This window comes from Myotis myotis, unplaced genomic scaffold (genome assembly GCF_014108235.1).
Source record: "Myotis myotis isolate mMyoMyo1 unplaced genomic scaffold, mMyoMyo1.p scaffold_m19_p_8, whole genome shotgun sequence".
Lineage (NCBI taxonomy): Eukaryota > Metazoa > Chordata > Mammalia > Chiroptera > Vespertilionidae > Myotis > Myotis myotis.
This window is the reverse complement of record NW_023416390.1, coordinates 92,676,781-92,817,445: the sequence shown is the minus strand read 5'-3', so window position 1 is coordinate 92,817,445 and position 140,665 is coordinate 92,676,781. Positions and strand designations below refer to the sequence as shown.

Here is a 140,665-nt window from a genome sequence, read left to right as displayed (position 1 = left end):
GTCCCAAATGAAAGCACAGAACACAAATCCAGAAAGAAACAACAGAAAATAAAGATAAACAATCTATCAGATGCAGGGTTCAGAGCACTGGTTATAAAGATGCCCAATGAACTTAGGTGAATAACAGATGAACTCAGTGAGGAACTTATACAAAGAGAAAGGAAATATAAAAATGTAAAAGGAACATAAAAGGAACCAGTCAGAAATGAAGAATACAATAACTGAAATGAAGAATACACTAGAAGGAATCAATAGAAGATTAGATAAAACAGAATTGAATCAGCATTTGGGGAGACAAGGTAACAGAAAACACTAACTCAGAACAGCAGAAAAAGAAAAAAAAACTCTAAAAAAAAAGAGGATAATTTAAGAGGCACTGGGACAACATCAAGCATATCAATGTATATTACAGGGATACCAGAAGGAGCAGAGAAAGAGAGAGCAAAGAATTGAAATCTATTTGAAGAAATAATGACAGAAAATGTTTTTAACCTCTTGAAAGAAATAGACATACAAGTTCAGAAAGCACAGAGCATCCCAAGCAAGATGAACCCAAAGAGGCCCACACCAAGACACATCATAATGTAAATGCCATAGGTTAGAAACAAAGAGAGAATCTTAATAGCAGCAAGAGAAAGACAGTTACCGACAAAGGAGCTCTCATAAGACTGTCAGCTGATTTCTCAAAGAAACATTTCAGGCCAGAAGGGAGAGACAAGAAATATTCAAAGTGATGAAAAACAATGATCTACAACAGCATTTCAAACTCATGGCCCGTGGGCCACATGTGGTCCTCAACGAATATTTTTGTGGCCCAGCCAATATAATGGTGTGTAAGAAATGTTTTAATAAAAATTTCGTAACTTAATTTTTACAGTATCCTGTTATACATAATTATTCGATATGAACTACAACATTCACTAATGACTGGTTACTATAATTGTGTTGCATTCACTTCCCTTATGCACCTTACACACAAGCACACCATTTCTCTCCACTAATACTAGCAGTGAATATTTTAGCATCCAATTGCTACATTATTAGTCTTGGACTGACTTGTTTGGTGTGCACAACAGTAAATATTTCGCTTTTGGAGAACAAGAAAAATAGGTTTATTTGTGTTACACTTACTAATTTGTGCAGTTATTCAGTGTCTGGTAAGTTCATGTTCAAGAAAAAGTATTAATTTTTATTAAAAAGTTCTATTATTTTATGTTAATGATGACTAATTTATTTCAGCCCTTTGTATTCAGCATGTCTCTATCAAAATAAATCTATGCTTCTATGAAAATTGAAGCTTTTGTTTTTTTGCGGCCCACATAAACTTAAACCTTGTTTATTTGGCCCATGTTAGCTTTGAATTTGACATGCTTGATCTACAACTAAGACTGCTCTAACCAGCAAAGCTGTCAGTTAAAATGGAAGGAGAGATAAAGAGCTTCCTAGACAAGAAAAAGCTAAAGGAGTTCATTATCACTAAACCAGTGTTATAAGAAATGTTAAAGGGACTTCTTTAAGAAGAAGAAAAAGGTAAAAAATGAATAAGAAAATGGAGATAACTACATATTTATTAATAATCACTTTAAATAGATGAAATGCTCGAATCACATGCTGAATGGATAAGAAAATAAGACCATACATATGCTGCCTATGACTCACTCCAAATCAAGAGACACATAGACTGAAAGTAAAGGGATGGAAAAATATTTCATGAAAAATCTGGGGTAGAAATACTTATACCAGACAAAATAGATTTTAAAACAAGGACTAAACAGGAGACAGAGAAGAACACAGTAATTCAACTTCTGGGTATTTATCCAAAAAAACTCAAAACACTAATTCAAAAAGACATATACATTGATATATGTTCATTGCAGCATTGTTTGCAATAGCCAAGACATAGAAGCAACATAAGTGTCCATTGATGGTTGATTGAATAAAGAAGAAGTGAGATATATATATATTAGCCATAAAAAGAATAAAATTTTGCCATTTCTGATGTGGATGGACTAGAGGATATCATGCTAAGTGAAATGGGTCAGACAGAGAAAGACAACTGCCATGTGATTTCAGTTATATGTTTAATTAAAAAAAACACACACCAACAAACAAAACAGAAACAAATTCATAGATACAGAGAACATTTTGATGGTTGCCAGAAGGGAGGGAATAATGGGGGGGGGGGAGGGGAGGAGGGGTGAAAAGTGTATGAGGTTAAGAAGCACACATTTCAAAAACATTACAGATTGTAAAAACAGTCATGGGGATGTAAAATACAGCAAGGGAATATAGCAAATAATATTGTAATAACTCTGTATAGAGTCAGATGGGTACTAAACATTAAAGTGCTCACTTCATAAGTTATACAAGTGGCTAATCACTATGTTGTACAACTAAAACTAATATAATATTGTATGTCAACTATAACAGAAAAATAAAAAAAATCCAATATAATAAAAGGCTAATATGCAAATCGACAGAACAGCAGAACAACCGGTCACTATGATGTGCAGTGACCACCAGGGGGCAGACCCTCAACACAGGAGCTGCTCCCTGGTGGCCAGTGTGCTCCCACAGGGGGAGTGTCACTCAACCAGAAGCCCACAAGCCAGACTCATGGCCAGCAGTTGGACATCCCCTGAGGGCTCCTAGACTGTGAGAGGATGCAGGCCGGGCTGAGGGATCCCCACCCCAAGTGTACAAATTTCATACCCGGGCCTCTAGTTATTTAAAAAAATAAAAATGATATAGATGTATAAAGTAATGTGTTGGGAAGAGATGGCAATAAAGATGATGTCAAACATTAATAACATTTTGTATATATTTAAGCATAAAAAAGTGAAAAGCAACCCTTGCCCTGAATCATCAAGACAGAGGTGAGAAAGCTGCAGCTGGTGTGTGAGGCAGGACCACTGGACGGCACACCCTCAGAGCGGCTGCAGCTCCCCTGGCTGGGTCAGCCGGAGTGTGGGGAAGAGGGCAGAGTGGGCAAGCCTGTCATTTTTTGCTGTAAAATAGTGAGTCAGGGCATCTGGGCTCTGTCCTCTGGCCCCTCCCCCAAGACAGCCTCGTGTTTGCGATTCCTCTAATAGCACCACGAGTGTCTGCTCTTTCTAAAAACCGATCTGGGCCGATGGCAGTGTTTGTCATTTATACTGAAAAACATGTGTGGGCTTAAATAATATTTAAAAATAGCTTTGTTTTCTTAATTATTTTTTAGTTTGAAGGGATGATACAAGCTTTTATAGAAGTCACTCATTATAGAAAAATACAAAAACTGAATTTGTGCACTTTTTTCATTTCTTTTTGTTCTCACCTGAGAACATTCTTCGACTGATTTTATTTTATTAAATCTTTATTGTTGAAAGTATTACATATGTCCCCCTTTTATCCCATTGAGCCCTTCTAGCCTGCCCCCACTGCCCTGTTGTCTGTGTCCATGGGTTATGCACATATGCATACAAGTTCCTTGATCTCTTACCACACACCCACCACCCTCCTCTGCCTTCCCTCTTAGGTTCTACAGTCTGTTCGATGCTTCTGTGTCTCTGGATCTATTTTGTTCATCACTTTACTTTGTTTATTAGATTCCACATATGAGTGAGATCATGTGATACTTGTCTTTCTCTAACTGGCTTATTTCGCTTAGCTGACAGCGGTTCTCAACCTGTGGGTCGCGACCCCTTTGGGGGTCGAATGACCCTTTCACAGGGGTTGCCTAAGACCATCGGAAAACACATATATAATTACATATTGTTTTTGTGATTAATCACTATGCTTTAATTATGTTCAATTTGTAACAATGAAATTGGGGGTCACCACAGCATGAGGAACTGTTTTAAAGGGTCACAGCATTAGGAAGGTTGAGAACCACTGGCTTAGCAAAATACTCTCCAGGTCCCTCCATGCTGTCTCAAAGGGTAAGATATCCTTCTTTTACTGCCGCATGTACTCCATGGTGTAAATGTACCACAGCTTTTTTATCCACCCGTACTGACGGGCGCTTGGGCTGTTTCTAGCTCTTAGCTATTGTAAATTGTGCTGCTATGAAGATGGGGTGAATACATTCTCTCTGATTGGTGTTCTGGGTTTCTTAGGCTGTAGTCCTAGCAGTGGGATCACTGGGTCAAATGAAAGTTCCATCCTATCTAATAAAAGAGAAACATGGTAACTGGAGTATGACCGCTACCCTTCCCATTGGCTAATCAGCGAGATATGCAAATTAACTGCCAGCCAAGATGGCAGCCGGCAGCCAGGCAGCTTGAAACTAACATGAGGCTTGCTTGCTTCAGTGATGGAGGAAACCAACGTTCCCCACCTGCCTTGCTGGCCTCTGAGCCTGCAGTTTAAGAAACATTGTAACAAATATAGAAGCTAAACAAAACCCCAGAAACCTGTTTTCAACAAGCCCGGGATCTCACAGCTGGAGTTATACATTGTTTCGATTATAGAACTGAAACAAACCAGATACCTTCTTTCAGCAGCAGAAGCCTCAGAGCTGGAGCCAGAGCTAAAGCTGGCCCTGAATAAAAAGAAAAAAAGAAAAAAAGGAGCAGTTGGGAGCTTCAGTCATCCGCCAGCCTGAAAACAGCCCTCAGCCCCTCACCCAGACTGGCCAGGCACCCCAGTGGGGACCCCCACCCTGATCCAGGACACCCTGCAGGGCAAACCAGCCAGCCCCACCCATGCACCAGGCCTCTATCCTATATAGTAAAAGGGGAATATGCCTCCCAGCACCGGGATCAGTGGAGCCGAGAGGCCTCCCGGCACTGGGATCAGTGTGACAGGGGGCAGCGCCCAAACCCCCTGATTGCCCTGTGGCTCTGTGTGTGACAGCGGGCGGGGCCACAACCTCCATATCGGCCCTGCTCTGTTCCTGACAGGGGAAGGAGTCCCAACCTCCTGATCAGCCCTGCTCTGTGCCTGATAGGGGGGAGCTCCCCAACACCCTGATCACCCTGCGGCTCTGTGTGTGACAGGGTGCGGTGCCTCAACCCCCTAATCAGCCCTGCTCTGTGTGTGACAGGGTGCAGTGCCCCAACCCCCCCCACCCCCACGGGCCCTGCTCTGTGTGTGACGGGGTAGAGCCATAACCTCCCCATTGGCCCTGCCCTGGGTGTGAGAGTGGCGGCGCCCCAACCCCCTGATCGGCCCTGCTCTGTGGGTGATAGAGGGCAGCGCCCCAACCCTCTGAGTGTGACAGAGGGCGGTTCCCCAACTCCCCTATCGGCCCTACTCTGTGAGTGACAGGGGGGAGCTCCTCAACCCCCTGATTGGCCCTGCTCTGTGCATGACAGGGGGGAGCTCCTCAACCCCTTGATTGACCCTGCTCTGTGCGTGACAGGGTACGGAGCCCCAACCCCCCTGATGGGCCCTGCTCTGTGCGTGACAGGGGGTGGTGCTGCAACCCCCCAATCGGCCCCCTTGAGTGTGACAGGGGGCGGTGCCCCAACCCCCCAATCGGCCCTACCCTGAGCTTGACTGAGGGTGGCATCGAAACCTCCCAATCTGCCCTGCTCTGTGCATGACAGGGGAAGGTGCCCCAACTCCCCAATCGGCCCTGCTCTGAGCCCGACCAGGGGCTGCACCTAGGGATTGGGCCTGCCCTCTGCCACCGGGGAGCAGGCCTAAGCCAGCAGGTCGTTATCTCCCGAGGGGTCCCAGACTGCGAGAGGGCACAGGCCAGGCTGAGGGACCCCCCTCCCCCCCGAGTGCACAAATTTTTGTGCACCGGGCCTCTAGTATATAATATTTTGAGGAAACTCCATACTGTTTTCCATAATGACTGCACCAGTCTGCATTCCCAGCAGCAGTGCACTAGGGTTCCCTTCGCACCACATTCTCATTAACACTTGTCATTTGTTGATTTGTTGACGGTAGCCATTCTGACAGGCGTTAGGTGATACCTCATTGTTGTTTTAATTTGCATCTCTGTGATGATCAGTGACTTTGAGCATTTTTTCATGTGTCTCTTGGCCTTCTGTATGTCCCCTTTAGAGAAGTGTCTATTTAGGTACTTTGCCCATTTTTTAATTGGATTGTTTGTCTTTCTTTTGCTAAGTTGTATGAGTTCCTTATATACTTTGGATATTAAATCTTTATCAGATGTATCATTGCCAAATATATTCTTCCATACAATGGATTCCCTTTTCATTTTGTTGATGGTTTCTTTTGCTGTGCAGAAGATTTTTATTTTGATGTAGTCCCATTTGTTTATTTTCTCCTTAGTTTCCTTTGCCCTATCACTAAGAGATGTCTGAGATTTTACTGCCTATGGATTCTTCTAAGATTTTGATGGTTTCCCATCTTACGTTTAAGTCCTTTATCCATTTTGAGTTTGTTTTTGTGTATGGTGTAAGCTGGTGGTCTAGTTTCATATTTTTGCATGTATCTGACCAATTTTCCCAACATCATTTATTGAACAGACTGTCTGGTATTGTGATTCCCTCTGACTTTGTTCTTCTTTCTCAAAATTCCTGCAGATATTCGGGGTCTTTTGTGGTTCCATATAAATTTTTGGAACCACAAAACTTTGTTGTAGCCCTGTAAAATATGCTGTTGGTATTTTAACAGGGAGTGCATTGAATCTATGGATTGCTTTGGGTAGTGTGGGAATATTAGTGATGTTGATTCTGCCAATCCATAAACAGAATATATTCTTCCACTTGTTTATATCTTCCCTGTCTCTTTTTTCAGTGCCCTGTAATATTCCGCGTACAAGTTTTATCTCCTTGGTTAAGTTTATTTCTAAGTATCTTAATTTTTGTTGCAATGGTAAATGGGATTATTTGTTTAGTTCCTCTTTCTGAGAATTCGTTATTGGCATATCAAAATGCCATGGGATTTCTGGGTGTTAATTTTGGGTCCTGTTACATTGCCCAAATTATTTTATTAAAACTAGTAGTTTTTTGGTGGAGTCCTTGGGGTATTCAATGTACAATATCACGTCATCTGCAAATGACAATTTTACTCCCTCCTTTCCAATTTGGATGCTTTTATTTCTTCTTGTCTGATCACTGTGGCTAGCATTTCCAGTACTATGTTGAATAAGAGTGGTGAAAGCGGACATCCCTGTCTTGTTTCTGTTCTTAGGGAAAATTATTTTAATTTTTGCCTGTTGAGTAGGTTTGTCATATATGGCCTTTATCATGTTGAGATATGCTCCCTCTATTCTCATTTTGCTGAGAGTTTTTAATCAAGAATGGGTGTTGGATTTTGTCTAATGTTTTTCTGCATCAATTGATATGATTATATGGATTTTATCTCTAAATTTGTTTATGTGATGTATCAGGTTTATTGATTTGCGGATATTGTACCACCCTTGCATCCCTGGAATAAATTCCACTTGGTCATTGTGTATGATCTTTTTAATGTATTACTGGATGTGATTTGATAATATTTTGTTGAGGATTTTAACATCTGTGTTCATCAGGGATAATGGCCTGTAATTCTCTTTCCTTGTAATTCTCTTATCTGGTTTTGGGATTAGGATAATCCTGGCTTCATAGAAAGAGCTTGGAAATACTCCTTCTTGAATTGTTTGAAATAGTCTGAGGAGGGTAGGTTTTAGTTCTTTGAATGCTTGGTAGAACTCCCCTGTAAAGCCGTCCAGCCCAGGGCTTTTGTTTGCTGGAAGCTTTTTGCTTATTGTTTCAATTTCCTTAGTAGTTATCGGCCTATTCAGATTTTTTTTTTAAATTCTTCCTGATTGAGCTTTTGAAGCTTGTATTTTTCTAGGAATGTGTCCATTTCGTCGAGGTTGTCCAGTTTGTTGGGATAGAGTTGTTCATAGTATTTTTTCATAATCCTTTATATTTCTGTGGGGTCAGTGGTTTCTTCACCTCTTTCATTTCTGATTTTGTTTATTTGGGTCCTCTCTCTTTGTTTCTTGGTGAGCCTGGCTAGAGGTTCATCAATCTTGTTTATCCTTTCACAGAACCATCTCTTGGTTCTATTGATCTTTTGTATTAATTAATTAATTAATTAATTAATTTTTTGGTCTCTATGTCATTTATTTCCACTCTGATCTTTATTATTTCTTTCCTTCTTCTTACTCTGGGTTTTTCTTGTTGCTCTCTTTCTAATTCTTTAAGTTATAGTTTAGATAATTTATTACCAGTTTTTCTTGTTTTTTTGAAGTATACCTGTAATGCTATGAACTTCCCTCTCAGGACTGCTTTCACTGTGTCCCATAGATTTTGGATTGTTGTATTTTCATTGTCATTTGTTTCTAGGATGTTTTTAAAATTTTATTTCTTCTTTGATATCTTTGGTAACCCAATCATTGTTTAATAGCATATTATTTAGCCTCCAAGTGTTTGATTTTTTTATGATTGTTTTTATTGTAGTTGATTTATAATTTTATGTCATTCTGATCTGAGAAGATGCTTGATAAGATTTCAATCTTCTTGATGTTGATCTCTCCCTTGATATCTTCCAGAACTTTTTTTTTTTTAATGTATTTGAGTGCTCCTATATGGGATACATATATGTTTACCAGAGTTATATCCTGTTGATGTATTGATCCCTTTAGTATTATGAAGTGGCCTTCCTTATCTCTTGTTATGGCCATGCCGCCCTGTGAGTGCCCACAGCAGTAACAGGGGCTCCCTGTCTAAGAGAGCCTGATCTGTCAGTCCCTGGGACTCCTGGGACACACACCCCTCTCACTTCTTTACTCTTACACTCTCCCCTCCATGCTGTCTTGTCAGCTGCCATGTTGGCTCTCTCTCATTAAGCATTCTTATAACCATTGTTTTGAACTCTGTGTCTAGTAGTTTGCTTGTTTATATTTCATTTATTTCTTTTTTTCTGGATATTTCTTCTGTTCTTTCATTTGTGACATATTTATTTGTCTCCACATTTTGGCTGCTTCCTTAGGTTTGTTTCTATGTATTACATAGAGCTGGGCACTCTATGGGCTGTATACACCATCTTGTTGTAGTTGAGCCTTGATTGCTATTGGTGTCACTGTGAGAAATTGACCTCAAGGCCAATTGGCTGTGAGGACCAGCTGTGTCTGCAATGAAAGAGCTGTTGTTCAGGAGACACCCTATGGAGCAGGACTTGCTTCAGTGGGGCTTCAGTGCTCACGGAGTCTGCCCCTTGAGTGTGTTGCTTGTGGATGTGTAGAGTTGTAATCTGCTATGGTCTGAAACTGTCCACCAGGTGCACTGGCTCTGAACCCCCCCGCCCCCCAAAGAAGTGCAAAGTCAACCACCATCTGTGCCCTGCCTGAGACCACCCTTCAGGAGCTACAGAGTGACCTGCAGATGCCTGCTACTTGTGTTGGCCTTGGAAGCGCCCAGGAGAGGCCAAACTGCGCAGCAAGGCAGGCTTCTGCTCGGCCCGGGGTTCTTATTGAGAGGTATGGGGCACACTGATGCCAGCTGCTGCTTGCTTGAGAGCTTTTAGGAAAGTCTGAAACCTGAGCCAGGACAGGCCATTCATATGGAAAATCCGTTGCAAACAGCTTGGGTGGGGCAGTGTCTCAAGGAATTACCTGGGTGGTGTGAACAGTGTGATCCAGGTTGATGGAGCCTCAGATATATATGGTGCCTGACAGTCAGCTCTGTGGTGAGGAGGTCTCAGCACAGGAACAATGACCCCTGACTGGGAGAAAGCTGCCCCTAAGTTCCTTTTTTTCTTTTTATTTTTTTAAAGGAAAGGCATTTTTTAAAAAAAATATTTTATTGATTTTTTACAGAGGAAGGGAGAACGATAGAGAGCTAGAAACATCGATGAGAGAGGAACATCGATCAGCTGCCTCCTGCACATCCACTACCGGGGATGTGCCCACAACCAAGGTACATGCCCCTGACCAGAATAGAACCCAGGACCCTTCAGTCCACAGGCCGACGCTCTACCCACTGAGCCAAACAGGTCAGGGCTGCCCCTAAGTTCTTGCTCCAATGCCAGGCTATCCAGTTCCTCCCTGTCTGTCTGTCCCTGGATTCCACCACGCCACTTCCCCAGTATTTGAGCTCAGAGGGAATTGTGTCTGAGGAAGGAAGCCTGTGCACCGGCTCTTTATGAGGAACTGTCTGGGTCTCCAGCAGCCTCCATGTCACTCAGCTTCAGTCCTTGCTGGTTTATACAGCCAAAGTTACACAGGCTTCTCTTAACAGCACTGGAACCCTGGGGTGAAGGGTCTAGTGTGGGGCTGGGACCCCTTGCTCCTCAAGGGAGGCCTCCACAGCCTAGATATCCCTCCCAACTAAAAAGAAAATCACATGTGGGTGTCAGACCAGCCCATTCTGCACCTCCACCACTCCTACCAGACTCAATGTGCTTTCTTCTTTACTTTTCTAGTTGTAGGACTTCCATTCAGCCAGATTTCCAGATTTCAGGTTGTTTTAAATGATGGTTATTCTGTATTTTAGTTGTAATTTTGATGTGGTTGTGGGAGGTGGTGAGTACCATGTTTACCTATGTCGCCATCTTGGTTCTATCCTAGAATTATTTATTTTACTTTGGTGAGAAATTCTATTGGTATTTTGGTATAGATTACATAAATGTGTAGACTGCTTTGGGTAGCATAGAATTTTAACAATGTCAATTCTTCTTATCATGAGCAAGATATATGCTTCCATTTATTTAAGTCTTTTTCAGTTTTTTTCTTCAATGTCTTATAGTTATTTGAGTACAGGTCTTTTAACTCATTGGTTATATAATATGTTACACCCATATATATGCTGTGTAGAAGAGACCCACCTCAGAACAAAGGACTAACACATATTGAAAGTGAAGAGATGGAAACAATATTTTTAGGTAGGTGGAAATGAAAAAAAAGTTAGGGTATCAATACTTATATCTGACAAAATAGGGTGGGTAGGTGGGGGCATAAAAGATAACCAAAGAGCTTGTATGCATATAAGCATAACCAGTGGTTCTCAACCTTCCAAATGTTGCGACCCTTTAATACAGTTCCTCATGTTGTGGTGACCCCCAATCATAAAATTATTTTTGTTGCTACTTCATAACTGTAATTTTGCTACTGTTATGGATCATAATGTAAATATCTGATATGCAGGATGTATTTTCAGGGGTCGCGACCCACAAGTTGAGAACCGCTGGTAGACAATAGGGGCGTGGAGTGAAGGCAAGGGCTGGTGGGCGGGGGCAGGCTTAAAAGGACAATGGGGGGAAAGGGTGCATATGTCATACTTTTAACAATAATGAATTTTAAAAAAATGCTTAATGAGAGCTTCAAGAAATTTAGTGAGAATTTCAAGGATCTTACTGAGAACCTTAAAGACATGGAAAAGAACAAAGAGAATATCTCCAGCTGAGATATTCCTCCCTATTCTTAATTGCCACACTGTGGGAGGGGAACCTGCCTGTTCATGTCTCCACCCCCTTACCAGTCTTGTTGTGGCTTCTTTAGACCCTTAGTTATAGGACTTGTATTCAGATGGTTCCCATTGATGGTGGTTCTATAATATTGATGTAGTCATGGAAGGAGGCAAGTACAGCATTTACTTACTTGGCCATCTTGACTAGAAACTATAAGTCTTTACTTGTGTGGGTGTTTTTGTTTCCCTTTGTTTTTGTTCAGCCCATCTAAACTTTCAAGGATAAAAAAAATTAATAGTCTTAAACTGCAGTCAGTAGTTTTTGTCCTCTAAGTAATCTTAGTAATATTTTAAAAGTATTTGATGCATGTTGTAAGTTAAAATAAGTAAATATACTAATTGAAGCCAAGATTTTCAGTTTAAGAGAAGAGATATATAAATATAAAATAAAATAAGTTAAGGAGGGAAAACCCTATAGCATTAAATTTGAATTAGAAATATCAATTAGAATGCATGTTTTTTGTAAACCTACTTTTTCTAGCTCTGTACACTAAAAGGGCCCACAAACAATCACATATAGGACCAATGAGCACCCAGATGTTGTTTTTGTTCTTTTAAATACCACTTTCCAGTGGAAAAAATGAGAACTCTTAGAGAAACAACTGATTCCAGGATGGAGGGGACAATACAAGGTGAGTTTTGGATATCTTATGCCAGCAATTAAGAAAGCCTTTTGTGAAGGTAAATTTTTTGTGTCAACTTGGCGAGGCTGTGCTGCCCAGTTATTTGGTCAAATACAAGTCTAGCTGTTGCTATGAAGGTACCGTATAGCTGTGGTGAACATCTACAGTCAGTGAACTTTAACTACAAGGGTTAACCCTTGATAATGTGGGTGACACTTACCTTAAAGTTGAAGGCTTTCAGGGCAAAAGCTGAGGTTTTCTAGAGCAGAAGGCATTCTGCCTGAAAATAACATAAAAACCCTGTGGGTTGCTCCGTAGATTTCAAACTTGCTCACCCCCAACAAGTATGTGATCCAAATCCTTACAATAATATATACATACAAATATGTATACATGTACACACACACACATAGTATACATACCTCATTGGTTCGGTATCTCTGGAGAACCCTGTCTGATACACCTTCAAAGACTACTAGGGGCATAGCAAAAGGACAAGGAGTCAGGTGTCAATAAACAGCCACCAGTCCAGAGCAATTTGGACTCATGGGTTTTTATTTGAAAAGAAAGAGAGAAAGAGAGAGGAAAAACCCACCTTATTTAACATGATTCATGACTATTATAGCAATTCCTTATTCTGAAAATAAAGAGAAAGAATTAAGCATTTATACTATATTTTAAGCAGGAAATGTATAAGTAATGTTAGAATTAGAAAATAGCCATTTTGCATTCCCAATGAATAATACTAGTGAATAGTTGAAAGCTTGCTAAGGATACAATACTTGTGTGGTGCCAAACCACTACACCACAGCTCATCTGCTAATTGCAAGGTAAAATACCTTCACAATGGGAAGCACAGGCTGCCACTACCTCAGCCAAGTGACCAAACTGAGTATCACTCACAGTGGGACCAGCTGGTATTAGGCACTTCCTGTTGTGATATAGTGTGATGGACGCAGCATCTCACTATAGGGCGCCTGCCAGAGAGTGGCTAGATTTAGCTTCCAGTTTACCATCCCCCAGGGGAACAGGTCAAAGCAAACCCCCAGGAAACACAATTTGGAATATGGGTTATTCTATAAGACACCTGACTTGGTGTCTTCAGACAGGCAATATCATTTCCCCCCAAAAGATGAGGGAGGGGCTGTTTAAAATGGACTAAAAGGTCTCAGCAACAAATATTTGTCAACCTAATTGAATCCTGTTCCTCCACAAAACCTCACCCTATAAATATGTATTTGTGACAATTGGTAAAAGTAAACCTAATTTAATATACATTGGATATTAGATGATACTAAACATATTATTGTTAAATTTTTTAGGTGATGAATTTATGAAAATCCCTTATTAGGAGATGCACACTGAAGTCTCTAGGAATGAAGTGTCATGGTATCTGCAAACTGACTTCAAATGGTTCATACATATTATAACATGTAAGCTCTATATACACTATATATCATATTATGATATAGTTTACATATAAGTGGACACATGTGGCAAAGTATTCACACTGTTGTATTGAGGTGATGTGTATGTGAATGTTGTTTGGTTATTTCCTTTTTTGTTTAAAATTTCCCATTAGAAAAAATGTGATGAAGGCTATTGTTTTACTAAAAACAAATCATGTTTTTAAGGTGAACAGTGGGATGCCAGCCCTTGCTGTAGTTTTAATTTCAGGGGCAGCATGCCCAAAGAACTACATGTCATGAGAAGACTCCATTTTCCAACCACTTTCTCTACCCAAACTTTTGTCAAACCTTTTAATGGAGCATTTTGAAGTTGTTTACCCTTCTCTTGGCTTGATGCCAATACTGACATAAAATGTGCTTGTTCTTTTATAATTTCCATGAGACACGGTAATTTACTTGATACCAGTATGATCCTAAGTGGAAACAAATTCCAGCCTGACTTGGCGAATAGCACCCAGTCAGAAGGTGGTCATATAGATAATCCAGGGTGACAATGTTGATGAGTGATGACAGGTGGTTCCAGTCTATGGGCACACTGAGGATGGCACTGTGTCTGCTTTCATGCTCACTTTCCCAAATGTCCTTGTTGCTAAGCATGGCATGTGATCTAGTTCTGGCTAATGAGATGGAAGCAAAAGTCATTCATTGTGGGGCTTCTGCATCACCTCGGTACAAGGGATCTGCTTAGAGAGCATGCAGTCCCAGTCCTCTGCGTGTTGTCCCTCCTTTCTCCCTAACTAAAATGGAGATGCAACACCTACCTTGCAGCTGTGAAGATACACATTCCACAGACTATGGCTAGAGTCACGGAGTTGGAAGATGGAAGAACCTGTGTCCTTAATGACACCCTTGAACAGTTCCATCTGCCATAGAGGGCCTCTCTCCAGACCTCTCATTTCATAAGAAAAATAAACTCATGTGCTTGAGCTAGTTTTCATTGAATTAACTTGCAAATAAACACATCCTTGGATGATTAATGCAGAATATCCTAATGTTAGATGTTTAGATTATCATATGTGTCATGAATGTAGATGCAAAAATTTTTAACAAAATCCTATATAATAAAAGGACAGTCGACCAGTTGACCAGTCACTATGACATGCACTGATCACTAGGCGCTCTGACTGGTAGGTTACCTTGCTGCTGGGGTTCGGCCTATCAGGACTGAGTGAGATGGGCCAGATATGCCCTGGAGCCCTCCTGTGGTCCCTCCCTGGGTGGCCAACCTCCTGAGTCCCTCCCCGTCCATGATTGTGCACTGATGGGTGATGACAGGTGGCCTGTGCCCTCTTGCAATACAGGACCTGTTGGGGGATGTCAGAAAGCCAGTTTTTGATGGATCCCACAGGCCAGGCCAAGGGACCCCACTGGCGCATGAATTCGTGCACCGGGACTCTAGAATCCTACATAATAAAAGCATAGTATGCAAATTGTCCCCTTGACCAGGAGTTGTCTGGGAGTTTGACCAGGGGGTGGAGCCAGCCGGGGGAAGGTAGGAAGTACCTAGCCGACAGCCAGCAGCCCCTAGGGACCCTATCAGTGTATGAATTTTGGGCACTGGGTCTCTAGTTAGCAAATAAGATTCAGCAATAGATAAGGTGAATTATACACCATAACTAAGTGGGATTTATTCCTGGGAGGCAAGGCTGGTTCAATATTCAAAAACCAATTAATGTAAGCCATCCTATTAACAGTCTACATAAGAAAAAAATATGTGATCACATCAATTGATGCAGGAAAATATTTGACAGAATTCAACACCAATTCATGATAAAAACTCTCAGAAATTGTGGAATAGAGGAAATGTCCTCAATCTCATAAAGAACATCTAAAAGAAACCTACAGCTAACATCAGACTTAATGGTGAAAGATTACATGCTTTCCCCTGACACTAGGAACAAGGCAAGGATGTGCACTGTTATTCAACATAGTACTGAAAGATCTAGCAAGGGCACTAAGTTAAGAAAAGGAAATTAAAGGCCTATAGATGAGCTAGATAGAAATTAAGCTATCCCTATTTGCAAGTAAGATCACCCTGAGATTTATATGGCAAGGCAAAGGAACTAAAATAGCTATTCCATTTAAAAGCCAATATTCTGGCATGAATGGGTGTACTGCAGTAAAATTCTGATATTAACTGAAGTTAGCACAGACCCCACTAGTAAAAGTCAATAAAGCCACCTCAGAGGCCAACTACAAGTGGGGTCCTAGGAAACTTTCATTTCTGACCAAATGGCTACAAACCTGGGGATTCCCGTGACCCACTCCTGTTTGGTGATTCAGAACGACTCAAAGAACTCAGGAAAATGCTGCACTATGGTCACAGCACTATTGTAGGAGGCACGCACAGCCAGTGAAGACACGCAGGACTGGTCTGGAGGGAATGGGACCCATGGGTGCCCTTTTCCGTGGAATCAGACATGCCCTCTCCTCTCACATCAGTGTGCTCACCAACTGGAAGCTCCACAGAGCTTCCATGTCCAGAGTTTTTCCTGTAGTTTCATTAAGGATTGCATCATTGGCCACATGATCGAACTCAATCTCCCTAGGTGCTGACTTCCTTAGATGCTGGGCTGATAATGCATGGCTGAGAGTCCCAATCTGCCTATCACATGATTGGCTTTCTGGTGACTACCCCATCCCGAGTATCTCATTGCTTAGCATAAACTCAGGTGAATGGCAGATTCCTGAATGACAGGAACTCCTATTACTTGGGAAATTTCAAGGATTTCATCTCTCTTCTGGGAACCAGGGACAAATGCTAGTCAAGTGCTTTATTGTAGCCCAGCAGGTGTGGCTCAGTGGTTGAGCATTGACCCAATAACCAGGAGGTCACAGTCTGATTCCTGGCCAGGGCACATGCCCGGATGTGGATTCAATTCCCAGTAGGTGTGAAGGAGGCAGCCAATGAATTATTGTCTCTCATCATTGATGTTTCTATCTCTCTCCCTCTCCCTTCCTCTCTGAAATCAATAAAAGTATGTTTTAAAAATTATTATATAATAATAGCTAAAATAATTTTGAAAAAGTATAGAAAGGGAGGAGCCACTCTGCTTTCAAGACTTATAATAGAGCTACTGTTATTTTTTTTATTTTTTATTTTTTTTATTTCTTAAAGTATTACAAAGAGTATTACACATGTCTCCTTTTTTCTCCCCCTTGACATTCTCCTGGCTTCCCCAACCCCCACAGTGTCTTGTGTCCATTAGTTATTCTCATATGCATGCATATAAGTCCTTCGGTTGAGCTCCTACTCCCCGCAAACTTCCCCAGGGTTCCCACTGTAGTTTGACATTCTGCTTAATGTTGCTCTGCCTCTGTATCCTTTTTTGTTCCGCAGTCCATAATGTTTCTTATTATCTATAAATGAGTGAGTTCCTGTGGTATTTTTCTCAGCTTCCCAGGGGCTGTCCCAGCCTCACGGGGGCTGTTTCAGCCTCACAGGGGCCGCCTCAACCTCACAGGGGCTGTTTCAACCTCATCGGGGCCATTCCAACCCCACCAGGGCGTTGCAAGCTTACCAGGGCCATCTCAACCTCACCGGGGACATCTCAACCTCACCGGGGCCGATTCAGCCTCACCGGGGCCATTTCAGCCTCACTGGGGCCGTTTCAGCCTCACTGGGGCCGTTTCAACCTCCCTGGGGCTGTCTCGACCTCACTGGGGCAGTCTAGACCTCACCGGGGCCGATTCAACCTCACTGGGGCCGTCTCAACCTCACCAGGGCCGTCTCAAACTCACCGGGGCCATCCCAGCCTCACTGGGGCCATCTCAGCCTCACAGGGGCTGTCTCAACCTCACTGGGGCTGTCTCAGCCTCACTGCAGCTGTTTCAGCCTCACCGGGGCTGATTCAACCTCACCGGGGCCATCTTGACCTCACTGGGGCCGTCTCAACCTCACTGGGGCTGATTCAACCTCACCAGGGCCCATTCAATCTCACCGGGGCCGTCTCAGCTTCACCGGGGCCGTCCCAGCCTCACCGGGGCTGTCTCAGCCTCACCATGGCTGTTTCAGCCTCACCGGGGTCATCTCAACCTCACTGGGGCTGTTTCAGCCTCACTGGGGCTGTTTCAACCTCACCGGGGTTGTTTCAATCCCACTGGGGCTGTTTCAACCTCACCGGGGCCATCTCAACCCCACCAGGGCCGTCCCAGCCCCACGGGGCCATCCCAGCCTCGGCCCTACAGGGGCCGCCTCGGCCTCATGGTGGCTGTCTTAGCAACACAAAGTTTGGCATTCTGTCCTTTGTTGGGCGGCTCCTTGCTGGACAAAATCTCCAGGCATTCCTGGTGGCTGAATATCTGGTATGCTTGCTTGGATTTCGTTTTCTACCAAGTTCACAGACTGCCTGTCTGCTGTCTCCCAGCATCCCATGTGAGACTGGATCTGGTGGGCCTGCCTGTGCGTTTGCTGGTATAGCGGTTCCACATCGCTGGCCCAGCCGTGTCCGGCTCCGGCTTCCTCTGAACCTGATTCTGCTTCTTTAGTGTGTCCCTTATGTATGCGAGGAGTTGAAATCTGCATTCTGCTGGGCTGGGCTGCAAAAGCACCGGTGGTTCTCTTTGTGACACTAGCACAGCTTGGGTGGGGATGTAATTTGAATAGGGTGGGGTCCCTGGGAATCACCAGGGCGGAGCAAGAAGCAATGGCGTCTCCTCCTTGCCTCTCTGCGACTCCGTGTCTCGCGTCCCTGAGTGCTGGCGAGCAGTTCTGTGAGACAGCCACTCTCACTCTTCAGCCCGTTGCAAGGCCATCCCGCCTCTCCCCGTAGAGGTCTGGGACCTCAGGATCCCACTGTAAACATGCTCAGTGGATTTGAGAGTCTGCATCCCCTTCTGATTGAAAAAAACCGCGCCTCTAGTTGCAGCCAGCCTGGCGCGCGATTCTGTACCTCCGTTCTTGGAGCCTCTGCACAACCTACTCAGTCTCAATGCTCTTCTTTCTTTCCTTCCAGTTGTAGAGCTTCCACTGGGCCAGCTTTCCCATGGTTCTGAATGACAACTGTTCGTTTTATAGTTGGTAGTCTCGATGTTGTTGTGGGAGGCAACACGCACAGGTCTGTACCTTATGCCACCATCTTGGTTCTCTAGAGCTACTGTTATTAAGACTACGTGGCATTCATTGGCAGAGGAATAGACATGCCAATCACTAGTACAAAATGGAGAACGAAGAAATAGACCCACACAAATATGGCCAACTGAGTGTTGACAAAGAAAGCTTTTGGAAAAGGAATATAGGCAAATAGGTAAAATTCTTTAGGGCCTAGGCTGGATGAAGAGTTCTTAAACATGAGTGAATTCACTAAAGGAAAAACAATGAATAAATTGGACTTCAAAATGAAAAGCTTTTTCCTGTAAAAGACCCTGTTAAATGGATGAAAAGACAAGCTACAGACTGTCAGAAACGACTTGGAAACCACATTCCCAACTAATGAGTATTATCTAGAACAGTGATGGCGAACCTCTGACACGTGTGTCAGAGGTGACATGTGAACTCATTTTTTTGGTTGATTTTTCTTTGTTAAATGGCATTTAAATATATAAAATAAATATCAAAAATATGTCTTTGTTTTACTATGGTTGCAAATACCAAAAAATTTCTATATGTGACATGGTACCAGAGTTAAGTTAGGGTTTTTCAAAATGCTGACACGCCGAGCTGAAAAGGCTCGCCATCACTGATCTAGAATGTACTATACAAAGAGCTCTCAAAATTCAACAGTGAACAATCAGAGAACAGGCAGGAGACATGAAGTGATCTCACCGATGAGCAGAACAGATGCAAACAAGCAGAGAAGATGCTCAGCATGAGGCCATTAAGAAAATGCAAACGAAGACCGTGATGAGAACCACTGCACGCCTGTCAGAGATAGCGAGGAACAACGAGAACACCAACGCTGAGAGCCTGCAGAGAGCCTGGGCTTCACACTTTGCTGGTGGACATGGGAAGCTGTTCAGACACTCCGGAAAAGTTGGGCATTTTCTTAAGAAATGAAACACATACTTATTACATGACCTGGCATTTTTACTTGTGGGTATTTATTCCAGAGAAATAAAAACTTATGCTCACACAGAAACATGTACATGATTGTTCATAGCAGCTTTATTTGTAATAGTCAAAAACTAGAGTCAATCAAAACACCCCTGGCTCAGAGAAGCCAAGTGGGCATCCAACCACACAATCGAATACTGCTCAGTAATACCAAGGACGAGCTATTGGTGGATGCAACAGCTGGGAAGGATCTCAATGGCATTGTGCTGAGTACAAAGCTAGTTTAAAAACATCACATGCTCTATGATTCTACATCTAAACATTAATGAAAATGACACAATGATGTAAATGGAGAACAGATTAGTGGCTTCCAGGCCTAAAGGGAGGTGGGACGGGAGGGTGTGACTATGAAGGGCTTGCACCAGGGAGGCTGGAATAGTTCTGTGGTTGTTTATATGAAGCTACACCTGTGATGAAATGACAAAGTTATACAAACATACTGTACCAATCTACAGTTCCTGGATTTAGATTGGTTTATAGCTATGCCAGGTGTCACCATTGAGGAAAACTGGGTGGAGGGTACCTGGGATCTCTATACTACTTTGCAACTTCCTGTGAATTTTCCATTTTAAAAAAATTAAAAGGAAAGGAGAAATGGCAAAATAAATACTTCTTCAGAAAAACATTGCAGTAGAGTGCATGGACCTCCTCACACACCTCTAGGGCCCTCAACCCCTAGCTGAGAATCGCAGAGGTGGTGTGGGGAGGGGCTGGCTAAGTCCCATGAGGTGCAGCTGCTCCTAGTTGAGGTTCGGATGAGGTCAGCGTTGCTTGGGGCAGAGGAGGCCCCCAGTCATAAAACAACGTTCCTAGCTTCCTCCCACCCGCTCTCTTTCTCCCAGCATCTGAGCACATTAGGCATCAGCCGCTGTTGGGCACTGAGGTGTGGAGATGAACGAGGTGGGCCTGCTCCTTCGAGGGATAGATAATAAGGTGGAGTAAGTGCTGTGGGTCTCAGACCAAAGTCGCTGGCCCAGTGGCGAGCCGGGGAGGCTTCCTGGGTGGAGGACTCTTGGGCCAGAACCAGTTAGGAAAGAAGATGATGCTGGTCAGGCAGAGGGAACAGCTCTCCCCAAGGCCTGGAGTTGAGGGTCAGCAGAGAGGGCTGGTTGAGCCTGGGAGTGTGGGAGAGGAAGGTGCAGAGGCAGATAGGAGCCTGGCCACCAGGTGGCTGCATTTTAACCTAAGGCATGTGGGATTTATTCTCAAACCTGGGAGGCAGTGAAAGGTAGGAGCAGGCATGGTCAGAAAGACCATGAAGAGGGCATGCAGGGGATGGGCCAGGATCCAACCAGCCTGCAAAGCAGATGAAATGGGGGCCTGGAGGCGGCATGGGGAAGGGTCCAGAGCAGTGGTTCTCAACCTGTGGGTCACGACCCCTTTGGGGGTCGAACGACCCTTTCACAGGGGTCACCTAAGACCATCGGAAAACACACATATAATTACATATTGTTTTTGTGATTAATCACTAGGCTTTAATTATGTTCAATTTGTAACAATGAAAATACATTCTGCATATCAGATATTTACATGACGATTCATAACAGTAGCAAAATTACAGTTATGAAGTAGCAACAAAAATAATTTTATGGTTGGGGGTCACCACAACATGAGGAACTGTATTAAAGGGTCGTGGCATTAGGAAGGTTGAGAACCACTGGTCCAGAGGGAAGCAGTCTTGGGAGCAGAATTAACCAGGGCTGTGTCGACACAACGTAGCTACAATGGTTGCAAGGACCAGGCCAGGCCCCTCCAGGAATGACCGGAACACACTTCTTTCCGGCTGCCAAACTGTCCCTCTCTGGCCCTTGGGGCAGGAGGGGCACAGCCCTAGCTACAGCACAGCACCTTGTAAGCGGCTAGGCCAGGAGCCTGCTCATGGCTTGGAACACCCTGTTTCTGCAGATGGCGCATGAGGGTCGGGTGTCCCAACGGGCCTATCAGACTGTTCCTGGGAGACCTCCCCGCCCACCAGGGAGCTGCCGCTGCAGATAGTCAGGCCTCAGGCCTCGGTCCCACAGCTGGAGGCAGGGGCAGTTGCTTTCCTCCAAAGGTGTCCACATTTGTGTCTCTAATTCAAAACCAGTGAAGAACGGTCGTCCCTGCTCAGGTTTCCTCCCACCCGAGGGGTCAGGGCTGAGGAGCGCTTTGCTCTGTTACAGATGACCCTTCACTATGTGTCACTTACAGATGGTGCTGTCTCCTTCCAGACCGAGGACCCCTGCCGCAGCGCCTGCTGCCTTCTCCCCGGGGCGCCCAGTGTCCGGGCCCAGGCGCAGTGCCCAGGGGATGCTGACGGGGGCTTTCGCTGTCTGGGAGGAGATTCACTCGCAATGGCCGTGGCTCTGGCTGGCTCGCTGCACCTGGGCCTTGCTGGATGGTACAAAACCCCGCCCTCTTTATGTTTGCAGAAACCGTTTATGTAACTAAACTATATATTGTGATATGCATAGGGTGGGATTGGCAATCTAACCATGGCTTCTCCCCTCGGCATTTCTGTGACCCTTACCCTGCTGCTCAAACACACCAGCTCCCTCCTCTCACTGCCTCAAGAAATGGGCTTTTCGTTTGGGAAGCCTGGGTCTGTTCATTAAGCCAGTGGACTGGGGCCAGTCCCTGATGCGTTAGTCTAGACCAGTGGTAGGCAAACTGCGGCTCGCGAGCCACATGCGGCTCTTTGGCCCCTTGAGTGTGGCTCTTCCACAAAATACCGACTTCTGTGCATGGGCCACGAAGTTTCAATCGCACTGTACATGCGCGCCCGCACGTGGTATTTTGTGGAAGAGCCACACTCAAAGGGCCAAAGAGCCGCATGTGGCTCGCGAGCTGCAGTTTGTTGACCACTGGTCTAGAGCAAGTCTTCCTCTGTCAGATCAGAAAGCTATTATTACGTGGGATTTGGAGCATCAGAAAAGTGGAGAAGTAGACGCTTCCCTGCTGCTGGGACCACTCCCAGGAGCAGGGAGAAGGAGAAGATCACAGCCGGTTTGAGAGAACCTAAGAGCAGAGTGTGCAGTCATGCAGGGGCAGGAGAAACTGCCCTCCTGTGTGCTGGGCAAGGTCACACCTAACATGGTCCCTGTGTCTGCCCACCGGCCTGAGAGGCCACCAACGTTGGGTGTCCCAAAACCCAGTCATGAAGGAGGTTTCTCTCCTGCTCTGGAACAGATCTGTGGTGTAACTGCATGGTGATGCATGGACCCCAGGCTGGGGAAAGATGGGGACGAGCTCACTGTGGTGGATGGAAGTGGCTGGGGACAGATGAGGACCAGAGCCTCGAGGGCTAGAGAAACGGGAGCAGAGGGCACCGTGACCGGACGGTGAAATAGGGTTTGAGGGGCAAGAATAAAGGAAGTCCATTGTTTCTTCACAGCCAGACTATAGACTGAGAACTCCCCAACTACCTGTGAGTGCACACATTTGCACTCATTTTTTAGTTAAGGAAGCATTGTTGCTTTGGGGGCAGGATCCATTGAATTGGGCATTGTCAGATGTTTACTTAGAATGAACAAAAGCTAGTATTATGTTCTATGTCCTACTCTGCAAAATATAAAATGCAAGAAACATGATTTCATTGCAAGAGTGATGCTGGCACCTGCACTCTGTGAATGTGTGTCTGTCTCCCACTGCACCGCTGCCCAGAGGCCACAGCCAGAGCAGCCCTGTGCTCAGTGCTCTGCCAGCGCCCAGGCCCAGGAACCAGGCTGGGCAGTAGAAGCTGACTTTGGAAGTAATAATGGTCATTAGGAACTAAGTGAATTAAGCATGGCAATGACTTATAAAACTACAACCACACACCCATGCTCACCATCGAATATTTACAGAGCAGGTGGCGGGGGAATACAGAGGAGGGCCGCTTAGCCCTGCCTAAGTGAAAGGGGTTGAAGAAGGCTCTCTGGAGGCGGTGACATGAGAGTGGATCTGAAGGACGAGAAGGGGTTGCCAGGTTGCCAGGGAAAGAAATGAGGGAAGGAGAGTGGAGTATGTGTATGTATGTCTTTAGGAAGGACACAGTAAAAGCCCCAGCATGCATCAGGAACCTGTCTGGGTTGGGCAGCTGCTCTTATTCCAGGGTGTTATTTGCAGCCATAAGGATGTACAGGGGGTGAAACACACAGGTGGGCCCACAATTAGACTTCAAGTACAGATGATGAACTCGAGTAGAATTTGTAGGAGGAAAAGATAGAAAAAGAAAAAAGTTCATCATGAGGAAAGGAGAAGGAATCTGTCATCTTATATAATAAAAGCCTAGGTGGCGTCACGTGCAATGTCATCACAAGATGGCTGCCACAAGATGGCCGGCAGGGGAGGGCAGTTGGGGACGATCAGGCCAGCAGGGGAGCAGTTAGGCATCAATCAGGCTGCAGGGAAGCGGTTAGGGGGCAATCAGGCTGGCAGGCAGGCGAGTGGTTAAGAGCCAGCAGTCCCCGATTGTGAGAGGGATGTCCGACTGCCGGTTTAGGGATCGGGCCTAAACCGGCAGTCGGACATCCCCCAAGGGGTCCCAGATTGGAGAGGGTGCAGGCCGGGCTCAGGGACACCCCCCATGTAAAAATTTCGTGCACCAGGCCTCTAGTAAATTATAAGTGGCTCCTCTAGTAAATTATATAAGCAGAGTTCCAGTGGCTCCACATCCTCACCAGCATTTGGTGTTGTCACTCTTTTTAATTTTAGCCATTTGGGGGAAGTGTGTAATGCTAGCTCATTGTGACGTTAGTTTGCATTCCCTAAAGACTACTGAGTTTAGCATTTTCTCATGTACTATGGCCATGTTCTTCAGTAATTCTTCAAATCATTTGGCTATTTTTTAAAGTGGGTTGTTTGCCTTCTTCTTATTACAACAATTATATATTCTAGATACAAGTCTTTTGTTAGTTATAAGTATCATGAGTAGTTTTTGTCTAAGTGAATTTGTCTTCATTTTCATAACCATATCTTTGGAAGACCAGACTTAAAATTTTTTAGTTCTACTTATCAACATTTAATGGTATCTCAATGTTCAATATAGATATATCAAAATTTAGAAATTAACTTATTTAACCAACTCTTGCTTGGACCTCTGGGCTGTGTCCCGCTTTTTAGTATTTTATTTGTTTTAAAGAATATCATTGTACTTATCTTTATCATCATTATTCTGAACTCTATATCAGATAAATTTCTTATCTCCATTTCATTTATCTCTTCTTCTGGAGAATTCTCTAGTTCTTTCATTTGGGGGTTGTTTGTCTCCTCATGTTGACTGCCTGTTTGGGTTTGTGACTCTGTATTAGGTGGATCTGCTATGCCTGTCAATCTCTAGTGCAGGACAGTGTCAAATACTGTTTCTGACTAATTAGATCAGGCAAAGACTCAAATCCTCCAGAGACTGCTTCTGTCTACAGACTGATAGCATTGCCTCTTGAATTGCCCTCAGGCAATCTTCCACAGGTGTGATGAGAGTTTTTTCCTACAGGTGGGGCAATGCTTCTGCTTGGAGGCTAATTGTTATTCTCAGTCTCTTAATGGGCCTCTGCCCCTCCAGTCTCCATGCGGTCTCCACTTTCTGTCCTCAGTTATAAGGGTTCCCTCCAGTGAGTCTTCTGTTCATTATTCAAGAAGTTTTTCTGTATTTTAGTTAAAATTCCAGTTTGGTCCTGGGAACATGTCTGTGTAGCATCCACTTACTCTGCTGCTATTTTTAATCCCTGGTTACTTTTAAATTATGTTGATGGCAATCTTTTCTTTTTTAATATATTTTATTGATATTTTAGAGAGGAAGGGAGAGGGATAGAGAGTTAGAAACATTGATGAGAGAGAAACATCGATCAGCTGCCTCCTGCACGCCCCCGACTGGGGATTTGCCGGCAACCAAGGTACATGCCCTTTGACCGGAATCGAACCTAGTACCCTTCAGTCCACAGGCCGACGTTCTATCCACTGAGCCAAACCAGTTAGGGCGATGGCAATCTTTTTTGAAGCAACTTGAATAAGGGCACCCCTAGCCAGTTTGGCTCAGTGGATAGAGCGTTAGCCTGTGGACCAAAGGGTCCTAGATTTGATTCCAGCCAAGGGCACATACCTTGGTTGCAGACTCCTCCCCAGCCTGGGCCCTGGTCAGGGCATGTGTAGGAGGCAACCAATCGATGTGTTTCTCTCACATCAATATTTCTCTCTGGGAATATTGTTATAGTTAAAACTGTGTTCTAAGGATTGTATAAGATGAATTTTAGGAGGCCAGCATGTGTAAGTCTTATGGCATGGCTCTCCTAATGGGTGCCAATGTAGCCCAGTTTCAAGAAACCAGCCACTCCCTTAGAATTCCCATTGAAGGTTAATTTGTTTATAAATAAATAACACTTTAGAAATGCTTAAAACATACATGTGAAATCTTGTCGCTGCACTTTGTTTAGTAAACCATTTTTTTATAGAGAAATATAATTATAGTAAATTTCCAGCAAGCAATTCCAGAAGCTGGACCCTTACTTCTAAAGGAACTCACAGTGATTTATTGAAGGAATGCTGAGCAAAGTTTGCTTTTCTGCAACTCTGTTTACCCATCTGTGAAGCTGGCAAAGGCCTCGCCAGCAAAGAGGCCACAACTCAGATTAACTAAGAGACACTTTCCTGACCTTCAGAAAAGGATCTCATAAGATAACTATCATTTACTCAGGCTACTACACCCTGGGCCAGGGACAGCCTTGCCTGAGATTACTGCTCCATTTAAAAGGAGCAGGCAGTGGTGGGCCCAGGTCACATGACTCACACCAACAGAGCCAGAGACTTCTGGTCTGCTACCTTTCAGCCGTACCACAGAGCACACAAGTCACCACAAGTTTAAAAACATGCAGAAGAACACATGTCATCTAAATTTTTTTTTTTCCTCTTGGAAAAAATTTCATTTGCTGTGGCAAAAGGAAGTACTGATTTTTGCTGGAAGTCTTGGAAATGTCCTGGAGCTATTTGGTGGCCCTTTGACTGGCCAGGCCACTCCTGGAGGGCAGGGCTGGACTGGATGGAGACTGGAATGTAACATCTGGGTCAGTAGGTTTGGAAGCCAGGAGGCGAAGCCTGAGACATGTCTCCTTTCAGAAGGTCCTCTGGAGTGCTACCCTCCCATCTCTGCAAGGGTCCCGGAAAGGATGGCTGGACAGGCCTGGAGAATGGACAGGCGCAACGGTCAGCACCCGCTTAACCACAGACTGTGAACTGCGTGGTCTTAGCCCCCTTCCCCTCCTTCACTCTTAACTCCTACCCCCGACCTAGGAGCTCAGACATCCCGATTTGCTCAGGACAGTTCCAGTTTATGCCTGCTGGCTGGGTGCAACTACATATTTTTACCCCCTTGCATTCAAACCTGTCCAAGCTGAGCATTCTATATTAACTCAGATGGACCAGGTGGAGGCACTCAAGAGGAACTCTAACTCAAACCTCCACTAGGGTTGTCTTTGAGAAGGACAATTTATGATAATTTTTATTAGTCTTGACCCTTTAGATTGCAAGTGACCTCAAATTGGCTTTAGCAAGAAAAAAATGTATTCGTTTGTGTAGCTGGACCGTCGGAGGTGGGGACCGGGCAGGATTCAGGTGTGACTGGAACAAGTTCGCATTACTGTTGTCTGTCTCTCTGTCTCTTTTTCTCTCTGTGCTCCCAACCCGCTGACCTCATCTTCTGGCAGGATCTTTACCACGGAGGGCTAGCTGGCCTCTGGCCACTCTAGACTCCCATCCTCCCATCTCAGCAACTCGAGCGGAAAGAGGCACTTCTGTGTCCCACAGGCTCACTTCCTACAAATCCAGGGAAGGCTCTTAGTGGCTCTGCTTGGGTCATGCACTCATCCGTGAGCCAGCTGTTCGGGCTGCAGTGAATGGCTCACCGGCAGTATGTGCGCATCATGGTACAAGGGACAAAGTCTGCCTCAAACCACGTCAAACAAGGAGTTCTTAATGAAAGTAGGACACTTAGCTGGGCAGACCAAACTTATAGCACCTGCCAGCTACTATATAGCCACCATTTACAGAGTTACTTCTAATATTCCAGGGGCTTTATACTTACCGTTCTTTATTTCCACAATAACCTACAGAGTGTAATGTACCCCTTTCCCCATATTACAGATGAGGCTGGAACAATTTAAATAACATTGCCAAACATGGAAAAGTGGTAAATGGAGGAGCTGACTTGACTCCAGGTTGGTCTGTCCCTCTCACAACCTCATGGTGGCATTTTACATGTGAGAGAGAGTGAGGATAATTTGAGTCAGGGGCCCTTCTTGGACACCATATCATGCATATGCTGCCCTGAAACAATGCTGCTAGAAAGACAGATGCCCTCCTGGCTCCGCCTGCAGAGTCTCCTGGATCCTCCCTGTCTCTTGAAGACATGGCACCCGAGAGCCCAGGTGTGAAGCTGGTCTGTTCCGGACCTGGAGCTGGCCAGGTGCCAGTGATGTCAGCTCAGCACCGCGCCCCCCGCCCCCCCCCCCCCCCGTGTGCCTCCTGGGGAACTCATGTTCTCCAAGTGTCCAGCCATAAAAGATGGCAAGAGGTCCTGTTGCTGTTGAACATAAGATTATTCTGACAGTCGAAGAGTATAAACTAAAAATAAGCTGATAAAGACAGTCCCAGTGCTGCTCAGGGCCTCTTGCTCATCCTTGAAGAGCAGAAGAGAGACATAGGTTGGTGTCTTGTCTCTCCATGGGAAAGGAGGACTGCCCTCGCTTGTCTGAGTTCTTCATGGTTTGAAAAGTCACTTCCCCAGACTTCACAATTCAGGTACGCAAGTACAGCACACACTCCCCCACGCTTTCTCTTTCTATTCTGTCACACTGTGGTTACCCAACCAGAGCCTCAGGGCACAGTTCCTGCATTGCAATAAAAATATTTGTATTTTCAATAGCATTTCTTTTAAACATATATATATATATATATATATATATATATATATATATATATATATTCTTTTTTAAAAATGTTTTTATTGATTTACTAGTGGCCCGGTGCACAGATTTGTGCACATTGAAAGGAAATTAATTAGAAGGTGGCTGGTGGGGTGGGACTGGGCAAGATGGGCCAGACATGCCCTGGAGTGAACCTCCCGTGGTCCCTCCCCACCTGGGGTGGCACTGCAGCTTGAAGGGCGTCCGCAGAGTGAGAGGGTCCCTTCAGCAGGTGGGGTCCCTCGGCCTGGCCTATAGGGATCGGGCTGAAACCAGCTCCCCAACATCCCCCGAGGGGTCCTGGAGTGCGAGAGGGCACTCTGCAAAGTTGCTGTTGCTTGACAGCTCCTGCGTTGAGTGTCTGCCTCATGGAGGTCTGTGTACATCATACCTATGGGCTGGTCAGATGGTCAGTCAGTTGGATGGTCACTTAGCCTTTTATATGTATATATTTTTATTTTTTTAGGTAGAGGGGAAGGGAGAGATTGAAACATCAATGATGAGAAAGATCACTGATTGGCTGCTTCCTGCACACCTCCTACTGGAGACTGAGCCAAAACCCCAGGCAGGTAACTTGACGGGGAATCAAACCCAGGACCTCTTGGTCCATGGGAGGAAGCTCAATCCACTGAGCCACACCAGCCATGCAGCATTTCTTTTTTTCCCCCAGTTATTTTTATTTTTATTTTTTTTATTGCTTAAAGTATTACAAAGAGTATTACATATGTCTCCTTTTTTCCCCCCCGCCCTTGACAATCCCCTGGCCTCCCCTACCCCCCAGTGTCTTACGTCCATTGGTTATGCTTATATGCATGCATACAAGTCTTTCGGTTGATCTCTTACCCACCCCCTTCTGCCCCCCCCCTTCCTGCTATAGTTTGACAGTCTGTTCGAGGCAGCTCTGCCTCTGTATCTATTATTGTTCAAAAGTTTATAATGGTCTCTATTATCCATGAATGAGTGAGATCATGTGGTATTTTTCCTTCATTGACTGGCTTATTTCACTTAGCATAATGTTCTCCAGTTCCATTCATGCTGTTGCAAATGGTAAGAGTTCCTTCTTTTTGACAGCAGCATAGTATTCCATCATGTAGATGTACCACAATTTTCTAGTCCATTCATCTACTGATGGGCACTTAGGTTGTTTCCAGATCTTAGCTATGGTGAATTGTGCTGCTATGAACATAGGGGTGCATATATCCTTTCTGATTGGTGTTTCTGGTTTCTTGGGATATATTCCTAGAAGTGGGATCACAGGGTCAAATGGGAGTTCCATTTTTAGTTTTTTGAGGAAACTCCATACTGTCTTCCATAGTGGCTGCACCAGTCTGCATTCCCACCAGCAGTGCACGAGGGTTCCTTTTTCTCCACATCCTCTCCAGCACTTGTTGTTTGTTGATTTGTTGATGATAGCCATTCTGACAGGTGTGAGATGGTACCTCATTGTTGTTTTGATTTGCATCTCTCGGATGATTAGCGACTTTGAGCATGTTTTCATATGTCTCTTGGCTTTCTGAATGTCCTCTTTTAAAAGGTGTCTATTTAGGTCCTTTGCCCATTTTTTGATTGGATTGTTTATCTTCCTTTTGTTAAGTTGTATGAGTTCCCTATTAATGTTGGAGGTTAAACCCTTATCAATGATAGCATTGGCAAATATGTTCTCCCATGCAGTGGGCTTTCTTGTTTTGTTGATGGTTTCTTTTGCTGTGCAGAAACTTTTTATTTTGATGTAGTCCCATTTGTTTATTTTCTCTTTAGTTTCCAATGCCCTAGGAGCTGTATCAGTGAAGAAATTGCTTCGGCATATGTCTGAGATTTTGTTGCCTTTGGATTCTTCTAGTATTTGTATGGTTTCCCGTCATATATTTAAGTCCTTTATCCATTTTGAGTTTATTTTTGTGTATGGTGTTAGTTGTTGGTCTAGTTTCATTTTCTTGCATGTATCTGTCCAATTTTCCCAACACCATTTATTGAAGAGACTATCATGACTCCATTGTATGTTCTTGCCTCCTTTGTCAAATATTAATTGAGTGTATTGTTTCGGGTTGATTTCTGGGCTCTCTATTCTATTCCATTGATCTATATGTCTGTTCTTGTGCCAGTACCAGGCAGTTTTGAGAACAGTGGCTTTGTAATACAGCTTGATATCTGGTATTGAGATCCCACCTACTTTGTTCTTTCTCAGGATCGCTGCAGCTATTCGGGGTCGTTTTTTATTCCAGATGAATTTTTGGAGAGTTCGTTCTAGGTCTGTGAAATATGACGTTGGTATTTTAATGGGAAGTGCGTTGAATTTATAGATTGCTTTGGGCAGTATGGACATTTTAATGATGTTGATTCTACCAATCCAAGAACATGGTATGTTCTTCCATCTCTTTATGTCTTCCTCTATCTTTTTTTTCAACGTCCTGTAGTTTTCTGAGTAGAGGTCTTTTACCTCTTTAGTTAAGTTTATTCCTAGGTATCTTAATTTTTTTGGTGCGATGGTAAATGGGATTGCTTTTTTAGTCTCTCTTTCTGCAAGTTCACTATTGGTGTATAGAAATGCCTCAGATTTCTTGGGGTTAATTTTGTATCCTGCTACATTGCCAAATTCGTGTATTAAGTCTAGTAGTTTTTTGATGGAGTCTTTAGGGTTTTTTAAGTATAATATCATGCCATCTGCAAATAAGGACAGTTTTACTTCTTCGTTTCCAATTTGGATGCCTTTTATTTCTTCTTCTTGTCTAATTGCAATGGCTAATACTTCCAGTACTATGTTTAACAGGAGTGGTGAGAGTGGGCATCCCTGTCTTGTTCCTGTCCTTAGGGGAAATGGTGTTAGTTTTTGCCCATTGAGTATGATGTTGGCTGTGGGTTTGTCATGTATGGCTTTTATTATGTTGAGGTATGATCCTTCTATTCCCACCTTGCTGAGAGTTTTTATCAAAAATGGGTGTTGGATTTTGTCAAACGCTTTTTCTGCATCAATTGATATGACTATGTGGTTTTTTTCTTTCAATTTGTTTATGTGATGTATCACGTTTATTGATTTGCGGATATTGTACCATCCTTGCATCCCTGGGATGAATCCTACTTGATCATGGTGTATGATCTTTCTGATGTACTGCTGGATCCGATTTGCTAAGATTTTTTTGAGGATTTTGGCATCTATGTTCATGAGGGATATTGGCCTGTAATTCTCTTTCATTGTGTTGTCTTTACCTGGTTTTGGTATTAGGGTGATGCTGGCTTCATAGAATGAGCTTGGAAGTGTGCCTTCCTCTTGAATTTTTTGTAGTAGTCTGAGGATAGGTTTTAGTTCTTCCTTGAATGTTTGGTAAAACTCCCCTGTGAAGCCGTCTGGTCCTGGGCTTTTGTTTGCTGGAAGCTTTTTTTTTAATATATATATATATATATATATATATATATATATTTATTGATTTTTTACAGAGAGGAAGGGAGAGAGATAGAGAGTTAGAAACATCGATGAGAGAGAAACATCAACCAGCTGCCTCCTGCACACCCCCCACTGGGGACGTGCCCACAACCAAGGTACATGCCCTTGACCGGAATCGAACCTGGGACCTTTCAGTCCGCAGGCCGACGCTCCATCCACTGAGCCAAACAGGTTTCGGCTGCTGGAAGCTTTTTGATGATTGCTTCAACTTCTTCCATAGTTATTGGCCTGTTGAGATTTTTAGATTCTTCCTGATTAAGTTTTGGAATGTTGTATTTTTCTAGGAAGGTCCATTTCCTCCAGGTTGTCTAGGTTATTGGAGTAGAGCTGTCCATAGTATTTTTTAAGAATCATTTGTATTTCTGTGGGGTCAGTTCTTATTTCGCCTCTATCATTTCTGATTTTGTTTATTTGGGTCCTCTCTCTTTGCTTCTTGGTGAGCCTGGCTAGAGGTTTGTCAATCTTGTTTATCCTTTCAAAGAACCAGCTCTTGGTTAGCATTTTTTTTGATTACAAAAACAATACATGTGTAAAATTTGGGAAATAAAAAAGAAGAGAAAAAAATGTCATTCCTGAATTGCTCTATCCAGAGACACCAAATGCATTTGGACAGCAGTTGGCAGGATACTGTTATGCAATTTAATATCCTGTATTATGCTAACAACACATTACAGGCACTTCACCATCACAAAAAACTTCTTGAACATTACTGTTCTGATAAACATTTCCTATATGTCTATACTGTAGTTTAGTTAATCACAGGTGGTAATAGCCTTTTGCCCGTGTCTGGGGGTGGGCTAAATGGTGGGCCATGGTCTCTGATGTGGAGAGTTGGGGAGATGCAGGGCTCAGAGGATGGGGTGCTGAGGGGCAGAAGGAAAGATAGGCCAATAATGCTCTGGACATTTGCTTGTCCGATCATTTCTTCTTGCCTCAACATTTAAGGGCTCCACTAGGCACCAGGCTCCCCAAGTGTTCCTTAGTCAGTGCTGATTTCAGGTCTTCAACATCACCCCTTCAAAGAGCCCCACTCCCTCCCAGACCCCAAGCCCCTCCCCAGACAAGATGTACCACTGAAGGGCCTTCTCTGAAGCCTCCGTTTCTGCAGTGAGCCCAGGGCTGGTACTCAGTAGGTGCTCAGAAATGGTTGCAGACTGAGGGAATGAGCAAATATGAATGACAACAATGATAATAATGGCTCATACTTGCATGTTTTCAGTTTTGTGCAATTATAATAAATGTGATGAACATCTGTGTCATAAAGCTTTGTAAAAATTTTGAAAATTCTTTTTTTTGACGATTCTTAATACATATTGCAAGATTGCTTTCTAGAAATTCCCTATCAGTCACACTCTCAGAGAGTATGTGAGAGTGTCTGTCTCTGGTTTTAAGTAACATAATTTTAAAAATGACTTTGCTAGAGATTAAAAATGGCAGCAGAGTAAGTGGATGCTGCACAGACACGCTCCCAGGACCAAACTGGAATTACAACTAAAATACAGAAAAACTTCCTGAATAATCAGCAGAAGACTCGCTGGAGAATCCTGAAAACCTAGGACAGCAAGTGGAGACTGCATAGAGACTGGTAGGAGTGGCGGAGGTACCAAAAAGCAGACTGGGCTGCCGTAACCGGTTTGGCTCAGTGGATAGAGCGTCGGCCTGCGGACTGAAAGGTCCCAGGTTCGATTCCGGTCAAGGGCATGTACCTTGGTTGCAGGCACATCCCCAGTAGGGGGTGTGCAGGAGACAGCTGATCGATGTTTCTCTCTCATCGATGTTTCTAACTCTCTATCCCTCTCCCTTCCTCTCTGTAAAAAATCAATAAAATATATTTAAAAAAAAAAAAAAAGCAGGCTGGGCTCCCACAGACAGCAGCTGAAGTTCTGGAGAAATATCTTAGTTGTGGGGAGTTGCCACTGAGAACTCTGGGGTCTAATCCCCAAGCTGCCCCCCTGACCCCCAGCAGAGAGCACCAGAATGGAGAAGGGTACCCTCATAACATGTGGCTGTGAAAAGAAGTGGGGTTGCTGTCCACATGGAAGAGATGGTTGGAAATGCAGGCACCCTCTTAAAGGGCCAATGCACAAAATTCCCTGTGGATCCACCCACCTTGTGCTCTGGCAGAGGGAGGGCATAGTGGACTGGAGCTATGTGAGCAGAAGCCAGGATCTGGAACTCTGGGGTTAGAGCTCAAAAAGCAGACACATCAGTTTCCTGTGCTGAGCCATTCCATCACACTGTGGAGGTCATCTTTCTCATTCAGACATTTGCTATACAGGCAGCTTTGCCTGGGGAAAGAAAGTTTACCCACCCTATTGGAAAACACCTTGCCTCACCATGGGGAATTTCTGAGGCCCATTAAGAGATTGAGAATAACAATTAGCCTCCAGGTAGAAGCAATTGCCCCACCCAGTAGAAAAAACTCTGTGGACGATTGCCTGAAGGCAATTCAAGAGGGAATCCCATCAGTCTGTAGGCAGAGGCAGTCTCTGGAGGATTTGAGTCTCTGCCTAATCTAATTAGTCTGAAACAGTGTTTGACACTGTCCTGCACTAGAGATTGGGAGCATAGCAAAGCTACCTAATACAGAGTCACAAACCCAAATAGGCAGCCAAAAATGAGGAGACAAAAACAACCCATAAATGAAAGAACATGAGAGTTCTCTAGAAGAAAAAATAAATGAAATGGAGATAAGAAATTTATCTGATATAGAGTTCAGAGTAATGATGACAAAGATGCTTAACAGCATGAGAAAAGATATAGTAACTATGAAAACAGAAATAAAAAATGACATAGCACAAATAAAGAACATATTAGAAGGACTACACAGCAGATTAGCAGAAGCAGAGGATTGAATCAGTGAATTAGAAGACAGGATTGAAAAATCAATTAATCAGAGAACCAAAAAGAAAAACAATTAAAAAATAAGAGGACAGCTTAAGGGAGCTGTAGGACAACATGAAACATAATAGTATTAGAATAGTAGGTGTGCCAGAAGAGGCAAAAAGGGAGAAAGGGATAGAGAATGTGATTGAAGAAATAATGGGAGAAAACTTCCCTAACCTGATAAAGAAAAAGTCACGCAAGTTCAGGAGGCACAAAATACCCAAAGCAAGAAGAACCCAAACAGGCTCACACTCAGACACATCAAAATTAAAATGTCAAAAATTAAAAACAAAAAGAGAATCTTAAAGGCAGCAAGAGAAAAGCAATTTGTTACCTACGCAGGAGCTCCCATAATGCTGATACCTGATTTATCATCAGAAACTCTACAGGCCAGAAGGGAATGGCATGAAGCACTCAAGGTAATGAAAAGCAAAGGTCTGAAACCAAGATTACTATATGCAGCAAGGCTTTCAAAATAGATGGTGAAATAGTGAGCTTCCCAGACACAAAAAGAAGGCTAAAGGGGTTTATCACCACCAAACCAGCACTACAAGAAATACTAAATGGACAGCTGTGATGAGAAGAAGAAGTAGAGAAACCTAGCAATACAGAATTAAAATGGCAATAAACAAGTACCTATCAATAATAACCTTAAATGTAAATGGATTAAATGCTCCAATCAAAAGACATAGGGTAGCTGAATGGATACAAAAACATGGCCCAAGTATATGGTGTCTACAAGAGACCCACCTCAGAACAAAAGACTCACACAGGATGATAGTGAAAGGATGGAAAACAACTTTCCATGCAAATGGAAATGAAAAAAAAAAAGCTGGAGTAGTGATACTCACATCAGACAAAATAGACTTTAAAATGAAGACCATCACAAGAGACAACAAAGGTCACTACATAATACTAAAGGGATCAATCCAACAAGAGGATATAACCCATGTTATATGCACCTAATAGAGGAGCACCTCCATATATATAAAAAAATTACAGAGGACTTAAAGGGAGAGATCAACAGCAATAGAGTCATAGTAGGGAAATTTAACACCCTGCTGACTTCATGGGATAGATCTTCCAGACAAAAAAATTAACAAGGAAACAGTGACTCTAAAGGACACACTGGATCAGATCGATTTAATTGACACTTATAAAACATTTTACCCCAAAGCTGCAGAATATACATTCTTCTCAAGTGCACACGGGTCATTCACACAGATACATCACATTTTAGGAAACAAAACAAGTCTCTACAAGTTCAAGAAGATTGAAATTATATCAAGCATCTTCTCGGTCACAGTCGAATGAAATTAGAAATCAACTACAATAAAAACACCCAAAAACATTCAAACACATCAAGGCTAAATAGCATGCTATTAAACAATAAATGGGTTACCAATGAGATCAAGAAAGAAATCAAAATCTTCCTGGAAACAAATGAAAATGAGCAAACAACCCAAAATCTTTGGGACACAGCAGAAGTAGTCCTTAGAGGGAAGTTCATAGCATTTCAGGCCTACCTCAAAAAACAAGAAAAATTTATAATAAACTATTTAATCTTACAACTCACAGAATTGGAAAGAGAACAACAAGAAAAGCCCAGAGTAAGTAGAACAAAGGAAATAATAAAGATTAAAGCAGAAATAAGTGACATAGAGACTAAAAAAAAAAACAAAACAAAAATCTATGAAACCAAGAGCTATTTCTTTGAAAAAATATAACAAGATTGATGAACCATTAGCCAGACTCATCAAGAAACAAAGAGAGAGGATGCAAGTAATTAAAATCAGAAATGGAAGCAGTGAAGTAACAACTTTCATCACAGAAATACAAAGGATTGTAAGAAAATACTATGAACAACTATATGCCAACAAGCTAAACAATGTGAATTAAATGGATAAATCCCTAGAATAATACAATTTCCCAAAACTGAATCAGGGAGAATCAGAAAATCTGAATAGGCCAAGAACAACTGATGAAATCAAAGTAGTAATCAAAAATCAAGAACTCCCAGGAAACAAAATCCCTGGTCCGGATGGCTTCCCAGGGGAGTTGTACCAAACAAAGTTCAAAGAAGAACTATCACCTATACTCCTTAAACTGTTTCAGAAAACCCAAGAGGAAGGAGACTTCCAAACTCTTTTTATGAAGCCAGCATTATCCTAATTCCAAAACCAGATAGAGACACTGCAAAAAAGAGAATTACAGGCCAATATCCCTCATAAACATAGATGCTAAAATCCTCAACAAAATATTAGCAAATCAGATCCAGCATTATATCAAAAAGATCATACACCATGACCAAAAGGGATTTATTCCAGGGATGCAAGGCTGGTACAATAGTCACAAATCGGTAAATGTGACACATCACGTAAACAAATTGAAAGACAAAAATTACAGGATCATACCAAAATGCAGAAAAAGCATTCGACAAAATCCAACACCATATTTTAAAAAATAAAAACTCTCAGCAAAGTGGGAATAGAGAGGTCATATCTCAACATGGTAAAGGCCATATAAGACAAACTTACAGCCAACATCATACTCAAAGGACAAAAACTAAAACCATTTCCCCTAAGAACAGGAACAAGACAGGAGCCGGGAGCCGGTCCATCCTTGCTGTTTCAAGGGACCTGGCATATATGGCATACTGTTCTTAATATGTTTGCTCACCTTCTTGGCACTATGTGTTTTAACCAAGGTCACCTCTCTGAGAAAGGTTGTTTCCCCAGGTAGGGATTTTCCCCTGAAGTTAGGGAGGGAATAAAACCCCTTAACTAAGTGCCAGGCGGGTAATTAATCACTTTAACTACGAACAATCATGCTTAAGCTACATAATCTTTACTCCCTGGAATGGTATGCCAGGTCCCTTGAAACAGCAAGGATGGACCGGCTCCCGGCAGACAGGGATGTCTGTTTTCACCCCTCTTATTCAACATAGTACTGGAAATTCCAGCCACAGTGATCAGACAAGAAGAAGAAATAAAAGGCATCCAAATTGGAAAAGAGGAGGTAAAACTGTCATTATTCACAGATGACATGATATTGTACATAGAAAACCTTAAAGAGTCCATGAAAAAACTACTAGATTTAATAAATGAATTTGGCAATGTAGCAGGATGCAAAATCAATACTCCAAAATTGATGTCATTTTTATACACTGATAATTCTCAGAAAGAGAAATGAAAAACAAAAAACCAACCCCATTTACCATTGCAACAAAAAAATTAAGATACTTAGGAATAAACTTAACCAAGGAGGTAGAAGACTTGTACTCAGAAAACTATAGAGCATTGGAAATAAAGGAAATAGAGGATGATATAAACAAGTGAGAGAATATTCCATGTTCATAGATTGGTAGAAATAATATCATTAAAATGTCCATCCATCCCAAAGCAATCGATAGACTTAATGCAATCCCTATTAAAATACCAACAGCATATTTCACAGATCTAGAACAAATACTTCAAAAATTTATATGGAACCAAAAAAGACCCTGAATATCCGCAGCAATCTTGAGAAAGAAAAATAAAGTTGGAGGAATCACAATACCAGCTATCAAGTTATACTACAAAGCCACCGTAATCAAAACAGTCTGCTACTGGCACAAGAACAGGCATATAGATCAATGGAACAGAACAGAAATTGGCCCAAGCCATTACACTCAATTAATATTTGACAAAGGAGTCAATAACATACAATGGAGTCAAGACAGTCTCTTTAATAAATGTTGTTGGGAAAATTGGACAGATACATGCAAAAAAGAAAAGAAACTAGATCACCAACTTACACCACGCACAAGAATAAACTCAAAATGGGTAACAGACTTAAATGTAAGTCATGAAACCATAAAAATCCTAGAAGAATCCATAGGCAGCAAAATATCAGACATCTCTCTTAGCGATATGTTTACAGACACACCTCCTAGGGCAGTGGTTGGAAACTGTGGCCCGTTGAGTGTGGCTCTTCCACAAAATACCACGTGTAGGCGCACACGTACAGTACGATTGAAACTTCGTGGCCACACTCAAGGGGTCAAAGAGCCGCATGTGGCTCACGAGCCGCAGTTTGCCGACCACTGTCCTAGGGCAAAGGAAACTAAGGAAAAAATAAACAAATGGGACTACATTAAAGTAAGCTCTGAACAGCAAAAGAAACCATCAACAAAATGAAAATGAACCCCACTGTATGGGAGAACATATTTGGCAGTGATACATCTGATACATTAAAATATATAAGGAATTCATACAACTTAACAAAAGGAAGACAAACATTCTAATTAAAAATTGGGCAAAGGACCCAAATAGACACTTCTCCAAATAGGACATACAAATGGCCGGGAGACATGAAAAAATGCTCCAAGTCACCAATCATCAGAGAGATGCAAATTAAAATGACTATGAGGTATCACTTTATACCTGTCAGAATGGCCACCATCAAGAAATCAGCAAAGGACAAGTGCTGGCGAGGATGTGGAGAAAAGAGAACTCTAGTGCACTGCTGGTGGGAATGCAGACTGGTGCAGCCATTATGGAAAACAGTATGGAGTTTCCTCAAAAAATTAAATGTGGAACTGCCATGTGACTAGTGCTCCCACTTCTAGGAATATAACCTAAGAAACTTGAAACACCAATCAGTAAGAATGTATGCACCCCTATGTTCATAGCAGCACAATTTACAATAGCTAAGATCTGGAAACAGCCCAAGTGCCCATCAGTAGATGAGTGCATAAAAAAGCTGTGGTACATTTACACCATGGAGTACTATGCAGCAGTAAAAAAGAAGAATCTCTTACCCCATGGAGGGACCTGGAGAGTATTATGCTAAGCAGAATAAGCCAGTCAGAGAAAGACAAGTATCACATGATCTCACTCATATGTGGAATCTAATGAACAAAATAAACTGAGGAACAAAACAGATTCAGAGACAGAGAAGCACATAACAGACTGTGGAATCTCAGAGGGAAGATAGGGGAGGGTAGTGGGAGTGATCAACCAAAGAACTTGTATGCATATATGCATAACCCATGGACACAGACAATAGTGTGGTCAAAACCTGGGGCAGGAGGCGGGAGCAGGCTAGAAAGGGTCAGTGGGGATAAAAAGGGGACGTATGTAATACTTCCAACAATAAAGATTTTTTAAAAGTCTGGCCTGCACGGCTCAGGGGTTAAGCGTTGACCTATGAACCAGGTGGTCATGGTTCAATTCCTGGTTAGGGCACATACTTGGGTTGTGGCCTGGATCCCCAGTGTGGAGTGTACAGAAGGCAGCCAATCAATGATTCTCTTTCATCGATGTTTCTGTCTCTCTCTCCCTCTCCCTTCCTCTCTAAAATCAATAAAAACATATTTTAAAAAGAGATTCTCACTTCTAGGTGCTGATCATTAATGGGAGGACCCAGAAGGATCCAGAGTGCAAGGGGCCTCCCAGGCAGAGGGAAGAGAGAACCAGCTGGGGAATCCAGGCTGAACCTCTAAATTTGGGCCTGTTTCTCCACTTGTATAGGGGATGTGGCTTATGAGCTCTTGCTGCTCCCAGGGACCCCTGCCTTGGCTCCTGTCCAGGCACTGGACATGTCCAGTCCTCCTCATTCTCAGCAGGGCCTCCAAGGCACCTCTCCCCACTCAACTCAGCCCACAGTCCCTGAGAAACCTTCCTGCAAAGAGAGGTGGTATCTTTCAAAGACCTGATATGATTTGGGAGAGGGGTTTGGGTGGAATACATACAAGGTGGGGTAAAAGTAGGTTCCTAGTTGTAAGTGAAATAGTTTGTTCTTGCATTATTTATTAACTAGAGGCCCGGTGCACAGATTTGTGCACGGGCGTGGTCCCTGGCCTGCCATGGGAGCTAATTGGGGCAGGCCGGGTGAGGGACCTCAGACCATGGGGAGGTTGGCTGTGGGAGTGCACTGACCTCCAGGGGGCAGCTCCTGCATTGAATGTCTGCCCCCTGGTGGTCAGTGCATGTCATAGCGGCCGGTGGACAGGTCCTTCGGTCATTGGTTTGCTTAGGCTTTTATATATAAAGAGGCATATATATAGAGAGAGAGGGATTACTGTACTATTTTCCATATGAACAATTGTAGCCCTACTTTTGCCCCAACCTGTATGTATTCATGTTGAATATGTGTCAGTGGTCTGTTGGCCAAGGTGGTTAGCAGTGACCTTATCTTCTCTTTAAATAGTGATCATTAACCCTTCTCTCCCTGAGAGCAAGAGGAGACACCCAGGGTATAGTGGGCGAAAGCCTGAGAGCCAGAACTCTGCCTCATTTGTAAGATGGGAATAATAATTCTATCATTAGTAATAGAATAATTGATAAAATAGTAACTGTATTGTTTTGTTAAATGCATTTTAGTAGCAGCACCCACATCAAGGGCTGTTATGGAGGCTGAATGCAGCAATGCTGAGCAGGAGGCACCTAGCAGAGTGCATGCCCAGCGAGGCATGTTATTGTAAAATAACTCTCAGCAAACCGGAAGACTGGGCGCCCGGCTGGCATGGGACTAGGTGCCCCGACAGAAATGTGAACACGTCCGGAAGCCTCCAGAGAACCCGGGCGGAGCCCCGTGAGTGTGCAGCCCCCAGGAGGCTGGTGTGGAGCGGGCAGAGAGGCTCGGTGCAGGCAGGATTCCGGATTCCAGGAGCGCGCACCCGTGGCCGCACGGCCTCCGCTTCTGCCGGCACCCGCGTGTCATCTGGCCTCCCTCCGGGGCCGGGCGGCGATCCTGGGAGGGGACCCACGGCGGCCGCGCTCGTCCCGGCCCCGGGCGTCCGGCTGGCGGAAGCCCAGCCCACGTGCGCGTCGCTCCCTCCGCACCGGCCGAGCGGGTCCCGCGCCGGAGGCCCTTTAAAAGGCCGCGTCCGCGGGCCGGGCGCACTGACCGCCGCAGGCCCGCCCTCCCCGCCCCCCTGCGTCCCTCCCTCGGCCCGCGTCGCGCTCGCGGCTCCCGGGCGCACGCCCCGCCTCCGCGCGGTCTCCGCTCCCCAGTGCGCGGCGGGAGCCGGACCGGGGCCGGCGGCGGGGCTGGGAGCTCGGCGCCCGACAGCGGGCGAGGCCGGGCGCGATGGCGGAGATGGGCAGCAAGGGGGTGACGGCGGGGAAGTTCGCCAGCAACATGCAGAAGAAGCTCACCCGGGCGCAGGAGAAGGTGAGGAGCGGGACGCGGCCCGCCACCTGCCTCCAGCCGCCGGGTCGGCGCTGCGCCCCCGGGCGCCCGCTGCCCAGGCCTTCGGGGTCCGCGCGCCGCGCTCCCCGAGCTCCGGGCTCCCTCTGGGCTCCGCGGCATCGGCCCCCCGTCCCCCACGACCCCGCGGTGCCCCTCCCGGGCCCTGGGTTTTCTCCGCGCGCTGCCCGCCCCTCCGGCGGCGCGAGGTCCAGGTACCCGCCCTGGAGGCCGAGGGCCGCGCAATTGGGAGCGGGTGGCGCCCCGGGCGGTCGGGCCCCGCGGGTCCTGCGGGCCGGCGGCGCGGGGGAGGGGCTGCCCCTGGCCCCGGCGGCGGCGCCGGGGTCTCCGAGGCCGCCCTTCTCCCGCCCGCCCGCCCGCCTCTGCCCGGGGTCCGCCGGTGCCGGGGACTGGGCTTCCTTTCCCGGGGCGCCTGCGGCCTGGAAGTTCCGGGGAACGGAGGGCTGCGCAGCCCCCGGGGGCTCCGCGTTTCCGGCGCGGGGGAGGGGTGGCGGCCGGCTTTGGGGCCGCAGCCCGGAGGGGAGCCGCCGGAGCCCTGGGGCCGGGGGCGCGGCGGGCGCGGGCTGCTGGGGCACGCGGGCGCGGGCGGGGGTCCGTCCTCGGCCTGGTCCCCGGCGCCTCTGGCTCCCGCACGGGATCGGCCTGCCGCCCACGCCACGTCCCTGCCGGCTCGGGCTCTGAAACGCGAGACGCAGATGACATGCTCCTGCCGCTCCCCCCCCCCCCCCGGGCTCTGCCCCCCGCGCGACGTGCGACCGAGTGGGCGCCTGGGGACGCTGGCCTTCCCCTGCCAGGCTCTTGGCTGAGTATAAAGAATGACTTTGGCAGCTGGGGCCTGAGGGCTCCCTAGGAGGCAGCCACGTGACGGTGATGGAGGGGGTGCCCGGGGAGAGCTCCCGCACCTCCCGGAGCCCTGTGCCTCGTCCTGGTCCCAGGCTGAGGAGGTGGGCGGCGGTGGTGGAGGCAGGGCCCTCGCTGCAGATCTGGCTGCCCCAGCTGTTCCCACCCCCTCCTTCCCCACCCCCTCCGCCTGCTGGGCCTGGAGGGCGGATTAGAGCCCTATACATAGCCGGCGGTGCTGGGGTGGCTCAGTCCCCAGGTGGGGGAGGGCGTCTCCTCTCCTCTCCTCTGCGCCTGGGGAGTCCAGCCGGTGCCTGGAGCCGGCAGCTCTGGCCTAAGCCGGCTTCCTGTTCCCAAGGGGCCAGAGAGATGAAAGAGAAGCCACAGCTGAGACCAGTTCCTGCCCCTTCCACTGCGGCCCTCTCCCTCCTGCTGTGCCCCTTGGCCTTGGCTGCCTTGTCACTGCAGCGGCATCTTTCAGTAACTCAGGGGCAGGGGGCCTGGACTGTGTCCCTCCGTGTCAGTGCCAGTGTCATCACTGGCCCCACTGAGCTGCCACTGCTCCCTCTTTAGCCCGGTTTTGTGGCCATAGGCAGTTGGCTGACAGCTGGTCAGCTGTGGATGCTGGCCTTGCACCAGGGCTGGCCCACCAGAGCGGGCTTCATGGGACTGGAGCAGCTTAGTGCTGCTGGTGGGCAGCGGTTAGGGTCCCCATCAGAAGCCACAGCAGCACAGCAGGCTTCCCGCCTAGGATCCCTCCCCTCCCCACGAAACCGGATGGCTCTGCCCACAGGACCTCTCCCTCCTGCTCCAGTCTGTCCCAGCCTGAGTGCCAGGACCTGCTGCCTCCCAGCACCTTCTGGTGGCCACAGCACCACCTCTAACTCACGTTGCCAGTGGTCTCACAGGTACCCCACTCTGCCCATCTGCCTGGGTCAAATCTGAGTAAGTGGTGATTCCGCTGTCCAGTTGCCGCAGGAGGGCACTTCCTGAGCAGGGCCAGGAAGTTCTCAGTCCGCCACTCGCAGAGGGCCACAGTGTGGTCCGAAGAGCTTGCCCCCAGGTACCTGTGGAGACAGCTCCCTGTGTCTCTCCAGGGTCCTGGCCTGGCCAACCCATCGGCCAGCCTGCCTCCACACGGCTTCCCGGGGGACGAGGGGCGGGCCTTCCCTGGTCCTTGCAGGTGCTGCGCGGCTGTTTATGAGCAAACAAGGACGTTGGGGGCTGGCTGGGAGCCTTGTGCTGGCCTGTGGGTGGGCTAGGTTGTCCCGACTGGCCCTGTGCCCTGAGCCTGAGCCTGAGCCTGGGCTGAGCAGTGGGGAGCAGGATGTGTGGCTCTGTTGGCGTGGAGCGATGGCTGTAAGGTCCTGTGGCCTCTGGGCCTGGTGCCGGGAGAACAGGAGGAAGTATGGGAAGGGTTGCCAGGGTCTGCCAGCATGGCGCCACTGCTGCCCCAGCGCTCAGGCCCAGGGCACCATGAGGTCATCTTCCCATTGTGCGTGGCTTCTTAGACCCTCTATAAATGACAGTCTCCATTTTTGGGCTTCAGTAGGGTGGCTGGGCAGAGCTAATTTCGGGTGGAGCTGGGTCAGATGACAGGATTAGAGGTTGCGGAGCTTGGCCCCTTGGGGGAGGTGTCGGTTGGGGAGAGGGACAGCTGGGGCGGGGGTGGAATCTGGCCTGCTCCTCTCTGAGGTCCATGCCCAGAAGTCCTCCTAGGGGTGCCTGAGGGAGGCTGGCCTTGCGCTGGGGGCGGCGATGGGAGGAAGAGGGCCATGCAGGGGCAAGCATGCCCTCTGTCTGCAGGGAGGCCTGGTGGAGAGGGCAGCCCCTGTTGCCAGTGAACAGAAAGCCGGGCCTGTGGGAGCAGGTGCTCACGGGAGGGAAGGTGCAGCACAGCTATTTATAGCCCTGACACTCGGCCAGGCGGGCACCAGCTCATCCGGTGATCAAGGGCTCCTCCTGCAGCATCCATGTTGCCCTCCTCAGTAGGAACCAGGCCTTTACAATCAGTCCTTGTCCTCACAGCAGCCTTGAGAGTAGCCTCAGTACAGCCAAGAGCAGGTGCTGGGAGCAGGAAGCCCACCCAGGTCTCCAGGAGGGCCTCTGGCGCCCCAGTGCCTCCCCCTCCCCACTTCCCAGGCCCCATCCAAAGATATTCCTCTTCGCCCATATTCTTCATCTCCCTTTCCCCTTGGCATCCATCTCTCTGTTCTCGAATGTCTGAGGACTCTTCCTGCTCTTTCCGCTCATCAGCTACCCCCATCGTTCCCTCCCCTCTTCCTCGCTCGGCCCTCTCTCTCTGCCCCAAGCTCTCTCTGAGCTTTACCAATTTTCCTGTGCCTCTCGGTCTCCGATGAGAGCAGCTTCTCCCTGAGCTCGAGCTGTTGGTGTACACGGTCCATCATCTGTGCACACAGGCCCCTGACAGCATCTCCTGGTGGAGTGTCTATGGGGCATGGTTGATGTTGGCTGGGGAATGTGTGGCTAACGGACAGCCTGGCCTCCAGGCTTCCCTGAGGCCCAGTGGGCCTGGCTGGGTTGAGTCTCCACTGAGGGGAGTCTGCTGGTTCATGGCAGGGCCCAAAGTGAGGGAAAGGCTGTCTTGCCCGGAGCGTGCGGGGGAGGAGAGTGCATTGGGCTGCATGGGACTCGGAGAGGCTGTTCCAGGAGGGACAGGCATGGACCAAAGTGAGGGGTGGGTGTGAGGACTGCAAGCCCGTACACCTGGAGAGAAGGGGAATGTGTGGTGAGTCCGGAGTGGGGAGGGGTGGGCAGCAGATTTGGGCCGGATTTGTCCCTGTTCTTTCCTCGGAGCTTGAATTCAGGGGTGTCTTGTATTTGTATTCTGGAGAAGCCAAGACGTGCACTCCTGCATTTTAACCCTCAAGGCCCCTTCTCACCTCCCTCTCCGGCCCCGGCCCGGCTGGCCCCGCACGAAGCTGTCTACACTGGCCAACGGGAGAGGATGCTCTGCCCCTCCCTCCTGCCTTCACCCGAGACTGGCCTCCATGGTTCTTTCTCCAGGAGGTTCTCGCACTCCTGGTCCTCCCCTTGGTGTGAGGCCTCTGTCTCGCCAAAGGAGAGGAGAGTGCCTGTGTGGGCTTGGCCGGCAGGTGTGTCTTCGTGTAGAACAAGCGTGTCAGACTCACAGGCTAACGGGCCAAATAAACAAGGTGTGTGTGTGGCCGCAAAAAACCAAAAGCTTCAATTTTCATAGAAACGTAGGTTTATTTCTATAGAGATATGTTGAACACAAAGGGCTGAAATAAATGAGTCATCGTTAACATAAAATAATAGAATCATTAACATAAAATAATAGAACATTTTAATAAAAATTAATACTTTTTCTTGAACATGAACTTACCAGACACTGAATAACTGCACAAATTAATAAGCGTAATGCAAATAAACCTATTTTTCTTGTTCTCCAAAAGCGAAATATTTCCTGTTGCGCACACCAAACAAGTCAGTCCAAGACTAATGACGTGGCCGTCGGCTGCTAAAATACTCGCTGCTGGTATTCGTGGAGAGAAATGGTGCGCCTGCGCGTAAGGCACCACGATTCTAGTCATCAGTCATTAGTGAACATTGTAGTTCGTTATTAATAATTACGTATAACAGGATACTGTAAATATTAAGTTTCAGAATTTTTATTAAAATGTTTCTTACATACGGTTACCTTGGCTGGGCCGCGAGTTTGACATGCGTGGTGTAGAAGATGGGATAATAATGGCTCCTCTTCACGTGTCGGGGAGCAGAGCCTTGAACAAGATGTAGTAAGTGCTCACTGAGCGCCTGCTCTGGGGGCCGAGCGGTGCGGGGAGCCCTGGAGCCGTCCCTCCTGACAGGCTGCTCCCAGGCCCTCTGCCGTGGACCCGGTACAGCCTCAGCGGACAGCTGGTCCCCGCTGAGCCCTCGGCCGATCAGGGCTTACCTGTTGTCCTCGTCCCAGGTAGTGTGCGTGTGCGTGTGCGTGTGCATGTGTGTGTGTGCGTGCGTGCGCGTGCGCGTGTGCATGGTGTGTGGATGTGGAGGGGCAGCCCGCAGCAGGGAGGGAATCCAGCTCTTCCGGGTGACCTTGACTTGGCTGCACATGAACCGTGGGCCTGGGTCACGTGGCCCTCCACTTGGGTCTCTGCTGCTTGTTCGTTCCTTTCTCCGTGGCACCCCTGGGTGGGGCACTGGTTTAGGGTGGGTGTCAGGCCAAGCAAAGCCAAGCCCTCACTCAGGAGCTGATGTTCCGGCTGGAGAGGAGTGAGGCAGGGGGTGCCTGCTTTCCTCGGGAATCGGGTCGGCTCAGCCTTTCCCGGGGGCCCCGGTGCGGGTGCCGAGGACGCGGCGTGGGTGTGCACGTGGGTCCTCCCACAGCAGAGATGGGGATGGAGAGGATGTGGAGCTGCTGGTGTCCAGGTTGAGGGCTGGGAGGAAGGCTTCCTGTCAGATGTCACCTGGTCTATACTGTGAGGACTGCCTCTTGGGCAGGTCTACCTTTAGGATTAAACGTGCAAGGGAAAGGGCACAAGGTTAAAAACCAGGCTCAGACAGAGGACAGGCCTGGCAGCCTTGGAGGGCAGGCCTTGCCAGGGGCTAGGGGCTGCCCCAGCAGCACTGCAGGTGTGCAGAACCACTTGGCTCTGGAGCTCTGGGCTTGCATTCCTCCCACCAGTTTGCACCAGGGAGTCACGCCGACCTCCTGAGCCGCAGTTGCCTTACCTGAAACAGGTGGTGTGTGCCCCAGAGCAAACGTACGGATCACATGGATCTGAGCAAAGGGCAGGGCCCGTGGTCTCCTAAAGGAGCAGTTCTTGCCTCCCCCCAAAAGGTGCCATCTCCCAAAGAGGCCACGTGGTTCTGGGCCGGGCAGGGGAGCTGGCTCCATGTCAAGGCTGGTTCTTCCTGCCCCCAGGGTGCCCTTTGTTAAATATTAACTTATAGCAAGAGCCTGGTTTATTGTGTAGCTGCTGAGTGCCAGGTGCTTGGTGAACATTCTCATCCTTCCTGCAGCCTAGTGAGGTCCTTATGATCCCATTCAGCAGAGGGAGAAACTGAGGCCCAGAATAGTGGTGTGACTTGCCCATGGGCTCTCTCGGTCAGCTGTCCGGGTTGCCTGGGGACATGCAAATTAGAAGAGTGAGGCCCTCCTGACCAGGAAGACTATCTGTTAGGGGGGCCTTTTAACAGATTTTGGTCCCCAAGATCTTCTTTCTCTTTCCTATTAAGTGAGATGTGGGGCCCCAGTCTCCCCCTGAGTCCTCACCCAGCATCCAGGCTTACCTGTTGGGATGTGACCTTTCCCCTTTTAGGATGTGTTGTAGGCTCTGGGGCCCAGGGAGGGCCTGGGGCTTCCTGATGCAGATGAGGCCATGTGGGGTGTGTGTGTGTGTGTGTTTCCCAAGTATAAAATCTGCAACCAGTTTATCCTATATAATAAAAGGCTAATATGCAAATTGTCCCCTCGACCAGGAGTTCTACCGAGAGTTCAACCAGGAGTTTGGCCAGGGGGCGGGGCCAGCCCACCAACTGCCTGCGGCCCCTCCACCCCAGCCAGCCCGGCCCCATCGGCCCTATGGGGTGGGCCGGCTGGACTCCACCCACGCACCGGCCTCTAGTTCAATATAAAAGAACACCCTTTATTCTGAGATTATAACTGTCTACTTTTGTTGAAATGTTTCTTTGATTAAATGATGGTAATACTGTTTGTTTCTTAATGTTATTGGGGAGGAAATAGTCCTGCTGCTGATCACGGGCGCCCTGGAATACACACACACACACACACACACACACACACACACACACGACTTTTCCAGAAGTGGAGTCCAGAAGTCTGGGCCCTGCTGCTCCGGGAGCTTGTGGCCCACCTCTGTGGACTGGCCCTGCAGGTAGGGAGCAGCTCTCCCGGGTCCAGGCTGGAGGCAGGCGCCCTGGAATACCTGCTCCATGAAGCTGGGCCCTGCCTCCTCCAGGTGCCCGGTGTCCCCAGCAGGGCGCACATGTGCTAGTGCACACCTATTGCACAGATGCATGGCGTCTTCAGGTGCCAGGGAGGGGCTGTGGCTGCAGGATTTCAGGCCTTCAGAGCAGAGGAGGAGCGGTGAGAGCGCAGGCCCTGGCATCAGATGGAGGGCATACCCTGTCCCACCACAGTGGTTCAGGGGACCCAGGCGCCCTGCCCACACCTCCTCCACATAGAGTGTGCCCGCCTGAGCCTGGTTGGGCCCAGAAATGGGGTTCCCAGGAACGGGCTTGGGCCCTTCCGGGGAGTCCTGCGGGGCTTTAGGCCGCAGCCTGGGCCCCTGCACGGGTGCTCTTCCCACCTGAGAATATTCTCCCCACTCGGAGGTGACTCCGGTGCTGCCATTGCTGACCGGGACTTGCTGGGCCTGGGACTTGCTGTCGGGGGCCGGGGCATTGTTGCCCTCACTCCCTTCTACTCGTTGCCGGGCCTCTCTCTCTGCTTCCAGAACATCCCCTTTCACCCAGGACTCTGGCTCAGGTCCCCGTGCCCCTGCAGAGGGGGTGGGGTCAGGACCGCAGAGTGGCCAAGATGGGGGAGCTGGCGGTGGGCAGTGATCTCTGGGCACTGAGCTGTCCATGGTGCCCTTGAGAGTGGGCATCGTGTTCTGGTGGGGTGGAGCCTCTGCTTCAGCACCCTCAGCCCCCAGCCCTCATCCGGCCCCCTGCCCGGGCAGGCAGTGGATGAGTGGGTGGCACTGGCAATGGGGTCATGGGCCCGGGTCCCCACTGCTGCTTCCGCCTCACGCTAGGCCAGTGAGCTGTCCACATCTCCACCTCTGAGTGTGAGGTCACAGGCAGCGCCTGGGCCTGAGGGAGTGGGGGTGGCTTCGGGCTGCAGCCACCACAGGACTGTGGGGCTGGCTCCAAGGCCTGAGTTCAGCAGGGCGTCCTGGAGCCCTTGGGCCTTTCGTAGGGCCATGGGGCTGGCTCCTGTTTTAGACACCTCGGCCTCTTACCCCGGATCATCTGCAGTGGCTGGGATGACCTTGGCATTGCCAGCGCCATCCTCACACCCGCAGCCTGCCCCAGGGGTGGGGGGGCAGGAGGCAAGGGGCTGAGGGTGCGGACAGCAGAGGCCCTGCCCCCACACTGCCCAGCCCAGCACTGCCCATCCGTCCTGGGCAGCCAGGGCTTCCCAGAGGATGTGACCCCTGAGCTGTTTGAAGGGCAAGGAGGCAGGTTGTGGGTGGGGAGGGATGTTTCTGGAAGCCATTCAGGGTGGCTGGAATGCGTGTGGGGGGAGGGGCTCAGGCCCTGGAGGGCAGGAGGGACCAGCGGCCCTGCCCAGACGCCATCTGCCCCGGCCTGCTCACCTTCCTTTCTCAGTGTGGCCCAGCCATTCGCTGTCGCCCAGTGTGGGCTCGCTGAGGCTCCAGCGCCTCATGTCCTGGGCCGCGGGTGCCCTGGCTTTCTGAGGAAGGGGAGGCGCTGGGTGAGGGGGAGTCCCGAGCCCCCTGGCCGGTTAGAATGCAGCCTGTCCAGGAAGGCAAGGGTCTGGGGAGGGTGGCCTGTGCCCTCGCCTTGCTGGAAAGGCTGGGGTGTAGCGCCTACCTGCCCCCTCGCATGGATACCTGCCCCTCTGTCTGGGGCCCCACGGTGACATGCTGATCTCAGAGCGCTTCAGAGCTGGGGGGCCGTTGTGGATCCGGTTACCCCTTTCACATGCCCTCAAGGCCAGGCTGATGACCAGATGGCTGTCCTGGGTCAGAGCTGGAGGCTCTCAGAGGCGGTGGGCTGGTGGGCCGCACTGGCTGAGTGCAGAGCCCTGGGTGGGAGTGGGCATGAGGGGTACTGTGTGAGGAGGCTGGGGCAGCGCTGCCTGGGGGTCAGGGTTCCCACACACCCCTGTGGCTTGAGGCGCTTTAAGAGGCTGTGGGGCCGGAAGGGGGTTGGTGCCAGGGGAGCCTTGGTGGCCTGGCCCCTTTTCCAACAGCTGCTGCTACTTTTTTTGGACCCTTTGCTCAGCACGGCCTCTCCCCGGACTATGGCCAACATGCCTGAGCCCTGGCCCGCCCTTGGGCACTAGGGACAGACCTGGTGCAGGGAGACCAAGCCGGGAGAGACCCCTCAGGGGGACCCCTGCTTCTTCCACCCTGTCTGCTGGGGCTCCCCTGTTTCTCTGCTGTAGGAGGCATCCGCTCTCAGCACAGGCTCCCCAGCCCCCTGAGCGCTGTCTCAGGGCCAGGCAGGGGATGGGTGGGCGAGGTGGGCATCCCAGGCCCAGGGGCAGGGGTGGAGCAGGGAGAGGGGAGAAGACAGGGCAGGGGTTTATGTGGGAGGAAGACAGGCTGGAGCAGAGAGAGAGGAGTGGGGTTATGGGCCGCATTCCATGCTCTGCGGGTGGGAAGGGGCGCTCCTGCCCGGCTGGTGGAGAGGGTCCCAGAGCGGGGATGTGGCCGGCGTCCGCCTGCGGGCCTTCCTGGGGAAGCCCAGAGCCCACACTGTGGACCTGCTGGCCTTGTGCGTTGAGCCGTTTGTCTTCGCCTGGGACAGGATTCTTGAACGGCAGTGCGTCCCGTTTCCTGTATAGTCTGAGGGAGCTGATCGGAGTGTGGTGTCCCCTCCCTGAGGTGGGATGGGGTGCGGAGGGCAAATGGTTCCAGGTGGGGCTGTGGTTTGAGAGGCCAGATGAGGGGCAGGGAGCTAGGGACAGAGGAGAGGGTCTCCTGTTATTCATTCATTCATTTGTTCATTCATTCATTTGTTTGTTCATGGGGCCTATGTATAGAAGGGCACGGGTTCTAGAGACGAGTGTGTGCTGGGAACCGGGAAGCCTGAGCCCCGGCAATAAGGCGTGGGGAACCCCAGTACTCCAGTACTCGATGTGGAGCTGTGTCCTGTGGGGCCGCAGGTCTCGCCGGGTCAGGAGGGGCGGAGGCGGAGCATCGCCAGGGCACCCTGTGACTTGCTGAGAGCTCCACACCCACCCTTTCCGTGTGTCTGTTCATGGCCTGTGGAGTAGCAGGACTGGATCGTGGGCCCCTTGGGCAGAGGAGAGCACTGAGGCGCGGAACCCCTGGGATTTGCTCCCTCAGTCATCAGCGGTGGCCCCCAGTTGGCCTTCCCGGGCGCGGCCACCGCCACCCCTGCACCCAGGGAGTCAGGGTGACAGTGACAAGTGACTATTAAAGAGCAAATGTGCTGCTTAAGTGTTTTCAAATGAAGTCCGTGTGGGGCTCCCTTTGTGGGGCACACTTATGGGGTGTGCATGTGCGCGTGTGTGTAGCGGGGGATGCTTGGGGGCTCTAGGAGACCGGCACACTAGCGGAGAAGGTGACCCTAGAGCTGGCCCCTCAGTGTGTTGGGGGGTCCCCCAGAGACTCCATGAGAGGGTGGGCGAAGGGGTTGTATTTGGATGGAGCTGGCTCAACGGCTCTCCGTTGAGGGAGCCTCAAGGTAGAGGGGACTGGGCACAGGTTCCACAGCCCCCACCTCCCACAAAGAAAGAGTTGGGGGGACCCTGGGCCAGGAAGCCTTAAGGCATGTCAGTGGCCAGAAATACAAGTTGAGTCTTGTGACTTAAATCAAGAAAAAGAGTCCACAATTAATTGGATGCATTTGCTGAACCTGGGACAGGACCCAAATGTTGTTGTACTTCTGAACGTAAACTAAGCCAGGAGCTGATTTAATTGTGTCCTCCCCGCTCTGCTCCCCGAGGACTCGGGGCGGTGTGTTCTGGACGCAGGCCTGGCGGAGCCGTGCCCCCCTGCTCGGTGGACTGAGGGCCTGGAGGCGGCCACACCCAGGGCGGCCCGCGTCCTTTCTGAGGGTGCAGAGCACTGCCCGGGGTCTGGTGGCCCGGGTGGGGGCCCCGTTGTGGGGCCTGGTCCTGGCCCACTGGCCTGGCCTCCGGGAGCTGCCAGAGGGCGGGTGTGTTCAGGGCCTGTGGGGAGAGCTGACTGAGCTGACTGCGCCCTGGTCGCAGTGGACAGAGCCTGAGGCCTGTGTCCCCCTTTGTGCCACTGCCCTCTCGCGTCACCGTGCCCGCTCTGTGCCCCGGAGACCAGGGGAGGCCTCCGTGGCCTGCAGCCAGCACCATGCCGCTCCCGAGCAGGCGGGAGGGAGCCTGAGCAGCAGGGCTCTCAGCGCACCCAGAGCTACGCTCCCCCCTCCGCCTGGGACTGGGACCGGGTACTGGCCCCTCTCGCTTTGGTCTGTTCCTCCGTAAAGTGGGGTCACCGTCTCTGTCCAGGACCTCAAGTCTTCGAGGGTGGAGCCTGGGACCAGGTAAGTTGGCGTGTGAGCCCCGTGCGTGAGGGCTGGGGAGGGTTCTGCAGAGCATCCCACCAGTAAGCTGTGTGGCCACACGGGACCCAGGCTGCACTCGGCTCCCTCAGGCCTGGCCCTTGCAAGTCACTGTTCTATCTGAGCCTCGGTTCTCTTATTTTTGAGGATTAAATGGGAGAAGAGTTTCTCCATTTCATACCTGTGGACACAAGTTTGGGGGCAGCACGTGGGCCCAATTCTTTGGGGTGGGGAGTCCAGGCCCAGCTTGAAATCCAGGCGGTGGGGCCTGAGGCCTCGGGAGGGATGGCCGGAGAGGGCCCCTGGTAGCCAGGGGCCAGGTGACAACACGGACCCCCACTATTCCAGCCCTCCCGCCCGGCGCCCGGCTCTGTGTGGGGGGTGGCCAGGGCCGACCTCCAGGGCCTGCGCTGGGCACTCACACAGGCTGGCCCCTGCTGGTCTCTGCGCTTACCCTTTGGCACCGTCGCTCGATGTTGTCTTTTTCTTTTTTTTTTTTAACAAAAGGGGTTGGTGGCACTGCTCTCCTGGGAAAGGGCCCGGGGAGAAGGGGACCTGGGCCTGAGCCCCTCCCCAGCAGGCAGAGGGGGTGCTGGCGTTAGCGGTGCTTCTAGGAGGGGCCTCTGCCACCCTCCCTTCCTCACGCACCAGCTTCTGGGGCCTCAGAGGGAGCCTGGCAGTGTGAGAGGAAGGAGATGGGCCCGGCCCGGACCCCCTTGGATGGTGAGACGGGCTCGCAGACGCTGCTGAGTCTGGGACGCTAGAGCTGGGCCCTCTCTCCCTTCCCCAGGGCAGAGGTGGGCCGGGGCCTGCAGAGTGGAGGCTGCCCCGCCCTGACAGGAAGGCCTGCTCGGCTCCCTGTGCACGGACCTGCGCACACAGCCTCCCGGGGAGACGGGAAGGCCTGCTCGGCCCCCTGTGTGCTGACCGGCACCTGCTCGTCAGTCCCGCCCTGCACTCTGTTCCTCTCTTCTCTCCATGCCCCCAGCACAGCATGCAGCGTGCGGGGCTAGCAGGAGGAGCCCGGAGAGGCCCGTCCTGTCCCCTGGCAGGGGCTGGGGCAGCCACATGACTCCCCTGGTGTGTTCTTGGTCCCTGCTTGCTCCATTTCCCCCAACCTTGACCCTTGACCTGCAAGTGGATCAAAACCCCCTCCTCTTCCAGTCCCTTCGCACCCTCCTCCCTCCTTGGCTCCAGTGACACGCAGTGGAGCCAGCCCTGGGCTGGGAGCACAGCCACCCCAGAACCAGCAAGTCCTACCCCCTGATTCTCCATCCACAAAGTGGGAGTCCCTGGGTGCCCTCCGGGTGCTGGGAGCTGGGGAAGCCACAGCACGGCTCCCAGGCGCAGGAGGCGGCGGCCTGGCTCCCCGGCTGTTCCTGTTGTGCACCCGATGGCAGGGCAGGACGGGGTGGGAGCTGTTGGAAGCTGACTGGGCACCGAGCGACTCCTTTGAATAACAAAAGTAACAACAACCAAAATGATAGCAATAAAGTGTTTGAAAATAATACTGCATATCTTACCTCCTGACTGTACTACTTAATAGTCCAGTTACACAGACCAGGAAGTGAAGGATTCAGATTGGGAAAATGAGTGAATAACCTGGTTGCACATTTAGGTTGAGCTCAGACAGGAACAGACATATGCAAAGGGCTGAGGGCTTCTGGAGGGACAAGTGAGTCTCTGTGCCTCGGGTGGGGTCAGGGAAGGCTGCCTGGAGGAGGTGACCCAAAGGGCCAGCATGGTCAGGCATCAGGAGGGAAGCAAGTTACTGGTGAAGACTGTGGGGTTCCACTGGTCAGACACTTGCTTGGCCCCCAGGCAAGGCAGGTGGGCGTGGGCAGGGCTTTGGCCCCCCTCCCCCCGCCTGTGCTCTGCTGTGGGCTGGCCATGCCTGCTGCCCCTCCGGACAGGCTGCTCTCTCCCTGAGCTCAGGAAGCAGGTGGTGAGGGGCGGTGGGCCGCCTGGGGCGGAGTCTACCCCGTGCTGATGGCAGCGTGCAGCCTGGCTGAGAATAGCACACACTTGCATGGAGGGGCAGGTGGGCGGCGGCTTGGGGGTGGCTGTGCGGACATCTCTGAACAGGTGGTGTGGAGCGCTGGGCCAGGGGAGGGCGTGCCTGTCCTCCGAAGGCCCCGCCTGGCTGCCGCCCTCTCTGAGCCTCTCCGCAGAGTGGCTGCGTCTGCGTGGCGCTGGGATGCTGAGTACCAGGGGCCGTGAGCTGCCCGGGGTGGCTCTGGTGGGGGGAAGGAGCCAGTGCTTGCTGCTGCTGCGTGGTTTCCATGGGCCCTTCTCATTTCACCCTTTCACAAAGGGGCCCGGCATGGAGGGCTCTCCCAGCTGAGGGTGAGGAGGCTGCTGAGGGGATGTGGGCCAGGAGAGGGAGATGGGTGGCTGGTGCTATCTCCGTGAGGAATGTCCTGTGAGCGCGTGAGCCAGTGAGCCTGGGGAGCAGGTGTGCTGGCTGCCGCCGGCCTCAGCCCCAGCTGCGGGGAGGGGAGGTGGGAGGGGCTGCCAGAGGTCTCTGGCTGGCGGGAGGAGTCTCCGGTAGATAGGTAATGGGGTGGGGAGCAGGCCAGGCACGCTCCGTGCTGTGCCTGCTTCCTGTTCCACCACAACTGTCCACCCTACTCCCCGACGGGAGGGCGCGGGTCTGCCACACTGCGGTCCGGGCTCAGGGCTGCTGCCCAGGCCCCTCCCACCAGCAGGGCCCCAGCAGGAGGTGCTCCTCCCACCCCACCCACCCAACTCTCACCCCGTTTCTGTAGAGCTGCCCAGAGCAGACACAGCTGGTCACCGCCTGAGGGGTGACCGAGGCAGGTGGGCGGGGAGTGGGAGCGGCAGGAGTCTGATGGTGGGGTCCGTCCTGACCGCCCAGGGGCCCTGGCTGGTGTGTCCCCACCTCCCTTCCTGACATCTCTGGGTGCCTCAGACTCACCACGATCCCCAGGGATCCCTAGGTGTCCCTGCCTCAGATGATGGCAGCTCCTTCCTTCTCACGGCTCAGACCCTGGAGTCCCTTTCACTTCTCTCTGTCACCCCTTATCTGACACCTCACCATTTCCTGTTCTTGCCGCTGCCGGTCACTGCAGCCACCTCCTCCTGAGCCGCTCTGTGCCGTCCTGCCCTGAGGGCGTTCCCCACAGCGGCCCGAGCTCTTTTAAAACTGCAGGCCAGGCAGAGGGCTTCGGTGTGGTGTGAGGAATGTTCACACCTGGGGAGGATTTTATGCGTTTCTTTGAGCCAAACTGGCGGAGATGGCACATGCGGGGAGCAAGGCTCCAGTGTGCCGGAGAGTCCGCGCTGCCCCTTCCTCCTCCTCCCCTCCTCCGTGCACTTGAACCTGCGGGGCAGGGAGGGGAGGACACCTCCGCCAGTGGGGGCGTGTGCTCTCTTCAGGGCCAGCCCCTCGGTCTGACGGAAGGTGCAGCGGGTGTGAGTCTAGACGGCAGGCTCTGCCGAGGGCTGGCTCGCGGCACCGAGGGCCTGGGTGTGAGAACCCCCTGCGCCCTGCCCAGTTCAGACTTTATGGGCAGATCGCCCCGGGAGGCCGCTTTCCATAAAACCCCCTTTTTGTTGGCAGCCCTCTCTTCAGAACGTCGGCCTCGTTCCAGGGCCTTTGTGCTCGCTGTGCCGCTGCCTGGCCTGCCCGCCTCCTCGGGTGTCAGATGCCAGGTTCCTGAGCTCCTTCCCAGAGCAGCACCTCCGCCCTGTGCCCGTGCCTGCAGGGCTCTCCGTGGTGGACTGAGCACCACAGGCTGTCCCTTGGGGCACTGGCCCCTCCAGGCCAGGGACCGTGCTTTGCTGCCTGCAGATCAGAGCTAGGCAGTCAGGGAGGGCATCCAAGAGGAGCTGAGCCTCACAGCCCAGCGGGCAAGGCCCGGTGTCCAGGGTGCGGGCTCCTCACGGGAGGGGCCATTGGGGCTGAGCTGTGAGGGTGAAGTCAGGTGAGGAGGGGCAGCGGGTGAGCAGTCCTTTCCTCCACTGGAGTGTGGCTGGGTGGGTGGACAAGTAGGGAGGGAGGGGTCCATCCTGACTGCCCAGGGGCCCTGGCTGGTGGGTCCCCACCTGCCCTCCTGACATCTGGAGGGCGGGCTGCTAGCCTTGGTCACGTAAGGGGGCCAGCCTTCCTCTGGGTGGTCTTGGCCCTTCCGAAGCCCTCCTGCCGCCTGTGGACTCCCGGTTCTGTGAGGCTAGGAATGGGCCCCGCCTGGTGGGGGACCCCTGGGGAGAGGGGAGCCTGTCCCGCCAGCCAGGGCCCCCAGCACGCCCGGCTTAGTGCTGCCTTAGCCCCCCTCCTCCGGGCAGACCCCCCCGGGAGGTGGGCTGAGAGTTCACATTCTAGCTGCTCACTCAGCCTCGAGATCAGGGCTTTGAGGCTCAGTGTCTCTCGGGGAACATGCTGGTAAGGCTTTCGGGCGCCTTTGGCGAGTGGCTGCTGCTGTTCTGTGGCCTCCCCCGCCCCAGCCCCACGGCCCTCGCAGGCGCCGCCCCTTCACCAGCCTGACTTTGGCCCCTGCTGCCTCTGCTCCTTGTGCTCTGGTCCAGGCTGGCCCAGCCACCTGCCCACCTGGCTTCCACAGGCTTATCTGCTGCCCGGGTGGAATTTCAGGCCCTGGGAGGGGCTGGGCGAGGAGGGGAGGGAGTCTGGCAGCCTGGAGCGACTGGAAACTCCCCACCTGGGGCGAGGCTTCCCTTCTGCCTGGAGAGGGATGTGGAGGAGGAGCCCCCCATCTCTCAGCCCCTGGGAGCCATCACCTGGGAAGGGCCTGGGCTGGGAGGCCACTTCTGCACGTGGGCTTCTGACCAAGCAGTCCCATTTCAAGGCATTACTGTGGGGCTGGCCGAGCGTTATGTGTCCTGCTGAGGACGTAAAAGAGGAAGCCAACATCCCTTTTCACTCTCGCCAGCATTTCGTAAAGGAAAGAGAAAGTCACTGAAAGAGGAAGGAGGTAATCTGCTCCCTGCGATCAGAGCGAGGCAGTCTGAGGACTGTAAGGTGTGGTCTCCCAAGAAAGACCAGTGGCTTCCTTGTCTGTCAGCTGTTCGACCAGGACTGGTGTCCGGCACAGCGACTCTCAGAACACGGACTTAAAAGCAGATTGCCGAGGGGCGGGGGAGGCCCTGGAGCTTTGGGGGGCAGGAGGAACCCGGAAATGTTTCCTAGTTTTACATGTCATTGCTAAAGTCTTTGCAAACTTGGAATCCGGCTACAGTCTGTCTAACTGTGTTGGTTATATCCCCAAAGTGTCATCTCTACCAGTAAAATTTTTGGAACGCAGCAAGATGGAATGTGAATCTTTTGCAAGAAACCCTGGATAGGCTGCCTCTTATTCCCTGTTTGAGAATCACAAGTTGATTTTGGGCTTTGGGATCATTAGGTTTGGGCTTCTGGTTCTGCCACTCGCCGGCTGAGGGACTTCTCTGAGCCCGTTTCTTCATCTGTAGAATGGGACTAACTGTCACCATCTCGGTTGCCCTGGTGACATGACACCACCTGTCAGGGTGTCAGGGTTGTGCCCCCTCAGTGTGGGTCCTTGGACGTGGCTCTCTGGGGTCAGGCCTTGCTGCGTGATTTCAGTGAAGCTCCTTGGAGCTCAGAAGGAGGGGCAGGTACAGTGCCCCCGCTGGTGTCCACGGAGAGCTTGCCTGGCTGGCGGGTGTGTGGCTGGGAGATGGAATATGCTGGTTAGGGGTCCCCTCTGCAGTGCGAGCCGGGCTCACGGTGTTTGCCTGGGAGGAAGGAGGATGGCGGCCAGCCGGGGGAACGGCGGACCCAAGTGAGGGTGGGGGGCGGAGAGACCTGGGCCAGGCCTGACTCTCAGGGGCAGCACGTGCCCCAGAGCCGGACCGCCACAAGCTGGGCCCTTCTGCCTGGGCTGTGTTGGCTCCCTTTCTCTGTTTTCTCTCCAGTCTCCTACATCATCTCGTTCTTCTCATACGGCTTCTCCTGGCCTCTGCTCTGCTTCTTGCCTGGCTCTGTGGCCTCTTTGTGGTTCCTGCCACCTTCCTGCTGTGCCTGGAGGCAACCGAAGGGCCTTGGGCAGGAGCCCTGTTGGGGAGCATGTGTGTGTGCACTGACAGGTGGCCAGCATCAGCATGTGAACATGTGAGTGCTGTGTGTGCCTGCTGCGTGGGCATAGAGGGGACCTGTGCATGTGCAGAGGGGACCTGTGTGTGTGCAGAGGGGACCTGTGCGTGTGCAGAGGGGAGCTGTGCGTGTGCAGAGGGGACCTGTGCGTGTGCAGAGGGGACCTGTGTGTGTGCAGAGGGGACCTGTGCGTGTGCAGAGGGGAGCTGTGCGTGTGCAGAGGGGACCTGTGCGTGTGCAGAGGGGACCTGTGCATGTGCAGAGGGGAGCTGTGTGTGTGCAGAGGGGACCTGTGCGTGTGCAGAGGGGACCTGTGCGTGTGCAGAGGGGACCTGTGCGTGTGCAGAGGGGAGCTGTGCGTGTGCAGAGGGGAGCTGTGCGTGTGCAGAGGGGACCTGTGCGTGTGCAGAGGGAAGCTGTGCGTGTGCAGAGGGGACCTGTGCGTGTGCAGAGGGGAGCTGTGCGTGTGCAGAGGGAAGCTGTGCGTGTGCAGAGGGAAGCCGTGCGTGTGCAGAGGGGACCTGTGTGTGTGCAGAGGGGAGCTGTGCGTGTGCAGAGGGGACCTGTGCGTGTGCAGAGGGAAGCTGTGCATGTGCAGAGGGAAGCTGTGCGTGTGCAGAGGGGACCTGTGTGTGTGCAGAGGGAAGCTGCATGGGGCCTAGAGTGCTGAGGAGCATTTTGGGCTCCTAGGGATGGGATGCAGTTCCTGGCTCTTGCCCAAGGCCAATCCTAATATATAAAAAACCAGGGGTCTTCATGACTGAAACAACCAGATGGACGACCGAGCAGCAGGCTTCATGGGGTGTCAAGGCCGGCAGCGGGGGTTAAGTGAGGGACGAACAAATGACTGAACAGCAGGCTACATGGGGCGACCAGGCCGGCAGCGGGGTTAGTGAGGGATGATCAAATGACTGAACAGCAGGCTGTTGGGGGCGACCAGGCTGGTGGGGGGGGGGAGGTAGTTGGCGACCAGGCCAGCAGTGGGGGGCAGTTGGGGGTAACCAGGCTGGCAGGGGGGGCAGTAAGGGGCGACCAGGCCGTCAGGGAGGGCAATTGGGGGCAACCAGGCTGGTGGGGGGGGCAGTAAGGGGCGACCAGGCTGGCAGGGGAGGCAGTTAGGGGCGACCAGACTGGTAGAGGGGGGCAGTTGGGGGCAACCAGGCCAGCGGGGGGGGGGGAAGTTAGGGGCGACCAGTCTGGAGGGGGGGACAGTTGGGGGTTATCAGGCAGGCAGGCAAAGGCAGTTAGGGGTGATCAGGCTGGCAGGGGGGTCAGTTAGGGGCGATCAAGCAGGCAGGTAGGTGAACAGTTAGGAGCCAGCGGTCCCGGATTGTGAGAGGGATGTCCGACTGCTGGTTTAGGCCTGATCCCTCCTTTTGGAGAGGGTGCAGGCTGGGCTGAGGGGACCCCCCCCCACACCTGTGCACGAATTCTGTGCAACAAGCCTCTAGTCTACACTAATAAAAGACAAACATGCAAATTGACCGTACCTTTGCTACGCCTTAAGCCATGCCCACCAGCTAATCAGAGCGACTATATGCAAATTAACCCAACCAAGATGGCGGCCATGGAGTTGGAGCAAGCAGGAGGCTTGGTTGTCCCAATGATGGAGGAAGCCAAGCTTCCCTCCTGCCCGCCCTGGCCGGCTCTGAGCTCCTCTCTAGGCTACAAAGTTTCAATTATAGAAGGTAAATAAGTCCCAGAATAAAAAACAAAAATAGAAAAAGGAGAGGCTGGGAGCTTTCGTCACCAGAGGGGCTTGGCTAGCCTGAAAACAGCCCTCAGCCCCTCGCCCAGACTGGCCAGGCACCCCAGTGGGGATCCCCCCACCTTAAAGGGGGTGTGGCCAGCCTGAAAACAGCCATCAGCCCCTCACCCAGGCTGACCAAATCTCCATGGGGTGAGGGTCCCCACTGGGGGGGGGGGTGGCTTGACCAGCCTGCAAACAGCCATCAGCCCCTCACCCAGGCTGGCCAGGCACCCCAGTGGGGACCCCCACCCTGAAGGGGGTGTGACCAGCCTGCAAACAGCCATCAGCCCCTCACCCAGGCTGGCCAGGCACCCCAGCGGGACCCCCACCCTGATCCGGGACACCCTTCAGGGCAAACCAGCCGGCCCCCACCCATGCACCAGGCCTCTATCCTATATAATAAAAGGGTAATATGCAAACTGACCCTAACAGCAGAATGACTGGGAATGACTGGTCACTATGACACACCCTGACCACCAGGGGGAAGACGCTCAATGCAGGAGCTGCCCCCTGATGGTCAGTGCGCTCCCACAGGGGGAGCTCTGCTCAGCCACAAGCCAGGCTGATGGCTGCCAGTACAGCGGTGGTGGTGGGAGCCTCTCCTGCCTCCTCAGCAGCGCTAAGGATGTCAGACTGCAGCTTAGGCCTGCTTCCCGCTGGACATCCCCCGAGAACTCCCGGGCTGCCAGAGGGATGTCTGATTGCCATCTTAGGCCCAATCCCCTGGGGAGCAGGCCTAAGCCAGCAGGTGATCATCCCCCGAGAGGTCCCAGACTGCGAGAGAGCACAGGCCGGGCTGAGGAACGCTCTCCCTCTCCCCCCCCCCAAGTGCATAAATTTTTGTGCACTGGGCCTCTAGTCTATATATATAAAAGCCTAAATGACAAAAAGACCAGTCGACTGGTCGCTATGATGTGCACTGACCACCAGGGGCAGATGCTCAATACAGGATTCCCACAGAGGGAGCACCACTCAGTGAGCTTACTGGGTGGCGGCGGCGGTGGCAGGTGCAGCAGGGCTGGGATGAGTGGGAACAGTGCCCGGCCTGGGCTCAGGTTCCTCCCCGGCCGCCTGCTGTTTCGTATAGTACATCCCTTGGGGGGATGTCACTGCCAGTTTCGGCCCAATCCTTGCAGGTCCCTCTGCCTGGCCTGCAGGGATCAGGCTGAAACCAGCAGTCCGACATCCCCCGAGGGGTCCCGAATTGTGAGAGGGCACAGGCCAGACTGAGGGACCCCACTGGTGCACGAATCCGTGCACAGGGCCTCTAGTGTTTAATATTTATCTCTTAAAACGTCATCGAGCCTTTGGGAAGCTGTAAGGCAAAGCCTTTTGTTGCTGCAGGAGGCTAAGGAGTCATTTTTGGCCAAAGCTTCTCAGCCACGTGTCCTAAACTTCTTTTCTGGACCCTGAGCTGCTACTCCCTCCAGCTGGGCTGGAGCCAGGCCAAGGGGTCCACAGGCTTGACACTGCCCAGGGAGGCCAGGCCTCTCTCTCTAGCCCCTCTCTCCACAGTCCCCTCTCAAGCCAGATGCCCAGCAGCAGCTCTGGCCACTGGAGATGACCAGCCTGGAGGAGTGATGCAGCCCCGAAGGCAGATTCCTGCTCCCCTCAGAGTGTGTTCGCTGGCCCAGAGGGAGAAGCAGGGTTTCTGAGCTGGGTCAGAAGACAAAGCTGCTCCCAACTGCAGTCACCCACCGGCTCAGGATCAAGAGCCACATCCCAGAGATGCACCTGGTGGAAGGACCAGGAGCCAGAATACCCAGGTCTGGTCCTGGCCAGCCCCCAGGGCACCCCAGCGCTCCACCTCACTAAGGGGGATGCCAGCCCACTTAGAAGAGGCCAAGGAGGGCAGGCGCTTGAGGGCTGCCGGCTGCAGCAGCTGGGGCCCTGCCAGAGTGCAGGCCCTGGCTGGGGCTTGGACCAGTGGGCGGGCGGGGCCGGCAGGCTGGCTGGTTTGCTGTGCACATGAGCTCCGAGCCACACTGTTCACCACCACAAACCACAGAGCCCTGCCTTTGCTGCTTCAGGCATTACTTAATGAGTCCACATTACTTAATGTCTCAGCATGTCCTCGTCTCTCTAAAGTGGGGGTGAGCCCACAGCCCTGGACATGGCCTAGAGCAGTGATGGTGAACCTGTGACACGTCTGTCAGAGGTGACACGCGAACTCATTTTTTTGGTTGATTTTCTTTGTTAAATGGCATTTAAATATATAAAATAAATATCAAAATTATGCCTTTTTTTTTACTATGGTTGCAAATATCAAAAAATTTCTGTATGTGACATGGCACCAGAGTTAAGTTAGGGTTTTTCAAAATGCTGACATGCCGAGCTCAAAAGGTTCGCCATCACTGGCCTATAGATTACAGGAGATGCCAGGGCACACCTCCCCCGAAAGGGCACCAGGGCTCCTTAGAGAAATGGCTGAGCCGGCAGTATCTGTAGTGGGAGGAAGTGAGCAAGTGCTCGAGACCTGGGCCGTCCAGAGGCGCCCATGGCCAAATCCTATCTAATAAAAGAGAAACATGGTAATTGGCGTACGATCGCTACCCTTCCCATTGGCTAATCAGGGCAATATGCAAATTAACTGTCAGCCAAGATGGCGGCCGGCAGCCAGGCAGCTTGAAACTAACATGAGGCTTGCTTGCTTCAGTGACAGAGGACTCCAACGTTCCCCGCCTGCCGCTGCAGGCCTCTGAGGTGCAAGCAACTATGTAACAAACATAGAAACTAAACAAAACCCCAGAAACCTGCCCGGCTTCAGCCAGCAGGATCGCAACATTATAAGCAAAGGCCAGAAACCTACTTTCAGCAGCGGAGGCCTAAGAGCTGGAGCCAAGCCTCAAAGCTAAAGCTGGCCCAGAATAAAAAAAAAAAAAAAGAAAAAAAGGAGCGGTTGGGAGCTTCAGTCACCTCCAGCCTGAAAACAGTCCTCAGCTCCTCACCCAGACTGGCCAGGCACCCCAGTGGGGACCCCCACCCTGAAGGGTGTGTGACCAGCTGCAAACAGCCATCATCCCCTCACCCAGGCTGGCCGGGCACCCCAGTGGGGACCCCCGCCCTGATCCAGGACACCCTTCAGGGCAAACCAGCTGGCACCCACCCATGCACCAGGCCTCTATCCTATATAGTAAAAGGGGAATATGCCTCCCAGCACCGGGATCAGTGGAGCCGTGAGGCCTCCCGGCACCAGGATCAGCGTGACAGGGGGCAGCGCCCAAACCCCCTGATCGACCTGCGGCTGTGTGTGACAGGGTGCGGCGCCCCAACCCCCTGATCGGCCCTGCTCTATGTATGACATGGTGCGGTGCCCCAACCACCCCCCAGCCCCCACGGGCCCTGCTCTGTGTGTGACGGGGTAGAGCCATAACCTCCCCATCGTCCCTGCCCTGAGTGTGAGAGTGGCGGCACCCCAACCCCCTGATCGGCCCTGCTCTGTGGGTGATAGAGGGTGGTGCCCCAACCCCCTGATGGGCCCTGCTCTGTGCATGACAGGGGGCTGCACCCCAACCCCCTGATTAGCCCTGCTCTGTGAGTGACAAGGGGAAATGCCCCAACCCCCTGATTGGCCCTGCTCTGTGCATGACGGGGTGGCGCCGCAACCTCCCCATCGATCCTGCCTTGAGTGTGACGGGATGGTGCCCCAACCCCCCAATCGGCCCTACCCTGAGCGTGACTGGGGGTGGCATCACAACCTCCCGATCGCTCTGCTCTGTGTATGACAGGGGGCGGCGCCCCAACTCCCCAATCGGCCCTGCTCTGAGCCCGACCAGGGGCTGCACCTAGGGATTGGGCCTGCCCTCTGCCACCCGGGAGCAGGCCTGAGCCAGCAGGTCGTTATCTCCCGAGGGGTCCCAGACTGCGAGAGGGCACAGGCCGGGCTGAGGGACCCCCCTCCCCCCCAGTGCACAAATTTCTGTGCACCGGGCCTCTAGTTTGAATATAAGAGAGTTTGAGCATCAAAAAGAGTAATGAAGGTAGGAGGTTCTAACTCACTGATGCAAAATCGAGACCTGAGTCGGTGAACATGCCCACCCTCCCCAATGCCAGGCGGAGGGCATGGTGGCAGCACTGGGACCTGGCCCCGCACGGAGAGGGCGCTGCCTGGGACGCGTGTGCACCGAGCGGGGCCTGGCTGGGATGCAGGCCTCACTCAGCAGGTCCGAGGCGGGAAGGGGACACGGACCTTCTGTGTCTGCACTGGCCGGGCTCCCGGGGGCCGGATGCTGGTCCGTGGCCCCCGCTTGGAGGAGCAGCGTGTGAGGATGGTGACGGCGCTGGGTGAAGAGTTGTCGGCCTCACACGTCCACAGTGACAGTGCCTCCCCGTCAGATGCCCAGTCCGTTAGCAAGAGGAGCATTACCTTTAGGCAGAGACCTGGCCAGCGCCCCCACCGTGGTCAGGCTCAGCATGCCAGGCGTCCCACGTCACGTGGCAGGAAGGACACAGCAGCGCCTCAGTCATCTTGCCACACAGGGTTTAACCTGAACTTAGTCACAAAGAAATAAGCAGATGAATCTGGAGTGTGGCGCATTCTCCATGGGCAAAGTTTGTGCTCGTAAAATTGTTAGTATCACAAGAGAAAAGAATGTATCTGATAACCAGTAACCAGTAGGTGTGCGGGGAATATTCCGGATGGAAGGAGACAGAGACATGGCATTCAAAAGCAGTGTGGGGACCATGTTGGATGCCAGATCTAAAAACAGCAGAGACAAGGCATATTTGGGGGCAAGTAGGGATATTTGGGTATGGGCTCTGACTGTCAGCTCCCTCTCCAGCCTGGCGGACACTCACGGGTTGTGGGCAGAATGTCCCATCTGGGCATGTCTGGGGGGAAGGGTCACTGGTGGCTTTGGCCCGATTCCAGTGGCCCTGCCTCACTTTCCCCTCTTGGGGTGTCACCCCCAGAACGGGCCCAGCTGTGGGAAAACCCGGCCCTTCGCCTGCCTGTCGGGAGCCCGTGTGAGGGTTCCAGGATGTGCGTCCTGTCCTGTGGTCCCCGACCACAGCTCTGTGGGGAGGAAGCAGCCGGTGGTGCCGCCCCCACGGGCGGGCTCACTCCGAGACCAAGGCTGCCGAGGGAGGCGGCAGGGCTGCAGGAGATGAGGAAGGTGACGGCCTCTGGGGGTCCGCAGCTGGGTGGGGGTCTTGTGGGGAGCGGGATGAAGCCCCGCGGGCGTGTGGGTGTGTGTGGGTGTGGGTTGGAGTTCTGCGGACACTCTGGGGGGAGATGGGGCCGGCGGCCACCGTGGCAGGACCGGGCCCAGCGCCTGGAGGCAGGGCTGACTGGGAATGTGGGCCCTGCCTCCCATGGCCTTCTCTCCTCCTCCCCAGCCTGAGGTTCTAGAAAGGACTTGTTCCTGCCGTGTGCCAGGCCATTCAGAGGGGGGCATGTGTCCCCATCAGTGTCGGGGTTCGGCCCCTCTGGGAGTCAAGGCCCCTCGAGGAGCCGGGGCTCAGGCTCAGGGCTCAGAGGCCACCCGGGTCAGCGCCGAGGGGAGCCTTAGAGCTCCCTGCCCCGGCCTGCCCTCTGGGCTTGCAGCTGGGGAGGGTGGGCGCAGCGCTCAGGCCTGGCTCCAGGGCCTTAGGCTGGTCCCGATGTCTGTGCTCGGCACCACCTGCTCATGGAGGGGAACACTTACCTGGGAGGAGGGAGACTTCTGGTGGGCGGGGCCTGCTCTAGTTCCAGTAGCTGGCCCCTGCCCTGTGGGCTGGGAGGCCCTGCAGCACAGCTGTCGGAGGCACTGTCCCGGGGCCTGGCTTGTCCCCAGCTGCTTTCCAGGAGGAGCAGAGGGAGGGGCTCTGCTGCGGCTGAGAGAGAGGCACAGCAGGGGCTGGGGAGCCCTCACTCTTCCAGGCCTGCGTGGGCAGCCCCACCCAGCCTGGTCACAGCCCTGGTTCAGAGGTGGCCAGGGTGCTGTCAGAATGCGCCGCTCTGTCACTTTGGGGTGTCACCAGAGTGCCCTTCGCAGGCGTTGCTGCGCTGCTGCTATCTGCTGCTCTGAGGAGGTGCTGAGAGGCTGAGGCAAGAGGTGTGAGAGGAGCTGGCAGCACTGAGGAGGAGGTGTCCAGGGCCACCGGCAGTCCTGCGGGCCAGCCCCTGGGGTGGGGGCCTGTGTGCTGCTCTCAGTCCCCTCATCAGAAGGCTCCTGTGTTTGTTGCAAAGGGAGACCCTTGTGATAAGTGCATGAGAGTGTGGCCCTGTCCCCGCTGCCCCCCGCCCCCCAGCCCCAGACAGAGTGGGATCCTGACCGCGCCCCACCAGGCCTCCTCACCCTGCTCTGCTCATCCTCCAGCCCTCTCCTCCGCCTGTCTTCCCCCTCCCTCCTCCCTCCTCCCTCCTCCCTCTGCGCCCCCCCCCCCCCCCCGTGCCATCCTGCAGGTGGTGGGTTCTGTGTGTGTGTAGTAGGGGCAGGCCTGGCAAGGTTGGAGACCGCAGCCTGGGGCCTCCGGTGGAGAGGGGCACACACCTGGAAGGCTGAGCAGCCTGTGGGTGGCGGGAGGGCTGGGCTGCTGCTGGGGAGGGCAGCAGTCCCAGCTGAGGCGGCAGGAAGTAGGAAGCCAGGGCAGTGGAGGCTGTGGGACTTCCTGGACTGAATTGTGTCCTGGCCCCTGCCATTGGGCAGGTGGGTTCAGATTGGTTTTCCTTCCAGTTGCCACACTGGGAGCTCCTTGAGGACAGGGACCCGGACCACGTGTCCTCCTTCCCTCACCTCTAAGATGGGGGAGGGTTTCAGTGGGGCTTGGACAAGGCCAGGACCAGCGTGCGTCCACTGAGCTGGCTTTCTGGCCTCCTCCACGCGGTGGCGCGGTGTTCCTCCTGCTCAGAGGTGGGCGCTGAGGTCAGGAGAGGTGGAAGCAGGGGCCTGAGTGCTCCCGGAGCCTCTCGACCTGGCCACGTGCAGGCTGCTGCTTCAGGCCGGGACCCACTGGAGCCGGCCTGGTACCCAGGACCAGACATCGGACTGGCAGGAACGCCAGCCCCTGGTCCTAGGGGCTCCCTCCCCTGGCAAGCTTTCCTGTGCACTAGGCACACACTTTGCACACATGGCCATAGAGGACTGCGTAGAAGAGACTGAAGTTGAGAGATGGTTCAAGGCCATGACTCTGCCCTCAAAGCCCATGGCTCAGTTTAGCTAGCGGTCACCAAGAACATGTGTGTGTCTGACCTGTGCCTAGTCCTGTATAGGAGCCGGGACAGAGAGCTGGACACTGTCCCTGACCTCAGGCTGTTCACGTGGCTGGGGCAGGGCCAGCGTAGACACGCGGGCACCATTGCACAGTGATGAGGGGCATGGTTCTCAGGCCCTGGGTGGTACAGGGTGGTGTGTGGCAGGGCGCTTCACAGAGCAAGGTTTTGAAGGATGAATAGGAGTTTGTTGCGTGTACAGGTATTCCCATGCATACGTGATCCGTGTGTGTGTCCAACGTCTCGAGATGCCATCTGTCCGGACCTGGTGTGAGGGTTGGTGTTGCCAGGCCTGGCCTGAGTGTGAGGGCTGCCCTGACGGGCTCACTGTTACTCGAGGATGTGCTTGGGCCAGGACCTGAGGTGAGCTCTACAGACACGGGCCTCAGGTGGGTGCCATGTTCTCCATTTTCCCGACAAGGCACTGAGGCTGAGAGCAACGGGACGAGCCCTGCTTTCCAGGGTCTGCTCACTGCCTGGCCGGTCTCTAGCTGGCCTGCCGTAAGTCCCGAAGCTCACCCAGGCGGCTGTGGTGCACTGGGAGTCCTGAGGGAGGGGTAAATCTTTGGGGATTCAGTGCATATCCTCAGGGAGAAGGGGAGGGCAGGGCGCAGACAGGGCCACCTCCCTGGTCCTCCGGGCTTGAGGGCGGCTGCCCAGGCCCTGCTCCTGCTCCCTGGGAGCCCCTGGCTTCCTTGGTGGCCCCATGGGTTTCTGGACCCACGGGTCCATTTCTCTCTTTGGAGGGGGAGGCCCCTACCTAAGCTCAGGCACCTCCGCGGGATTCCCATGGGACCAGAGGGCGGTGGGGGTCGCTTTCCTCTCCTCCCCCCACCTGAGTGTGGGCTGGGTGATCCAGCTGCGCTTGCCCAGTGGACTGTGTCCTGACCGTGTAGCACATGGTTGTTCAGGGGCCGCTCCCCAAGGCCCATCCCTGCCTTCCTGCTGCTCACTGTCCTTTGCGGCCTCCCGTTGCCTCGAGTGATGGAAATTCCTCGGGAATGTACCCTCATCTTTCTGGTCTCCTTGCCTTTGCTGTAAGCTCTCTCCATTGGAGCTGTAGCTTCCCCCAGGAAGTCCTCCTTGATTACCCAGGCTTGATGGAATTTCTGTCCTGGGCTCTCCTACAGGCCCATGTGCTCCCTCGCTGCTGGGGCTGGACCAATGTCTGTCCCAGCAGAGGAGCCTGGATCTGAGCAGGCACTTGGCAAGAGATGCCAAATGTACTGTGTGATAAGAGAGAACCTGAGAGCTGATTGGCTGCTGTGGCGCCTGGGCCAGCCAGAGAAGGAGCAGCCCGGAGCACAGGTCCTCCTGGGCCAGTCAGGGCTCTGCACACCCCTCAGGGCCCCAGCCTGGGGCTTGGGTGGGCAAAGCTGGTGCTCGAGGCCCGCTTCAGGGTCTGCGAAGGGAGAATGTGGCTGAAGGGAGTGATGGTGGTGGCTGCTGGTCTCAGACAGCTGCTGGGCTGGCTCCTGGTCCTGTGCAGCCCAGCCTGTTGGGTACCCAGCCCTGGCCTGTCCCCGCCTTTCCCCGCTGCGTGCCACCCCCACCGCCACCTGTTTCCTCTCATTCTTGTTGAGTTGGGGCCACTGCCTCTACTGAGCTGTCAGTGTTGTTCTTTCTGCTGCTTAATGGAGGTGCCTGCCCAGGGCTGCGGATGGCCGTCTCTGGCTCCTCCGTCTTGGTCTCAGCTTCCCTCTTCTTGCAAACCCCCCCGCACCCCAATCCCTGCCTCAGCATCCCCTCTCTGCTCCCAGCTCATCTTTCTCAGCTCTTCTCCATGGCCCTCCCCTCCTTCCATGCCTCTATTTTGTGCCTTTCTCTCCTGCTCTTTCCCCCCCTCCCCTTCCTCTTCCCCTCCCCTCTTCTCTCTTCTGGAGAACTGGGATGGGGTAGGGGGTTGGGGGTAGGGAGTAGGATCTAAGAGGGAGAACCAGCCCTTCTGGCTTCCTCCCAGCTCCTCTCCTAGCGCACCCCCCCCCCCCCGCCTTTACTCACCTCTGCCCTCCACTCCTCCCCAGTGTGTGTGCGTGTGTGTGTGTGTGTGTGTGTGTGTGTGTGTGTGTGTGGGCTGTGGAGGTGGGAGCAGGTGGCTGGGGGGTGGTCATATCTGAAAACCTACTCAGACTGGGAGCTGACTGCTAGAGACACAGAGAGCCTGGCTCCTGGCACCTCTCTGCCCTTCCTCCTGGGTGTCGCTTCCAGCCCAGGACTGAGTCCGGTTGTGGGGCGCTGTGGGGGCCTGTGGGCAGGTGGGGCCACCCTCGCCCCTTGAGATTAGCTCACCTTTCGCCACCAGGGTGGGGGGAGCACCCAGGGGTGTGCGTGAGGTCAGCAAGAGGGGCACCTGATTCCGCATCCTGTCTTTGAAGCTCCCTCCTCCCAGTTCAGGCACTAGGCTGGCCTGTCTTAGGTCCTCCTGTTGGTGATGGGCAGGCCCTGGAGAGAGGGTGGGGTCTGAGCCTTGGTGGGCTCCGTCCTGCCCTTGGGATCATAGCAGCCGGGAGACCTGATGGTCCCAGCGCCTGGGCTGCTGGTACTGGCCAGGCCTCCTGGACCCTGGCTGGGGGGGGGGGCGGGGCCTGTGGTGTTGCTAAGGGCACTCTTGCTTCGGGTGGTCTCTGCCTCAGCGGCACGCTCCCTCCCTCTGCCTCTGTAGGTCCTCCAGAAACTGGGCAAGGCTGATGAGACGAAGGACGAGCAGTTCGAACAGTGTGTCCAGAATTTCAACAAGCAGCTGGTGAGTGGGGCGGCCCTGGGCCTCGGGGAGCTGGTGGGAATGGGCCTGTGGCTGTGGGTGAATGTGGCGCAGGGGAGCTCAGAGAAGGGGATCGGCAAGGCCATAGGACACTGCCGGGAGGACGGAGCACTGGCACGGGCGTGGACGGGGCTGGAGGGACCAGGCCTCTCTGCTCCTTGTCCGCGTCTGAGGCCTCGGGTCTCAGGAAGCACTGAAGGCACTGCCAACCCGACAGCTGGAATGGAACCCAGGGAAAGGCCCATTTTTTCCTGAGAACTGACAGCCAGGGCCTGGGAGCCTGCAGGGAGAGGGAGAGAGAAACATCAGTGATGAGAGAGAATCATGGATTGGCTGCCTCCTGCACTCGCCGGACTGGGGATGGAGCCTGCAACCCAGGCAAGTGCCCTGACCGGAATGAACCCTGACCTCCTGGTTCATAGGTGAATGCTCAACCACTGAGCCTCGCCTCTGGGCACGCCTTGCATCTTTGAGATGCTGCTGATGTTCTCTTTATTTTACCGAGGAGGCACTGAGGCTCAGAGGATGAGGCAGGGCTTCCCAGGCCACACAGCTGATGCGGGGGCTTGGGATTCCAAACGCAGACCTTCCCACTCCAGGGGCCTGTTCTGGAGCTGAGCTGAGGTTGCAGGGCAACAGGCTGGCCTGGAGGGAAATGAGCTGCAGCCTGGGGTGGTGGGGAGAAGGGGGCGAGGGGCTGCCCCAGCAGGCGGGGCTGTTTGCAGAAGGTGAGGAGAGGGCCCCTGGGAGCGAAGGTTCCCTGTGGCCTGGCCCCAGGGCTGTGACCCAAAGGTTGCTCTTCCCATATGTTACTCAGAGTCATGACTCTGGATCCCTGGCTCTGGGCACGGACTTACATGGATCTTCAGGCTGAGGGGCCGGGCAGGAAGGCCTGACCGAGGGGCCGGGCAGGAGCTGGTGCTGGTGGTGCCCTGGCTGGGCATGTGCATTGGCCACTTAAGCTGGCCCTCTTCCCACCCTCAGGTGGCTGGGGGACTGGCTTTTCAGGGGCCAAGGGTAGGAGCAGGAGGGCAAACTTCAGTCCCCACTGGAGACTTGGGGTAGCTTCCCTGGGTGTTGAGGCGACAGGCAGTTCTGGATCTGACAGGTGTGTGGGGTGACTGAGCCCTGGGATGCCAGGATTTAGAAAGGTGTGGGCACTGTCCTGGAGGGAGTGAGGTCAGCGGCCTTGGGCGGGCAGGACCTGGGAGAGGTGGGTAGAGGCTGGTTGGGCGCCGGCAGCGGGCGTCTGCTCGTTACCTGTGACACTGAGCACAGGGTTGAGGCCAATCGGGCTGGCGGGCAGGAATATGGTCTCAAGGAAGCAAATTCCGAGTCCTTCCTAGGAGGTGGGTCCTAGGAGAGGGCATAGGTCACCTGGTGTCACTTGTTCTCACATCCCTCATGGTCCCACTTGACACTCGTCACAGTGCACCTGTCCTCCCTCCCGGCTCTGAGCCCTGGAGGCCTCCTGTCCCTCCCCCTGAGCCCCATGAACCTAGCTCAGGCGACCCCGAAGCACCCAGGGTCCTGGGGCCACTGTAGCCTGTAGCCCAGGCCTCCTCATTGCTGTGTTTGTCCTTCCCGCCCCAGGGCCCACCCAGGCTCTGCTCCAGGCGGGCATCCCTGCTGGCCCTGGTGTGGAGTGGCAAGAGGCCGCGGGGGCCAGAGGGGTCCGTGCAGGAGAGGTGCCTGCCCCGGACCCCCTGGGAAGGCAGGGGCTCAGTCTTCAGGGGTGGTGGGGAGCACCCTTTGGAGGGAGGTACAGCGGAGACATGGGGTGCTGGCCGAGCTGCCGCTGTAGAGCTGGATCAGGCGCTGGTCCTGGGCTGTGGTGCTGTCCGACTCGAGCCTGGAGAGCAGGCCCAGGGGCAGCGGATCCAGAACTTTGTCCTCCTGCTGCTCTGCCAGGAGTGTCAGAGCTCCAGGCAGCTGCAGACTTTCCCCAGGCCCCGCGGGGGAGCAGCCGTGCGAAGGGAGCTCACAGATGCTGTGCTGGCCCGGCCCTGCCCTGCTGCGGAAGCAGCTCGATGGGGCAGGGCTGTCCGACTGGAGGCTGATGCGAAGCTGGCTTAGGGTTCCAGCTGCAGCTGCATGTGGGCGGCCCCTTGCACATCTGTGCCCCACATGCCTGTTCACAGTGTGGCCTTGTTTGGGAGGCACAAGGGGCCCTGGTACATCCTGGTGTCCAGGCAAGCACAGCACCTAGGCCCGTGATGGCGAACCTTTGAGCTCGGCGTGTCAGCATTTTGAAAAACCCTAACTTAACTCTGGTGCCGTGTCACATACAGAAATTTTTTGATCTTTGCAACCATAGTAAAACAAAGACTTATATTTTTGATACTTATTTTTTATATTTAAATGCCATTTAACAAAGAAAAATCAACCAAAAAAATGAGTTCGCATGTCACCTCTGACACACGTGTCATAGGTTCACCATCACTGACGTAGGCCATGGGCCACCCCTCCCTGGGGGTGAGTCCGTGGGCGCTGGGGCTGTTGCAGGGAGTGAGAAGGGGAGGCCTGGCAGGGAGAAGCTGGGTTTGGAGGGGGCCCCAGTGGATCAGGCCCAGCATGATGGTAGCTTCACTCCTGGCCCACTCCCCTGGTGACCCTTTCTCTTACATCCTACACCCTCCCTCCCAGCTGGCCAGCATCCCGAGAGCCGTGGACCCGGCCCCACTTCTCCGTCCCCGGGCAAGGCCACCCCTTCTCCCCAGGGCCGCCTTCCATCCGGGCACATTGCAGTGGGAGCTGCTGGTCTCGGGCACCATCGGAGCTTTTGGAATGAGGTGCCCCCGCCCCCGCCCACGTGTCTGTACATTGGTCAACGGTCCATGGTTGTCGGAGGGTGGGCCTGCGCACGCCAGTCCCACCATACACGCGTGCTGCGCCGTGTGCTGTCGCCGGCCATGCCCCAGTGTCCCGTCGGGGCGCCTGTCTCCCTGACGTCCTTTCAGGACTGGGAGTCGTGTCTGGAGAGACAGGTGCTGGTAACTCAGGATGAATGTCCCCCGGCCCACAGCCCCACCGCCCGGCGGAGCCGAGAACACGCTGGCTGCTCGGTACTGTGTGTGGCGGGCGCGCTGTTGCTGTGCTGAGGCTGAGCTGGGGGCCAGGCCCGCCCGGGCGTTTGCACCTCTCTTCTCTAGTCCTGCCATGTCCTGTGAGGACAGCCTTCATTTGCCTGCGGAGTGCAGGGGTGCAGGAAGGAGAGGGTGGGGTACAAGGCATGCCCCCAGCCCTCACCTTGTTTTCATCTTTTTCTTTGCAGAATGAGGGCACCCGGCTGCAGAAGGATCTCCGGACCTACCTGGCCTCCGTCAAAGGTACGAGGCAGACCTGGCCTGGGTGGGCCAGACTTCACGGATGCAGGGCGGGGCCTTCCCCATGTGGAGCTGATGTGTAAAGAGCTGGGAGGTGCCAGGGTCTATGAGGAAGGGGCAAGGACTCGTGGGCCTCTGGGGACCCTCCATCCCAGGTCCCCATGGCCCTGGCTGCAGCATGGCCCTTCTGCCCCCCAGCCATGCACGAGGCCTCCAAGAAGCTGAACGAGTGTCTACAGGAGGTGTATGAGCCCGACTGGCCTGGCAGGGATGAAGCGAACAAGATCGCCGAGGTGAGTAGGGGCAGGTGCCTCGGCCCTCCCACAGGGCCTTGCTGGCCTCGGCTGCTGGCCCATTTTACCAATGAAGAAACTGAGGTTTTGAGAAGGCACCGAGCCTTGAAGTGATGGGGCAAGAGCTGAGCTCCGAGGTTCCTGGGAGCGCTGTGGGCTGGGGCAGCTGGCGCCCTGGTGGTGCACTCACCTGCTGCTGCCTCCTTAGAACAACGACCTGCTCTGGATGGATTACCACCAGAAGCTGGTGGACCAGGCGCTGCTGACCATGGACACGTACCTGGGCCAGTTCCCTGACATCAAGGTGAGAGGCTGCCGTGTGGCGCTCCTGCCGGGGAAACTGGAGAGGGAGAGAGGAACCGGGCGGGGCGGTCCACGCTGGCTCAGGCACCGCAGTGCCCTGCCCAGAGGCAGGCATCCCTGCCCCTGGTGCGTGGTCCCTCCAGGCTGCTCCTGCTGCGGCCGGCCTGCCAGCCCAGCCGGGCCCTTTCTGAGCTGGGAGCTGGGGCCTGCTCCCTGGGCCTCGACTAGGCGAAGAGGCCCGCAGGGCGTGTGCCTGTGTGTGGCGGTGCCTGGAGACGGGGACTGTATAAGGTGTGTAAGGGGTGTCCGCCTGCAGGCGCGTGTGCAGGCTGTGTGTGCTGTGCGTCGCCCCTTCTCTGGTGTAGCTGTGTGACTGTTCAAAAAGCCAGCTGCCCTGCTGGCCTGGGCTGTGCTGCGTGGTCGGTGAGCCAGTGTCTCCACCGAGGCCCCGGGACCCGCTGCGTCTGCCGCGGAAGAGGCGCCTGGAGCCGGGTGGTGACCGTGATGCTGGGCTGACCCACGGGGTGGTGCTCCCCCAGCCCTTCACCCGCCCCGCGCTGATGCTCGGCTCCCGAAGGCGCCCGGGGGAGTGTGGAGGCTGCCGGCTGGCCCTGGACAGGAGGAGCCGGGCCAGGCGGGGAGGAGGCTGGGCCTCGGCTGGCTGGTGGCGACAGTGGTGGATGTGTGCAAGGCGGGGGTTTGACCTGTGCGTGAGGGAGGGGCGCAGCGGGCGCAGGGGCGTGCACAGCCTTGCCGGCGGGTCTTCCGCGGGCGCTCTGGCTTCCTCCGGGTCCCGTGTAGCTGGGCCACCGGCTGGCAGCCAAGACCAGGACTTCAGCCCTCTCCTCCGCTCTCTCCCAGTCACGCATCGCTAAGCGAGGCCGGAAGCTGGTGGACTACGACAGTGCCCGGCACCATTACGAGTCCCTCCAAACAGCCAAAAAGAAGGATGAAGCCAAAATTGCCAAGGTGAGGGGCCAGGGCAGTGCTGGGGAGACAGTGGGGGAGGGCTGTGCGCAGGCCCAGAAGCCTGCCCTGGGCTGGGCTTACCTGCCCCTTTGCACCCTGGCCCCTGCCCTCCACCTGTGACAGGTGGCAGGTCCCAGAGCTGGGTGGTGGGTGACAGATCTTCATGGTCCCCAGGGTGGTCCCGGGGTGGCCCTCTGGCTCATTCACTGGCACCTGTCCAGCCCCTGGTCCTGTCCCCCCCCCCCACCCCCATCGGCTCCCTGTGGCACTTTCCTGAAGGAGAGGCTTGGGTTGCGGGGTGAGGCCCTCACCCAGCCGGTGTCTGAGTAGACGCCCCAGGACCCATGCGAGCCTGCGTCTGCTGGAACAAGCCAGGCGGTGGGATGGAGGTGGGGTGGGTGTGTGGGGGTGTGGGGGGGGGCGCGGTGTGGGGGCCGCAGGACTTGGCGGGGGCCCCATTCCCCACAGGTCCTGAGGGAGAGCCCTGCCCCAGGGCAGGCCCTGCTTGCCGCACCCCCGCCCCAGCTAACGGTCTCACATTTTGCTTTGCAGTTGGAGTTCACCCCCTTCTGCGCCTGCTGGGGCTCCCCTAATTCTCTCGGCCTCTGAGGGGCCGGGCCCCTGGAGGCAGCAGCTTGTTTGTCAGCCTTCCAGGCCTTTGGACTTGGTGTTTAACGTCTGTCTCTGTTTCTCTCGTCTCCCTCCTGTTTTCCTCTCTCCTTCGCCTGACCTCCCTTCCCCAGCCTGTCTCGCTGCTTGAGAAAGCCGCCCCCCAGTGGTGCCAAGGCAAACTGCAGGCTCATCTCGTAGCTCAAACTAACCTGCTCCGAAATCAGGTGACACTGGCTTCTAACCTTGCACGTGCTGGCGCCTTCCGGTCTGCGGCCCTGTCCTGTCTGCACTGCCCTGGCTCTGGCTCAGGCGGGGACGGGCGGGGGTGGCGGGGGGGGGGGGGGGGGGGGCGGGGGGGGGGCGGAGGCCTCTCCCAGGCTGGAGGCAGGGCTGGTTTCAGAGGCCTGTGCTGGGAACTCCCGCCGCAGACCAGCCCTGGGGTCCAGCAGGGACAGAGGCTGGGGGCTCTGGGGGCTCTGGCGGTCCTGAGACGGACACCTTAGCGTCCAGAAGGCCAGTAGGCCTGGAGCCCTTTGTCCTCTGAGGCTCCTGCAGGGAGGGGCTGCTGGCACCAGGGCTCTGGCCTGGCACGGGCTGGCCTTCGGGCCTTGGCACTGAGGGGGGGTCCTGCATTGTCTAAGGAGAAAGCCTGAGGGGGCACAGTCTCCTGGCCCGGGGCCCAGAGCCGCGTCGTGGCTGAGTTGGGGCTCACAGAACTTCAGGGCTCCGCGCCCTGGCCCAGGCTCCGTGTGGGCGGTCCTGCCACAGACTCATGGGGGCCCTTGGGAAGTGTGGGCCCCATAGAGCCCCTGGAGGGGACACGGAGGGCGCAACAGGCTGGTATGCTGAGGCCTGGGGCGGCCCTTGGGGGGTCTCCGGGGGGCGGTCTGCACACGGTGGCCCCGGGGGCCTCCTGAAGGAGGGAAGCTACGGCCAGCAGTACTACCCTCCTCTCGGGCGGGTGCAGTGTGCAGGGCCGCTGGGTGCAGGGCCCTGGGAGAGGTGGCCTTCTGGTTTTCTCTCCAGAGAAACTGACGTGACCTGGAACCTGAACCCCTCGTGGTCTTGGGGTGGGGGCAGGCGACAGCCCCAGCCCAGGAGATTGGGTTTCTCTCTGGGCAGCTGCCCGTGTTTGCTGGGCCACCTCCTGATTCCATCGTCCCGGCCACATGTATCAGATGCCTCTGTGTGGCAGGCGCCGGGTCAGCGTGGGCTGGTGGCCAGCTTCTGACTTGACCTGCTGCCTGATTTCTTCTAGGCCAGAGCTGTGGGCTGATCTGGGGGGAGAGTGCCCAGGGACTCCAGGGTCTGAGGGAGGCCCCGGCGTCTGGGACAGGCCGTGCCTCCTCTGCTGCGGGGTGCGGGAGGGCGAGTGGGCCTTTGCAGAGGGTGGACTCTGGCCGGAGGGCTGGGGCCGCGGGCCCAGCGACATGGTTTCTATGTCATTTTCCTGAGGCAGGTCTGCGGGAGGCCAGGAGAACGTTTTTGTGGGTGGGAGTGTCCCTAAGACTGTGGGGCCTGGGGTGCGGCCCGTAGCAGCTTTGAGGCTCCTGGGGTGGGTGTGGTTGGAGATCCTGCTGGGAGGGCCCACACCCGGCCCTTGGGGTGCAGCAGGGGACGCTAAAGCCCGTGATGTCATCTTGGATGTTGGATGCACATGTTTTGCCCGCAGCCAAACTGGCTTTCCATTTGGATTGAGCATTCTTCCTTTGGCTCTCCCCCTGCCTCACGCCTGCTGGGGTGGGGCAGCCTGGGGGTCCCGCGGGCGGCTGGCTGCCTGTGAGCTGGGTACCTGGGGCCTGAGGCTGCCCCAAGGGCTGGCCTGACTTTGCAGAAACAGTGCAACCCGGTGGGGCTGTGCGCTCTCGAGCTGACCAGCTCCAGGTGTGCCCAGGCTCATCTGAGCTCTTCACACTTGCCAGTCCCCCGACACCTGCCTGCAGGGCCCTGGTGCCCTGGTGCCCTGGCGCGTGGCAAGCCAGCCCGTTCTGGGTCCGCTGCGCATGTCCATTGGTCAGCACGTGGCAGAGCCACTGGGGCTGCAAGCCCGCCCCACAGCGGGTAGCTCTCCTGCACCCCCTGCTGCTCAGAGATCCAGGCGATGGATGTGACGCAGTGAACAAGGCTGAGGTCCTGACCTCGGGAATTGAACGGAGCAGCGCTGTTCACTGCAGTCCTGCTGGAACGCGGGGCCGTGCCGGCACACAGCTGAGATCTGTGCCGTGGCCATCGTCCCGGTCACGACTGTTTATTGGGGAGTTAGGGCCAGCCTTGGGTCAAGGCCGGCGCCCGGGACGGGCCTAGAGCCAGACTCCTGGTTGTCGCGCGAGAGGCGCTGATGCCCAGGGTGGGGGCCACTCGTGTTGCGGTTTCACAGACCATCTTCAGCAGCCCAGGCAGCACAGGCTGCCCAGGCCAGAGCCGCTCCGTCCAGGAGCAGCGGGCATGCGTTTCTTCCCCTCCCTTTCTACCTTTAACTGTTAAATTCGGTTTTTAAAGCTTGGGCCAGAGCACGCTCACTTGAGCAGTTCCAGTAGCCTGAAGGGACTTCTAGTCAGGAGAGATGGCGGCCCCTCTCCCCTCCCACTCACCCCAGCCACGGGGCTCAGCCTGGGCACAGTGCAGTGGGGCCGGCGCGGGCTGGTCCTGGTGCCCGAGGCGGGCGGCCTGTGGGCTCGGGACCCGGGCGCTTTGTCCCGATGCGGCGTTCCAGCCAGATGCTGCCTTTGTCGGAGGCCTGAGAACAGGCTGCTGCAGGAAGTGGGCCTGGGTGGAGCCTGCCCTCTCCTGGGCAGTGACTCAGACCGCGTCCCGGTCACCCCGAGTCACTGTTTCCAGCAGGGCCTCCAGGAGAGCTGGCAGAGCCCTCCGGGCAGGGTCTGGTGACGGCCCTGCACCTTCGGGCGCTGCTGCTGCATTCCCCCATTCGGCTCTTCCTGGGGCCCAGCACCACTGCGGGGTGCAAGGGTGGAGGGCACCGTGTGCCCGGGGCAGGTGGGGGCTCGGAGCAGGCTCAGGCACCCTGCCAGCTGCCCAGCTCCGTGCTCCCGGGCCCTGCCCTCCATCTGGGTGCACAGGTGACAGAGGAGAGGATGTAGGGGTGGGGGCTGGGAAAGACTGTTGGGGAGGTGAAGTGCAGGCTGGGGGCTGAGGCTGAGTAGAGGAGCCTTGAGAAAGGGGGCAGGGGATCCTGTGAGGGGACAGCAGGGCCCAGAGAGCTGGGCAGCAGGCTGACGCCGAGCCTCGGGCTCACACAGGGGGCAGGTCCCCGTGGCGGAGTCCTGTGCCCCAGCACCTGGCCCATGCCCGTGTCTTCTTATTGTGCCCTACTCACCCCTCGTCTCCCCCCTGGTCCACCTGGCAGGAGAGGGGTTCCCTTTGCCATGGCTGCTCCGCCCCCTCAGAGGGCCTGGGAGGACCTGGCACTGGGTCCTGGGGGCTGTGAGGGTGGGGCTGCCCGGTCCCACCCCCCTTGCCCAGAGCCCTGTCTGAGCTCGCTGGGCGGGAGGTTGGAGAGCAGGTCTGGGGTGGCCTGGCCTGGCCTCGCTGGCTGGGATGGGCGGCGGAAGCAACGACTGTCCTGCCTGCAGGCCGAGGAGGAGCTTGTCAAAGCGCAGAAGGTGTTCGAGGAGATGAACGTGGACCTGCAGGAGGAGCTCCCGTCCCTGTGGAACAGGTGAGGGGAGGGGTGCAGCCTCTCACCTCCTCCCACGATGCACAGCTGTGCCTGTGCCCGTGCCCGTCGGGGTGCGCCCTTGGGCCGTGCCTCAGGTGAGGGTGGAGTGGGCAGTGCGTCCGCGCTCTCCTGGTTGCCCGCCCTGACCTGCGTGTTGGTTTTGTCTCCTCCCCCTGCAGCCGTGTAGGTTTCTACGTCAACACGTTTCAGAGCATCGCAGGCCTGGAGGAGAACTTCCACAGGGAGATGAGTAAGGTGGGTGGGCATGCTGCCAGGGCCGGTCGAGGACAGGCCGGGAGCCCCGCTTGCCTGCCCTGCCGAGGTCCTGCACAGGCCCCTCTGGCCCTGGGAGGAGCTGCCCTGCGCATGGGAGCTGTGTTGTGCTGGGGGCTGTGGGTGGAGCGCCAGGGCCCGCGCCCGCCCCGCTCCCGTGGCTGTGCAGAGCCAGCCCTGCCCACTCTGTACCCTGTTCGCAGGCAGCTTTGGCCCAGGGAGCTGTGTCAGACGGTGGTGGCTTCCCTGGTTGTAGGCAAATACATAAATTGCGAGAATCTTCTCAGTTTTAATATCCTTTCACGTGTCGTAGATATTGAACCGGGACTGTTTTGTCTGCCTGGACTGGGGTGAGAAGGGGTCTGATTGGCCTCCGTCCCCATTGTGTTATTTTCACGTTAGTTTAACTGGGAGTTAGAGGGCAGCGCTGAGGGAGACCTGCCGGTGGCCTCCTCCCGCCATGCCCTGAGCGGGCCTCTCTGGCTCTGGGCCTGGAGGAGGGAAGGGATGCTGCCGCCCAGCCCGGCCAGAGGGAGCAGCACGCCTTCCCCGAGTCCCCGCGTCAGCCGAGTGGGACTCCCGCCGTGGGGCCGTCCCTGTCTGCCTGCTTTCCCTTTTCCCTTCCGAGACCCAAAACAGCCTAGGAGATGGAAACACAGAGAGCGGTGGGTTGGGGAGAAGACATGCATGTAAAGTAGGAGAGAGATGAATCTCTGAGCTTCCTATCAGCCACAACAGAGGACGATTCTCAGTAGTGAGACTCGCGTGCACGGGGCGACCTGCCTGTGCCGCGGGACCTCCCTGGCAGGTGGGGTGGCCTGGAAGCATCTGGGCAAGAAGACCTCACAGTTCAGACCCCCAGTTAGTTTGCAAGAACAGCTTAGACGTTTTAAAGCAGGACCAGCTCTGTGTGGCCTTTGGGGAATCTCTACGAGTAGAAAGAAAAAAGATGGTCCCTGGAAACAGTGGCTGTGGCAGGGCAGCCACTGCCTCCACCTCGCCCCTTGGCTTCCTGGTTTGGGGTGTGGGTTCGCAGCTCCCCCTGATGGGGGAGCAGAGCTGTTTCCGCAGGGACGGTGCGGGGGAAGGGGTTCAGGGGGAGAGGCAAGATGGCGTTGGGAGAGTGGCTGTTTGGTGGCTCCAGAGGCTCCCCTACCTGTGCTCTCCCTCTGCAGCTCAACCAGAGCCTCAACGATGTGCTGGTCAGCCTGGAGAAGCAGCACGGGAGCAACACCTTCACGGTCAAGGCCCAGCCCAGGTGCGCAGCTCTCTGCTGCTGGTGCGGGAGGGCGTGGGCAAGGCTGGGCAGGGCCGCTGCCGTGGTCGCCCGGGTTGGGCCTTATGGGGAGGCGCCCTCGCAGGGCAGTCTGCTCACCACCTGAGCCTGGCCCACATCCTCATCTGCGGGGCGGGCGGCCGGGGCTGTGCCCGTGGGGCGGGAGGGACCAGGACTGACCCCCAAGTGTGGGGCGGGGTGACCGGGACTGACCCCCAAGTGTGGGGCTTCTGGGAAGCGAGCAGTCCTCTTAGCGTGGGTGGCGCCCTCCCTGCCCCCTGCTCCCGGGAAGCCGAGTCCCAGGCTGGCATTCTGCACCCCGGCCGGGGTGGCCTTGTTCCCACCACACCGCCTCCACGGAGACCGTTTCCTGATGGGCACGGCGAGCGCGGAGGGGGAGGGAGAGGTCTTCCCTCTGTGGCCCGTGGGAAACGGCAGTGCGTCTGGGAGTTTCCTTCCTGCCTGGTCATCACCCCCCAGAGTGGGGACCACAAGGAGCCTTGCTGTCCTCATCTGTAGGAGGGGTGACTGACTGCCTCTTGGGTGATCGGGGTTACCTCGGACTACGGAGGTATTCAGGGAATACTACTGCCCCTCTTCTTTGAAAATAATGTAAACGTGCCCTGGGCTGAGAAGCGCCGGGTGGAGTGGCGGTGGAATGAAGGCCAAGGGCGACTTCCCAGGTGCCTGCAGGGAGGACCCGCCTCCCTACTGCACTGCTGGCCGAGGTGCATGCAGCGGCCAGGTTGAGTGGGGCGGGGCTGGCAGTGGCCGTCCTGGTCACCATCCTGTCACCGGAGGGGAAGGGAGGCCTGGAGGCTGTGAGCTGCTTCCCACAGGAGGCCTGCTCACCTGGCCCAGCGCCGCCCTGGCCGCCGAGCCCACCCCTTTCAGACACGGGGCCCCGGAGCTCTGTGCTGCCCCAGCCCAGTGCCCACCGCTCACCAGGCTCCGCTCATTCCGTCAGCACCATCCCGGCCCGGGGAATGGACCACGGCAGCCAGGCGGCCAGGCCTCTCATGGCCCCAGGGTGTTAGGGGAGACTGCTTTCTGCCCAGCCCCCATGTTAGTGGCTCTGATGAGGGGTGAGGACAGGCCAGCCCCGCATCCCACATTTCCCCCGGTGAAGGCCTCCGTCCCGTCCGTCCCCACAGAAAGAAAGCTAAGCTGTTCTCCCGGCTGCGCAGAAAGAAGCCCAGGTACCACACTGCGTGCTGTGGGGCCGCGGCCGGCACCCGCTGGCCCGTGCATGCCTCCTGCCTGCTCCGAGGGCGCCACTAACCCCTAACCCGCCCTCCGCGTGGTGCTGCCAGTGGGGCCGGAGCGCTGTGCTGTGAGGTGTGCGGCGGGCACAGGGCGGAGGGCAGGGGGATGGCGGGCCGGCAGCCTGAGCCGTGTGTGCATTGGCCGGGCCAGACCCGACCGTTAACTGTGGCCGGTGACCAGAAAGGGGCCTGGGAGGCGCGGGCAGGGCAGTGCTAAAGGGGTATACGCCTGCCTCTGTCCTCACATCTGTTCTTCAAGGAGCAGTTCCTCCTAGGACACACTCACTCACTAACGGGGAAAGTGCCAGCAGTGTCAGGCTGTCCGCCACCCAGGCCCCTCCCCAGGTGACGCGTTTCTCTGTGCCCTTCTAGAGCTGCCCTGCGAGGCGGCCACACACCGCAGGGCCAGCCAGAGGCCTGAGGAGCTGGGTTCTAAAATTGATTCCACTTGAATGTGGATGTACACTGCCCCCTGGCTAGTGGCTGGTCTCGGTCAGCCCTGTCTCAGTGCATCTGAGCATGCACAGGGTTTGCCCTCGGCCCCCTGCCCCCACGCGGAGGCCTGTGCATACAGCTGCCTGGTTCTCGGTGCCGAACCATGTGGCTTAGAGACCTTACCCCCTCTCCCACTCCTGGGCTGTGGGGCATCCCTCTGTCTCCCACCGCCCATGGCCTCCGGGTGGTGTCCCAGGTCTTCCTGGAAGGGCGCCTGGGAGCAAAGGTTCGGAGACAGTGATGGTGTGGTGTGAGGTGGGCAGAGGGCGCAGCGTGGTCGAGGAGCCAGGCATTGGGGTGTGAGTGGGGGCAGGGCGGGAGGCAGCCAGAGGCCTTTGGGTCCAGCTCAGTGGCAGCCGGGAGGAGCTGATGTGTGGCTTGTGGGGACTCACTTTGCCTCTAGGATGTTTGGCTTCCTCCTGCTGGGGAGCTCGGGCCTGTGAGGCTCCTGGGCTGCCCCTGGTGCTGGCTCGGGACCTGCCCCATCCCCTGGGGACCATAGGCCTCCAGCTCAGTGCTCCCCCAGGCGCTGCCAGTCCTCAGGTACAGGGACACGCAGCTCACACGTGGGCACATCACATGTTCCCAGTGAGTCCATGTGGACACTCATCACACCCAGGTCCACACACTGCTCTCCATGCTCACACACACACGTGTTCTCATGCACACGGACCCCAGGGCATCTGCACATGCACACCCAGGTCCACACACTGCTCTACATACTCACACACACACGTGTTCTCATGCACACGGATCCCAGGGCATCCGCACGTGCTCACCCTTCCCACACACTGCTCTACATGCTCACACACACACGTGTTCTCATGCACACGGATCCCAGGGCATCCGCACGTGCTCACCCTTCCCACACACTGCTCTACATGCTCACACACATACGTGTTCTCATGCACACGGACCCCAGGGCATCTGCACATGCACACCTGTCCCACACACTGCTCTACATGCTCACACACACACGTGTTCTCATGCACACGGACCCCAGGGCATCCGCACGTGCACACCCCTTCCACACACACCTGCAGATTTGCACACTTCCTCTTCGGCGCTAGGACCTCCCTGCCCTGGACACCCTCTTGTCTTCCCTCTGCAGTGACAATGCCCCTGCAAAAGAGAACAAGAGCCCTTCGCCGCCGCCAGATGGCTCCCCTGCGGCCACCCCTGAGGTCAGAGTCAACCATGAGCCCGAGCTGGCCGCGGCGGCCACCCCCGGGGCTGCCCTGCCCAAGTCCCCGTCTCAGGTAGGCGTGGTCTCTTGGTGGCCTGTCTCCTCTCCTGCTTGTTTTCCTGCTTCACTGTTGCCCACTCTTTCCTCGTGTTTCCTGCCCGCGCCTGGGCAGGTTTGGAGCCAGAGGCTTTGCCCAGAGAGGGCTGAGCCTGGCATTGCTCTCCCTCTGGCCCTGCCTGGCCCAGGCTCACCTTAATGGCCTGGCCTTGCAGGGGCCTCTTCCTGTTTTTTCCCCTCACTGTGCCCGGCCCGCGGCAACGGCCCCTCTCCCGTCTTGGTTTTGGGTGGCTTTCCCTCCTCCATCTTCCCTTCCATGTAGGACACAGGCTCGGGCCCTCACCCCAGCACCAGGTCCTCAGAGCGGCCACCGCGTTGTCCTCGCCTTCTCTCTCCTGCATGGGACAGTGAAAGGCCCAGGGAGGGCTCGGCGAGGTGGGCGGGGTCAGGGCGGGTCCAGCGGCCCCTGCCCACCAGGCTTCCAGTTGTTTTCTGGAGTTGGAAGGGGAGGGGGGGCGCAGCGTCCCTCCGTGGGCTGTCCCCGCCCTCCACTCCTGGCAGCGGCTCTGCTGGGCCTGTGCCTCCCCCCACCCAGCAGTGATGAGGACATAGGCGGTAACGGCGACGAGAGCCCCCCTCTGAGCGCACGTCCGCGTGGCCGTGCGTGGAAGCCTGACAGTCGCCTGGGAGGCGGGCGCTCTGAGGTGCCTGAGGCTCCTGGCGGTAGGGGTGTGACTGCCTTCTGTAGCCTCTTCCCGGCCCTGCTCCGGCCGGCCGCAGGTGAGGTGGAGGCTGAGCTGAGCTCTGCAGCGGGGCCTGGAGTGGTGCAGGGCGAGGCTGCAGGGTGGCTGCTTCCCAGCTGCTTCCCAGCCGCTCACCTGGCGAGCCCTCCTGGGCTATTGCCTTTGTCTTCTCTCTTCTCTCACCTCCTTCGCCTTCCTTCTCTCCCTCCCTTTTCTCCTTTCTCTCTGCACAGCGTGGTGGACCCCCTCCCTTGGGAGGGTGGCGTGGTCCTGGGGTCTCTCTTGGGGAGCAGTGACTCCTTGCTGCTTCTTCCCCAGTTGCCTGGGTGGGGCCGTGGCCTGTATGTGACTAACCTTGGCTTTGTCTCTGTCTGTCTCCCCCCACCCCCTGTGCTCCCTGCGCGGCCCCTCACCCGCTGTGGACTCAGCTCCGGAAAGGCCCACCCGTCCCTCCGCCTCCCAAACACACCCCATCCAAGGAGGTCAAGCAGGAGCAGATCCTCAGCCTGTTTGGTGACACCTTTGTCCCTGAGATCAGCGTGACCACCCCCTCCCAGGTCAGCCGCGGCCGCCGCGGCCCAGCTCTCCCCTCCTCTTGCTCTCTCGGGGCGTGCATGGCCTTCCCTCCATCCCACACCCTGGGCCTCTGCCTCAAGAGCCAGGCATTTGGCCAGAGAGATTGGCCCTGAGCCTCCCTCTCACTCACTCATTCGTTCACCCATGCTTTCATCCCTCATCCCTCATCCATCTCTGAGCATGTATGGGGGCCCATGCAGGCACACGAGCAAATGGTCCTAGCAGGGTGATCATCTCAGTGCCCCCTGGCTCCATTGATGCTATGGCTGAAAGGGGTGGGAGCACGGAGGCCTTGCTCATGGGGGCGGGGGTGGTCCTTCGTGGGGCAGGTGACTGCCAGAGCTGCAGGCAGAGGCAGCCAGGAGGCTGAGTGCTGGGCGCAGGGCTCCTGCAGCTCGTGTGCCGAGTGCCCTTCACAGCAGGACAGCAGGAGGGCCGCACGGAGCGGCCTGCACCATCCGAGCAGCGCAGCCAGGGAGCCACCCGCTGGAGCCTGGGTCCCGGGCCTCCCAGCCAGGCCTGGCCCCCGAGGGCTGGTTCTGTGTGGACTTCTAGCCCCAGGCTGTGATGGGCCCAGGTTGGGCTGCTGCTGCGGGTTGGCCCTGCCTGGGGCACTCGCTCTGACTCCTTAGCGCCTCTCAGAGGCCCCCGGCTGGGGCAAAGCAGGAGGTGTGAGTGCAGGGAGAGGTGCTGGCAGGCTCTCGGGAGAGTCCCCAGGGGGGACTTCGGGTCAGAAGTAGGGACTTCTAGTATGGGTGTGACGTGGGTGCGGGGAGTGCCCTGGCCCGGGCCCCGGTGGCTGGGGGCCCATCTGTAGAGGTGGTGAAGCTGGCCGGGCACTCCTGAGCGCAGGGCAGCAGGCTGCTGGGCCGCTGACCACTGGAGCGTGCTTCTGCCCGTGCCCAGCACTGTGAACCTGACCAGGCAGTGCCACCACTTCCATCACGGCCCTGGTCCGTTCCCAGCCGCCCTCTGACAGGGTGGCCCAGGGCCAGGTGAGCTGCGGGCCTGCCCTGCAGCCAGACTGCCGGCCCCAGCGAGTCCGTCTGCACGCTCACTGCACGCTGCCCTTGCTGCCCCTCGCTCTCTGCAGGGACGAGAGGTCTGCCCTGCCCAGCGGGAGGGGAGTGTACACGGGGTGGGGGTGGGGTGGGGGGGTGTTGCCTGGGGCGGGGCTGGTCCGGTCGTGCGTGGCGGGGGTGCCAGGGGTGCTGGGCTGCTGGGCGGTGGGCGGGAGGACGTGGACTGCCCTGGCCCTGGACACTGGGTCCCTGGAGCACACGGTGGCAGCTGCCTGGGCCTGGGTGACTTCTGAGAAAGGGCGGGTGTGGGGCTTCAGGGGAGAGAAGTGCTCCCGCAGGCTGGTGGGAGCACCCAGAGGCCGCACCTAGCGTGTCCCGGGCATGGGTTCCCTCAGGGGCAGGGGCTGGGCTGAGCTGGGCAGGCCCTCCTGTCCAGGACGTGAGTCTTGTGGACTGGGCTCTGGGCGAGGGGGTGCCTTGTCTGTCCCCTGAGCTGCGGGGCAGCGGCACCAGATGCTCTCAGGCCCCAAGGGCTCTCCTGAGGCCACACCTCCGCTGAGCAGGCTTCTCCGGGGAGCCCCTCACACACCCCAGGTCTCAGAGGGGAGGGCCTCGGAGGACAAGGCCGGAGGGCACCCCCCGTCAGTGCTGGTGCCCATCAGGAGAGGCAGAGCTGGGCTGGGCTCCGGAGTCTGCGGCCCCAGGAGGGTGGGAGGCCAGGGGAGACCCTCACACGATGGAGGGCGGCATGTCCCCTGGGCTCGGTGCGGGGGGCCGTCTTCTGCAGGCGGCTCTGGGACTGAGGCCCCCCTTACAGTGGGGCTGGGCCTCCAGCACCGTGGGCCACCGTGTCCCGTCTCCGGGCTGTGCCTGTCACAGGCCCATTCCCGAGCTGCGCCCAGACCCCTGCGTGGTAGTCTCGGAGTGGCTGGGGCGGGATCTTTCACTGGAAAAGGTGCCGCGGGTGTTGGGGACTCACCGTCATGATTGGGCTCCTCGGCGGTGTGGCTGGCTCGGCTCCGTCCTCACGCCCTGGAGCTGGCTGGTGGGCAGTTGTCACACTGGGTGGACGTCTGTACGGGGCAGCAAGGGAGACCGAGGCTGTCGAGGGGCCCCCTGTGGCCCTGTCCAGCCCGGGGCGCTGCCTGGCTTCTCGGGTGGGTGGTGAGGTCCCGGGAGCTTGTGGTGCAGGAGCGGGAGGCAGAGCCCCAGCGAGCGGGCTGGTGCCGTCTGGCAGGTGGTCGGCCTGCGGCTGGTGCCTGAGGTGGGGGCCAGGCTTGTGGATGGGGTGGGAGCGTGCGCCAGGGTGTCTGGCGAGGATGTGCTGCTCCCTGTGAGGGGCCCTGTCTGTGCGGGCACCCGTGTGCCCGAGCCGCACCGTGCCCGCCTGTGCTGTGCTTTCTGTCACTAACCACCTTCCTCCTCTGCCGCTGCCGCCCAGTTTGAGGCCCCAGGGCCGTTCTCGGAGCAGGCCAGTCTGCTGGACCTGGACTTTGACCCCCTGCCGCCCGTGGCGAGCCCAGTGAAGGCGCCCACGCCCTCCGGTCAGGTTGGTCTGAGTCTGCCACCACCTGTGTGCCCATCGGCATCTGGGCGGCTGGGCCCTGGGCGCACGTCTGCCCCGGCCCTGTGAGCCCATGGAGTCCTGGCTCTTCTCCCTCCCACTCTGTCCCGGGCTGGGCTGTGAGGAATGGCAGAGAGCAGGCTGGGCGGGGCCCGGGGGAGGGCCTGCTGACCTCACCTGGCAGTGGACGGCTTCTCCCAGCACCTGCGCCTCTCCTGGCAGCAGCCCTGTTGGGGTGTTCCCTGGCCTGAGGTTGCAGGCCCCTGAGAGGTGTCCAGGACGCAGCCTTCTGGGGACCCAGCCCAGCTCAGGCTGACCTGTGCCTGCCGGCTTGAGGGCCCCGGGGGGCGGGGGGGGATTCGTGGGGGGGGTCCCCGGGGCTGCTTGCCTGCCCCCCTAACTCCTGTGCTAACTCTGTGCTTCTCCCTCTGCTGCGCTCAGCCCATCCCCTGGGATCTCTGGGAGGTAAGCCTGCTGCTCGGCGCCGGTCCCGGGGCCGCGCCTCCGAGTGGGCCACCCGCTCACACGTGCACGCACAGCCGTGCTCCTGTGTGCAGGCGCTGGCCACAGCTGCGTCTCCAGCTGCTCCTTCTCTGTGGGCGCCTCCCCGCCCGCCCCGATGGGAAAGGGCTCTTGGTTTCGCTGGAGAAGGGGTCCTCCCGGGTGTGGGCCGGCGTCAGGGCCTGTGAGCGGCCTCCACACCGCCCGCCGGGCGTCCAGGGTGGACGTGCTGCCCGTGTGCCGGGCGGGACTCAGTCAGGGGGGCCCTGGGTGGAGTCTTGGCCTTTGACAGGCTTTCTGTCCACGGCCACACGGGCAGTGGCCTCGGGGTTTTTGGGACAGGCGGGCGGGAGGGAAAGGCAGGCTGCTGTGCACATGGTGCCATGACTTAGCGGCTCTGCCACGGCCCCAGAGGGCAGGGACTGCCCCGTAGGAGGGGCTGGCGACAGTGCCGCGGCCCAGGCTCGGGCAGTGGGCAGCGGGGACAGCCCCACAGGAGAGCTGCCCTCTGGAGGGGCCTGAGGGGGGCGGGCAGAGCCGTTCTGACCAGCAGGTTTCAGGGGGTGCCAAGTGCGGTGCGTTCCTTCCTGCCTGCCGCTGTCGGGGGACCCAGGAAGTGGAGGCAGGTGCCCCTCAGGGTTGGCATCTTCCCCAGGCTCTGGCCAGCGCCCGCCGCAGGCACCCGCGCCCCTCTGCCAGCGCTGGTGCTCATGCCTGTCTCTGTCTCATGCCCTGCCCACCACCTTCCCTCCCTGCCTCCCGCCCTCCCACCCGTTCTCCCTGGTGGCCGTCACCAGCCCACAGAGGGTCCAGCTGGCAGCTTACCTTCCAGGGAGCCCAGCGCTGCCGAGGGCACCTTTGCTGTGGCCTGGCCCAGCCAGGTGGCTGAGCCGGGGCCTGCCCAAGTAAGTGCCCACCTGCCAGCCCCCATCTGCCCTCGTATCTGGGGGTGTAGCATGGAAGATGAGCCTAGAGGAGGGAGCACAGGATGGACACGCTACGTGAGCTGGAGGGTGAAGCCAGGGCCCCGAGCCTGGGCCCCTGTGTTCAGGATGGCTGGCTCAGAGCAGCCCCTTTCCCTTCCCCAGCCCCACCCAGCCCCCAGCGCGGCCTCTCCCAGGGGAGGGAGGAGCATGTAGAGCACCCACTGGTTTAGGTGAGAACCTGTCAGAATTTTCTCCCTTACTTCACCCTGCACAGTCCATTCCCCCCTGAAGAGTGAGGAAGGTTGCGGGATTGCTCCCAGAGTTGGAAGTGGGCGAGCGTGGGAGGTGGCCCAGGGCAGCCTGGCTGCCGCCAGGTGGCATCGCCCGACCTTGCCCAGGCCCCCATCACGGTGCCCGGCCTGTGCTGCGCCCTCCTCCGGCCTGAGGGCAGGTGGCCAGGCAGGGCCGTGGGAGCTGAGGCTGGGCCCGAGCTTGGGCCTAGGGGCCGGCCTGCGAGGGCGAGGTCGGGGGCCAGCTGCTCCCCACGCCCGGGACCTCGCCCCCCTCCAGGGGCTCCCTGTGCTGTGCAGGGACACTGGCCAACTGTAGGCACCACTCGGTGCTGCCCGGGCCCCTGCCTGTCCCGGGGCGGCCCCGCATCTGACCCGGCTGCGTTTATATTGCAGCCAGCAGAGGCCTCGGAGGTGGCGGCGGGCATCCAGTCTGCGGCCGGAGCCCAGGAGCCCGGGGACACAGCAGCTGGCGAAGCAGCCTCGGTGAGACTCGGGGACCGGGCCCTGCCTCCCCCCCCCTCACTGTCTGTCTGCTGCCCGCCTGCCTGTGCCCAGCTCTGTCCAGCTGCAGTTCCCGTGGGGGAGACTGAGGCAGGCTGGGCTCGCGCTGGGCCGCACCCCTCCCCTGCCCCGCCCTCCGCCCACCTCCTGCTCACAGACCTTGCTCCCTCCCAGAACTCCCTGCCGGCCGTGGTGGTGGAGACCTTCTCTGCAGTGAACGGCACGGTGGAGGGCAGCAGCGGGGCTGTGCGCGTGGACCTGCCCCCGGGGTTCATGTTCAAGGTAAGCCCCAGCTCTCATCCCCAGCCTGCTGGCCACTGCCTGAGGCGTCCTGGGGGTGGGGGCACCCCTGTCTAAATGGGAAGGTGACGTAGTTGGCCCAAAGCCATCCCGCTCCTACAACGCCTGCTACCCAACTGGCTCCTGGCCACCTGGCCCGGCACAGGCCGCCGGTGGGGCCCAGGGCCTTGGAGAGAGGGTGTGCAGCTCCCGCCGTCCCTGCAGGTGCAGGCCCAGCATGACTACGCGGCCACAGACACAGACGAGCTGCAGCTCAAGGCGGGGGACGTGGTGCTGGTGATCCCCTTCCAGAACCCTGAGGAGCAGGTGGGCCGGGGTTCGGCCGGGCGGGCTCCCCATCCTCACCTGTCCTCATCACTCCCCCTCCCCCGCCTTGCTCCCTTCCTTTGTCCCTTCCCTCCCGTCCATCCGGTCCCACATGTCGCCACATCTGTGTCTCTCCTTTTTCCTCACTCGTTTCCTCGCACACTTGCTTCTCCCACGCCTCCTTGTCTCCCTGAGGCTCCATCTGCCTCTCAGCGCTCTGCAGGCTTCCTTCTCCGGGCTTCCCTCCTCCAGGCTCCTCTGCCCTGCCCACTGCCCTGCCCTGCCCTGCACCATGTTCTCCCTCCTCCCAGGCTGAGCCCCTGGCTGTCCCTCCAGGAACCCGCCTGCTCTGCTTCCTGCCTCTGAGGGGCCCTCTCTGTGGCCTGCCGGTGGCCCTGCATGCCGCCCCCCCAGGCTGGCCCGCACCCATCCACATGGGACCCAGGGGCCCACAGGGCAGTGAGGGGTCTGTGCAGGAACCCTGAGCACCCGCCATGCCTCAGCGTTTCCCACCCCATGCCTGTCAGAGCCGCCTCCTGCGTGGCTTCTCCTTGTCTGCCTGTCATCAGCACGTCCCTGGGGTTTAATTGACGGGCGGCTGAGGGTGGGAGGGGGGCTGGTTTGGAAGGAGGCCAACTTGGGTGGGGTCCTGGGCAGGGCTCTAGGGCGCCAGGTACTGACTGAGCCACACTGGGCTGGGAGTGAGTAAGAAGGGTTTCCCGGGCCTGGTGCCGGATCAGCTGATTCTCCTGAACCTCAGGTCTCCCTTGTGGGCCAGCCCGGGGCTGGGTGGGGTTTTCAGAAGCAGAATCCTGGCCTCTGGCCCTTGCCTGGTCATCTGGGGCCAATAGAAGTGGCTCAGATCGGACCAATGGCAGAGTGAAACGAGAAGGATGTAGGTGGGCACCAGGCGTAGCTCAGCTGCAGGGCAGTGACGGCTCAGCCACAGGCCTGGGGCCAGGGTCTGGGGCCCAGGAGGCTGTCAGGACTTGGGAGGGGTCAGGGTCTGGGAGGGGTCAGAGTCTGGGAGGGGTCAGGGTCTGGGGCCCGGGAGGCTGTCAGGGCCTGGGCGGGGTCAGGGCCTGGGAGAGGTTAGGGTCTGGGGCCTGGGAGGGGTCTGGGCCTGGGAGGGGTCAGGGTCTGGGGCCCGGGAGGCTGTCAGGGCCTGGGAGGGGTCAGGGTCTGGGAGGGGTCAGGACCTGGGAGGGGTCAGGACCTGGGAGGCTGTCAGGGCCTGGGATGGGTCAGGGCCTGGGAGGGGTCAGGACCTGGGAGGGGTCAGGGCCTGGGAGGGATCAGGGCCTGGGAGGGGTTAGGGTCAGGGCCTGGGAGGGGTCAGGACCTGGGAGGGGTCAGGGTCTGGGGCCTGAGAGGGGTCAGGACCTGGGAGGGGCCAGGACTAGGGCCGAGGCTGGTGGGATGTCCTCAGGTCTCTCTGGAAGCTGTTCCTGCGCCAGCTCAGCGGAGTGTCCTGGAGCTGTTCAGGGCGGTCTGGGAGGGTGGTGATGTCCACGGATGGTGGGGAGCTCCTGGCTGGGACTGAGGGCTGTTTAGACACGTCCAGAGCAAGGCCACGGTCAGTCTGCCTTCCAGGGTGACGAGGCCTCGCCAGATGACAGTTAACCCACCTGCTGAAGGGCGGACGGTCCTGGGCAGCTAGGCTTGGGGCTGGGGAGGTTAGCAGGGAAGGCTGCCTGGAGGAGGCGTTCTTTCAAGGGTGGACAGGCTAGAGGAGGGGACATCTTCCCAGCAGATCCCCAGACACACACACACCCTTTAGGGTGCAGGCAACCCTCCTTGGCCACTCGCTCAGCCTGCGCTCTGCTCCCTCAGGACGAAGGCTGGCTCATGGGCGTGAAGGAGAGCGACTGGAACCAGCACAAGGAGCTGGACAAGTGCCAGGGCGTCTTCCCCGAGAACTTCACGGAGCGGGTTCAGTGAGGGCAGCAGGGCCATGGTGCGGCTCTCTGGTGTGTGAAGAACACCTTCTCCCCAAAATGTGTGTTTTTTTCTTTGTTTTTGTTTTTGGACTTTTTGGAAAGCAAAGGGAAATCGCGAGGAGAGACCTGAGCCACGAGGTGTCTCCCAAAGGAGGTGGTTTTCCGAAGAGCCGGCTCCGGCAGGTTGGGCTGAGTCGCCAGTGTCCGGCGCTGCTGTGCCCCTAGTTGAGTTCTGGCTGCCGCCACCCGCAGCGCCCTTTGGGGCCCGCAACCGCCGCGTACCCGGCCCAGGGCGGGCCTGGGGCTGCAGAGCCGCCGCGCTTGCCTGAAGCTTTGGCTGAGCCACTGGGCAAGGGTCCTTTCCTGCCGCTGCTGTGGGTGGGGTCCAGTCTCCCAGACACCTTGGGACCCAGACCTGTCTGGCCTCGCCCTGCCCCGCAGACCGTCTGTGTGCTGTTTGAAAATAAATCTTAGTGTTCAAAACAATGAAACAAACCTGACAAAAGCACTCAGAAAATGTGCGTTTTCTCTCCATTCCTGTCTCCTGTTCGTTGTTGCTGGGGTTACCTGGGCGCATGCTGGGCAGCAGGCTGGTTCCTGGCGGTCGCCCCACCAGCTGCACGGCCAGCACTTGTGAGTTGGCTGGGCCTAGAGCCGACAGGCTCCCGCCCCTCGCCCCTCGCCCATGGGCCGTGCGGCTGGAGGCTGGATGGGATGCAGATGGCAGGAACCAGGTGACAGTGAGGGAAGGCGGCTCGCACAACCAGCTGTGCCAAGAAGTCTGCTAGGGCCCTGGCCTGTGCTCAGTGGTTAGTGTCACCCAGGGACCAAAGGGTCTCCAGTGCGATTTCTGGTCAAGGGCACATCCCTTGGTTGCAGGTTTGATCCCTGCCATGGTGGCGGGGGTGGGCGGGGGGGCGGGTGCGGAAGGCACTAGTTGATGTGTCTCTCACATCGATGTGTTTCTCCCCCCTCCACTCTCTAAAGATCAATGAAAAAATAAACTCGGGTGAGGACTTAAAAAAAAAAGACGTCTGCTAGGGGCCGCTCTGAGTGATGGGAGTTAATACACGTGGGAACTCGGGGTCAGGGGTCAGGGTGAGGGAACAGGCCCGAGGAGGGTGGTTTGTGGCTCGCAGTGAGCGGTGGGTGGTCTGCACCTGAGCCTTGGCTGGGCACACGGGGACGCCTGAGCCCGGTGTGTGGGGCCCACGCTCGGCCCCAGCTTCTCCGTCCAGTCCGTCCAGGGCCGACGCCAAGTCCGTGTGTCGGGACACGGCCCGGGCCCCAGAGGAGCGCCCGCCCTCCCGGCCCCCCCGTGGAGACTGGTGGGGCAGCGCCTGTGCAAGTTCAGGCCCCGGCGCTCATTCCCGCACCATCTCCCAGCGGCAGGGCTGGCGGGAATGGAAGGGGCCCCCTGCCGCACTCAGGGGAGCAGTTCCAGCCGCGCCGCTGTGGCCTGCGGGGTGTGCGGGGCTCCGGAGGGAAAGCCGCCGCGGCTTCGGGGGGGGGGGGGGGGTGGTGGTGTCTGCGGAGCCTTCAGTGAATGGGGCTCGGGGCTGAGCAGGGGGGCTCCTTTAGGCAGAGAAGCCAGGGGGCGGTGGAGTCGGCATCTGGCCAGGAGGTCATGGTTGAGTTGGAGAGGCCTGTGGGGGTTCCAGCTCCTGCTGAGGAGCCGGCTCAGGAGAAGGGGACCCAGGCCAGGGACAGGCAGAGGCCGGGGAGCCCCGCGTGGAGGCGGGAGGCGGGGCTTTGTGCGCTGAAGCTGGCGCTGAAGCCTCCAGAGCAGTGGCCAGGAGGCGGGACAGTGGGTGAGAGGGGTGGGCCTGAGGGGAGGCAGCTCTGACCTCGCCCCAGGCTGCCCTGCGGACACCCCTAGGGAAAGGCCCCTCAGGGAAACCGAGGACAGGTACTGTTATGCCCAGAATTCAAGATCCCCAAGAAACCATGCCAGGGAGTCAGTCCGATGCAAAAGCAGAAGGTCCTTTATTGAGTTAGCTAACCCGACCCGGACCTCCAGTCGACGCAGCAACCGGAAACCGAGTGAGACCCATGTGAAAATCTGGGCTTTCATAGTGAGGGGAGGGGAGCTGGCTGTGACCCTGCCGATTGGCCAGGCGCAAGTCGGGTCTTGTTACACAGGATGTGGTCATCTCTATGGCGCGCACATCCCTTGCTTGTCATTGGTTAGTTCAAAGAAATCCTGGGCGTGGCCAGCAGGGGCCTGGGCTCGGGAAGAAGGCACTTTTCTGAGCACATGGCCTCTGCCCCATCAGTACCAGTGAGCACAGCCGGCACTGACCCTGCTTCTGCCGGGCTGCACTGCGGGAGCAGGGCCGCTCTCCCGCCGCAGCCCAGGCCAGCACCAGGGCCCTTGGAGGTGCGCCCAGATCCCGGGTGGGCGCGGCCTTGTCCCCCCATCTGCCACCCCCAAGCGTTTAGCTCCTGTCCCGGAAGTGCCTGCCCCGTGCAAACTGCCAGGCGACCAGGAGGGCACGGCTCCTCCCCATGGAGGTGAGAAGCTCGTCCCAGGGCTAAGGCAACGGGTCCTCGGTAGCCGGTCCTCATAGTGCCGTCGCGATGGGCGGGCAGTGCCGCAGGCTGGTGACCTCGCATCTATGGCCTCAGGTGGGGTCCTCGCCTGCCCAATTCCCCAGATGCCCGTGGCACCTCAGACTCATGTGCCTGAGGCTGGCAAACCCTGGGTGCTGGGCGCCCCCCTGATGCCACTGCTTCAGGTGCCATGGATCCCAGTGGTCCCAGCCTTCCTGGCAGCTCCGGGGCTACAGCACAGGCCAGGCCAGGACGCGAGGGAGGGCATTGCCTCCTGAGCAAAACGGCAACACCTTCCTAGCAAGGCTCTCCCTGCCTGCTGGAGGCCGGAGGCCAGAGGCCGGAGGTGCAGCTGCCTCCCGAGACCCTGCAGCTCAGGCGTGAGGACTGGGCACCGCTGATCATGGCAGATGGAGGGATGTCGCTACAGTCATATTCCCTCCAATTGCCCACTCCTGGCGTTTTTCTTCTGCAAAACATGTAAGCCCACCACACCTGTGGGGCTTGCTGGCGCTGGAGGTGTCCCCACCACACCTGTGGGGCTTGCTGGCGCTGGAGGTGTCCCCACCACACCTGTGGGGCTTGCTGGCACTGGAGGTGTCCCCACCACACCTGTGGGGCTTGCTGGCGCTGGAGGTGTCCCCACCACACCTGTGGGGCTTGCTGGTGCTCCAGGTGTCCCCCCCACACCTGTGGGGCTTGCTGGCGCTCGAGGTGCCCCCACCACACCTGTGGGACTTGCTGGCGCTGGAGGTGCCCCCACCACACCTGTGGGGCTTGCTGGCGCTGGAGGTGTCCCCACCACACCTGTGGGACTTGCTGGCGCTGGAGGTGTCCCCACCACACCTGTGGGACTTGCTGGCGCTGGAGGTGTCCCCACCACACCTGTGGGACTTGCTGGCGCTGGAGGTGTCCCCACCACACCTGTGGGACTTGCTGGTGCTCCAGGTGTTCCTGATTGCTCCATGCTCCCGTGTCTGTCTCCAAGTCCTCTGGCTGGCCTCTTAGAGAATTCTGGATCATTTTTGTCCCTCCCTCATCTCCTCCTAGTTCAGGCCTGTCACCTCCTTCCGCACAAATGTGACAGGATCCTGGTGGCTACTGCTTCTGTGGCCTCTCCCTCCAGTGCACCCCTGGCTGCCAGGTGGTATCTCAGACACACTTCTGGCCCCCAGGACTCCCACGTTTAAATACCCAGTATTTCCATTTCCCACATAAGCCCAGGTCCCTCACCCAGACCTGCAGGACTTGGCCCCTAGCCATCTTCTTCCATTTTCCTTCACTCCCCCTCGTGAATGTACTGCCCCAGTAACACAGCTGGCCGCACGCCCTCTGCCTTCTGTCCACCTTTTCTGTGCTGTGCTGTGGCCAAGCAGCCCCAGAAAGGACTCTTCTCTCACCCGCTGATGTCTCCTTCCCCCTTCCCTCCCCCGTTGATGTCCCCTCCCCCTGCCCTCACCTGCTGATGTCCCCTCCCCCTGCCCTCACCTGCTGATGTCCCCTCCCCCTGCCCTCACCTGCTAATGTCCCCTCTCTCTTCCCTCCCCGTTGATGTCCCCTCCCCCTGCCCTCCCCCGCTGATGTCCCCTCCCCCTCACCTTTCCCTCACCTGCTGATGTCCCCTCCTCTTCAGCCCAGGGTGGACTTGTTTCCAAGCCTGTGTCCTGACAGGCAAAGCCTGGCACCAGGGGTGGGCAGATGGAGGGACCTGTTCAGTGCCTTCTGGGGCCTCCAACAGTCCACTGGGAGCCTCAGCCCAGGGCGGGTAGGAAGGGGGCTGTCACAGAACTGCTGGGTCCTGCCCAGGGCCCTGCCAGCCCCGAGCACGGCCTGGACGCGGCTGGCTCTGGCTCGGACGCCCCTTAGGAAATGTTGGTCCCTGAGTTTACCTTCCCCTCCTCGTCCTGCGAGCTAATCTTTCTCTATTTTTTTCACAAGATCTTTTCGAGGGACCGTGAGACCCCAAGGCAGGGGTTACATGGGAGGTGTGTGTCCAGGATTTTTTCTCTCTCCCAGCTGTGTGCTGTGTGCTGTGTGCGTGACCCTGTTCTCAGCCTGCAGCATGTTCTAGAAGGTCCTCTCCCGTGCAGGCCGGAGAGAGCACGCCGGGCCCGCCTGCACGCCCCGCGCCGTCGGTGGGGAGTTGGATTGCGTGTCATGGGAAGGAAACAATTCCGATCTGGAAAGTTGCCTGTCATTTGAAGAAGGGAGAGCAAACATTCCTCTAACAGAGTCAAAGGCATTTGTTGGGGAAAATACCTCACAGAACATTTGGTTCTCACAGATGATCCCTCAGCCCCATCCCAGTCTGAATCAAAGAAACAGGAGAAGTGGTTGTTCTCTACCATGGGACACTTTCCCTCCTCCTGGGACTGGGAGGTGGACTTGAGGCCCCCAGGGGGGAGGGCAGAGGAGAATGAGGAGAGTCTGGGGAGAGGGGGGCCTGGGGGAGAAACACCCTGCAGGTGGGCTCACAGGGCACTGCAGGCTCACATCCAATCCCGGTTGTTTCTACTCCTGTGCTGGGAAGGCCGCCCACCTTCACTCCCAGACCCGCAGTGTGTCCCTGTTCATTCAAGGAGAAAGGCCTAGTTTCACATCAAAGCAGACACCTGCTGAAAAGGAGAGGGTTGCTGGACAGAAGGCAGAGGGCCGCCGGCACTGCCCTCCCCCAGAGAGCCCCCCAGAAATGCTCTCTCCCCAGAGAGCCCCCCAGACAATGTCCTCTCCCCAGAGAGCCCCCCAGGGACTGCCCTACCCCAGAGAGCTCCCCAGACAATGTCCTCTCCCCAGAGAGCCCCCCAGGCACTGCCCTCCCCCAGGGGGCCCCCCAGAGAATGCCCTCTCCCCAAAGAGCCCCCCAGGCACTGACCTCCCCCAGGGAGCCCCACAGAGAATGCCCTCTCCCCAGAGAGCCCCGCAGGCACTGCCCTCCCCCAGAGAGCCCCCCAGAAATGCCTTCTCCCCAGAGAGCCCCCCAGGCACTGCCCTCCCCCAGGGAGCCCCCCAGAGAATGCCCTCTCCCCAGAGAGCCCCCCAGGCACTGACCTCCCCCAGGGAGCCCCCAGAGAATGCCCTCTCCCCAAAGAGCCCCCCAGGCACTGACCTCCCCCAGGGAGCCCCACAGAGAATGCCCTCTCCCCAGAGAGCCCCGCAGGCACTGCCCTCCCCCAGAGAGCCCCCCAGAAATGCCTTCTCCCCAGAGAGCCCCCAGGGACTGCCCTACCCCAGAGAGCTCCCCAGACAATGTCCTCTCCCCAGAGAGCCCCCCAGAAATGCCCTCTCCCCAGAGAGCCCCCCAGACAATGCCCTCCCCCAGAGAGCCCCCCAGACAATGCCCTCCCCCAGAGAGCCCCCCAGGGAATGCCCTCTCCCCAGAGAGCCCCCCAGGCAATGCCCTCTCCCCAGAGAGCCCCCCAGGGGATGCCCTCTCCCCAGAGAGCCCTCCAGGGGATGCCCTCTCTCCAGAGAACACCCCAGGGAATACCCTCTCTCCAGAGAGCCCCCCAGGGAATGCCCTCTCCCCTGAGAGCCCCCCAGGGAATGCCCTCTCCCCAGAGAGCTCTGCAGGCACTGCCCTCTCCCCAGAGAGCCCCCCAGGGAATGCCCTCTCCCCTGAGAGCCCCCCAGGGAATGCCCTCTCCCCAGAGAGCTCTGCAGGCACTGCCCTCTCCCCAGATCTCAGTGATGATCCCAGTATGTAGGAACTGATGTTTTCCCAATGGCTGGAATGAACAGTTTCCAGTCACCCCTGGAGGAAGGAAAGGAGCATCCAGCAGGCAGAGGTTGGGCCCTGGCCGGTGTTAGGTCGGAGAGAGCCCAGGGTCGGATACATGCAGACATATGACAAGATAATGGACTTCCCCTGGAATCTCACAGATCAAGGTGCCAGACACAGATACAGGCTTCTTCTCCCTTAATCCACATACCCCCGCCCATCCCCTGCGGCAGAGAATTCCTCAGCTCATGTCCCTGCCCCTCACCCAACCGCAGTATAAAAAAAGCGCCCCCCTCCCTGTTGGCGTGAATCCACGTGCCCTGTCCTTGGGGTACGTGGGTCTCCCGGGGACGCAGAATAAACCTTTTCCTTTCCTTTCTTTTCTGATTCACTGGACTCTATTTCTTGCGCCGCCTCCTGAGCCACCTAACCTAACAGCCGGCAGATTCTGTTGGCAGTGGGGCCCTGGAGGCAGGTGCTGGGCTGGTTAACACGGGCTCTTGCCCTGGACTCATCCAGCCTTTCTGGTGCAGCATGGCTTGGACACTGTTTCCTATCAAGCAGTTGTGGCCACAGTCCATTGGCATGGTTCCCACATGAATAGGAAGCATCACAAGATAATTCTAAGAATGTAAAACGAGCCATACATACCAGAGAACCAGAAAAGCAGCACATCTTACTTAAGTAACCAGGATCCGTGGGCGCTGCAGGCGGCAGCGTGAGAACCGGGCACAGCGCCGGCCTCCTGTGCGGTCCCCGGCGTAGCCTGAGCAGGCAGCACCTCTCGGGCTCACTCTCTGCAGATGCACACTGGCATACATTTTTAAGGGTCTTTAATACATATTGCTACATTATTTGCCAGAAGAGTTACACAAATTTATAATTCAGCCAGCAGTGTACGTATCTCCTTGTCATCATACCGCAATGGTTTAAAACATGTTTAAAAATAGTATTTCACCAGTTTCAATTTGATTTCTTTAATTATTATTGACTTTATCTAATTTTTGTAAGTTTATTAGCCACTTGTAATTTGGTAAATTGATTTTCATGTCCTTAACCCATTGTTTTTAACTTAAAAAACCAATGAAAGAGTTTTCAATTGGAAAGTTTTAATTGGAAATAAAGAGGATAATGTAATGGAAAATTCTCATGTAACCATCCCCCAACTTGGGTAATTATTAATATTTTCCATCTTTATTTGAGCTGTGGCTTCGCTTACACTGTTTTTTAGGATCTGGAGCCCTTTAAAAGGAAATGCCATGCACCGCGACCTGACCCAGAGACACAGCAGCACCGCCGACCGCCAGCGGCGCCCCACAGAGGTGACCGCTCACCGGCCGCCTGGACTTGCTGCCTGAATGGGTGCTGGGGGCCAGCCTGCAGGCGGCAGGCGCCTCTCCCTGAGGGGACTGTGGCTGTCCTCCTGGCCTGTCCCTGCCCTCGGGTACCAGCTCAGCCCTCGGGGAAGGCCCGTCTGTGTGGCGAGGCCGTTCATCAGGCCCGGCCCGTGCCGCCCTCGGGGAGCCAGGCGTCCTGCGCCCGCACAGCCCTGGCTGCAGCGAGGTGGGATGCAGCAGCCGCGGGCCGGCCCATGGAGTGTGCCCGCAGTGTGGGCCTGGGCATGAGAGGCTCTTGAGCATCGGGGCTTGGGGATGGCTCCCAACTCCCTACACAGAGCCCGAGTGAAAAGCAGACCCGCTCTGCCGAGAGTCAGTGGGCATGCGGGCTTGCCCGCCGGTCCTGGTGTGGGGCCTCTTGGGAATGAGGATTAATTTGGGTGAATGGCAACGGAGACTCTGACCGCTCACGAGAAACTTCCACTCTCCCTTAAGGAATTTAAATTAGGAACTGGGCCCATAAGAAGTGATCACCAGCAAAACATCCTGTGAGTCGGCTGCAGTGCCAGTGCCGCAAACCAGGCTCCCAGGGAGCTTCTGCTCCCCAGCTGGGTGAGGACCTGCCCCCGCCCCCTCGCCAGGCCCAGGCATCTCATTCTCCCCACCCCCAGGCCCAGGCACCTCCTCCCCATCCCCAGGCCCATGCCCCTCATCCTCCCCTTACCCCCATCCCCAGGCCCATGCCCCTCATCCTTATCCCCTCCCCCAGGTCCACACACCTCATCCTTACCCCCTCCCGCAGGCCCATGCCCCTCATCCTTACCCCCTCCCGCAGGCCCAGGCCCCTCATCCTTACCCCCATCCCCAGGCCCAGGCCCCTCATCCTTACCCCCTCCCCCAGGTCCACACACCTCATCCTTACCCCCTCCCGCAGGCCCAGGCCCCTCATCCTTACCCCCTCCCGCAGGCCCAGGCCCCTCATCCTTACCCCCTCCCGCAGGCCCAGGCCCCTCATCCTTACCCCCATCCCCAGGCCCATGCCCCTCATCCTTACCCCCTCCAGGCATCTCATCCCGCCCAGACCGCCTGGGCCTGCGTTTCCCTGCAGTCTCCGAACCCTCCCCGCCTGCGGTGATTTTCTGTTGTTAATCTGCCTCACACATGTCTGGTTATCACACCAAATAGAGGGCAGATGTCAGCCTGCTCCTCCACAGCTGGCATGTGAGCAGGACACTCCCCAGCTGGGCGCTGCCCCAAGCGGCTGTGGGGAAGGTCCTGGCCTCCCTCTAGCGTCCAGGCCCCTGCAGAGTGGAGCTGGACGGCAGGGTGCAGTCTGCCTTCTCGCCACGGAGAGCAGCAGGAGAAAATACTGTGCCACAGCTCCGGCTGCTAAGACTCTTGGCTGTTCCGTGTGGGTGCTCACGGGTTTTCTGTTTTTCTTCGTCTCTGTCGGGGCCTATGTTTCCATCTTATTATTTGTCCTGAGACCTTGGCCTTCTCACCCGCCAGAGCACTGTCTCTGGCCTTCACCACCCAGAGTGCGCTAGCCAGCACCTTGCTCAGGCCCAGGGAGCTCTCAGGGAGTTCTCTGTCGCTCCATTTCCTCCCAGAGACGGTAGAAACAGCCCTGTTCTTGTCTCCTGCTGCTCCGAGGATGAGCATGCGTCTGAACCTGGTGGCAGCCAGCAGGCTGTGGTCTGAGCTGAGGGAACCCAAACACCTCATTCCACAGGGGAGGGCACCTGAGAGTCCCGGGGTCTCTGACTGGGAGTGCCTACCTGGTGAGGTTGCATCTGCCTGTACTACCCTCTGGGAATCCCTCTTGTGTCCACCAGCTCCTACTGGCTTGAGTTGTTATTAAGATTTTACTCATCAAGGCCTGATGATGGAAAAATATCTAAATCAAAAAGTTTTGGATTGAAAAACTTTTAAATCAGCCCTGGCGGGTTTGGCTCAGTGGATAGAGTGTTGGCCTGCGGACTGAAGGGTCCTGAAGGTTCCTGAAGGGTTCGATTCCAGTCAAGGGCATGTACCCTGGTTGCAGGCACATCCCCAGTAGGGAGTGTGCAGGATGCAGCTGAATCGATGTTTCTCTCTCATCGATGTTTCTAACTATCTCTCTCCCTCTTCCTTCCTCTCTGTAAAAAATCAATAAAATATATTTTAAAAAGAAAAAGAAAAACTTTTAAATCAAAAAGAAAGATTTTGTCTTTCAAGAGAGCGCTTACATTGCGATAATGGCCAGGCATTAAGATTCCCTTAATATGCTGGAAGGACAGATAGTAGAACAAAACTCAAAGCCCCCACACACCCTCCTCATTGTCCTCGCGGTGCCGTGAAGCACCAGGCCGTGGAGGTGCGACGGTCTCGCACTTACCAGAAAGAAGAAAAAGGAAAGAAGAGAGTGACCAAGTCCTGCCGAAAGATAACCTAAACATTTTATACCCTAAGATCTCAGCGTAGTCACTGTCTGCAGAGGCTCCCAGCATCGTCGGCCAGAAACGCGGGCTAAGCTGAGGGACAGCTCGGGTCCCACCACCTGGCGCAGCCCATGGGATTAGACCTAAATTCTAGAGGCAATTATGAGGGATGTTCCAATTAGATCAGGGCCTTTAAGGTGCACTTAAATACAAGGGCTTCCAAAATCAAATAGACAGAATGGGATGCCCATTTAAAAATATTGATAAGGGAGCCCTAGCTGGTTTGGCTCAGTGGATAGAGTCTTGTCCTGCAGACTGAAATGTCCCAGGTTCGATTCTGGTCAAAGACACATGCTCAGGTTAGGAGCTCGATCCCCAGTAGGGGGCATGCAGGAGGCAGCCAATCAATGATTCTCATCATTGATGTTTCAATCTCTCTCTCCCTCTGCCTTCCTCTCTGAAATCAATAAAAATATATTTTAAAAAATATTGATAAGGGTGAAACAAAGAGGAAAGAGAGAGGAAAGTCACAGGCCGGTCCCAGCGGGGTGGACAGCTTCAGATGGGTCTAAGAAAACCGAGATAAATAAAATGTCATTGACATGGTCAAAACAAAGGTTTGAATACAACACTAACAAGGCTGAATGGTCCCCAAGGGGCCCAGTGTTGATCCCCCAACAGCGAAGGACCCCAACAAGTCTGCTTTATTTGCAGCAGCACTTCCAAAAGCTGGAGGCAGAGATGACCCTGGGAAGCCTGACCCGCAGTCGCAGGGGCAGCAGCCAGGCCAGTGAGATGAAGTCAAGACTGAAAACAGGGAAACCCAGGCTTCCTCGCCTTGACCCTGCTGGGGACCAAAGCCCTTCTACACAAGAGTGGGCAAAGTGGTCGGGGTAGGAAGAGAAATTTCCAGGCGCCTGGATATGGAATTCCAGGAACGGAGGTGCCAAGCCCGTGGGTGAAGCCCTGATCAGGCTACGATTGGATGAAAGAATATGGAAATGTATTGGCAAGATTAAAAGATTGGCACTTTAAACAGGCTTTAAAGCAGTGGTGCCAGCATGAGCTGTTTATGGGCGTGAATATTATGTATGTCCAGTAACTCTACTCAGGACTGTACAGCCCACACCTGCTGACAAGCCCTGCCGGCGTGCAGGCCAGCACACAGGAGTCGGTGGGATGAGTAAACGCTTATAGGCAACTGGTGTGTTTTGGACAGGCGTGGTGGGAAGTGACTGCATCCCTCTTACCGGATCGCATTGTGGAAATAAACACTGTCTTGCTGGGGAACATTCCCTGGCCTAATATTGTAAACCAGAAGGTATATAAATCCGCCCTTCAAGCAATATTAATTAGACATGCTAGGAAAAAATTAATAGCTTCACTGAAAAATTTGTTGTGATAGGCTAATGAAAAATTAAAGAGGTAAAAGGTAGATAAGATAAGGACTAAGACTAACACTAAGACTTCCTGCCCCCTTTGTCCTCCTTTATTTGAGTCTCCTCTAAAATACTTCTTGATCAAGGGCTATCAGAAGGCCATCATTAGAGAATTTATTAAAAGCAGGGAGGGCCCTCAAAAGTTTTTACAGATGGATCATCTCCTGAGCCCAGTGAGAGGGGGAAATAAAGTTCATGGGGGTCTGTGAGGCCAGCCGGGAGATAGTGTGCTGCCTGCCTGGTTTCCATGCGGCACCCCTGGGCGGCCCAGGGGCCCACACTGCGCCGGGCCTGCGGCGTCTGGCCGCACTCACTGCATCTCTGGGTGGGGACTCGGGCATTGTGTCTCAGGCCGAGGGGGGCACGTGGGGACACAGGGGCCCAGGTGCTGCCCAGGGCCAGGAGACCAGCTGGGACCTGCCCTTCCACGCCAGACACTCGTGCTTTGATCGGAGGCCAGGCCTAGGGACTGCACCCGTGAACGAATTTTGTGCACCAGACCTCTAGTACAGTGTTCGCCAACCTTTCGGACCTCACGGACCACCAGTGGTCCATGGTTAGCGACCGCTGCTCTAGTATACAATAAGTCCTTATATATTTTGGACTAGAGGCCCGCTGCATGAAGATTCGTGCAATAGGCCTTCTTTCCCCTGGCTGCCAGCACCAGTTTTCCTCTGGCACCCGGGACCCAGACCTTCACTCTGGCCACTGCCTTCCATCTTCGCTCTGGACACAGTCTTCGCTGTGGCTGGAGCCTTCAGTCTTTGCTCCTTGCTCTGGCGGGAGTCTTCAGTCTCCGGCCAGAGCTGCTCCTGTAGCTCCTTCCGCCCCCCACCCCCTCATAGCTTGATTGCTGCTTCGCCTGCAGACCTTGCCTATGGGCTCCTAGATTTCAGGGGACTGCCTTGCCTGTGGCCCTGCTTTCTGATCACGATCACGGTCACGGGCCGCAGGCAAGGTGGCTTCTGGGTCCCGGGGTGCCGCCTTGCCTGCAGCCCGGTTTCCGATCACGATTCCCATCACGGCCACAGGGTCCCGCCGCCCAGGGCTGCACACGGGGGTCCCGGGTGGGGGCGGGGCTTAGGTGGCACACGGGGCTCCGGTTGGCGGCTTGTGTTGGCCCGCCCTGCCTGCAGTATGCAAATTGGCCGCCATCTTTGTTGGCAGTTAATTTGCATATTGCGCTGATTAGCCAGTGGGAGGCATAGCAAAGGTACGGTCAATTACCATGTTTGTCTATTATTAGATAGGATAGTGACCTTTTCTCAGATGTATCATTGGTGAATACCTTCTTTCATTTAATGGGTTGTATTTTTGTTTTGTTTATTTCCTTTACTGTGCAAAAAACTATTTTTATGTAGTCACAATTTGTTTATTTTTTATTTTGTTTTCCTTGCCACAGCAGATATATCCAAAAAATATTACTGAGTGAGTTTAAAGAGTTTACTGCCTATGTTTTCTTCTAAGAGTCTATGGTTTTGGGCCTTACATTTACGTCTTTAATCCACTGTTACTTTATTTTTGTATATGGTGTAAGAAGGTGATCTCATTTTATGTTTTTCATGTGTCTGTACAGTTTTTCCAACACCATTTAGTGAAGAAACTGTCTTTACCCCATTATATATTCTTGTCTCCTTTATCATAGATTAATTGACCATATACACCTGGGTTTATTTCTGGGCTGTCTACTCTTTCTGGGCTGTCTATTGGTCAATGTGTATGTGTTTATGCCAGTACCATGCTCTGTCGATTACTATATCCTTGTAGTACAATTTGGTAACAGGTCATGTGATACCTCCAACTTTGTTCTTCTTTCTCAAGATTTGTTTGGCTCTTGGGGTTTTTTTTGTGGTTCCCTATAAAATTTAGGATTATTTATTCTGGTTCTGTGAAAAATGTCCTTGATATTTTTATTCTGTAGCTTGCTTTGGTTAGTATGGAGATTTTAATGATATTCTTTGTATCCATGAGCATGGTATATGCTTTCTTTATTTGTGTTATCTTCAATTACTTTCTTTCTTCAAATAAGTTTTTAATTCCTTTTGGTACTCTTGAGATGTAAATCTTGGTATGTTTGGTGTTGCCCAAACGTCCCTTAAGCTATCTTAAATATTTTTTTCCTTTTTGTCATTTAAATTCAGTATTTTCTGCCACTTTGTCTTCCAAATTGCTGATTCAGTTCTTTGTTTCATCTAATGTGCTGATGATTCTACCTAATGAACTCTTCATTTCAGACGTTGCATTCATTATTGCTGACTTTTTAGCTTCTCTTCCTGTGCACGTTCTCACTTAGTTGGTCCAGCTTACTCCTAAGCTCTTTAAGCGCCCTAATAGTCACTGTTTTGAACTCTGTGTCTGGTAGGCTGTTTGCCTCCATTTGGTTTAGTTCCTTTTCTGGAGCTTTGTTCTGTTCTTCTATTTGGGACTTGCTTCTTGTCTTCTCATTTTTTCTTATTTTTGTGCTTGTTTCTATGTATTAGGTAGATCTTCTATTTCTTTTCTCTTTTTTTAAAATATATTTTATTGATTTTTTACAGAGAGGAAGGGAGAGGGATAGAGAGTTAGAAACATCGATGAGAGAGAAGCATCGATCAGCTTCCTCCTGCACACCCCTTACTGGGGATGTGCCCGCAACCCAGGTACATGCCCTTGACTGAAATCAAACCTGGGACCCTTCAGTCCCCAGGCCGACGCTCTATCCGCTGAGCCAAACCAGCTAGGGCTAGATCTTCTATTTCTCCCGATCTTGGCAGCGCAGCCTTCTGTAGTAAGTGTTCTTTGGGGCCCAGTGGCACAGACTCCCTGTCACCCGAGTTGGGTACTCTAGGTATGTCCCTTATGTGCCCTCCTTGATTGCTGTTGGAACATCATTGGGTGGGATTGATCTTCAGACTGACTGGTTATGAAAACTAGCTGTGGTTACAGTGGATGAACTGTAATGAGGGGTCTCACCCCATGGAGTTAGATTTGCTTTAGTGAGGCTCTGGGTCCATCTGAGTCCACCCTTTCGGTGTGACATTTGTTGGTGGTCTGGTGTGGTCTGAAGCGGCCACCATGTGTGTTGGTTCTGGGCCTCTTGGGAACATTTTTTTGTGTAGGCCAAGGTCAGCTTCTGACTCTCCCCACTCAGGTAGGAGCTACAAAGTGATCTGAGGTTACTTGCTGAAGGTGCTGGACTTGGGGGTACCTGGGAAAGGGTATGCTGTGAACTGAGGCTGGCTGCCACTAGTGCAGAGAACAGTTAGCAAGAGGCATAGGGCACACAGAGGCCAGCCACTGCTTGTTTGGGTTTGTGGGCCTTTTAGATATTTTAGGAAAGCCCACTGCATGGGCTGAGGCTGGCTGCTTGTGAGTGACAGCTGCTAAAACAGTTTTCTGCCTTTGCACCAGTCGGGTGAATCTGGTTCTCAGGAAATTAACAAAGTGGGGTGAGTTTGATGGAGACTCAGATTTGGTTCCCACCAGTGCCTGCAAGCTGGGTGGGGTTAGGGTTCATCAAAGGATCTATGGCCTCTGCCAACCTTCTCTCTGGGAGAAATATGCACCTCCAGCCTCCTCCCTGATGCAGGTACTTCAGTTCTTCCTCACATGTTACTGGCACTTTTTGAGCTGCTGTCCAGCTCTGGAACTCAGAATGAGTGACTCCAAGTAAGTTTGTGCATGGGCCCTTTAAAAGTAATGCCTGCAACTCCAGCTGCCCTGTCTTACTCAGCCACAATTCCTACTGCTGGTCACAGCCAGAAGTTATGGGAACTCTTATCAGCAGCACTGGTGCTCTGGGGTGGGTGTCTGGTGTGATACTTGGACCCCTCACTTCTCAGGGGGCACCCCCACAGCCAAGATCTCCTTTTGATTTTGTGTCTCTGCTCCTCCTACCAGCTTTGATATGGCTTCTTCTTTACATCCTTAGTTATAGGAGTTCTGTTCAGCTAGTGGTTTTCATGGGTGTTTGTTCTAAAATTTAGTTGTAATCTTGATGTGGTTGAGGGAGAAGGTGACCACAGCATTAACAACTCCACTGTCTTGACCAGTTTACACCTAAGTCTGTTGATTCTTACGCCACTGTAGAAGTAAAAGATCAATAAACATAGTTTAAAATTTAAAGTCTGGTATTAGAGGGAAAGGTGTTCCCATTTTTTTAGGTTGTGAATTTAAAGAATAGATTAAAAGCATTTTTAATTGAAAGCACTTGTAAGATAGTGGAGGCCACAGACTCACATCTTTGGAAGGGATGTTTTCAAAGGCTATTCTATCCAGCTTCCTTTGGTCAGATAAGACACCAGTATCTCTATTTCTCTAGCAACAAAGTCAAGGCCATCTAGGCCAGGTGGTCACCCAGGAGAAAGTGAGTCTACTTTGTTGAAGGATATGTAGCTGTAGCAGATGGACAGGTAAGATGGTGCCAGTGATCTGTCCCTGAGTGCAAACGGCCCCTCTTATCAAGAGGGGGTGTCTGTCCCCTCTCCCCTTGAATCTGGACTGGCCCCATGACTTTGAGAAATTCTGTGTGGGTTATATTAAGGTCCAGTTGCTATGTGAAAAAGCTAAGCCCAAGCACCCATAGCATCATGGAAATAAGTCAGTTTAAAGCCTCCAAGTTTTGGGGTAGTTTGTTATGTAGCCATAGACCAGTGATGGAGAACCTATGACATGCAAACTCATTTTTTTGGTTGATTTTCTTTGTTAAATGGCATTTAAATATATAAAATAAATATCAAAAATATAAGTCTTTGTTTTACTATGGTTGCAAATATCAAAAAATTTCTATAGGTGACACGGCACCAGAGTTAAGTTAGGGTTTTTCAAAATGCTGACATGCCCAGCTCAAAAGGTTCGCCATCACTGCCTTAGACCATAGTTGTAGCCATGGTCAAATATCATTTGGAAACATTTATAAGTTTTTAATTTTTAACTTAAAGTTCATAAATCCAGTCCAACTTATTTTAAACTTATTCTCTATAAAATAATTAAATTATAGAACATAATGTCCACTTACAAAAAGTCGCCCTAACCGGTTTGGCTCAGTGGACAGAGCGTCGGCCTGCGGACTCAAGGGTCCCAGGTTCGATTCCGGTCAAGGGCATGTACCTTGGTTGTGGTCACATCCCCGGTGGGGAGTGTGCAGGAGGCAGCTGATTGATGTTTCTCTCTCATCGATGTTTCTAACTCTCTATCCCTTTCCCTTCCTCTCTGTAAAAAATCAATAAAATATATTTTTAAAAAAAGTTATGAAAAATTTAAAACATACACAAAATTACAATAAACATCCACATGCCCATCACCCAGTGTGGACAAAAAAAGGCCACACACTAAACCTGACAGCTCAGAGGAGGCCTGCATGGCAGCCGTACAGACTCAGAGACCTAAAGGAACCACACAGGATGGCCTGAAATTAAAAATTTCTAACTAAAAGCAGGTCATGGCAGGCAGTCATGATCTGGGATGATATTTTTCTTGACAAAAATCAATCTTCACCTTAACTGAGTCTGCTGTATTGTCTTTTTTTTTCTTTTTAGAGTATTTTTATTGATTTCAGAGAGGAAGGGGGAGAGAGAGAGATAGAAACATCAATGATGAGAGAGGATCATTGATTGGCTGCCTCCTGCACACCCCACACTGAGGACTGAGCCTGCAACCCGGACATGCGCCCTAACTGGGAATCAAACTGTGACCTCCTGGTTCATAGTTGACCCTCAACCACTGAGCCTCGCCGGCTGGGCCACACTGTCTTTTCCCGCCTGTCCTACAAGCACCTATGCAAAAGGAGTGTGTTTCGATTCCTTTTACTTTTCATCCAAGCCCAGAAATTTCCCCTTCTTTGCTTTTTCCCGCTTCCATAATCTATTACCAATGACTTTCATGTAACTTTCTCATGCCTCCTTCTCTTTGAATGTAATGTATAAAATAAGGTACAAAACTGCCATTTTCTCAATCCATTAAGATCTTGATTCCAAGCAATTGTCATCAGTTTGGCTCAAATAACCCTGTTTTAAGGACAGAAGCCTGACTTTATTTGAGCTGTTTTTTTTTTTTTTTAATTTTTTAAATCCTTTAAATAGAACTAAAGGTTAAAGGTTGAAAAAACCCAGGCTAAAGGTAAGAGTTAAAAACTCAGAGAAAGCCCGGCCAGTGTGGCTCAGTGATTGAGCATTGACCTATGAACTCAGAGGTCATGGTTCAATTCCCAGTCAGGGCTCATGCCCAGATTGCGGGCCTGATCCCCAATAGGGGGTGTGCAGGAAGCAGCTGATCAATGATTCTCTCTCATCATTGATGTTTCTATCTCTCCTTCTCTTTCCCTTCCTCTCTGAAATCAATAAAAATATATTTAAAGAAAAACTCAGAGAAAAATAGGTGACTGGTTTTGATGTTTGGCTGTCAATGGGAATTGCTTTTTGAGAGTTTGAACAAAAACCCTTTTGCTAGATAAAAGAGAGCCTGAACTCGTTCAGCTCCAATACCTCACTCCTCAAATCTTGGGTATTCTGAAGTGACTAAGAATTTTTGGAGCCCCATAAGGAATTTCAATTCAACTCTGATTAAATAATTGACTTGACCAGGGACACACACATGAAGGCTGGTTACATAGCACTCTGAGTTCTCATGGCTGTATGAGAAGCCAGGGAGAAGCTGAGACATGGAAGAGGGTTTGATGCAACTCGAAGTGGCAGCTGTTGGCGCTCAACCCATAAGCAGCACTTTCCGACCCCCTACACAATATCCCTAGAAATTTTGTTCAGACTCTGCAGATCCCAAAATGAAATTAATATGGGAAATTGTGCCTCCACGGCCAGAAACTTCTGGCCCCTTGCCCCTATTAATACTCTTGTGTTATGGGCCAGATGAAACCTCAATTCTTATATTTTGGAAGGAAAGTTTTCAATTAAAAGACAAAGTGTAGAAAAGCAAGCAGGAATTTATTGACTATAGCAAAAACACACTTAGGACAGTCCAAGAAGGAAGGGCATAGAAGAAGCAACAGGAGAGCCCAGGCTGGGCTGCTCTGGCTCACTGGGAAGCCAGAGAAAAGGGGGGAAAGGGCCGTGGTGACAGGTTCAGGGGGTGAGCCCGGATCAGCTGCCGCTGCCCATTGCTCCCCTGCTTGCAAGTCTCCTGGGGTCACGGAGAGGTTTGGGGATTTGTGCGGGAGGAGGTGGAGGAGAGGGGGAAGGAATGGGCAGTGTGCTCCCTGGAAGGAGAAGCTGCTGGGACCTTCATTTTCAGGGGTTTGAAAGGCTGGGCATTTAGGGGGCACTCAGGGGCCGGTCAATAGAATATTCATCATCTTTATGCTGACGTACCCAATGAGATTTATTCCCTTAATTTGTCTGTCCTTGGGTGTGGCTGGCAAATGGCACTAATTGGATTTCTGTTGTCTGTCTCCCTGAGTGGGGTGATGTTGTAAGGCCGCTGAAAACCCCCCCCCTTCCCCCTGGACCAGCTTTTCCAGTAAAGCTCTGGTTAATGTAAAGATTAAAGAGAACTTCCCCCTCCTGACCTTTCCCGTAAAGCTCTGGCGCCCTGATCTGGTCATAGCATAGTTATCTTATCACTCCTCGGGATCGGCCTGCGCATACCAGACCACCCTGGCCCCTTAGGAAATGAGTCAACTAATAACAAAGACCTGTCCCTGTAAAAGATGAGTTATGAGTTAACTGGTAACCCAGTTCCCTGTTTTCCGGCCACCTGCGTGTGGTTTTTGCCTTTATAAACCCGTGTTCTGCAATTGCTCGGGGCTCCAGTCAGCAGCACTTCCTTTGTGTTGTTGCCTGCCTGCCTGAGAGCCCCTGCGCTGCGCTTGTAATAAAAATCCTCTTGCTCTTGCATCAAGCCTCGGTCTCTGCGTTTGACTTGGGGTCGTCGCCTCCTCTGCTGGACTCTCCGGGGGTCTTAGGGCCCAACATTTGGGGGCTCGTCCGGGATTAGGCGACCCCCTTCAAGCGCTGGGATCGGTCTTGGAGGTAAGCAGACTCCGGAGTCATTCAGTGTTTGTCTTGTCCTTTGTTCGTTCTTAGTTTCGGTTTTTCAGGAAGACAGGGTGTCGGCTCCGTAAGGAGTCGGCTCCTCTGGTCGTAGGGGCTTCGGCCAGAAAAACTGTCACCCTGGGGGACGCCCCAGGATCGGGCGGTGACCAAGAGGTCTTGGTCACTTCAGGTTCTGGCTGTCCGGCAACGGGCACTCGCGTGTCCGGCCGGACTAGCATTAGGGAGGGATATCATCCCTCAGCGGCCGTTCTGTATCTGGGTAAATTCTTGTGGATCCGGTGTCTTGTCGCGTCATTGTTTGTTCTTTGTTTTTGTCTTTTACTCCTCTTCTCCCATCCAGGTAACATGGGCCACGGAAGCAGCACCCCTCTTTCTCTTACAGTAGCACACTGGACGGACGTCCGGAGTCGGGGACTCAATCTTTCCGTCAGTGTCAAGAAGGGTCCTTGGCAGACTTTCTGTTCATCCGACTGGCCAGCCCTAGGCGTGGGATGGCCAGCGGACGGGACTTTTGACCTGTCTATTATTTTTGCAGTAAAGAATAAGGTGTTCCAATCAGGCACGGCGGGCCATCCAGACCAGCAGCCGTATATTGTCGTCTGGCAGGACCTGGTCCAGAACCCTCCCTCTTGGCTGAAACCCTGGCTGCCATCCGGAACCTCCCGGGTTCTCGTGGCCCAGGCCCCTCCCGCCGCAGATCAGACGAAACGTCCCCTGGCAGATTCTCAAACCGATCTTCTCCTCTTGGACTCTCCACCCCCTTACCCCTCTCCTCTCCAGCCAGAGCCGCCGGGGAGACCGGAGCCTTCAGCACCTCCTCCCGCCCCTCCAACAGAGGGACCGGCCCAGGGAACCCGGAGTCAGAGGAGACATCCCGCGTCTCCAGATTCGACCGTAGCCTGCCCTCTCCGACCATACGGGCCTCCACCCCCCCGCGGAGACGATAATGAAACGGCTCCGCTCCAGCCACTCCAATACTGGCCCTTCTCCTCGGCAGACCTCTATAACTGGAAAACTAACCACCCTCCCTTTTCAGAGGATCCCCAGCGTCTAACGGGGCTGGTTGAGTCCCTTATGTTCTCTCACCAGCCCACTTGGGACGATTGTCAACAGCTTCTTCAGACTCTCTTTACTACAGAGGAAAGGGAGCGGATCCTCTTGGAGGCCCGGAAGAACGCCCCTGGCCCCGACGGCCGGCCGACTCTACTCCCTCATTTGGTGGATGCGGCCTTTCCTCTGGCCAGGCCGGACTGGGACTTCAACACGGCAGAAGGTAGGGAGCACCTGAAGGTCTACCGCCAGACACTAGTGGCCGGCCTCAGAGGGGCAGCTCGGCGCCCCACGAATTTGGCTAAGGTAAGAGAGGTCATACAGGGGCCCACTGAACCGCCTTCTGTTTTTCTCGAGCGATTAATGGAGGCGTTCAGACGGTACACCCCGTTTGACCCCACCTCGGAGGGGCAGAGGGCCTCAGTAGCTATGGCTTTCATAGGGCAGTCAGCATTAGATATTAAGAAAAAGCTGCAGAGACTTGAGGGATTGCAGGACTTTACCCTCCAAGATTTAGTTAAGGAAGCAGAGAAAGTGTACCATAAGAGGGAGACCGAGGAGGAAAAGGAGCAGCGGAAGGAGAGAGAGAGAGAGGAGAAGGAGGAGAAAAAGGAAAAAAGGGAAGAGCAGAGACTAACCCGTATCTTGGCCGCAGCAATAGAAGGGAGTAAGCCACAGGAGAGAGGAAAAGGAAGACAGGCAGGGGCCCTGGGCAACAGGCCACCGTTAAGGAAGAATCAATGTGCTTATTGCAAGGAAGAAGGACATTGGAAGCGGGAGTGCCCAAAGAGACTAGCAAAGAAGGCGCTGGCACTCCAGGAAGATAGTGATTGAAGAAGTCGGGGCTCGGATCCCCTCCCCGAGCCTAGGGTAACTCTTAAGGTGGAGGGGAAGCCTGTTAACTTTCTGGTAGACACAGGGGCCCAATATTCAGTTCTTAAGAAACCACTAGGACCAGTCTCCCAGAAGACCTCCTGGGTGATAGGGGCAACGGGAAATGAGCAATATTCCTGGACCACCACCCGGACAGTTGATCTAGGCACGGGAAGAGTGACTCATTCCTTCTTAGTAATACCCGAGTGTCCAGCCCCCCTTCTGGGAAGAGACTTGCTAACTAAAATGGGGGCTCAGATCACTTTCACCCCACGGGGGCCGACCCTGACCCAACATGGAGAGCCAATTACTCTCTTGACACTCCAGCTCGAAGACGAGCATCGGCTGTTTGAGAGTAATGTCCGAAAGGACGAGAGGATAGCGGGATGGTTACAGCAATACCCCAAAGCTTGGGCTGAAACCGCAGGGATGGGCTTAGCTACCGAACGGCCCCCCGTGATAGTAGAGCTTAAGTCCACTGCAACCCCGATTGCAGTACGACAGTACCCCATGGCAAAAGAAGCCTGGAGGGGGATCAAGGTTCATGTCCAACGCCTCCTACGCCTTGGAGTCCTCGTTAAGTGCCACTCCCCGTGGAACACCCCACTCCTCCCGGTAAAAAAGCCCGGAACTGATGACTACCGACCGGTGCAGGATTTAAGAGAAGTCAACAAGAGGGTACAGGATATTCATCCCACGGTCCCCAATCCTTACAATCTCTTAAGCTCTATCCCTCCGTCCCATGTGTGGTATTCAGTCCTAGACTTAAAAGATGCCTTCTTCTGCTTGAGACTGCATCCTGCCAGCCAGAATATTTTCGCCTTCGAGTGGAGAGACCCAGATTCGGGAATAACGGGGCAGCTGACTTGGACCCGACTTCCGCAAGGATTCAAAAATTCCCCCACTATCTTCGATGAGGCTCTTCATCAAGACCTGGCTGCTTTCCGTGCTGACCACCCGCAAGTCACCCTTCTCCAGTACGTGGATGACCTTCTCCTCGCCGGAGCTACTAAGGAGGACTGTGAAACAGGTACCGGGGCCTTGCTTTTAGAGCTCTCCCGCCTAGGATACCGGGTCTCGGCCAAGAAGGCCCAGATATGTCAGCGGAGAGTGACCTATTTAGGATACGCACTAGAAGGGGGAAAGAGGTGGCTCACTGAAGCCCGAAAAAGCACAGTCACCCAGATTCCCAGACCACAGACCCCCCGGCAGGTACGCGAGTTCCTGGGAACAGCTGGATTCTGCCGCCTCTGGATTCCCGGTTTTGCAACCCTAGCGGAGCCCCTATACCCGCTGACAAAACAAGGGAACCCCTTCGAGTGGGGGGAGACTCATCAGAAAGCCTTTGACGACATTAAAAAGGCTCTTCTCTCGGCGCCAGCATTGGCCTTACCAGATGTGGCCAAGCCCTTCACTCTGTTCATAGATGAAAGAAAGGGAGTAGCCAGGGGGGTCCTAACTCAAACCTTAGGCCCCTGGAAGAGGCCGGTAGCCTATTTATCCAAGAGACTAGACCCAGTGGCTAGGGGGTGGCCAGGCTGTCTAAGAGCAATTGCAGCTACTGCCCTGCTTGTAAGAGATGCGGACAAACTTACCTTGGGGCAGAAACTAACTGTGGTGGCCCCACACACTCTCGAGAGTGTTATCCGGCAGCCACCGGACCGGTGGCTATCCAACGCCCGGATGACTCACTACCAGAGTCTCCTGCTAAGTGAAGATCGAATCCGCTTCGGGGCTCCGGTAGCTCTCAACCCAGCAACCTTACTACCGGAAGTAAATCCTGAGAGCAAAGAAGTCCTACACTCATGCCGTGACATTCTGGCAGAGGAAACAGGGCCGAGGAGAGACCTCAAAGATTCCCCCTTGCCAGAGCCTCAACTCACCTGGTACACGGATGGAAGCAGCTACCTCTATGAAGGTAAGAGGGTGGCGGGAGCGGCTGTGGTCAGCAAGGACCGGACTATCTGGGCTAGTAGCTTGCCCGAAGGGACTTCGGCCCAGAAGGCTGAATTAATTGCTCTGACACGGGCTCTCAGGCTGGCAGAGAACAGCCGGGCTAATATTTATACTGACAGTCGTTATGCTTTTGCCACTGCTCATGTGCACGGGGCTATATACCGTCAGAGAGGTCTCCTCACCTCAGCAGGAAAGGAAATTAAAAATAAAAAGGAAATCCTCGACCTCCTAGAAGCCATTCATGCCCCCCAAGAGGTAGCTATTATCCATTGTCCCGGCCACCAGAAAGGGACCTCGGAAACAGCTATAGGAAACAGGAAAGCGGATGCCGAGGCAAGGCAGGCCGCTCTAGGGCCCCGGCTACTCGCCCTCGCTGTTGGCCCCGCAGCACCACAGCCAGAGACCCTCCACTACACCCTAGAGGAGGAAAAAGACCTGCTTAAAAGGCCAGAAAAATACCATAAGGACAAACTAGGAGTGTGGAGAACTGCAGGGGAAAAAATGGTAGTACCAAGGGCGGCAGCCACTGCCTACCTCCAACAACTGCACCGCCTTACCCACCTGGGGGCCAAACACCTCAGCTCCACCAGCCGGGCAACGGGACACTATGTCAAAGGACTCGATCGCCTTTCAGAAGAAGTAGTTAAGCAATGCAAGGCGTGTCAGCTGGTAAATGTACATTCATCCCAGGTCGGGACCGGACACAGGCTCAGGGGAGACCGGCCCGGGAGTTACTGGGAGGTGGATTTTACAGAAGTGAAGCCCGCCCGATACGGTTATAAATATCTTTTAGTTTTCATAGATACCTTCTCAGGTTGGGTAGAAGCCTTCCCTACCAAAAGAGAAACTGCAACTGTGGTCGCCAAGAAGATCTTAGAAGACATCTTTCCACGGTTTGGAATTCCTAAGGTAATTGGATCAGACAACGGTCCAGCTTTTGTTGCCCAGGTAAGTCAGGGAATGGCCAAGATACTAGGGGCGGATTGGAAATTGCATTGTGCTTACAGGCCCCAGAGTTCAGGTCAGGTAGAAAGAATGAATAGAACATTAAAAGAGGCTATGACTAAATTGTCCTTAGAGACTGGCGTGGCAGACTGGACGGTCCTCCTTCCCTTTGCCCTTTTCCGCGCGCGAAACACCCCAGGCCCCTTGGGGGTGACACCGTTCGAGGTTTTGTTTGGGGCCCCTCCGCCCCTAGCCGCTGACCCTTGGTCCGTGCCCACAGACACTCACACCCCTCAATCCCTGCTTGCCAGGCTGAAGGCCCTCGAGACTGTCCAGAAGGAGGTGTGGACTCCCCTGGCCGCCCTCTACCAACCAGGAGAACTGCAAGTCCCCCACCAGTTCCAGGTCGGAGACTTTGTGTACATCAGACGCCATCGGGCCTCTAATCTCGAGCCGAGGTGGAAGGGACCCCACCTGGTATTGCTGACAACCCCAACAGCGGTCAAGGTAGACGGTGTAGCTGCTTGGATCCACGCCTCCCACGTCAAGCGGGCACCCCCATCAGACGACACCGATCATGGATGGACTGTGGAGAAGACAGACAACCCTCTCAAGCTACGGATTTGCCGCCGCCCTCTTCCTGCTGAGCCTGCCGCTGATAAGTAGCAACCCCCATGCCCCAAAGAGACTAACTTGGAGGGTAATGTCCCCCCACACCGGACAGACGGCCTGGTCGGTCACCAATATAGCACCTAAAGGGACATGGTGGCCAGACTTAACGCCAGACCTCTGCGCTATGGCAGCAGGATACAGACTATGGGACCTCCCTGAGAGAACAGTAGAAGAGACTAAAGCAGGTATAGAGACCCGAGCTTACATAGGAAAAGGAAGAGATTTGCAATTTGGAGTTCACTGTAGTTATCTGGGGGCCCGTGAGCGTCTTACGATGACCCAATTCTATGTGTGCCCCAAAGACAGGCAGGGACATAGAAAGAATTGTGGATCTGAACGAGAGTATTTCTGTGCAGAATGGGGATGTGAGACAACTGGTACTGGATATTGGATCAGAGGGCCCCCCGAGTGGGACCTCATCCAGGTTCGGAGAAATGAGAGCCAAACCTCCGGACATAGGGGTTGGGTTAACGCCCTGAATATCTCCTTCACCTCAGCTGGGCGGTCATACGACCTAAACAAGTGGCGCTGGGGAGTGACATGGGGGATCCGGCTGTATAAGGACCAACATGATGATGGCCTCCTTTTTAAGATAAGATTAGATGTACAGGATTACAGGCCACCAGTTGCAGTAGGACCCAACACCGTCTTGTCCAGCCGGCAGCTCCCCACGAAAGAAAGGCCTCTTGCCACCACCACCGTGGCAGGAACTAGCCCAGCCTCCAGGGAGGAACAGGCCAACCCCATAGAACTAGAGACAAACTCAGGTCAGAGGCTATTAGGCCTGGTAGAGGGGGCCTTTAGTTCTTTAAACATGTCCAAGTCTAACCTAACTGAGTCTTGCTGGCTCTGCCTAACTACAGGGCCCCCCTACTATGAGGGCATAGCCTTCCAGGGAAACTATACCAACACCACCAGCCATGACCACTGTTCGTGGGGACAGCAGGGGAAGTTGACCCTTACTGAGGTCTCAGGGCAAGGCACATGTATAGGACAAGTGCCAAAGGACCGCCAGCATCTCTGCAAGGAGAACCTGGCATATCCCTCCTCTGCAAGCTATTACTTAGTGCCCCCAACAGGGGGATGGTGGGCCTGTAGTACGGGACTTACTCCATGTTTAGCAGCCCAGGCCTTTAACCGTTCTCAAGATTATTGTATCCTTGTCCAACTAGTCCCCAGGATCATGTATTATCAAGCTAATGCATTTGAAAAAGAATTTGACTCCTATTCTCCTTCCCATCGGGATAAACGGGAACTTGTTTCACTGACCTTGGCTGCTCTCCTAGGTCTAGGGGTCGCGGCAGGAGTAGGAACAGGGACAACAGCCCTCATTAAAGGCCCCACCTATACTGAGGAGCTCAGAGCTGCTATAGATGAAGACCTCAAACATATAGAGCACTCCATAACTAAACTTGAGGAGTCTCTAACCTCTTTGTCTGAAGTAGTCCTACAAAATAGGAGAGGACTAGATCTCCTATTCTTAAAGGAGGGAGGGCTGTGTGCAGCTCTCAGGGAACAATGCTGTTTCTACGCTGATCATTCAGGGGTGATAAAGGATTCCATGTCAAAACTTAGGGAGAGATTGGAAACTCGCAAAAGAGAGCGAGAGGCCAAGCAAGGCTGGTTTGAAAGTTGGTTTAACAGCTCACCGTGGTTCACAACCCTGATATCCTCTCTCGTGGGACCCCTGATCATTTTACTCCTCCTTTTGACATTCGGGCCATGCATAGTAAACCGCTTAATCGCCTTCATCCAGGACCGGATTAGTGCAGTTCAGGTAATGGTCCTCCAACAGCGGTATCAGCCTGTACCCTCAAACATTAGCCTGTAGTTCCATGATTGGAACTTCCCACAAGAAAAGGGGGGAATGTAAGGCCGCTGAAAACCCCCCCCCTTCCCCCTGGACCAGCTTTTCCAGTAAAGCTCTGGTTAATGTAAAGATTAAAGAGAACTTCCCCCTCCTGACCTTTCCCGTAAAGCTCTGGCGCCCTGATCTGGTCATAGCATAGTTATCTTATCACTCCTCGGGATCGGCCTGCGCATACCAGACCACCCTGGCCCCTTAGGAAATGAGTCAACTAATAACAAAGACCTGTCCCTGTAAAAGATGAGTTATGAGTTAACTGGTAACCCAGTTCCCTGTTTTCCGGCCACCTGCGTGTGGTTTTTGCCTTTATAAACCCGTGTTCTGCAATTGCTCGGGGCTCCAGTCAGCAGCACTTCCTTTGTGTTGTTGCCTGCCTGCCTGAGAGCCCCTGCGCTGCGCTTGTAATAAAAATCCTCTTGCTCTTGCATCAAGCCTCGGTCTCTGCGTTTGACTTGGGGTCGTCGCCTCCTCTGCTGGACTCTCCGGGGGTCTTAGGGCCCAACAATGTAAGCTATTTTCCCTCTGGTTGGGGAGGAGAAGTGCAAACCATTTACTCTTGTGTCCTTGGGTTAGGGGAGATAGGATTTACTGGGCGGACACAAACTGCCGTTGATCGGTTTCCCTATTCCGCTTGTGCTGGAATTTTCCTAGCTTCTTAGTATTCTATAACACCTGCGGATACAGAATTAAAAGGAAGCCTTTACTTGCAAGTACTTACAGAAATGGGAAGATTTAAGTAGAAGTGGTATCAACTAAAGATGACTCCTGCTGGCCAGCATGGCTCAGTGGTTGTGTGTTGACCTATGAACCAGGAGGTCACAGTTTGATTCCCGGTCAGGGCACATGTCCAGATTGTGGGCTTGATCCCCAGTGTGGGGTGTGCAGGAGGCAGCCTATCAGTGATTCTATCTCATCATTGATCTCTCTCTCTCTCTCTCTCTCTCTCTCTCTCTCTCTCTCTCTCCCTTCCTCTCTGAAATCAATCAAAATATATTTAAAAAGAAGCAAAATGAATTAATGAGAAGCATGTCTTGATTGAAAATTAGAAGTTTCTAGAAGAAGCACAGATAAATTTTCTTTAAAAAAGAATTTAAGAAATTTTAGAGATTGTTTCTGAACTAAATAAGGCTTCTTTAACTGATAAATGCCAATACCTGATTCTACAACCGAACAACCAATGGGTCTAGGCTGCCTGTCATTACTTGAGCCAACTAAGCAGAGACAGGGTTGAATCATATATGAACATTTATTCCAATCCTGCCAGCAGCATGAGAGAGCAGCAGCTCATCCACAAAAATCTGCTCTGCACCCCCCACAAGCCAGCTGCGTTGTGGGAAACTGTTTATTGCCTTTGTTAGGTTAGGTGGCTCAGGAGGCGGCGCAAGAAATAGAGTCCAGCGAATCAGAAAAGAAAGGAAAGGAAAAGGTTTATTCTGCGTCCCCGGGAGACCCACGTACCCCAAGGACAGGGCACGTGGATTCACGCCAACAGGGAGGGGGGCGCTTTTTTTATACTGCGGTTGGGTGAGGGGCAGGGACATGAGCTGAGGAATTCTCTGCTGCAGGGAATGGGCGGAATATTCAGGACGAAGTTCTTATCTGTGTGGGGGTATGTGAATTCAGGGAGAAGAAGCTGGTATCTGTGTCTGGCACCTTGATCTGTGAGAAATTCCAGGGGAAGTCCATTATCTTGTCATGTCTGCATGTATCCGATCCTGGGCTCTCTCCGACCTAACAGCCTTCACTATCTGATAAGCATAGACAGAGAACACCCTCCCCCCCCCCCCCCCCAAGTCTGGGTGCCTTTGAAGCCCCAGCAAAGGTCAGAGCGAGGCGCCACCTCTGTTTGTCCAGACAGTGGTAGCTGAAACTACTCCCCCATTTATTATTATGTAAATCCTTGCTGATGGGCTAGTCTGCTTGTTACTAGGGGGTCACCTGCCTAAGGGCTATGCTATGGGTATATCCCAGATCAATAAAAGCTTGGTGAAGCCTGAGCAAGGAGGAAGTCCTTAGGGACTTGCCGCCTGGTCCCCCAATATTGCAAAATTATCTCGTGTCTTTTTCTCTCATTTGCTGTGCGGCTCCTCTTTCAGATACCGAACCCTACTCCACGCAGAACGTGGAGGGAGTCTTACTCGACACTGCGTGTATAGGGTAGGACAAGGATTACATGGGGAAGTTGGGATGACAGGCCTGGGGAAGTAGGAGGCTGGGGTGGGACTCCATTGTTTGGGCAACAAGGTTGTTAATCTTTCCATGATTTTAGGCAGTTCTTGAGTGAGAATGGACCACATTCCAAGGTTGACTCCCAGGTCCCAGGGATGTGCGTACTACTCCCTGCCAGGTCAGAATGTCCTTTCTTTAACCAGAACAAGGCACTCATGGTTAATAGAGCATGATTACTATTTCCCATAACTGTACCTAGTCCGAAATACTCTATTTCTGCCCCTAACATTTCCTCCCCTTCTACAGCTCCTCTACTATACCCTTTGCTCTCTGAGCTTCGTTGTTTGGAGTTGCCCCCCCCCCCCCCCCCCCGCCGCCCTTCTTCCTTTCCCTTCTATATCCTCTGTATCTCCTCCACTACCATTCTCTACTGATCTAAGGGAAAATAGGAATAAAAAAGTAGACAAGGAGCCCTAGGTGGTTTGGCTGAGTGGATAGATTGTCAGCCTGCAGACTGAAGGGTCCCTAGTTGAGTCCGGTCAAAGATACATTGCCCGGTTGTGGGCTCGATCCCTAGTTGGGGGTGTGCAAGAGGCAGCCGATCAATGATTCTCTCTCATCATTGATGCTTCTATCTCTCTCTTCCTCTCCATTCCTCTCTGAAATCAGTAAAAATATATTTTTAAAAAGGTAGACAAGAATAATCTAGGAATTCTAGCAGCTCCCTTCAGGGAAAAGCCAGTCCCAGGCAGAGGGGACCCAGTGATTACATATATTCCTTGGACTAGAATAGAATTAAGAAATCTACCTACACATCTCCCCTATTTTCTCCAGGACTCTGATGGGTTCAAAAAGGAGTTTAATTTAACGATTAGAACATGTGAGCCTGGCTATTCTGACCTGTTCCAATGAACATACCTACTGGTTTCTGGGAGCAAAAGCAATAGAATTACTAAGTAGGGTTTGCTGGGAAACGTGCAGAGGAGTCTTTTTTTATTGTAGACAGTCAGGTCGCCTTAAGAAGGATTACAGAAAGCTGAAATGGGATTTAGGAAGGGAAGAGAAGCAGAAGCAAGCATATGGTTGCTCCAAGAACTCTGTGAGGGTGTTTGTCCTCCTCACTGGTAATTTAGGAGAAATTAAAATTACCATAAGAAGGAGAACTTACTAAGGCTCTTGTAGACACTGGGACTACGTTTTCTGTTCTGAACCCAACTTAGCTGCCTCCTCCCTCAGAGGAAAGCTTCTGTGCAAATGGTCGGAATGTCTAATCAACCAACGACTGTTTTTTTAAATAAGAACCTGTCCCCTTCCAACTAGGGATTGTTATGGGGCAATGCATAGTTTTGCTAAGCAAATCTGCCCCAATTCACCTGATAAGGCAAGATTTTCTTGAAACCAATTGCGGTCCTACAGTTAGACAGACATGAGCAGAGCAAGGACAATGGCCGGGTACAGCAGTCACCAGGCAGAAAGCCCCAGGTGCCCAGCAAAGGACAACTGTAGGGTGAGTGGCCTGTCCTCCCCTAGCACACCACTCACTGGTCCTGTGGTTGGACCCTGACTTTTCCTCCCTAGAGATAACGTCTGGGCCTCAGTTGTATTACAGCTCTAGGCCTAGAGAAACAGCAAAACCTATTGAGGTCTTCCCCTCGGTCCTCCCCTACAATCTCCACCCTTTAAACCCTTGGGAAGGAGGACCTGTGTGCCTCCCTCCTGGGAGCATGCCTATGCCCTTCCCTTCCTCCCCTGCCCCCCACCGGGCACCTTACCATTAGCCTCCTCACTCCCAAGCTCCAAGGGCCCTTCCTTTGCTTCTATATCGTGTGTTTCCTAAGCCCATTTCTTCTAGGAATTACTTCTTCCACCTCTGTGATTTTATTTTTTTATGTTTTTATTGATGAGAGAGAGAGAGAGAGAGAGAGAGAGAGAGAGAGAGAGAGAGAGAGAAACATCAATGATGAGAGAGAATCATTGATTGGCTGCCTCCTGCACGCCCCCTACTTGGGATAAAGCCCGCAACCCAGGCAAGTGCCCTGACTGGGAATCGAACTGTGACCTCCTAGTTCATGGGTTGACGCTCAACCAATGAGCCACACCGGCCGGGCTACCTCTGTGATTTTATAGATAAATGTACTCTTATAGTTTGAGTCTTGCCTCTGAATTCTTTCCTAGCCAGAACTTAAGTACTGAGGTTACTGAACCCAGGTCCAATCTGACTCCACTAGTCTAGTTCCTGGTGCTGTTTCCAGCCGCCTACAACACAATGATGTACAGGGTCTCAGAGCTACAAATAGGATAGTTATTCCCAGACATCCCGAGGTTCCACATCCACAGAACCTATTATCAGCCGTGCCTGTGAACGGTCAATCCTTATCAGCGATGGATTTACGTCGTGCCTTTAGCACATTTCTGAAAGAGAGAAAGACACACACACACACACACACACACACACACACAGAGAAAAAGAGAGAGAGAGAGAGAGAGAGAGAGAGAGAGAGAGAGAGAGAGACCTCTTTGCTTTCACTTGGCAGGATTACAAGTTTACTTGGACTGCAATACCCCAGGGATATACAGAGAGCCCCACCTATTGTCTTCAATACTAAAAACTGATTTGAATGGTGTTGAATGCTCTAATCCAATATGTAGAAGCCTTATTTTTATGCTCTAGGACGTATTAGACTCCCAAGAAGATGCAACATATTTATTGCACCAGCTAGCCATAAAAGGACATAAGGTCTCAAAAGATAAGCTTCAATTCTGCTTACCTGAAGTAAAATGCCCTGGCCCTCTCATATCTAAAGATGGGCTACTGATTAAACCCAAAAGACTCAGAGGAATCCCATCTTTCTCTCTCCAAAAACAAGAAAAGCAGCTCAGAGGAGGCCTGGATTTGACTAGATATTCTTGCAATTGGGTTCCAAATTTTTCATTAAAAAATTGGTCGTGGGCTTTTTGCAGGAGAAATTCCTGGGCGCCATACACCCAGAGACAAGCCGGCACCCAGACTTGCCGGCAGTCATGGTGGGGGGAGAGGTGCAGCTCTATGTGTCCTATTGAAGCCAACCTGCCTGATCCAATTCAGTGGAACGAGGAAGGGAAACAAGTTGTAAGATCTCTAAATAATCATCTATAGCTCCTGCTCTGGGTCACCTTAAGTATAAACTTTCTAACTTTTTATACATAAAAATAAAGGAAATACTTGGAAAATTTTAACTCAAAAACACTGAGTTTATCATATGTACTTTACTGAAAGCCCTGGAATAACAAAAGAAACAAATACAGAGAAATGCATGAAATTTGCTAACCTACCTACAGCTTCTGCTCCTGGTTCACACGGACACTGCCCTTCCAGCTTCCAGTCAGTCTCCATGTGGCAGAGACCATACTTTTCATTATATATGTTTGAAAAAGTAAATACGCTTATTGAAAATACATAGGGTTGAGATTAAAACTTACAAAGTCTCCCTCTTATTCCTGTCCAACCCCCCCCCCAGCTCCCCTCCTCTAAGGCTCCAACATTATTGGTTGCTTATGTACTCTTCTAGGAATATTCAATTGCATACATTACACACACGCACACACACACACACATCTATGCTAACATACTGTGTGCACTTTTAAAGAAAAATCCTCACTCAAGGATGTTTTTCCATTGATTTTTGGAGACAGTGGAAGGGAGAAGGAAAGACAGAGAAGTATCGATGCCAGAGAAACACATCGATAGGTTGCCTCCTATACGAGCCCGACCTGGGCCCAGCCAGGAGGAGCCTGCAACCGAGGTACATGCCCTTGGCTGGAATCGAACCTGGGACCCTTTGGTCTGCAGGCCAATGCTCTATCCACTGAGCAAACCAGCTAGGGCTTATGCACTTTCTTTACATAACAATATATCTTGTAGATTTTCCACATCACTGTCTTTTTTTGGCTACCAGGTATTTCATTGTATTGTACCACAATTTATTTTTTTTATTTTTTATTTTTATTTTCTTTTATTATTTTTATAATTTCATCTTCAAAATAAAAATTTATTCAGTCTGTAACAAGAACATTGAATCTGCACATTTGCGCACAAGTTCACATTTAAAAACAGCGGAGCACATCAGTAATAAAAAAATCTATGATACAAGTGGAACATCCCAATCACTATGAAGATTAAGGAAGGAGATGAGACCACTCTTTATATTCTGCTTCAAATGCCTCAAAAAGGTCCCAGAGATTCCAGGGAGCACCTGCTTCATTTAATAAAATGTGAGCATAAAAGTTTGGGGTGGCCTGGGGCAAAGGTAACAAAGTCTATTGGACTAGTTTTCCACATTTATAACAAGCCCTACAAAATAATGTAGAGAGAAAGAAAAAAGAAAAAGAAAGAAAAGAAAGGCACCTTAAGCTATACCAAGCAAACCAAGTCCAATAAAACATAAAAACCAACTCCCTGTGGCCTTATTGACTGGGAAACATTTCAGGGCATTCCCCAGTTTACCGGCTGGGTCACCAGCTCGCGCGAAGCCCTGGGCATTAGCTCTGCATGTGTATACAGGATGCTGCCGCCAGTGTCGTGGTGAGGACACAGATAGTCATATACCCCTTGGGGCCTGTTCAAGCCCACGGGGGGTGATTCCAGTTTAGAAATCCTGCCCTAGAACTCGGGGCACTGAGAAAATGAGGCTGGTTCTCTTTCCACAGCAGGAGCCAGGCTGAGTCACCCTCCACTCCAGGCTGGAGGAGTACAGAAGCACCTTGCGAGAGCTCTCCATGGCAACCAGGGACCCCAAGCCCGGGAGAAGGGTTAGGGGTGTGCAGCTGCCTGCGTTGGCAGCAGGCTTTTTCTTAATATGGGGACCGGATGAGTTGAGACACCAAATACAGTTGTCTATACATGCCTTGTTCTTTTAGGTTGAAGGGGAAAACAAAGTCCAAGAGCCTCTTAAGTTGGATTGGTGACGAAAGAGCTAAAATTTCATCTCATCTACCATCCAAAAGCAAAACAAAATTAAACAAAAATGACACTAGCCATTCACCAGTACAACCATCACTGTAAGACACACCATCACTGAGGAGATGACGACTATTTCCGTACAGGGTGTTGGGCGGGAGTGCAGGACACAGATGGAAGTCAGCTCCAGGTTTTCCCCGCTCACCCGTGCGGGCTCACCATTACAGCGGTGCTCTGTGTGAGGGCTCACAGGACAGCCAGATTTGGGTCCCTGGAGGAGGACACTGAGCTGCCATCAAGATGATGCACGTTTTAATACTCACACAATGTAAACAAAGTATCCACAAATAGTTGTAAAAAAAAAAAAAAAAAAAGCCAAAGAATGGCTTTATTTAAAAATGCCCTTAAAAGTGAACCATTTTGCATAATGCTTTCTTAAAAAAACAAAACACTCCCACAAAAACATCTTTACCAAACATGCCTAGATCACTTCAGAACTGAATCCTCAGAAGGAACAGGTGAAGATTTCTGTGAGCTGCCACGTCTCAGAAGCTTCAGGTCTATCCAACAGCATCTGTCTGCGGCCCTTTATCAGGAGGGGACCTCAGAACCTAGGCTGTCCTCCTCATGCTGTCCTTGGAGCTCTTGGTAATTCCCAAGATGAGAGAGAGGAGATACGGTAGGGATAAAGGTAGAGAACCAGGATAATGCTAGATAAAGAGTTGGAAGAGGCGAGATGCTAGGAATGATCCCAAACATTCAGAATCTCTTCAGTTTTGATGAGGGTCCTCCATTCCAGTCTCAATATGTTTTCTGGAAGAGGCTGGTTTATGGCAGGTGCTGCTGTCCTAAGATCTCCACAGCGGCAGCAAAGCAGCGGTATCCTAAATGGACTCTGTAAGGCGCCTGCCCTTGGCGGAGGCCACCCTGCAGCCTCTCAGCCTAGTCCATGAGGAGCTTCCCCCTTTGACTGTTCCTCATCTATTGACGATTCTTCGGATGCATGGGGAGTGTTACTCAAAGAGCTGCTTCTCTGGTCCTCAGCTGTCACTTCAGAAGGGGTTACTTCTACCACTGACAGTCGACAGCTTTCACTCCTTCCTCCACCCAGTTCCTCCATCCTTGAGTGGGAAAAAGATCGTGACCGGGTTTCTTGAGAAAGCTCTACAAACTTCTCCAGGGCACTAAAAAAATCAATGCGATCTGTACTAAAATCTGAGACTTCAGCCTGGCAACTGGGTTGGGGGCTTGGTGACTCAGGATCAGGGGACATGGGGAGGTCTTTCAGGTGAGATGTCAATTCTTCCATTGGCAGTAAGTGGACGTTCATGTCTGCTTTCAGTGCATCTGTCTCCAAATCTTCAACTGTTAAGTCTGAGAACTTGTTGGGCATTTCTGGGGCCTGTCCAGGTTGGATTAAGGCTTTGGATCCATGGCAGTTGTCAAGGGGGAATTTTGATTCATTGAGACAACACCCTGATGTACATCCATTGATGTCATTTAGGTTTAATTCATCTTCAATCTGTCCGGCATGAAATTCCCTAGAAGTAAACTCCAAGCAGATCACTCTTTCTTTGGTACACAGGCCTTTCTGATTTTCATCTTGTGGGACAACATGTTCCACAAAGACAGGAGGTATAGATGGGTGACCTTCCATGGTCTTTACTTCGGCAATCTGGTCTGCTGAGGTGGTGATCTCCTTCTTGTTGAGTTCTAGCCCTGGCTTGCAGATGGGTTCATGGTGGTCTGAGAGGTCGCTATCTGAATGAGATCTCCAGAGCTTGTTATGCCGCTGTTTGCTTGCCAGCAGAATCCCCTGGTACTCTTCCAGTTGTCTCATGAAGCTGGGGTTGGGCTTAGTCACTGTTCGTCTTTCCTTCACATAGTCATAGGCTCGGTCCAGATTCCAGCCATATTCCTTCATTGCATAGGCAATCACAGTGGAGGCTGAGCGACTCACCCCCATTTTGCAGTGCACAAGGCATTTAGATCCATGTTTCTTTGCTTTAGAGATGAATTTGTAAGTGTCATTCCAGTAAGCCAGGAGATCCGTTGCCTCTTCATCATATACCCGAATGTTATGATATTCGAAGACTCCTGGGAAGAAGTTATCTATCTCTCGAGTGACATTCAAAATATACCGCACCCCTCGGTTTTGTAAATCCTCTAAGTTAGAGGCATTCCATTCGGAGCCCAAGAACACATGCTCAAATATCTGTGTAGGACTGTCCATCTGACCAAGAATCACTATCATTTCATTATCTATAAATTCCTTGAATTCTCTCAGGTTGCAAACCATTTGCATTTCCAATTCAGTTCGTATCTCTTTGGATGTGATATTCTCCAAATCCTTCTGCATCATAATCTCCCTTAATTTGGTTTTAATTAGTCTTTCTGTTCGCTCACGTTCAGTTGGTATGTCAGTGAAGAGAGCTGGAGAGTCAGGCCGGTGGGACTGTACATCTTGCATGGCATTCCATTCGTTGACTGATGATTGATCTGAGTTGATGTGGCTCTCATAATAACTCACCCAGGTGAGAAACAGGCTGCCCGGGTAGTAGTTATGCATTCTGGCCACTTCACAAGCCTTGTGTAAACTCTGTAGTGCAGACCACATTGCCTGCACAGATACAGGTTTGAATATGTGGATTCTGTTATCTGTTGATACGCTGAACCCTCCATCACCATCCAAATGAATCAGGGTGTCACTCCAGAGAGGCAGGACTAGGCCCATGGTACAAGTGCTGTCATTAGAAGAGAAATCCATTCCTAGAACGATGCTTTCTTCAGTGTCTTGTCTACCATTGGTTGAAACCACTACCATATAACGTGTTCGATTCTGGTAAGCACTTTCTAGTCTTACAGCCAGCCTGATGTTGTCTTCTGGGCGGAGTAATATGAACATTGCTTGGAGATGCTGTTGGAGATCACCTGCATGCTTGTTGCGTCTGTGGCTGATTCTTGGAGTGGATGAGCCATTTCCCCGTGGTAGAAAAAGGGCAGCACCTTTGACAGTTAGAAAGCTCTCGCTGATGAGATGTGTACAAATTCAAAGTCGATCCAGTTGACCTTGTTTGATGCCACTTTGATAGGAACTCTCCAGTTTTATGACTCCTGATCTAGGGCCTTTCCCACCAATCGGTGAGGCCTTCATGAGTTTAAGCCTTTAAGCCTTTATCATGTGCCTAACAACTCACTGAGCAGTGCCTTTCACCTGACTAGGGACCAGCTCTTTCTAAAACGAGAATCTCTTCTCTCTCTCCTATATATTATGTAGTAGCTTACAAAAGAGGCTGGCCCCAGGGAGGCACTCAATAAAAGTTAGCTCCCTTATCTCTCCTCCTCCTAATCTCATCAGGACAAATATTTTTAGGCACCAGTATGTTTAGCTTTTCTGAATACTTGATTAAAATGTATATCATTAAAGCTGCCTTAGCGATTCCAGAGCCAAAAATTAATTAAAAAAACCCCCAAACAATTTCACTATCCAATTATAGGAGAAAAGAGACTAAAATTTAAAAAAAAAGTCATCATAAGACTCAACATATGCTAAAATCAAGAAGAACTGTGTCTTTTTAAATATAAACTTTCAGATCTCTTTTCCTATTGGGAAGTTTGGCAATTTTCAATATACTAGTAATGAAATAATCTAAACTATAAATTCAGTGTCTAAAACCAGAATTATTCTTCTGTTAGTTGATCCTTCCATAAAACTTGTTACCAAGGCACTGAGGAACTAGAAATATGGCAAACTCATACTGAAAATAGATATTGGAAATAGATATATAAGTTTTCTACAGATCCGGTCATAGGAAGGAACCAATTGGCAAGTGAAGAGTTAGTGAAAGGTCTGGATCTTAGAGTCCAGTGCATCATTATCTTCATCCATCTCTAGGAAGGAAAATGTTTGAAAGATTTGTTCTGGCTGCGTCAGCATGCACCCAAATGCAGTGTAAGAAAAAAAAATCTGCTGATACATCCCAAAATAAATTGCTTTAAATATCTGGCAAACTTGCCAGTTTAAAAACTTCTTCCAAGCTGTAATTTATTACAACCTCCTGCAGTGATTAAAAAAAAAAAAAAGCAGCAGGCTGTTTACTAGTAAACAGAACTATTAAGGTGATGGGTCCAGTTCCTTTCATGACACAGCAGAGATGAGATTTTACTGAAGTCAACATTAAATGATGTCTTTTAGGAAAGATGATGGCACGGTAATCATCTGAATCTGTCTTAAAAAGAAGTCAGTAGGCCCAGTCAGTGTTGCTCAGTGACTGAGCTTTGGCACCCTATTGATTCCTGGTCAGAGCACAGTGGAATCTAACCAGTAAACTCTTCAGTACACGGGAGCATGCCCAACTAACTGATCGATCTCTCATGGATGCTTCTCCCGTTGTTTCTCTCGCTCTCTAAAATCAATAAAAACATATTAAAAAGAAAGTCAGCAGGAAATGTACCTTACTCAATTCACACTTAATATCCCTCACATTTAAAAATGCTAGCGATAAAGATTTCATAAATATGTATAGTTGTCTTTTATAAATAGGTTCCTATAGTGACACCTCAGAAGTGCATAGTCCTTTGTTTTCCCTCAAAAGACCTCTGTCAGTGCCTGTTCAGCTAAGGAGACTATTTTAACTCCCTCATCCAGGCTTTTTCAAAAGCTTTTCAAGTTAAATTCTTGCTTTGAACTGTAATATAAGAAATTGGAAAAGTGCTAGAACATGCCTCTCAGTTTTTTAGGAAAATAATTAAATCATCTTTGCAAACTGAGATACCTTTAAGGAAATATTCTTTCTACTGCTGCCTGTTTTAAAAAGTTGAAAAAATTTCCATTATTTTCACACTCTTTACAATGTCAAAATGTCAATCAATTTAGTTTCAGCTCAATTTAATTCTTTACTCTCCACTGTCAGGAAACAAGGCTCTAGGGAGCAAGATCTCTGTACCCTAGCATCTAGGACTTAAAAAAAATGATTCCAAATTAGATTGAGCAGCATGAAATAAACTAAGCTAGTTTTCTACTCCCCATGAAGTCAGAAGGAGCTTTCTCTAAAAAAAATTTGCACAAAGTTTCCTGAAGAAAAATTGCTGCATTTTTTTTACACTGTTGCTTGAGTTGGTTTTGAAATTAATTTTGTCATGTCATTTGCTGACCACTTCAAGGCTCAGAAACATGAATATTTTAAAGTGTTAATTTGGCTCTTGACACCATTAGCTATGACCAAATAAAATTTTTATAGAATTACATGTTAAACCATTAAAATATTTTAAAATATTTTTAAAATTGATTTTTAGAGAGAGAGATGGAGGGAGAGAGACAGAGAGAGAGAGAGAGAGAGAGAGAGAGAGAGAGAGGAACATTGATGAGAGAACGAAACATTCCACAATTTATTTTCTACTAGAGGCCCAGTGCATGGAATTTGTGCACTGGTACGGTCCCTCGCAGCTGCCAGCTGCCAGCCGGAGCCTCCCTCCCTTCCTCCAGCTGGCCCGCTCCCTGGCCGAACTCCTGGAAGAACTCTGGTCGAGGGGACAATTTGCATAATACGCTTTTATTATTTAGGATTCTCTTGTTGAGAGGCAGTCATATTATTGCCAATATTTTGCTGTTAAAAACACTATAAGAGTGCCAGTATTCAACTAGAATGTCACACTAGCGTGTTTCTCAGGAAGATATATTCCTAGAAGCGACATTGTTGGGTTTGACCATCTGCGTTCACACTTCTGTGGGCCGTGGGCCTTTTGCAGGGAAACTCCTGGGCACTATACACCCAGAGACAAACCGGCACCCAGACTTGCCGGCAGTCACAGTGGGTTAGAGGTACAGGAGCGCGGCCTGGAGAAGAGGCAGTGCGCGCTGGGTGGTGGGCGAGGATGGCAGACAAGGGCCTGGCGGGCCTGGAGAAAATGGACGTTGAGTTCTTCTTAAGGGCAAACACCAGAGTTATTTTCACTGTAAAACTGATTTTATCCAGATATTGGCTAAAACAAGAACTGAACTATTTGCTGAATCTTACCCATCAGGAACTTCAGTTTCCTGGGAGAAATTTAATTTCCTGGCCGCGGCTCGGGCCCTGTCACTGCTACATAAACTCTTGAAAATTTTAAAACCATTGTTTTATTCAGAAAAGATCTCCAGCTCAGACTCATGCCACGTTAGATTGGTCTTCTCCCTCAGCTGGAAGTAAAGAAAAGGGAGCTCATGATTTAGCTGCTTCCACTGCAGTTCTCAGAAGTGGCCCCAAGAGGGCACTAGAGAGATTCTTCCAGGTTTAAAGGCCACTGTGCTCCCAGCTGCCTCCACACCCACATCCTGCCCCAGCTACCTGGCCTTCTCCTGAGCTTCTGAAGCACCTAATTATTAGTAGAGCTTGATGTCAGCAAAGAAGCCCAAAACGGGAAAGGAACAGACTGGAAGCAAGCCACGGACAAAATCATGCCAAGGAGTAGAGCAATGCCACCAGCGCGTCCCAGGTGGGGCTGCCCATGCACGCGGCCAGCTCTGGCCACAGCTCCTGCCGGCACCCTGGGCGCAGGGGCTGCGCCCACAGACACTTCCCCACTCCCTGACCAGGGGCTGTGCCCAAAGACACTGTCCTGCTTCCTGACCAGGGGCTGTGCCCACAGACACTGTCCTGCCCTGACCAGGGGCTGTGCCCACAGACACTGTCCTGCCCTGACCAGGGGCTGTGCCCACAGACACTGTCCTGCCCTGACCAGGGGCTGTGCCCACAGACACTGTCCTGCTCCCTGACCAGGGGCTGTGCCCACAGACACTGTCCTGCCCTGACCAGGGGCTGTGCCCACAGACACTGTCCTATCCCCTGAGTGTGTGCTGTGCCTGAGTGTGCCGTGGCTGAGTGTGCTATGGCTGAGTGTGCCGTGGCTGAGTGTGCCATGGCTGAGTGTGCCATGGCTGAGTGTGCTATGGCTGAGTGTGCCGTGACTGAGTGTGCTATGGCTGAGTGTGCTATGGCTGAGTGTGCCGTGACTGAGTGTGCCATGGCTGAGTGTGCTGTGCCTGAGTGTGCCGTGACTGAGTGTGCCATGGCTGAGTGTGCTGTGCCTGAGTGTGCCATGGCTGAGTGTGCTATGGCTGAGTGTGCCGTGGCTGAGTGTGCCATGGCTGAGTGTGCTGTGGCTGAGTGTGCCGTGACTGAGTGTGCCATGGCTGAGTGTGCTGTGCCTGAGTGTGCCATGGCTGAGTGTGCTATGGCTGAGTGTGCCGTGGCTGAGTGTGCCATGACTGAGTGTGCTGTGGCTGAGTGTGCCGTGGCTGAGTGTGCCATGAATGAGTGTGCCCTGGCTGAGTGTGCCGTGGCTGAGTGTGCCGTGACTGAGTGTGCCATGGCTGAGTGTGCTATGGCTGAGTGTGCCGTGACTGAGTGTGCCATGGCTGAGTGTGCTGTGCCTGAGTGTGCCGTGACTGAGTGTGCCATGGCTGAGTGTGCAGTGCCTGAGTGTGCCATGGCTGAGTGTGCTATGGCTGAGTGTGCCGTGGCTGAGTGTGCCATGGCTGAGTGTGCAGTGGCTGAGTGTGCCGTGGCTGAGTGTGCCATGACTGAGTGTGCCCTGGCTGAGTGTGCTGTGGCTGAGTGTGCCATGGCTGAGTGTGCCATGACTGAGTGTGCCGTGGCTGAGTGTGCCGTGGCTGAGTGTGCCGTGACTGAGTGTGCCATGGCTGAGTGTGCTATGGCTGAGTGTGCCGTGGCTGAGTGTGCCCTGGCTGAGTGTGCCGTGGCTGAGTGTGCCATGGCTGAGTGTGCCATGACTGAGTGTGCTGTGGCTGAGTGTGCCCTGGCTGAGTGTGCCGTGACTGAGTGTGCCCTGGCTGAGTGTGCCGTGGCTGAGTGTGCCATGACTGAGTGTGCCCTGGCTGAGTGTGCCCTGGCTGAGTGTGCCGTGGCTGAGTGTGCCGTGACTGAGTGTGCCATGGCTGAGTGTGCTATGGCTGAGTGTGCCGTGCCTGAGTGTGCCATGGCTGAGTGTGCTGTGCCTGAGTGTGCCGTGGCTGAGTGTGCCATGACTGAGTGTGCCCTGGCTGAGTGTGCCGTGGCTGAGTGTGCCGTGACTGAGTGTGCCATGGCTGAGTGTGCTATGGCTGAGTGTGCCGTGACTGAGTGTGCCATGGCTGAGTGTGCCGTGGCTGAGTGTGCCGTGACTGAGTGTGCCATGGCTGAGTGTGCTGTGCCTGAGTGTGCCATGGCTGAGTGTGCTATGGCTGAGTGTGCCGTGGCTGAGTGTGCCATGGCTGAGTGTGCTTTGGCTGAGTGTGCCGTGGCTGAGTGTGCCATGACTGAGTGTGCCCTGGCTGAGTGTGCCGTGGCTGAGTGTGCCGTGACTGAGTGTGCCATGGCTGAGTGTGCTATGGCTGAGTGTGCCGTGACTGAGTGTGCCATGGCTGAGTGTGCTGTGCCTGAGTGTGCCGTGACTGAGTGTGCCATGGCTGAGTGTGCCGTGCCTGAGTGTGCCATGGCTGAGTGTGCTATGGCTGAGTGTGCCGTGGCTGAGTGTGCCATGACTGAGTGTGCCGTGGCTGAGTGTGCCGTGGCTGAGTGTGCCGTGACTGAGTGTGCCATGGCTGAGTGTGCTATGGCTGAGTGTGCCGTGCCTGAGTGTGCCCTGGCTGAGTGTGCCGTGGCTGAGTGTGCCGTGGCTGAGTGTGCCATGACTGAGTGTGCTGTGGCTGAGTGTGCCCTGGCTGAGTGTGCCGTGACTGAGTGTGCCCTGGCTGAGTGTGCCGTGGCTGAGTGTGCCGTGGCTGAGTGTGCCATGACTGAGTGTGCCCTGGCTGAGAGTGCCCTGGCTGAGTGTGCCGTGGCTGAGTGTGCCGTGACTGAGTGTGCCGTGGCTGAGTGTGCTATGGCTGAGTGTGCCGTGACTGAGTGTGCCATGGCTGAGTGTGCTGTGCCTGAGTGTGCCGTGGCTGAGTGTGCCATGACTGAGTGTGCCCTGGCTGAGTGTGCCTTGTCTGAGTGTGCCGTGACTGAGTGTGCCATGGCTGAGTGTGCTGTGCCTGAGTGTGCCATGGCTGAGTGTGCTCTGGCTGAGTGTGCCGTGGCTGAGTGTGCCATGACTGAGTGTGCTGTGGCTGAGTGTGCCGTGGCTGAGTGTGCCATGACTGAGTGTGCCCTGGCTGAGTGTGCCGTGGCTGAGTGTGCCGTGACTGAGTGTGCCATGGCTGAGTGTGCTATGGCTGAGTGTGCCGTGACTGAGTGTGCCATGGCTGAGTGTGCTGTGCCTAAGTGTGCCGTGACTGAGTGTGCCATGGCTGAGTGTGCTGTGCCTGAGTGTGCCATGGCTGAGTGTGCTATGGCTGAGTGTGCTGTGGCTGAGTGTGCCATGACTGAGTGTGCTGTGGCTGAGTGTGCCGTGGCTGAGTGTGCCATGACTGAGTGTGCCCTGGCTGAGTGTGCTGTGGCTGAGTGTGCCATGGCTGAGTGTGCCATGACTGAGTGTGCCGTGGCTGAGTGTGCCGTGGCTGAGTGTGCCGTGACTGAGTGTGCCATGGCTGAGTGTGCTATGGCTGAGTGTGCCGTGACTGAGTGTGCCCTGGCTGAGTGTGCCGTGGCTGAGTGTGCCGTGGCTGAGTGTGCCATGACTGAGTGTGCTGTGGCTGAGTGTGCCCTGGCTGAGTGTGCCGTGGCTGAGTGTGCCGTGGCTGAGTGTGCCGTGGCTGAGTGTGCCGTGGCTGAGTGTGCCATGACTGAGTGTGCCCTGGCTGAGTGTGCCCTGGCTGAGTGTGCCGTGGCTGAGTGTGCCGTGGCTGAGTGTGCCATGACTGAGTGTGCCCTGGCTGAGTGTGCCGTGGCTGAGTGTGCCGTGACTGAGTGTGCTGTGGCTGAGTGTGCCCTGGCTGAGTATGCTGTGGCTGAGTGTGCTGTGCCTGAGCGTGCTCTGGTGATCTTTCAGGTGCCGAGCTCCTGCTGGTTTTGTTGAGGGGGAGGTGGAGGTAAACAGGATGCCCACGGACACCCCCATTCAGGGGAGTTCTCACAGTTCCCAGAGGGTGTGGGCTCCCACACTTCTCCATTCAACTGTTGTCTCATTTGTGGTTCAGCAGCTGTTCACCCAGCACGCACCTGTCGCTCTGGAGCACCTGTCCGGCACAGGAATCAGAGAGAGACAGGGAGAGAGGTGCAGCTAATAGGAGGTCTGGAGAACAGTTACATGACCTTATATGAAGAATTCCCTGGACTTTAGGTTCTCCCCACAGTGTATATGTCAGTGCTTGTGTGGGGGCGAGCCCAGCACCTTCTCTGGTGCCACCCTCTTTCCTGACCTTCACTCACTCCCATTTCTATCTCTGCCTTTCCCTTGGGGTCAGATCACATCTGCTGGGGTCCTAATTCTTGGAGAGACGAAATGCCAGAAAATGGAATTCTAGAAAACTGTAAATAAAACTATAAAACTCAGTTCTCTGAACCTCAGGCATTTAAGATTTCACACACAAGACTGCAAAAATTTGAATTCAATGCAATTCCATTCAGTTGCCCAAACACAGACCCTTTACCCTGCATCTGGCACAGAGCTGGGCCTGGGGTGCCTCGCTCTTGTGTCACAATGCACACACTCAGGTCCTTGGAGAAGGGGCAGACATTTCAGTGAATAGTTTGAAACATCGGAGCCTTAAGTGCAACATAGACCGATGTGCCAGCCCCAGAGTGACAGAGTGAAGATAGGACGGGCGGAAGGCGAGGTGCAGGTGATGCTGCTTAGGGAAGTACTGAGAGAGCTGAACGTTGAGGGGCTAATCAGGTGTACCTGATAGGAAAGAAGGGGAAGAGGCTTGTCCGGCACAGGAACCAGAGAGAGACATGGAGAGAGGTGCAGCTAATAGGAGGTCTGGAGAACAGTTACCTGACCTTATATGAAGAATTCCCTGGACTTTAGGTCGTTGAGCACACTGAGGGCCATGTGTGGACAATGTGGGTCTCTGCTAATGTGGAAGTCACCATCCCTATGCCTCAATGCCAGGCTTTCCCCACTACTCCTTTCCCACAAATAGTCTCATAGGGTAATTCATTCCTTTATCGAAAACCTAGTTTGATGGTTCCTGGATGTGAAGAGAGTGGAGGTGATGGTGCCTGGAAGTGATGGTTCCTGGGTGTGATGGTTCCTGGGTGTGATGGTTCCTGGGTGTGATGGTTCCTGGGTGTGATGATTCCTGGAGGTGATGGTTCCTGGGTGTGATGGATCCTGGAGGTTATGGTTCCTGGGTATGATGGTTCCGGGTGTGATGATTCCTGGAGGTGATGGTTCCTGGAGGTGATGGTTCCTGGGTGTGATGGTTCCTGGAGGTGATGGTTCCTGGAGGTGATGGTTCCTGGGTGTGATGGTTCCTGGAGTGTGGGAAACTGGTTATTGCCTTCACTATCTGATAAGCGTAGACAGAATACCCCCCCCCCCCCCCCGAAGGCTGGGTGCCTTTGAAGCCCTAGCAAAGGTCGGAGCTAGGCACCACCTCTGTTTGTCCAGACAGTGGTAGCTGAAACTACTCCCCCATTTATTATTATGTAAATCCTTGATGATGGGCTATCTGCCTGTTGCCAGGGGTCGCCTGCCTAAGGGCTATGCTATGGGTGCATCCCAGATCAATAAAAGCTTGGTGAGGCCTGAGCACGGGTGGAAGTCCTTCCCCTTGAGTTGGACTTGCCTGCCTGGTCCCCCAATATTCCCAAATTATCTCTTGTCTTTTCATTTTCATTTGTGTGCGGCTGTGCTTCCAGTTCCTGAACCCTGATCCACGCAGGACGTGTGAAGGAAACACTCAACATCTGGCGCCCAAAAGGGGAAAACTGGAAGTGAAGGTTTCGCTAGAGCGAAAAAAGGAAGTTTCACCGGAAAAAGGTGAGGGAAAAAGAATTTACCGAGAAAAGGAATGGAAAAGTCACCGAGAACAGGTGGGGGAAATTCACTGCTCGCAATGCCCAGGATCAACTTCAGAAGTAGCGAGCTGTAAGTAGGCTGGGAACGTTTTCTTTCACCAGGCTAATGGGGCAGGATTTGGCTTTAATAAAAAAGTAGATTCGGCTTTTTTAAAAAGTAAGAAACTTTATTATAGACTTTTGATTTGCATGCTTAAGGAGTTAAAATTTTAGAAGGTAATCTCTTACAGTTTTTGCATGTTATTATAGAACATAACCATTGGTTTCTTGAAAAAGGCACATCAGATCTTAAAAGTTTGCCAAAAAGTTAATCAGAACTTTGCAAAAATTGTTTCCCCTTGTGGAACACGGCATTTCATTTGCTAGAGGCTTTAGGAGAGGTCAAGGAGGATAGATCTCCTCCCCCTTGCACCCTCCGCTCCTTAAGAGGAGCAGAAGGAAAAGAAAAAATGGGAGGAATGGCCTTCATGGCTCCCTCCACCTCCATGTCCTAATCCTGAAATGTTTAATTTGCCGTTAATAGAATCACCTGTGCAAAAAGGCCAAATTATAAAGAAATTGGAATATTAAAAGGTACTCTTTTGAATCAGGAAAAAAAAAAAAGAGATTGCCATGGTCATCTTAATGTGGTTTCTTTTCCAAATTAAACTCTTAATTTGTATTTTGAATCTAAAATCTGTAATAAGAAATAAAACCCCGCTACCGAATCCGCTTCTGGTGTGGAGAAATTCAAAGTTGGCAGGAGAGGGAAGAGCTATAAGCTCTCCCACGATGAGATTACTTAATGTTTTGTTTAAAAATTACCGGAGAACATGTTTGGAACACCAAACTTTGGCTAAGGTAAACTTGGGTGCTAGCCATTGCTTTAGAAAGTGAAATAGGAAAAAATTTAAAATGTCTTTTTCTATTAAGCATGACTTTGGGAAAAATACGCCATCTGAGTCATTTGCTGAAACTTCCCCCAAAGCAGGATGTGGGGGAAGGGAAAAAAGAAGCTCACGTGGCCATCCAATATGGACGTCACTCCCCAAGAAAGCCACTTCTTCGCCATCTTTATCCTTTTTTTCCAGCTAATGACTTAAAGCTTTTACAAATTCATAAATGCATCTGGGATTTCTGTGCACATATAAAGGGAAAAGGCCAGTTTAAAAACGAGTGCTCATAGTTTTGAGCTGAACTTGACCTTTTGCTGTGTACAGAATAAAAACCTGAGACTGTTTTGGCCTTAAAAATGGCGAAGTTGAACCTAAGAAAGAAATGCAGACAGGTTTCCCAAGGCGATTTAAAGCAGCTCTTTTGAAATTTCCCGCCCTGAGGCAAGTACCACCAACCAGGAAGTTGATAGTCAAGTTTACATGTGAATAGCTATGGGTTTGCTTCTTGACTTCCCCAGCAGGAAAATTGTGCCCATTTTGAAATTTAGCAGCTATGCCAGGGTTATTGGCTGGAAACTTAAAACTTTTAAATTCAAATCATCTAAAAGTATTGAGATTTATAATACTGAAATGTTGATCTGAGTATGCCTAGTATGAAGTCTAGATGATAGAAGTTAATCTATTAATTGAAAATGCCTCATATTTTATTTGAAATGTATCCTTAAATGTAAAAGTATTGATTTGAAAAATGCT

General features: G+C 53.5%; 3 protein-coding genes across 18 annotated transcripts; 2 read left to right on the top strand and 1 right to left on the bottom strand.

The window, feature by feature from the left end:
- Positions 1 to 41,669: 41,669 nt before the first annotated feature.
- On the top strand, positions 41,670 to 93,746 carry BIN1 (bridging integrator 1). 16 transcript variants are annotated; one of them, XM_036319984.1, is made up of 20 exons: positions 41,670 to 41,893; positions 70,728 to 70,808; positions 74,101 to 74,155; positions 74,351 to 74,445; positions 74,654 to 74,749; positions 75,610 to 75,717; positions 76,461 to 76,553; positions 79,920 to 80,005; positions 80,185 to 80,260; positions 81,454 to 81,536; positions 82,709 to 82,753; positions 84,426 to 84,573; positions 85,729 to 85,857; positions 88,340 to 88,447; positions 88,904 to 88,927; positions 89,761 to 89,868; positions 90,576 to 90,665; positions 90,858 to 90,965; positions 91,188 to 91,289; positions 93,123 to 93,746. In XM_036319984.1, the coding sequence occupies exons 1-20, from the start codon at positions 41,810 to 41,812 to the stop codon at positions 93,228 to 93,230; spliced, it is 1,827 nt and encodes a 608-aa protein (XP_036175877.1). In that variant the 5' UTR covers positions 41,670 to 41,809; the 3' UTR covers positions 93,231 to 93,746. The 16 variants fall into 16 exon arrangements, with proteins under 16 accessions (XP_036175877.1, XP_036175878.1, XP_036175881.1 ...); XM_036319985.1 differs by lacking the exon at positions 82,709 to 82,753; XM_036319986.1 differs by lacking the exon at positions 76,461 to 76,553 and having other exon boundaries at positions 41,672 to 41,893.
- A 19,280-nt stretch (positions 93,747 to 113,026) lies between these two features.
- Positions 113,027 to 118,123, top strand: LOC118661939 (the record flags this gene model as incomplete). Its single annotated transcript, XM_036320492.1, is given in 1 exon segment — positions 113,027 to 118,123. A coding segment is annotated over 1 exon segment (5,097 nt), but the record flags the coding sequence as incomplete, so codon positions are not given.
- Positions 118,124 to 126,220: 8,097 nt separating this feature from the next.
- LOC118661830 (protein phosphatase Slingshot homolog 2) lies at positions 126,221 to 130,189 on the bottom strand (the record flags this gene model as incomplete). Its single annotated transcript, XM_036320283.1, has 2 exons — positions 126,221 to 127,915; positions 128,114 to 130,189. Coding segments are annotated over 2 exons (2,103 nt in total), but the record flags the coding sequence as incomplete, so codon positions are not given.
- Positions 130,190 to 140,665: the final 10,476 nt, after the last annotated feature.

What these genes read in the sequence shown, in the direction of transcription:
- BIN1 (XM_036319984.1), top strand. Translation starts at nt 41,810, where the DNA reads ATGGCGGAGATGGGCAGCAAGGGGGTGACGGCGGGGAAGTTCGCCAGC. An exon ending in ATGAAGCCAAAATTGCCAAG is followed by an intron (nt 75,718 to 76,460) that starts GTGAGGGGCCAG and finishes TCCCTTCCCCAG; the next exon opens with CCTGTCTCGCTGCTTGAGAA. An exon ending in TCCAGAACCCTGAGGAGCAG is followed by an intron (nt 91,290 to 93,122) that starts GTGGGCCGGGGT and finishes CTGCTCCCTCAG; the next exon opens with GACGAAGGCTGGCTCATGGG.